Here is a 144,179-nt window from a genome sequence, read left to right as displayed (position 1 = left end):
ACATACTTTGCAAACCTGGAACAAATGGTGCTTCCCTTGATTTATTACTTGTCTCGAGCCTTTTCCCATGATAGGAACCAATCATGCTTACTTCATTTATTTTTTATTTATTTGTACATTTGTAAAGCGCTCATAACCCATGGGTATCTAGGCGCTAGTACTTAGGAACATGGTTACAATTTAGTGCTTCATTAATACATGGTTACAATTTAATACTTCATTAATACAGTTACATCTTTGGTCAATACATATGTTCATTAATTACTCAAAGGCAGAAATATTCATCAAATTGCGTAAGGCTAGCAGTGCAGAATGATGATGACAAAAGATGGGGTGGACAACATTACCGGTGGACATTGTGTGGCTATAGTCGGGATTCTAGGCTGAATAGACAAGTTTTTAGGCTTTTTCAGAATGACCGTAGTGAGGTGTAATTTCTCAGTTGTATTGGAAGGGTATTCCACAGTTGAGCTGTTATTACGGGGAAGCTTGACCCGCCTGCTTTCTGTCTTCTAAATCTTGGCATCGTAATGAGGTTGGCGTAAGAGGAACTTGTTGGTCTATTGGACTGAGTTTTGTTGATTTTTTTTTTTTTACTGAGGTAGTCGGGTGCATTATTAGAGAAACATTTGTGTGTAAGAGTGAGGACTATAAATTTGATCATATCTTGGACTGGGAGCCAGTGGATATTTCGTCTAGTGGACGAAATATGTTCATTCTTGGGTATATTCAATGCAGATCCAATGGCGTTGTTTTGTACTATTTGCAGTTTCCTAATATTTTTGTTGCTGGTACCTGCAAAGAGCGAGTTACAATAATATATCCTAGAGAGGCTCACAGCTCTGGCTAATGTGATGCTAATGTCCGGTGAGAGGAAGGGCCTTCTGGCTCTTATTAATTTAGACGTGCAGGCTGAGGATGAGACAATAGAATTGACCTGTCTGTTTAGTGTAAGGGCTGAGTCAATGTAGACCCCTAGAGTTTTTATTTCATTTGAAACAGTAATGGTGTTGTCATCGATGTTGAACAATTTGTATTGTTGAGGGAGATGTATTACCAAATAGAATCAACTCGGTCATGTCGTCATGGAGGCATAGTTCATTTTGCACCATCCAACCCTGGATTGCGAGATAGATTTTATTGAGGTTTTTTGTATCGGTGTCATAACAGCCTGTGATTGGTATCAGTATTTGGGTATCATCCGCATAATTTGTATACGTGATACCCATGTTGTCAAGTTGATCAAATAAGAGCTTTGTGAAAGCATTATACAAGGTAGGGGACACACAGGAACCTTGCGGTACGCTGCATGTCACTAGGGCTGGGGGGGGCATTGAAGTGTTAGAGAAGACCCTCATGGTCCGGTTAGAGAGAAATGATTCAATCAATTGCTTCAGGGGAAATTCATATGTTTTATATCCCATTGTATATATGCATTGTACTACGCATACAAGTATCTTGTGTATATATATGCATGAGATTTGAGCACTAGGAACACTGGGGCGCCGCGCTGTTCAGCATTTTCTTAAAGCATAGGTCATGTGCCGGCTAGTAGGTTCCCAAAGGACAGTGCTCATTTGTTCCAATGGTTAGAAAGGAGAAAGGTTTTGTGGGAACCAAGAAAAAAACCAGCCGCTTCGTATTTAAATTCTTGTGTGAACGTTGTTGGTTTGTTTATATTAAAATTGAAGGAATGATCAATCTTGGTCAAAGTGGTTATGAAAGGTTTTTTTTATGAGTGTTCAAGGTGCCGACACGTGTTTCAACCCAACAAGGGTCTTTATCAAGGCAATTTTATATGATCGAGATGGGTGGTAGGTATTCGGTGTGCCCTGCAGAGGGCTTCCGATTGTTGTTCAGCTGAATAGCAGGCCTAAAGGCCAGGCTAGCCTCCACATTCAGGATGTGCGCTCACAGTGATCTTTACAAACCGTTGGGTTGAAACATGTGTCGACACCTGTAATACTAATAAAAACGACAATGTAAACCCACTTTAACCAAAATTGCCCATTCCTTGAATATTAATATAAATGAACCAAGAAGGTTCACACAAGAATTTCAATACGAAGCGACCAGTTTTTTTCTTGGTTCACACAAAACCTTTCTTCTTGTGTATATATGGTTGTCTGTCTGAAGATTTAAAGTGATTTATTAACTTATTATTTTGGTAAAATAAAATACTTGCAATTTACAGGGAACAAAAATAACAAGCTGTGATTTTGATCATTGCCAAATTAGAGTTGACTGCGTGGGGGAAACAGTACTCTGCTGGGCTTTCGTGCTGGTCCGGCACATCCCTGCGTGCAGTCGATCACATTGGGTGAGACACCTCACAGAGCGTGGTCATGGCCTGCGCATAGACGACAGTAGGGGGCGGAACATGCAAAATGAAGAAGAACAAGGAAAGTTGTGGGCGTTTCTAGGGACAGTCTGCACAAGGCAATCGCACACCCACAACTGTGCAGGTAAAATCATATTCATGCATCTGACCGCGCGACCTCATGTCAGGGGAAATTTTCACGCAAAGCACTCAATGGAACCACCACCCGAAGGCAGGCATAAAGACACTTGTGCATATGAAACACCATGGAGAGGTAAAATCGCATTTTGGTTTTAGGGGTGCATGCACGCTTTTGGTGTTCCACTAGAATTTATAGGTGCAGATAAGCAGTATAGCAGGGTGCAGAAACGGGGTAAGGAGGTTCACATTCATAGTTACTGGGAAATGACAACTTTTATGAGACATGTTACGCATGTTGATGGGGTGCTGGGAATAGTTACAAGGGACTCTTTGCAGTGTCGCCAGGATGCTGCCTCGTTTGTGGGGTTTGCATGCTGCTTTTCCACGGTGCGTTGCTTCACGGTCAAGGTGTGCACAAAGGTGTGCATGCAAGGTTAGAATTGCTATGCGTAGGGGCATGGCATGGAGGTTCCGGACGCCCCTTTTGAATAGGGTTGTTTTGGGTGGGAAATTCTGTGAATACGCATAGCGCACAGATTATCTTCATTAAGCAGGGATGCGCAAAGGACTATTCGAGGCGCGAACTGCGGGGCAATGCTCCTATTTCCATGAATCGGTCCCTGGGTGTCTCTGCCACCGACATATCAAACAGGTTTAAAGAATTAATTTCTGACGATTTAAATATTTCCTGGTGGGGCATTCCCTTTGTATTTTGGTGAATGTGGGTCACGTTTTTTCTTTGCTGCCAGGATCTAAAGTCCCTCGATCTGTAATAATCTTTCATTATTCAACTAATTTTGAACATTTTTCGAAGTAAATCCAAGTGTACTTTTTTAAAAACACTCCTCCTATAGTAGCTCTAAAGTGCAGCATAAATTGCCAAGAGTCTGTTACCGCCTGTTGTTTAGCGCTTTAAAGCCATCGGCGCTTCATAAATAAATATTAACATCTATCAATACCTTATCATCTTGGTGGGAGTCGGTATGCATTGGAAACTGAAAAGGTGCCCCATGAGCAGTTACAGCTCACCCCTGGCTTTCAGCTGCGCTGATGGGATGAGCCCTGCTTGTCCTTTCCTCCATTTGTAACCAAACATTGCAATAATGAGGCTACTAATGCTTGCCATTTATAACCTGGCACATGAGAATCAGGAGCAAGGCAGGCACTGTCAACATCTGTAATCAGGACACCAAACACTGAGGCCAGCAACCAGGTGCCAAGTACTTCCCTTCTGCATCAGCACCAAGCTGCATCGGAGTTTGCAGTACGAGATCTACCAAACAAAATAAATATAAGCACAGCAGGTGCAGAGAATACAGACTTGAGTGGCAAAGCTAATCATGGACTCCTGCCAAGCTCTGATATTTTTTGGCCCTGGACAAAATGGCCACTTTTCTGGTGATTTTGGGCTGAAAAGCTAGCAATTATGGGCCTGAGGCTCTGCTGTAAGTTTCCTCTTTTGGCTTTTCCGTATTTGGTTCACTATGTTATTTTAGGTTTCCTTTAAAATGTTTAATCCCTGGAGCTTGTCTAGTATGTAAAGCAGTCTTCAAAGTGACCCAAAGTTCCAGAGGGCATGTACCTTGCTTTAAAACCAGAAAAAATAATTTCTTATTTTGATCAAAACAAAAACTAGAGAGCCCATCCTAATTATCCCAAACAAAATGGCTATCAATTCTGTACTAGGGCCTCTATCAACATACACCCACCTGAGATTGTAAACAAAAAGAAAGTATCATGGCTTTACTGCACTGAAAAGAAATGCACATGTATCTACAGTGCTGCATTAGGCACACCAGTGTTTCAAACGTTGTTCCCTTTTTCAAGCTTTAAAGTCGTGGGAAAGGGAGAAGAGCAACCTCTTCAGCTACCGCCACACTGCTCTTCGCAACTATCCTTTGAAAGAGGGAATCCACTCCCCCACCCATTGTCTCGCTCGGCCACACCACTTCTACTTAATTGCCCCTGGCCGGCTTCACACGGTTTGCCATCGCTCCTGTGCACCACTTCTGTCAGGAACTGGCACTTCCATAAATGTCCTGTAGAGGAGCAAGTGGATGCCTTCTCCCTAGTCAACGCCCCCTCAAAGCCACCCTATTGGAGTAACTGACGAGGAGCTACAATTGGGAACCCATGAACAAGTTTATGCGACATGTTCACACCAAGCAGACTTTATAAAAGACAATATGCACTCAGGCAGCCATTCAGAAGATACCCTCACGTTGAAACAGTGGAGGAAGCCTTCTAAGAAGGATGTCCCTTGCCGAGTTCTCGAAAAGTACCTACAAATTAAATGGTGCATGATATGGATGTACATTAAACAAAGTCTTATCACAGCAAAAGAATGTCTGAAAGAAGATGTATGACCCTATGCTGAAACGATATAAAAATCTTAAGAATAACAATGTAACTGAAGCAGTAAGAGAAACATGTACTCCTTGATGCAGTATTTACAAATACAAAGAAGAATGAAGTGACCTCCTGGTCAATAACTGAAAAATACGCTGACATGCAAGGTAGAAAGAATACTTAGAAGTTTGCTTATGAGAATTATATATTCACCGTTAAGGACTATCATCAGACCAAGATGGACGAGGGCTCATGTCAATCAACCCACTTACCTCAAAAACACGAGCCCAGGATCTTAAACATGGAGAGGCGATGCAGAGGCTGTTTTCCTTGTGAAATAGGGGAGTAAATCAGCTTTGAACCAAGGATGCTATTTTGAGAACTGAAGAAAAAGCACAAAGGGAGTCTACGAGCAGACCATGCGTAGGGCATATTTGCATATTTTCTAAAGATTAGGAGGAACACAAACATTTACTGATGCCTAAAACCGGATGATTAAAAGGCATACCGTCAATATGGGATAGAATAAGCAAATCTCTAAAGGACAAAAGGAGAATTGCACCCAGCCAAAGCTGAATCAAATAAGGTTAAAAGCACAGTCGATATGGACAAATTCATGGTCTTGCAGATGATGAGCTCGCAAACAAGGGCTTTTCATTAGGCCTGGAGCTAAAATAGTGGTGTACCTACACTCCCTTGGATGTCCCGAGACTGTGCAGACTGACAAGGTCAAACTTCAAACAGAAGACACTGGCATGAGTCCTACCGATGAGAGAGGGTGGTTTATTTGGGAAAGGAAGAGCTGAAGTATCTCCAACCATCTGGGTTTCGTTTCTATGTACGTGCTGCTAACAATCCGAATGTCCAAGGTTGGATTTGGGTTGCCAACCAATTAGAATAGCCTCCCTTGCACTTTTTTATAAAATGTTGCAAAATATTAGTCTGCTGCCACATTTTCTGGTGTGATGATTACCTAATACTATGTGATTAGAAGTATCTCAGGGTGTGTCTCACAGAAAAGACACCACCAATGAGGGACTAACACACATATTTTCTATATGTAAGGATGATCCTCTAATTCAATGACACCCCTCCATAGGTTTATGAAATTTGCCACATAGGATGGCGTCATAGGTGACGCATCTAGCATTATATAAACTACGCATGACTGATAAAACAGTGTGATTGTCATGATCACTGCTTCCAAGGAGCCAGGACCAGCCCAACGTCCTTGGAAGCAGGCCCCTAACCCTAATCCTAGGCACCAGCCGGTCCCCACTGAGACCTTTTGGACCTTGTCCTGGCGCCGGTGGCAACAGGCTCATCAAAACCATCGGTCCCGGCACTGGAAGCGCCGGGCTCATAATATGTGTGAAGGTGCTTGGGTGGACTTACCTGCAGCAGACCATGCTGCTTACTTACCAGCCACTTAGAAGTCCTCTGTGAACAGGAACTACTTTCTTACCTGGGTGGGGCAAGCTCCACTCCCTGGATACAGCACTGGAACTCTTCTGGAACTGGAACTCTTTTCTTACCTAGGTGGGGCCGTGGAGGAAGACGCCTCATCACTCTAAGGCTATTTAAACCACACCGGATAGATGAAACGTGCATCGCGTTATTCTGCATCTGCAGCAGAACGCTCACCGAGTCTGTTCCAGCCTTTCTTCTTTCGATCCTGAACCTGCAAGAATTATACTTACCATTCCTGTATCCAGTCAACAGCAGCACCTGCAAAGACAAGAAACAACAGGTTAGCAAGGCAACCTTTACTCGCAGTGCTTACTCACCTGATCCATCGGCTGCGGCCATTTCTTCACGCTGCACCTCCGCCTGTGAAGACAAAAGCATTGTTATTACTTACCGGCACTCCGCGAATTCCGGATTTCTTCACGCTGCATCGCCGCCTGTGAAGACAAAAGCATTGTTATTACTTACGGGCATTCCGCGGACTCCGGCGCTGCAACCCAACTTCTGAAAGACAAAAGAAGAGACATTAGACAGGTATTTACTTACGCCCATCGCGCTCTTCGCAATAGAACGCCTGCAAATACTCTGGCGCCTCTTCAGCACGAACTAAGCTGCAAGGGAAAAAGACAGTTAGAGCGCTTGCATTTACTTACGCATTTCCAGGTGCTTCACTCCATCTTCCATCTCAAGAGTCCTGCAAGACAAAAAGGGAAAAGCATTATACAGAGTCCTGTTCAATATTAACGTGCCACGCACCTAAATACTATAAAGACTAAAAAGGTGTCTGGAAACTCACCGCTCGTGCAGTTAACGACGGTAACGATCCTCTGAGTTCAAGAGGCCTATGTTTCACCAGTGAAGGAACTGGCAACGGCACCCTGCACCAGACGCAGATGGAGAGTCCAACATTCACCTATTTAAGGTGAGCACGTTGACCTGGGGGCTCTACGGAGAAGCTAGGAAGAGAGAGAGAGAGAGGGACATTCAACAACCCAGACCATGAACCCCCATATTCTTTCACCTGCAGAAACCTGACCCTACGAGTTCGACACACAGTGCGAAGAGGTTCGACCCCAGAAGCCAATCGAGTCCTGCACATCACTTTTCGAGTCACAGACACCTTCCTGCCAAGATCAGCGCCTCCGTGGGAATCAGGTGAGCGTTACAGAACGCGAAGCCCACCGCAAAACTCCTACCCAGGCGCAATGGAAACCTCAGACACTGATCAATTAGCTCAGTTGCTCGGGGAATTAAGAGCAGAAGTACATGCAGCTCGTCAGGAAACAAACTCTCTAAGAAGAGAACTGATAATTTCCAAGGAGCGAACAGAGGACCTCGCTAGGCAATTGCTACAAACGCAGGCAGGACAGACACCTCTGCCCACTCCAGGAGGAAGTTATCCTTCTGCATCATCTTTAAATCCAGTGCAAATCAATCTACCCGGTAATGTGCCCTTGGCTCCGCCCGAACGCTTTTCTGGTGACCCAAAGAAATTTGCAGTGTTCATCAACCAGTGCCGCCTACACTTCTTATGTCGACCAGCTGCGTTCCCAACAGACCAGACCAAGGTGGCTTTCGTGCTTTCTTATCTCAGTGGCAGCGCCGCAGATTGGTCGATCCCTTTAGTCACCCAGGATGATCCAGTTTTACATGATTTCCAGGCCTTCCAGTCCAGCATGGAGAAACTGTTCGCAAGACATGCACAAGGGCAGGCCTTGGACAATGAACTTCTTTCATTACGACAGGGTAATCAAGACCTCTTGACTTATATAGCCTCATTCAACAGACTTATAGTGGAAACTCAATGGCCCGAGGATAAGAGAATAACGCTTTTCTACAGAGGCCTGCGTGGAGAGCTCAAGGATGTGTTAGCTCAAGTTGTGAACCCTCCACAAGAATGCTTAGACTATATTGACTTAGTTGTCCAATTGGACCACAGATTACAGAACAGGAAGGCTGATCGTTCTAAATTTGATAACCGAATGTTTTCTAAACCACAGACCTCTACTAAGGGAGCTGACACTGTGGAACCCATGCAAATAGGGGGCATGAAAGGTCCTTTAACCCAAAAGGAGCGGGAAAGAAGAAGACAGCTGCAATTATGCCTCTATTGCGGGAACTCAGGGAACTTTCTTCGAGACTGTCCAGTGAAACCAGCTAAGAAGGCTTTAGGAGCCGCAGATAGCTGTACCACAAGTTCTGAGCAGGGAAACGACCTAGCCCGGCAAGTGTAGAGGTCCTCTTGCCGAGCGTTAAGATCTGTCCCATGACCTCGCATTTCGTGGTGCCCATGGTCCTCATTAGTCCTGAACGTCCGGATCGTTTGCATGCAATTGAAGCTTACATCGACAGCGGAGCAATCGGTAATTATGTGGACCGTGAAAGGGTATCAAGGATGAATCTACCCCTTGTCCCTAAGGCAGTAAAAGACGTCATTACTACAGTGGATGGCACGGAGATAGCCTCCGGACCAGTAACGCACGCCACCCAAGAAGTGACGCTAGTGAGCCAAGATGGACCCCGGGAGAAAATCGTGTTCGATGTGATCAAGGCCCCTCAGTTCCAGATCATTCTGGGAATCCCTTGGTTAGAGAAGCACAATCCTCAGATCGATTGGCGAGCAAAGACGGTTCGGTTTCCAGAATGTTTTACCACTTGTTATCCTCGGCCTGATGTTTCACTGGCGGCAATCTCTTCTGAGGTTCCCAAATTACCTCCCGAATACCAGGAATTCCAAGATGTCTTTCGGAAGGATCAAGCTAACACCCTGCCTCCTCATAGGTCTTACGACTGTCAAATAGATCTGATACCCGGAACAACTCCTCCTTGCAGTAGGATTTATGCCCTCACCGAGCCAGAGAATCTTCACCTCAGACAATATCTGGACCAATACCTAGCTAACGGGTTTATCCGTCCTTCAAAATCTCCAGCTTCATCGGCTTTGTTCTTCGTTCCGAAAAAGGAAGGAGACCTTAGGACTTGTATAGATTACCGCGCCCTGAATCAAATCACCGTTAAAAACAGATACCCGTTACCTTTGATCCCTGAACTCCTGGACCAAGTCAAAGACGCATGTATATATAGAAAGTTGGATCTCAGAGGAGCCTACCACTTGGTACGAATAAAAGAGGGCGATGAATGGAAGACGGCCTTCCGCACCAAGTATGGGCTATTCGAATATCAAGTGATGCCCTTTGGACTTTGTAACGCTCCTGCCGCTTTCCAGTATTTTATGAACGATGTCCTTAGAGAACTCATAGATGTATGTGTTGTTGTCTACATTGATGACATCCTTGTCTATTCATCATCTGAAGAGGAACATCAGAGACACGTTAAAAAGGTTCTCGAGAAATTGCGTCAACATAACCTTTTTGCCAAGCTTGAAAAATGCGTTTTCAACGTAACTGAAGTTGAGTTCCTGGGATTCATATTGTCACCTAACGGAGTCCATATGGATTCAAAGAAAGTCGATGCAATCATCAAGTGGCCATCACCAACCTCTGTAAAAGGAGTTCAAAGCATGTTAGGCTTCGCTAACTTTTACCGCAGATTCATTCCTGAATTCTCTCGGATAGTCCAGCCCATCACCGCTCTGTTAAAGAAGAACAAACGTTTTGAGTGGTCTACTGAAGCAGAACAAGCTTTTCAGGACTTAAAAGCTAAATTCATTTCTGCACCTGTTCTAAAACATCCTCGCCCAGAACTCCCCTACATTGTCGAAACGGATGCTTCTAGTCTTGCTATGGGGGCAGTTTTATCACAAAGAGATCCGGTCACACACCAATTACATCCTGTAGCCTTTTGGTCCCGCAAATTCTCGGCTCCCGAGATCAACTATTCAATTACAGACAAGGAACTTTTAGCTATCAGATCGGCCTTTAAAGCCTGGCGGCATTATCTTTTGGGAGCCAGACACACAGTCACCGTAATGACTGATCACCGCAATTTACAATATCTGAAGACAGCCAAAGCTCAGTCTTCCAGACAGCTTCGCTGGGCTCTGTTTCTGGCTGAGTTTGACTTTATAATTACTTATCGACCAGGCAGTAAAAACGGAAAAGCAGATGCCCTCTCCCGGATGGGAGTAGATGAACATTTGACCAATCCAGAACCAATACCCATAATCCCAGAACAAAGGATTTTGGGTTTGGTCAGCGCTCAATCCTTTGAAGACATCAAGACTACAGTCAAATCACTCCTAACTCCTGCCGATTTGCAGGACTGGCAATTAAAGGGAAAAGAATTCTCAGTGGATCAAGACCTACCATATTTCCGAGGACGATTGTACTTGCCCTGTGAGAAAATACAAAAACAAGTAATCTCCTGTTATCACGACTCTCTAATGGAGGGTCACCCTGGCATTACCAAAACCATGGAAAAGATCAAAAGACATTTCTGGTGGCCATCATGGAAGAAGGATATTAGAGACTTTGTAATCTCCTGCGGTGTGTGTGCCCAGAATAAAAGTCAGAAGGAGAAACCAGCCGGCCTATTACACCCTCTAGACATTCCTCCCTGTCCATGGCATACCCTGTCCATGGATTTCATCACGGACTTACCTCCATGCTCAGGGTATAATACCATTTTAGTAGTCGTGGATCTATTCTCCAAGATGGCTCACTTCATTCCCCTGAAGGGCCTACCTTCAGCTTCAGTATTGGCCCGAGAATTCTTAGAAAACATCGTTCGGTTACACGGTTTTCCCTCGGTTTTAGTCTCCGATAGGGGAAGTCAATTCATCTCCCACTTTTGGCGAAGTTGCTGTCGTCTAGCCCAAATTGATGTAAGACTTTCAACCAGTCACCATCCCCAAACTGACGGACAAACCGAGAGGACAAATCAGACTCTAGAGCAATATCTACGTTGCATGCTCCAACAAACTGAAAACCCTTGGAAGGATATTCTTTGGATCGCTGAATACGCTTACAACAATTCGACTCATTCTGGAACCGGGAAGACTCCCTTCTTCCTATTATACGGACACCATCCTAGAACCTCTAACCTGGATCCTCCCCAAGAATTCGAAACACCTGCTGTGGATCACTTGCACTCGGAGATCACCCGTGCTTTTAAGGAAGCCACTGCCCATCTGCAAAGAGCTAAAGCTCAATTCAAAAAAGGAGCAGATCGACACCGTAAAGAGGCCCCTCACTACGCATTAGGAGATCAGGTCTGGTTATCCACTAAGCACCTGCCTCTAAAAGGACCCCGCACCTTCATCCCGAGATACCTTGGACCCTATCTCATCTCTACCATAGTTAATCCGGTGGCTGTCAAATTGGAATTACCTGCGCATATGAAAATACATCCGGTATTCCATGTCTCCTTATTAAAACCAGTACAACCAGAAACCCGATTGACTGAACTCCCAGAACCTGTTTTGGTAGATGGAGAACTTGAATTCGAAGTAAAGAACATCCTAGACTCCAAAATCTCCAAATCTAAGTTATATTATCTGGTTGATTGGAAAGGATACGGCCCCCAGGAAAGGTCTTGGGAACCCTCAGAATATGTCCACACACCTCGTCTGGTCAAGAATTTCCATCTGAATCACCCTGACAAGCCAAAACTCCCAGAGAAGACACGCTTAGGAGGGGCCTTGAGGGGGGGTGCTGTCATGATCACTGCTTCCAAGGAGCCAGGACCAGCCCAACGTCCTTGGAAGCAGGCCCCTAACCCTAATCCTAGGCACCAGCCGGTCCCCACTGGGACCTTTTGGACCTTGTCCTGGAGCCGGTGGCACCAGGCTCATCAAAACCATCGGTCCCGGCACTGGAAGAGCCGGGCTCATAATATGTGTGAAGGTGCTTGGGTGGACTTACCTGCAGCAGACCATGCTGCTTACTTACCAGCCACTTAGAAGTCCTCTGTGAACAGGAACTACTTTCTTACCTGGGTGGGGCAAGCTCCACTCCCTGGATACAGCACTGGAACTCTTCTGGAACTGGAACTCTTTTCTTACCTAGGCGGGGCCGTGGAGGAAGACGACTCAGTACTCACAGGGTATTTAAACCACACCCGATAGATGAAACGTGCTTCGCGTTATTCTGCATGTGCAGCAGAACGCTCACTGAGTCTGTTCCAGCCTTTCTTCTTTCGATACTGAACCTGCAAGAATTATACTTACCATTCCTGTATCCAGTCAACAGCAGCACCTGCAAAGACAAGAAACAACAGGTTAGCAAGGCAACCTTTACTCGCAGTGCTTACTCACCTGATCCATCCGCTGCGGCCATTTCTTCACGCTGCACCTCCGCCTGTGAAGACAAAAGCAATGTTATTACTTACCGGCACTCCGCGAATTCCGGATTTCTTCACGCTGCATCGCCGCCTGTGAAGACAAAAGCATTGTTATTACTTACGGGCATTCCGCGGACTCCGGCGCTGCAACCCAACTTCTGAAAGACAAAAGAAGAGACATTAGACAGGTATTTACTTACGCCCATCGCGCTCTTCGCAATAGAACGCCTGCAAATACTCTGGCGCCTCTTCAGCACGAACTAAGCTGCAAGGGAAAAAGACAGTTAGAGCGCTTGCATTTACTTACGCATTTCCAGGTGCTTCACTCCATCTTCCATCTCAAGAGTCCTGCAAGACAAAAAGGGAAAAGCATTATACAGAGTCCTGTTCAATATTAACGTGCCACGCACCTAAAGACTATAAAGACTAAAAAGGTGTCTGGAAACTCACCGCTCGTGCAGTTAACGACGGTAACGATCCTCTGAGTTCAAGAGGCCTATGTTTCACCAGTGAAGGAACTGGCAACGGCACCCTGCACCAAACGCAGATGGAGAGTCCAGCATTCACCTATTTAAGGTGAGCACGTTGACCTGGGGGCTCTACGGAGAAGCTAGGAAGAGAGAGAGAGAGAGGGACATTCAACAACCCAGACCATGAACCCCCATATTCTTTCACCTGCAGAAACCTGACCCTACGAGTTCGACACACAGTGCGAAGAGGTTCGACCCCAGAAGCCAATCGAGTCCTGCACATCACTTTTCGAGTCACAGACACCTTCCTGCCAAGACCAGCGCCTCCGTGGGAATCAGGTGAGCGTTACAGAGATCTTGCATGTGCCGGATTGATGAATGTTTATTCGCCCTGCTTTACATCATGAGATTAAAGGAGTATTTTACCATCTCCTTTGAGTATGTCCCGTTATTGGGTCCAAAGTATTTTCTTGGTAATTCCATCAAGCACAACAAATGTTTCAAGGAGCTAAAGCACATTTGGGAGCAGTACGGATGGTTCTTGTCTAATCGACATAGGACTCAGACCTAGAACTCAGATCTAGGTTCCCGGACAATCGCAGACTCCGCCATAAGCCAGACGAGCGTAGAGTTCCCTGAGGTGAGCGGTGCCCTAAAAATTAAGTCACGTGACTGATATGTGGTCACCAGGTCCCCCTTTGAAAAAATTCCTGTTCGTTCTCCGCAGGTGCCCCACGGACGAAAAGGTGTACTGGTTGATTATGGGAGAGTTGATGCCGGGGAACTCGAGCTGAGGACCAGGCATAAGTAGACCATCACAGTTGGTAAAAGTATATAGGGGAGGGATTGTAATTATGTTATGTTGTAAAGAAAAAGTATAGAAAGTAACTGTATTTGTGGGGATTATACTAAGAAGAAGAGATAAGGATACCTCAAATTCACGGGGCTCAAGAGAGACGGAAATGGCACACACTATAATTCTATAGCAGAACATTAAGGATTCCTACTGGCAGAGCCAGGTAGAAGAGTGAGTGTCAAACCCACAGAGGGGGTAAATAAAAAGAGAGGAGAAAACACCCACAAGGGTAGTGCGAGAAGACGTACCTAAAGCAGAAATATATATATATGTGTATATATATATATATATATATATATATATATATATATATATATATATATATATATGTATATATATATTACAAGTGCACATATTATAGAAAGGGTATAATATGATTTGGCTCATTATGAGTCTGGTGGTAACCGTGCCGGTACTACCGGCAGGTTGCCGCCAGACCTGTAATGGTTTACTGGTGCCGGACTTGTCGAAAACACTGGGGAATTACAACCCTGCCGTTTCGGAAAGTCAGGCGCTGGTAAATTGTAAGGTAAGTACCCGTTCCCATGGAGTGCCATAGGACTCCATGGGAATGGGGACCACAGAAGCACCGGCACGGTTATTAACGGTGCCGGAGCTTCCGTGATGTTCTGCGGGCGGGTGCCGTTCCAGCCTCCAGGTCTGACCCTGGCGGGCAGAACTGCACCCGCCCCCAGACTTGTCTGCTGGTCCAGAAACAACGGTGCCAGTAAGCTTACCGGCATCGTTGTTTCCAGACCGGCAAACTTGTAATGAGGCCCATAATAATGTGTTTAAATTTAAGAATGAGGCCCATAATGTGTTTAAATTTAACAACAAAAACAAAGAAAGAATAGAGCAAGATAAATAAAAATCAAGTTTTTCTCTATACTTTTTTGCCAAAGGATCGACATCAATCAAAAAGCTATAGCTAGACAAAACCAAAATAGAAGTAAATAAACGGTCTAGAGATACTAAAAAACCAGTAAATTATATAAAAATAATAAATGGAAAGTACAAACGAAGGAGTTACAAAATAGCATTGAATACATTTTGTTTTCAAAAATAATAATCAAAGATAGGGGAAACATCCTGATCTTTTGGAATATGAGTGGCGAGTAATGGTGCTTACTAAAAAATATTGAAACAATATATTTAATTAATTTGGAAGTAGGAGAAAAATTAAATTAAGTATTGACAGCCTGAATCGGCTTGTCATAATGGAGGAGACACCTCTCACACACCTATGCAGGACGTTGCCAAGATATACAGCCATGATTATGCAGTACCATTCTGAATGGATTAGGGGCATGGTCAATAAAACATTTTATGTCCTGGCCTCCAGGAGGTTCATTATTAAACACAGTATTACGAAATTTGATGACATATATGCATGCCACGTATAAGGGAAAGAAGCTAGAGAAGATATTGGCAGTATTAGAGCTCTGGAAAATGCATCAGAATGAGAAGGAAGATCTATAAGTGTGGCTCCTTAGTCAGCATAAAGGTTAGTCAGCATAACACCTTCAGCTCCTCTTACCCCTTCTGAAAAATAAGCCGTCGGGAATAAAGAGGAGGGGTTTTAAAATCCACCATATGAACCCCATGCCTATAGTAGTGAAGAGTCAGAAGAAGAGAGCAAAAGTAGAGAACTTAAATATATACAGACCTGCGATGAAAGCAAGCAGTGTGATGAGAAGGATAGACAAAATAAACAGATAGAGATAGAAGAAGGAGAATAATAGATATGGCTAAGGGTGCAACAATAGTACAGAATGAATAGATGGGAGGACACATATTACTGAAGTTAGATGACAAAGGTATTGGTGGAGTTCGAGAAAGAGAGGAAAAGGAAGAACAAGGTATCAAAGCAAAAGAGAAGGAAGAAGAGAGGTTATGCAAACAGGAGGGAGACAAGGAATGTAAACAAAGGGAAGAGCGAAGGAAGCATGAGGTGAAAAGGGAGAAGGAGAGGTTAGAAGAGGAGAAACGAGAAGAAGTAGAAGCCCAAAGATTGAAAGCACGTAGGTTACAAAGAAGGCGAGAGGAAGGGGAATCAATGGAAATTAGGAGAAGGGAAGAAGAAAGGAATACAAGCAGGGGATCTAACGATGATGAGATTGAATATTTAATGCCGTAGAAGCATAATAACCATAGAAACACAAGAGTGAACCGAAGAAGAGAGGATCACAACCGTCCCGTGGGGGATGGCAAGGACCATTAGATTTGCCAACATGGAGAGAAGAAGATACAGAAAGTACAGGAACAATAATGAGGAGACTAGATAGACAAATAAGGGATAAGGAAGGGTACAGAACTCAAGAGGGGACAAACACACAACTTCCTTTGGGGGAACAGAAGGAAGCCTTGATGATGGCAGAAAAAACAATCATAGGACTATATCCTTAAGTGGGTTAGATCTTGATGATGCGGAAGAGGACAATAGTCATACGAGTTGAGGTATAATAATGTCAGACGCGGAAAGGAAACAAAATAAGGAGACAAGAGAAGAAGGCGCATGTGGACCTTCAAGAGAATCAAGCATAGAGAAAGGGGTAAAATTGTTAGATCTAGAGAACCCTATAAGAGAAACAAAATTGTACACAGTGCTCCTACAAAATGCACATATCCACTATGCAGTTAGAGAAGCGCATACACAGAAGGTGCAGTACGGCTGGGCAAGTGCTCATGGGAGCCCAGGAGGGAAGTTCCAAGGGATGCTAAGGTAGGGGCCATTGGCTAACTGCTGGGTCAGAGGAATCCCAAGGGTGGGGTGCATCTTAACTGTAACGTCCCTTTAAAAAAGTTTTTTTCTGTCAATTTAAATGGTTTTTATAAGTGAAAATGTTTCATGATGTTACATCACTGTATATAAGTTATTAATAATTCCTCTTTTAACTTATATGAAAGAACTATAAACCTCCTTTAACAAACATATTTGTTGCAACACATACTTATATATGTCGTTATCAGCAGCACAAGCTGGGGGTGCAAATCATCATTGAATTGCCAATGGCATTAAGCTCAAACATAACACAGCCCCACTAAACCACACCCGTTATCTATTGCACATATCCTGCACCCTAGTTCAGTGTCCACTGCACTCCCATAATGTGACCAATGGCAGTGCTCATGGCTTGCAGACATGGCCAGTGTCCACAATCCATTGGGCATGGGCTTTGGGCATGCCACATTCCCCAATAGGTAAATCAGAGTAGACATTTGTCCTTGCCGAGGGCTAGGCCCATTACCCAGGCAGCAAAGTTATATCACAATTGGCGCATCCGGAAGTGTGCGTAAATGTCTGGCTGTTGGGCTGGAGTCTATCCCCTTCGCCCTGTTCCGTCTTCAAGAGCCTGATTCCTGTTGATATACTAGTCGGCTAGATGAAGAACGCGATCCCTGAAACACGCGTCTTCACCAACCCTACTTTCAACGCTACTGCCCTGCCCTCTGGCCGCCCTCCTTGCTGCTCATTGGTCCAGTGTGCACACTTTGATCTGGTGCACGCACATCTCACGCATGCATCCAGAAGTGTGCGTAAGTGTCTGGCTGTTGGGCTGGAGTCTATGCCCTTCACCCTGTTCCATCTTCAAGAGCCTGATTCCTGTTGATATACGAGTCAGCAAGAGGAAGAACGTGATCCCTGAAACATGCGTCTTCACCAACCTTACTTTAAAGTAATTTCTTTGGACTGGGTCTGAGGCGGGTGCTCGCTTATTGATGTGAAGCCGTGCGCATTTTGGTGCGCAATTTGTCCTTGGACTTGCATTCTTATACTGTTTCCGTTTACTTTACAGCACTACTGCCCTGCCCTCCGGCCCGCCCTCCTTGCTGCTCATTGGTCCAGTGTACACACTTTAATCCAGTGCACGCGCATCTCATGCGCACATCCGGAAGTGTGCGTAAGTGTTTGGCGGTTGGGCTGTTCGGCTGGCGGGGGCAGAGGAGCACTGCGGAAAGTAGGTCCACAAGCTGTAACCTGTACATTGACCATAACTAACATAATATCTGTATATTTGAACTGTGTTTATATCTGCTTTCCAACATGAGAAGGAATAAACTTCCTTTAATGAGAAAGAAAGCGAGTGTGGATTTCTTTGCCGCTGTAAGTATGAGACATGCTAGTCTCGCTCGAGCAGTGGCTCTACCTCTCCCTGATCCTAATGATGATGAAGCAGCAATCCTGGAATGTGCGCAGGACTGCTCCTTAATGGGTAAATCAACGGAGGATCAAATAGACCCCTCTCAACCACTTTTTGGGCAAGACAACATTTCTGAAGACACATTAACTAAAAAAATGGAAAAACCCAGAAATAACGATCAAGAGGTACAACATGCGTTGAGTGATATGTGTAAACCAAGCAATTTTAGTTATATTAACTTTCTAGACTCTCCAACTAACTTACCATTAAATGACCATAACCCTGTACCGAACTCCTTGGGGAGCCAGAGTGATCTACCTCAACCAGTATTGGGCTCTGACCTATCAGTAATAATGGCCATATTTAATAGATTGATGCTTTCGGAACTAAGAAAACAAACGGAGGCCATCACGAGCCTGTCTGCTGAAATTGTGCTACTACCATCGAGAGTTACCAAATCATTAATCAAAGCACTAGAAATTGTGCCAAGGGGTGACCGTATGGAGGGAAGGGGAAACCCTGATAAACTGAACATTGGACGAGCCCACTCTTTGGTACCTGATGAGATAATTATCATCCCCACAACGCAAGAAGAATTATCAACACTTGATAAAGAGGGAACAAAAGGGGTCTTGGAGGAGAATAGCAACCAAGGCAATGAGGCTACTGAAGCACGCAAACAGAGTGAAACTGACAATTTTGAATTAAAAATGTCCAACAGAAAGGGAACAAATTTTCAAAAATGAAGAAAACAAATTATTATAATATTGAGGCTCACAAAAAATCTTCCAGAAAGTTCTTGAGGGATTGTGAGCCAATTCAGGATTATGATGATGTAATCGTATTATCTGAGAGTAAAATATTAAAACCAAAAGAAAATATCTTAAGCAACGATCAGCCTTCTGATCCCAAAAGAACCAAGGATCAAGCGACACAGAGTGTATTCATCGAGGAGGAACATGCTGTCTGTGACATAATGAAAAAAACAACGGGATGACACGTTCGAAATCTTTAAAAACAAAACCCTTGCCGATAATATCCCTGAGTCCTATAATTCCAACTACGAGTGGGGATCAAACAGTCATCCATACCCCATGTCAACAACAGTTATGACTGTCAGAAAGTTCGATTCTGCGGTCAATTTAGGGGCTAACACTGAACACGCGAGGAAGGCTGTTGGTATCACGGTCAATACTGGCCTTGGTAACCCTGATTGGAAAGTCCCTCTTGGCGGGATTAGGATCGGGACACACTTGTGCAAGGAAACCGATTACGCCCCTATCAATCCTGTAAATCATGAGATACCTTCACTTAGCTCAGTGAATGAAGCACCAATGGGGTCGGGAAAGGATGTACAAACTACTAAAGAAGACGACCTATGTCAGCTGATTTTTAAGGTGTTAAAAGACAAATTCCCATGGGAGATCATGCGTAATTCAGCAGATCCATCTCCCGAAAGTAAGGCAGCCCTAAATCATGAGGACTACAGGAAAGGTAACGACTCTGAAGGTCATATGTCGGTTGGTAATTATGAGAGTCTGAACAAACTGAGTGGCGGAAGGGAACAACAGTTTGCTATATCTCATCTCAGGACTCTGATTTGAGAGTGCCAGTTCTTCCTGAGATACCTGGTCTAATCATTACAACACTATTTAATGATTCAGGCAGTATATCATTGAATAGAGCTTATATTTTATGACTATTCGGAAACATTCCAGAATTAAGCTTAATTTCACCTGCAGATATACAGTTAGTCGAGTTTATACACAAGTCCAGATTCGATTATGTTCGCCTGGTGATTCCCTCACCTCTAGTGAGGGACCTCCTGTTGAAAGAAGCTGAACAGCTTAAATGCAGAGGTTTTGACATATTGAGCACAAGCATACTATGCCTATTATTCAATCAAGGACTCAGAGTACAATGCCACATGAGAGGGTCCCTCTAGATGTACCCTATGCTAGAGATAACCCATCAATTGACTCTAACCTGGACAAACAGGATTGGAAATGGCTGGTCTTGTCTCTGCGTGAGTCCATAGACACGCTTAAACAGCTTGCCAAGCCTCTCTAGCTCCCATATAAATCTAAATTTAGTAAGATGGAATTCTAGAGGTTGCTTTAATTTGCTGCAAAACGAGAAACTGATGTACGATCTATCTCAATATGACTCTGTTCTTATACAAGAATCATGGTCCAGAGTTCATCTATGTTGGGAAGGTTATACTGTGACTAATCTTTGTGCACAAGGTGGGAATAAGGGTCACCCTAAGGGTGGCTTTATTATTGCCGCCAAAAACTCTACTCATTTGACTATAACAGGAGAATGGTGTTTCTCCCACCATTTTTTAGCGGCCTCTTATCAGTTGAGGATCAATGAAGTAGGTACCCCTCTTTTTCTCGTTAATATTTTTTTGAATCCCGTTGAACAGTCTGATCTGCAACTTTGGAATGAACTAAGTAAACTAGGTTCTCATTTGAAACATGGCTAGTAGAGAATCTTGTGGGACAGCTTGTTATTGCAGGGGATATGCACGCGGACAGCCTGGGGTATTGTCTGGCTTGGGACATATGGATTTCTAATATAGATTTGCATGTTAGAATGGGGGAAATCCCCAACTACGTGGTAGAATTTGGACACACTTTGCTGAAGTGTGGGGTCTCGAATTGTTGATTAGCGATTATTTTACTTGGAAAGCAAGGGGTCATGAGTCAATTATTGACTATATTTTTCTTTCTGTAAGATTGTTTAATCGTATGGGGAAGTTTGAAATTGTTGAATCAAAGACCAGCGATCATTGCATGCTTACTATTGAATTGAGTACATTCTGTCAATGACCCCCTGCATAGGTCTATAATTATGGACTGTTGTCTAATTACAAAGGAAACAGAATTAAGTGGAGCCAGAAAAAAATGTTAAATTTACAACTACTATGGGGAAAGACTATGACACATTTTCACATTATCAACGGGTGGATCATTACTCACCCTTAAAGTTTACAGACTATATAATCACCACCATTACTAAGATGGAGGAGTGCTCCTGTCACAAGACACTCCCTAGCAAGCCAAAGATCCACCAAACCGATATGGAAGTACAGGATCGGAAACGTCAGCTTAGGAAAGAAATTAGACTTATAAATAAATCAGGGCTCCACGCATCCCACATTTCAAGCATGAAAAACATAATTAGACAAAGATACAAAAATTGGTCAATACACCATAGAGGTACTAGATTTCAGTTATATGGAGAAGCAATGTTACGGTCCTTACCTAACTTTCGCCTAATTAACGAGCTCGAAAAACTGCGGAAAGATGCAATTTGGAATCCTATAAACAAAGACATCTGGTTGGGACAATTTTCTAAACTCTACAGCAATAATGAGTGGAATGCCTCAATGGACCTTAATGTGAGCCCTATCTGGCTATTGGACTATTCAATGAAGGACATTGCAAACCTTATCACAAGATCCAAAAATTCAGGTGCATCGGGTCCTAACAATTTATCAAATAAAATCTTCAAGCTAGACCCGGACATGTGGGCTAAAATCATGTTTGTTCTATTTGAAAACATCTTAATTAGTAAACAAATACCACAATCATGGAGGGTCTCAATTGTCATTCCAATTTTCAAAAAAGGTTCTCATCAGTGTCCTTCTAGCTATAGGCCGATTGCCACAGCCGATCCAGAGTCCAAATTGTTTTCTTCTCTAGTACTTAAGGATATCCAAAAATGGATAAAAATGGATTTTAGAGAAGCAAATTTTAGACCCCAAACAAATAGGATTAAAAAAAAACATTGGCACCGACTGTTTTGGTCTAATCTTAAAGTGTATGATGGCCAAATCAATGAAAATAGGAGCAAGACCCACTTTTGTTGCATCTATGGATTTGAGTTCGGCCTTCGACCTGGTTGATAGAAAAATCTTATGGCTGGTGCTAAGAGATCTCGACATGCCTATCCTTCTTTTGGACATTGTCATGGCCTTGTATCCCGATACCAGGTTGAAGGTCAGACTGAATTCAGAAGGTCTTCTTTCAAGAGAACTTATAATTCCCCAACGGCCTTCGGCAAGGATGCATGCTGGCTCCAACGCTATTTAATTTATATGTGAGCGGTGCAGACACTGCCCTGACTAATAAGGGCTTAGTTTCTCCAAGATTGTCTAACATTTGTTTGTCATGGATGGCCTATGTGGATGACTTTTTGTTGATGGACAACACTACGGTCGGCCTTCAAAGACTTTTAAAAGCATTTGAAAGGTTTCTACTGGGCCTATCACTCAAAATTAATCCAGCAAAAACAGTGATTGTCCGTCTTGGTAGAAGGAACAAGAGAGAGAGTGCATTTACCTGGTTGTGTGGTAACAAGTTGATTAAAGCACAACCTGCTTTCAAATATTTGGGATATTATATCTCATGGGTGGACTCTACCGTCCTGTTTAAGTCTCAACTTAAATTGTACATTTTTTGTACCTACTTATTGGCTGTTTCAGGACCAAGCCGCCACACCAGGCACTATTTTGGTGAAAATATATCCAGCAGTTTGGGCTGTAGGCGTGAGCAAAATGTTTTTTCCAAGGAGTCGATGAGGATTTCTACACATTTTGGGATCCTCACTATAACTTTACCCCCCTTGACAGAAACACACCAAACTTTGCAGAATCATTCCGAGGGGATCATTTACTTATTTTGCAAAGTTATGTGAGGATTCGTCCAGGGGTGGCAGAGTTATAAGTCACCCAATAAATACTCTTTCTATGATTTGAGCAGCTTCACCATAACTACAGGACTACCACAGGCCCAGTAATATTTATTGTATTATGTACATAGAAGACAGAAGAATATTAGGTCATTGACCCATTCTTAACACATAAATAAATTATAAAAGTACTAGCTTATCTTTGATTCTTGGTGTCATTGCTAAATTGCTGGTGGGACTAGCAGTGTGTGCCCAAAATACTCTTCAGTAATTATAGAATTTCTGAGTTAAGCCCTATTTCATACCCAGTTCTCAGGACATGTGTATGAGAAATGTGGGCAGACATCAGATGGGCATTTCACACACCGGACACACAATCTGATAAGATGGCATTGGCTGTGAGTGGGGTAACTTGTGAAATCTCTTTGAAACATGACGTTGTGTTCAATGGCATCAAATAGTCTTACTACATAATGATGAGTAAATGGTAACCCGCGTAGTCCCTCACCAATGTGGAAAATCCTGCAGAATTCAATCAGCAAGTGCCAATTATTACAGTCATCTTTTTATGTAGAAAGGTGACGTTCTGGCATGGAAAACATGATCTGTTAATTTATGTTTGTGTATTTTGTCTGTCTGGTTTTGATTAGCAAGGCAGATTTTTGAAGCTTGTATCCTTTTGAGAAGTAAATTGACTGTGAAAAGAGTACCTTTGTGCTATCTTCTAAGTCTCAGCGGCCTTAACTGCAAAGTCTTCTATGATGCTGTGGGGAAGAGGTAAGGCCTGTCTCTCTAAGAAGTAAGTCACCCCATCACCTGTAGTACATACCAGGGGACAGATAGATTTCTCCAAGAGCGCATGTCCAAACTATGGAAGAAACACAAGGAGGAGAGATGGTACTTGCAGAGCAGTTACAGCTGTAGGGGATCCAAGGAGTAACAGTGGACTGAGGTCAGTCTTCCAGAAGCAATAGTAGTCAATACCAAAATGAGGCCAATCGGCCTTAGCCCAGGTAAGCAGGCAGGAAAAATGAGAGTGCAACAAAGAACATGCTATGAAGATACTGGGACGAGTACAATTCCACAGGAGACAATCAAGAGTAGAAGTACAAGGGCAAAAACAGCATGAGGGAAACTGGGGGACAAAGGTACAGAGTTCGAGGGTGAGAGAAAATACGACTGAGGAACCTCAAGCATACATGCAATGAATGAAAGACAGTTATGGCACATAGTTTGACCGGGAGAAACTTCTTTTGAAGCCAACTGCTGTGGTTAGAGCATTAGATGACGAATGCCAGCATGGCGTTGTGATGTCAGAACGCGAATGCATGCCTGATGTAATCGCCATCTTGGAATGGGCAGTCTGACTGTCCATTGGTGCCAAAGAGTTGTAAACGGAGTAACTTTCCAACTTTTCCTGGTCCAGAGGAATGATTCCCTCCCCTGGACAAAAGGCAATTCAGGGTATGAAAGTTCTCAAAGTTCAGTTCCAACTGATGGGGTAAATGTCTCTCTTCCCTGGTCCATATATATGGGTCCAAAACCCTGGTTGGCAAACTTGGTTCACCTCTCGGCCAGGTGTGGCGGACAGTGATACTGACACTAAGACTTCTAATAGACCTGGTGGGACATCCTACAGAATTCAATCAGATACTGCTATTTTTTCATTCACAGTCTAGATGCAGTGGCCCGGAAAATGTGAGGCACAAAAGGTCACCCACAAAAGCGTGGCATGCTGTGTTAGGCTTCCAGGGACACAGAATATAGACTGCATGAAGGAGACAGCCAGAGGCCAGAGCTCACACCAGGTAAGTGGGGGAAGTGGTCAGAGTGGGTGGAGGGGGATGGAAGTAGATACGCAACAATGGAAGGCTCAGGGTGGCAGGTCCTGAAAGGGAGGGGACCGGTTACAAAAGGCTGAACCTTCAGAATTCAGCCTTTTGTTCTGGAACCAACAGGCTCTGCCTTCTGTAACCAGCCTTTAGACATAGATGCTATTTCTTTTGTGTCTTGATGTAGTTAATATATGAATTGGGAACTTCCACTGATTTATTTTGTATCAGGGGACAAGACTCGAATGTGGAAGAAATCATACAAATATAAGTCTATAGGAGACTGGTTACCACTCCCTTACTGTAGAAAGAGCACAGATGGTCACAGTTTCTGAATTACACAGCTGTCAGCTTTTACTTAGGCTTCCAGCACAAGAGAGAGAGTGAAACCTACTGAGCTCATGTCACTCATTTGTTTGTTATTTAAAATGACATCATTTTATTTGGCTTAACCAATAAACATAAAAAATTAATGTGCATACTCATATAGCATTCAGAGTGCTTACAAAACTCTGCTCACGCAGCAGTTCTACACAAAACAAAAACGTGTGACGTTTGTTCTGGAATCCACAGTTTTGGCCTTTTGTAACTGCCTATTAGACATAGATCATATTTTTTAGTGTCTTGATGTAGTCAGGAAACCTTTGAGCAGAGAAAAGTTTGTTCCCTTATGTTTGTGAATTTTTACTATCTGGATTTGACCAGCAAGACACATAATTGCAGTGAGTTGTAAGGGTGCAGAAGTAAGACTCGGACACAGAGGGGTCATTGTGAGGGAGTCAGTCGGAAGCGGCCGCCCTATTCTGACTGAGTGAGAGATTGCTATTGCGGTGCGGCTTGACTGTCTTGACTGTCGGCCGTTGAGAGAGTTGAGAGAGGTTCTTTCCTCTAGTCCTCCAACACTCGCGTCCACCAGCTCTCAGAGTGTTGTGGGGAAGCTGGGCGTTGAGCGCTGGGTGCTGGGCGTCGGATCGCCGTCGGAGCAACCTGCATTCTGCCGGGGGACTGGGAACCTGGTTGGAGAGGCAGGTACACGCTACGAGTAAGGAGCCGCGGGGGGCCACTACTGGCGATCGGTGGTCGGCCCGCGCGTAGTAAACACCTATACACCCCGAGGCGGGTGTTGCGAACCCGTGCTCCCCCCCCCCGAGGAGGCGGAAGCGCGGGAGGAAGGTGCGGGTGTCGTGGCCGGGACCGCTGAACTTAAGGTAGTTCAGCGGCCGTTATATCTGGTGTCTTTTGGTGCCTATTGGTGTCCCTGCTCCCCCCCGCCCCCCCTCTGGCACATTACAGCAAGCTGCACCTGTGGTGCAGGGGACACACTAAGACTTTGTTGGGGTGGTGCTGGAATTGGAAGAGGGGTGGGAAGTACTCCCTGTATCCCAGTGGTAGAGGCCCATTGGACCCCCCCCTTCTTTACTTAACCCCTCCTTTTTATGTTTGCACCTTACCTGGGGGTGTGACAGACAGGTGGCTCCATAAAAAAACAGTATTACAACCCTCCCTCTAATTATTTATTCATTTGAACAACTTAAAATGCCTCCAGGGCAAAAGACAGTACAAAATAAATATAATCTACGAAAGACGCCGAAAGCCCGAGAAGCAGAGGCAGTGCGGAGTGAGGAGAAGGGCAGTCCCAAGGAAATCTCCATGAAGAAACTTAAAAAGCCCACCCTCCCAGGTCAAGGGAAGATTACTGGTTTCTTCCCTACAAATTCTATACCTGAAACTAATTCAACGATTATAGAGGAACCAACAAACATTGGAGGGGGTGGGGGGGACTGCATGAGTACCACTAACTTCGATGACATCGATAATAATTCTCTACTTGATCTATGCCTGAACATACAACGTGGGATGACCCCCCTGATACCCAAGAGGCAGGATGATAAAGATCTGACACAGGGAACGCATCCTGTGGCTTCTCCTGTCATTATCTCGGGCTACTCTGAGCAGGGGGGCAGATTATTAGCCTCCCCCAACCTAGTAATGGTATCAATGGAGGATGTCCCGGACAATGAGGATCTGGACCCTTCTATCCCGTTTCCTGGAGCAAACGAAATAGCAGAGATACAATCCTCTGTAACTTCTATCCAGTTCGCCCTAAAAATTCTGCTCCAAATGACCGGACGCATCTTAGCCAATACCACCGCACCGATCACTCCCCGGACTTATGAAAATCCTGTGGAAGATGAGGCAGAAATCAACTTAGCGGAGGCCATTGATATAGCTGAAGAGATAAATGCTATGTCCATTAAAGAAGCATCTGCAAATATGGACCAGAGCGAGATGGTTTTTTACTCTCGCAAACAGCGCAAACTGGCTAAGAAGGCTCTACAAAACAGGAAAAAACTGTCAGAGTGCCCCTCAGTAGAAGAATTTGTGAAAACCGGGGGCCGCTCAAAAAAAGCAAAGAAGAGGGCTGCCCGAGCTAAGAAAAGGAACAACATTGGAGGTGGCTGCCTGACTAGCTGGCTGATTACAGACCAAGATCAGAACAAGGAACAGTCGAGGAAGCCGCCAATGCCTGCAAGGGAGGATGAGGATATTGAGGCTAAAGGTACATTGTCTTTGGATGACCTAGAAGCACTGGACGAAGAGTGGGAACAACTTGAAGTCGAAGCTCAGCTGCCAGAGGAAAGGCTATGTGGGCCCCCGGAGAAACCATCCCACCCTCTGATGCCTCAGGCTAAAATCATCCATCCTCCTAGTAAATCAACGGAGGAGGGTTCGAGCACTCCATTCAGTAGGATATGTCGGATCAAGAACCTTTATAATAACGGCGGGCGCAGATGGCTGTCTCGGTCAGAACTCCTAACCCGATTATACTCCATTCCGGAATTGTGAGTATTGCAATCTGATGACTTCCAGTTTGTGGAGCCATTGAAGGGGCGGAATTCGTGTGTTTCTGCCCTTCATTGCAAGTTTCTTTCAACCGCACAGCTGATCAGGAAGTATCGAGACGAACTATGGGCAGTTGACGTGGAGATAGATGCTGACTTGGATGAACCTGATCCCTGTGTCGATAACGGAGAAACAAGTGGTTCAGCTGATTTAGATGTATGCCCGATTGTACCTAAGGGAAAGAAAGTAGAAGTGGCAGAAATACAACACGTGCTTCCTGAAGCTCTATCCAATCATTGAACCTGGTCATTACTTTCGTGGAATTGCAGAGGCTTTGCGCATCTGCTGTCCTCTGAGGGGTCAGCAAACTTTGTCGCCAAACATGAGTTAATATGTTTACAAGAGACCTGGGCGATGGACCCATTAATACTGGATGGTTTTGTGACTTATCAGTCTTTTGCGAAAAGGGGAGAGAAGGGTAGACCATTCGGCGGGTTGCTTACTGGGGTGGCAAGTTGTTTGATCTCGAAACAGATACCCTGTAGCCTAGACAATAATCTTTTGGCAGTGGAAGTCAAATATGGGCCTAAGGGTAAAGGAGAAAAGGTACTGCTGATAAATATATATAATCCTCCTTATGCCCGTATAAGTGAACCACTTCAAGCAGCCCTTCAAGAATTGTTGGCATCCTGGTCAGCAACTCAGGGAAACGGGGCGGTAATGATAGTTGGCGATTTCAATTGCCGAATACTGGGGGAGGGAGGGCTACACCCACAAAACTCTAGGCTAAGAAACAAGCGGTTACTTACGCATAGCAAAAAAGACACTGAAGGCCCGCAATGGCGTTTCTTGTTTGATGACTGGGATCTTGAGATGGTGAACGGTTACACTTTTAGTGACCATCCAGGAAAACAAACGTGGGCTAACGGTTCTTCTTCCAGTACAATTGACTATATATTTATGTGCCCTAAAATGTTGCTATGTGTTGTTGACCTAATGGTATCTTTAAATGAATGGAGTGACCACGCTGCACTTCCGTGTGTATTAAATATTGTCCACACTAAATCAGAAAAGAGTAGTCTGGGTACAATTCAGGTAAACAAAACGGGCTCTAGCATCAGGTGGACTGCCCAGAATATTCACTTGGCTTCAGAAGCATTAAACATTGAGAATTGGCCCCTACTACCCAACTTCAATGATATGGCTATAGAAGCCATAGAAACTTGGATCAGTCGTTTTTCTAATACTCATGCCTCAATCCCTAATCGGAGTATGATTAAACCAGAGGGTGGGATACCCCCGTTTAACAAAAAGATCAGAGACACTAAGAGGGAATTTAGAAGGGAGCTGCGCACGATCAAACAAAGGAGCGAACCTTTAGAAAATCTCAGGGTGGCTCTTAGGAAATGCAAGAATAAATATAGAACCAATATCAAAAAGCTACGGTTTACCGAAAGAACTCTGGCATATCAGAAATTGATTCACACCATCTGCTCGAAAAATACTCGTAGCATCTGGGCACTTCTGAGTGAAGCTAGAGAAACTACTAAGGGGCAACTTGCAAACCCTATCGGTGTAAAGGAATGGGAGGATTTCCTGTTGAATCGTAACGCCATCGTGCAGTCAGAGGAGAGCCTTCCACCGCTTCCTCCAAGATCTAGTATATCATTTGATATGTCATATACAGCGATACTTTGTAAGATAAAAACTCTAAAATCCTCTAGAGCTCCCGGCCCTAATGGCCTAGCCAACATAGTTATCAAAGCCCAACCTGAGTTTTGGGCAGGATTGATGACAATTATGTTTGAGAAAATTCTGAGCCAAGGGGTGATACCTAAGTCGTGGCAAACAGCCGTGTTGATCCCGGTATTTAAAAAGGGAAGCAGGCTTGACCCGAATAATTACAGACTCCTCTCTATGCTGGACACGACAGGCAAACTGTTTGCCGCTCTGTTGCTCAAGGACCTTCAGACATGGGTAGATGAGGCCCATATCTTATCCAAATTCCAATCTGGCTTCAGAAAAGGCTACTCCACCGGGTACAATTTGATGGTAATGAACCTACTAAGAGCAAGAGCCCGTAAAAGAGATGAGCCACCGTTGTATGCACTATACATCGACTTTAAAGCAGCTTTTGATCTGGTACCTAGAGAACGCCTATGGTCTAAACTGGCTGCCCTAGGTTGCCCTGCTGGCGTACTATATTTTCTTAGATTGTTACATCAGAATACCTCAGTCAGGTTAAAATTGGACCAGGAGGGACATCTGACTGGCAAGGTATACCAAAATAGGGGGTCAAACAGGGCTGTGTGACTGCCCCCCTAGTGTACAATCTTTATGTGCATGATATCCCGCTTGCTCTAACTTCTACTCGTAATTGCCCCCCCAAAATCGGGGACTCCGCCTGTACCGTCATGGCATATGCTGATGATTTGGTCATTTTTGACCATACTATTAGTGGCTTACGTAGATCAGCCACTGCATTATGGGAGTACGCCGAATCTAATGGTCTTATTATTAACCTAGACAAAACTAAGGTATTGAGATTTACTAGCAAAAAAGTGTCCCGTGTGAACCTCACGGTAAATAACAATTTGATTTCATACGCCCCACTCTACCGTTATTTAGGTATTGATTTTGAACCCAATGGGGACAATGAGGCTCTTAAGCTCTCACGTACAATGCGAGCAGCACAAGTAACATCCTTAATAGCCAACTTTACCAATCAGCAAGGAGGATTTTCGCTTTGGGGTACGCGCCAATTATATATGCAGGTATTTATCCCTATGATGACTTATGGTCTAGATTCACTTCTAGACTTAGATTTTAGCTGGCTTCAAATCATCGAGGGGAAGTTCTGGCGTCGCATACTTGGCCTGGGCCCGGGAGTCCCGATGGCAATTATCCGATTAGAACTAGGGCTACCCTCTATGAAGGCTATCGTCATGAAAAGGAGATTGGGGCATTTTTTGAAAATGCGCAGTACAACAGCTAACCCTCTCCTGCTTACCATCTTCCAAGAATTGTGCAAGAAACAAAACCCTCAGTCTCCATCTGCGACGATGATAAAATTTCTTGCTACCATTGGATGGACCTGGCAAGCTGGCCCATATACCAAGCAAGTTCAAAATGCCCTTGATAAGAGGGTAGAAATGTGGGATTGGCTAGAGAATTTCGCTCACCTTAGCGCGTTGAAAAGCTACGCATTTGTACAATATAGGTTGTACTCATTCTTGCAACCCCAAGGGTATCTCAATCTATGCCCCTCAAAAAAACTGCGACGATTTATCCTTTTATTAAGGATGGACCAACTGCCTATTCTGTTGGTCACGGGCAGAAGAGAGCAGTTGCCATTGGAACAACGCACCTGTCGGTTGTGTGAAGGAAACAAAGTATTAGAGTCAGCAAGACATGTTATGACAGAATGTGGCACTATGATTGACGTAATCCATCGTCATCTGGGAAAGTTTTCCCATAATCCAGCATCAATCGGAACGTCATTATTCTGGCATCACTGCATGAACTCAGAGAGCATGCGAGAAATGATAGCTCTCTTCAATATCTGGATTAAGATAGAAGAAATATTGAATATTCAGATCTGAAATCAGTACTCGTAACCTATATCTGTCACTGACCCGGCCCTTTGGTCTTCTTCTTCTTAGCACCTTTTTGTTATCTGAGCTTTGAGCTTTGAGATTGATTTTTATATGTGTAAATAGTTTATTATCATTATATTGTTACATTATTGTTATATTGTTATTATTCTGCTCACGGAAGTTTAATCTATATGGTGCTTACTTATTAATATGTGTAAAGTTTATTAAATAGACTGTATCACATTAAATAAATAAATAAATAAAATGAAAAGAAAACCCTATCTTGCCCTAGGTCTAAGAGGTATCTCCCTGCCTCAATGAAGAATACTAATGTCTCTGTGAGGATGTCAAAAGCAAAGGTCTGTATTCCTCTATCAGAAGCCTAGCTCTGTCCCTCACACTCTGTTAAACTAAATCAAAGAATATCTTCCTGGTCCAGAGGAATGATTCCCTCCCCTGGACAAAAGGCAATTCAGGGTATGAAAGTTCTCAAAGTTCAGTTCCAACTGCTGGGGTAAATGTCTCTCTTCCCTGGTCCATATATATGGGTCCAAAACCCTGGTTGGCAAACTTGGTTGACCTCTCAGCCAGGTATCAGGAACAGTGGTTTGGTTACTCCTCCAATCGTCTGGTGGTCCCAGACCATAGTTGGCACACCTGGTTCATCTTGCTACCAGCTGCTGTGACAAAGAAGAGTGGTTTGGATACTCTTCAACACTGTGGTGTGTCTCTGACCCTGGTTGGCAGACCTGATTCCCTTTTCCACCAGGTACCAGGTACTGAGATGATGATGAGGTCTGGATAGTCCTCTTATTCATTGGGGGGGGGGGGTCCCAGATCTCTGTGGGCACATCTGCTACACTTTCCTGCCTAGTACTGTGGTCCTGAAAAAGGATTGACCTTCTGTTTTTCTCTGCTTTGTTAAGTTGTTGTTTGTGGGACAGGATTGGTTTGCTTTCCTGCCAATCCCTGTTCTCTAATTGTTAGGTTCCCAATTCTCTTCCAGATCTCTTAGTCTCAAACACAGATTTTGTTTACTTGCCTGCCAAGTTCTGTGCTAATATGTATTACTCTCACAGTTCTTTTCACAGTCTCTTCTGGTATTTGACAGCCTTGGGTTGCCATCTATCCAGGTACTGTCACGAAGAAGATAAGGTATCCTTGTTACGTGATATGCCATTCTCCTGTAAAGGTCCTAGACCCTATTCTCCTTATTATTGTCTCTTGAAAAGGTTTCTTTTAATATCCCGTAGGGGTTATCCTCTTTCCCCCCTTTTTCATGCACTGTTGTCTCTTTAGGGTTCTTTGCATCCTCTGGGATCCCCTAAACATAGGCACAGCCACCCAAATACCTTTAGGGTCTTGGATGCAGTCCTCCGGTCGGTCACAGGCTTCCCTGTGTCTCTCTTTGGCTCACTGGCATTGAGGAGCTCTGCAGCTTCGGACCCTGTTCAGCGTGTCTTTCCAAGCTGGAACATGTGGTCTCACAGTGCTGCACTGCCAGCGCTCTCCCGAGCCAGCTTCTTAGATCTCGGTCTCTTGGCATGTCTCCTGGACACCATCCTTCCCGCCTTCCTGCGTTCTGTCTCCTCCTGCCGTTGCCCACAGTGAGTGTTCCTCCAGGGAGAATCCGCCTCTCAGGTGAGTCTGCTGTCAGTTTTTATAGCGGTATCCAGTAAGGTCTGCAGTTGAAGAATAGACCGTTCATGCACATTTGTTTCATTGATCCCTGTGGATCCCACCTCTTCCTCGTCACAGTTCCTTGGCGTGGATCTTCATGATATCTACTTGTTTTCTTCCTCGTCTGAGAACTCTCAGGGTGTTTTGGTGTTCTGCAATAATGCATATCCCTATCAATGGTGTTAACAGAGGTAAGGAGGAAGACGGGAAGTGATAGGAGAATGGGGTTGTGTATTATGATAAGGGGTTGTGTGGGGGAGTTATGCTGTTACTACCATGTTCCAACCGGCCTATCAAAAATGACAGTCGGGCTTCTAATAATTAGTGATTTGTATGTTATTCAAACAAACTTGCACAATGCCCCCACCCCCACCACACACTTCCCACCCTGGACATTACCAGTGGCACTATTTTTATTTTGCATGCTCATATATGAAGCGGGTTATCACTTGATCTAATGCCCCCTACCATGACTAACCCCATAATTCTGGGGCAAGAAACAGGCTGCTTTTTATCTGAATATTTTCCTGTATTTCAAATATTAAATCAAAGTTAAAGGCAGTCCCCAAAGTTCATGCTCGGTAAGTCATCCACAATATTTTGTAGAAATGAGCACAAGCAGCTTTCCTACAGAGGAAAAGCACAACCTGCCTGCTATTTTCTGACTAATATTTTATTCGCACTACACAAGAACATCCATTCATATCAAACAATTCTGAATATCTATTCTAGACAATTATATGTAATAATCTCTAAGATAAAAGTTTTAAATGATTGGCGTTTGCCAGCATTGCATTTCCATTGAAAACATTTCAATATGCTGATCTGAAATTTACGATATATATTTCAATTATTTTTACTCTTATATCTTCGACTAGTGGTGGCATCGGAGAGATGTTTTACAATATATATTTCCATTGATTTTCAGTCACACCATCCACAAGTGTTGGCATCAGGTGAAACGTATATTGGATGCAAATATAACTTACTCATTCTCAGGTTAATGCTACTCTAAATGTAGGGTACTGTTGCCTTCAAGTTTGGTCATGTTTATAAACCACAGAATGTGATACTGGACTTATTTGAATACAGGGTTGGATTTAGAATTGAAGCTTTTATTTTTGGATATCCCAACATCTAGACTCATTTAAAGTGCTGCCCAAACATGCGATTATAACTTTTGATAGCCTAGGGATCAACATTTTCTTCCTATTTGATATTAGGAATCTGCTTAAGGCAGAATTCTTTCTTTTCTGCTTAATGTTATTTGAATAAAATGACATTGGTTATTTAAAGTGACATTATTTTCGGGGGGATAGGAAGGGCACACTAACATCCAGCCTATTCCACTTTAAGGATATATCTTCACTCATGATTTCTCTTTTTATGTAAAATATGGTTTTCACTGGTCAGAAAGTTGAAAACCCTTCCCAAATCTGTAAAATGTTGTACACCAACTCACCAATCTGGGCATAAATTATCCATGTCAAAACTCGGAAATAATGTATGGCTACCGTCAGAGAATATTATGAATTCTAGAAACATGTTAAATGCACTTCCACCGAAATTCCCTTAGAGCCCAGACCCCACTGAGCAACCTAGCTAGTAAAGGATTCCCCTAAAGGATTTATGTTTACTAGCAGGGGTTTTGACTTATTCCTGAGATATTTATCTAAATGCCCAGTCATTTTTATACTCACTTCTGTCTTGTCGTTTAAAGACACTGGACAGGTAGGGACATCAACAGCTCAAGGCAATCTCAGCCAGTTAAGCTTTGGTCTCAGTCCCCTTTCAAAATCATACTCGGGAAATCTGGTACTGTTTTGGGTAATGTTTCTGCATCAGCCTCCCCATAGAAAAAGGCTTTCCTAAGCAGGATACCCATCAGCTACATAAAATGTAGGATCCCACTCAGCTGTTCTCCCATTGGACAGCTGCCTTCATCTGCAGATTTCCCTAAGAATTCGGTCTATGTTCTGTGTGTTTAGCCTTAAATAACAGATAAACTCCACCATGCAGTCACCTGATGCAACATTTTCCATTGGGAAGGGCCTATCATTATTTTTCTTCAGATACGAATATTCCCAATTATAATTATGCCATGGGACAATAGGAGGATTTATTCTCTCCCATCGTGAGATTTGGATCAATTTGGGCATAAATACAACAGTGTCACATATCGCTATGATTGATGCTGATAACCGGCTGGATTTGGTGCACCTGTTTGATTTTAAAGTAGTCACATAGGACATTGTTTTGCATTTGATGCAGACATTGAAGCCCACTAGTAACTTGTTATTTGAACTTCCGGCATGTACATGGCAACATGTTGCAGCTGAGATTACCGCTTTTATGTCGTTATTCGTCAATGCATTCCTTTCACAAGGCATGGTGCTGTACAGACTTAACAATTCCATCATATCACTGCTGCTGAAGAAACCCAACCTGGACCCTAGTGAGCTTTAGAATTATCACCCAGTGGGAGGTCTCCATTGTACAGGAATAAATCCTGGAAAAAGTAGTTACAATCCAACAACAGAACCATGTAGACAAGTTATTCTTATTAGACTCCCAGAAATCCAACTTTCGGACGGAATTTGGCACTGGAATGGCTATGATAGAGGTTTGGAATGAGCACCTCGGTTAACAGACATGAGTGAAATCTCACTGCTAGTAATGCTGGACCTGTCCGCTGCAGTCAATATAGTTGACCACAGTATCTTATTAGAACAACTAAGGAAGGACGGTAAGGTCTCAGACCATGCCATTAAATGGTTTGGCTCCTTCCTAACGGAACAACAGCAGGTGAATCTGGAGAGGTACCTGTCAGATTCTCTCCCTCAGGGTTACGGTGTACCTCAGGGTTCATCACTTTGTCCTCTTCTGTTTAATTTATATATGCAACCGTTAATGGATATATTGAGGAAACATGAGGTTGGATTTCAATCGTATGCCGATGACACCCAGATTTTTGTAAATTTGGGCAATTTTAAAGGTTAATTTCATAGAATTGGACAATGCTTGAAAGAGGTCGGAAACTGGATGTCCTTCAACTCACTCCAAATCAATCCCCGTAAAACCGAGGTTGCCCTGTTGATTTGCATATGATCTTTTCCCTTCTGTAATGGCTTGGCAGGCTTAAAATGAGGGTTTGGAGGGTAGCCCACAGCTGCGCCCGTGCTTATTATTTATTCAAAACCTTCCAGCCATCATATTTCGGTTTTGCTAACGTTTGGGCCGATTCATCTTTTTCTAGATGATAAGACGCAGCTGCCTCCTCAATGCTTTCTGGGCTCTAATCTAAACTATGTCTCAACAATCAAAAACTTTTGTTGTATATGGCAAGACAACGCAGGCTGTGAAAATCAGTTAGGCGTGAAACTTTAGTAGCCTTCTATTCCTTGCGCCTACTGCAGCTTGCTCTTCAACATGTTCCATCTGATGACCACGCCAATGTTATGGGGCCATTGGTCAATGCACAGCTGGACTATGGCATCAGCCTGTTAACTGGCATTCCATTAAAACATTTGAACCTGCTACAGAAGGCTCAAAGGGCCTTATTATAAGTATTGAGGTATCTTGGTGGTAAATCCATTGAGATACCACCCAACTGTATTACCCTTACCACCACTTGGTCCGGTGGTATTACTGCTGGAGTACAAGTGGAGGAAGGCGGTGTTGGTACCATTAATTTCAGTCCATAGGAGTCTATGGGGGATGTCAGTGGTATTACCACTGGCGGTAATTCCACCAGCAGTAATACTGCAGAATTGGCTGATTTTGGCAGTAAAGTGGTGGAATTAACTCCAGCTTCGTGCTGGAGGATTTCCCTCCCACTTACCCCCAAACTCGTAGTTGGTTGTTGCGGTAATGCAGCAGTAACGGTACTGGAGCAGTTAATTATGCTCAGTTCAGTGCATAATAAACACTACAGGCCTCATTACGAGATTCCCGCTAAAAACAAAGTCATTACCGGCATGGAGGTAATAGCGCGGCGTCCGTGCACTCTTGACGCCACTAAAAGCGGCTGATTACGAGTGCGTGAGCACACGCGAACCCCCATGCCGGTAATGGCTGCACCGCCATGCTGCTAAAAGCCCTCCATCCCCCCGATAGTGCCATCACGGGACCCACCGATACCACCTCCGTCAAGGAGCAACCCCTTAATAACGACCCAGTAATAACATCATGCTAATACCGGGCTCGTAATACCGGACCCGGAAGTAACGTCATTGCGTCGTAACGGGAGATGCAATGGTGACCATCTTTAAAAACACAATCCATTGCAATCCTCTCAATCCAGCAGTGCTACAGAGGAGAGAGCAGGGCCATACCATCCAAGGATATCCGCAAAACTACCCCCCCGCCTGCGCAAGAAGCGCTTCACCGATGAGGAGCTAAACATGCTTGCTGATACTCTTGCAGCCCATGCAGATGAGGTTTTTGCAAACAACCTTAAAAGGCAGGTGCAACTAAGAAAAAAAGAAATATGGGAGGAGGTTGCGCAAAAGGTGTCAGCGGTTGGCACCACCCCCTGCACGGTCAAAGACTGTAAAAAACGATGGGACGACCTACGTCTCCGGGTCCGTAACATCCTGGCCTCTAATCGCAGGGAGGCCATGGCCACAGGCGGGGGTGCCCACTCACCAGTAAAACTGATGCGCTGGGAAGAGACCTGCAGCACGACCATACAAATGGAGTCCATAGAGGCTTTGGAGAAATGGAGATGGGTGCAGCGACATCGGGAGATGGAGGTGAGTGACCCTGCAAACCCCAGTAGGCCAAACAATGACGTAGTACAACTGATTTGAAAGTGAGTCAAGCCAATGCATGGCCTATCATACACACATATACAGATCCATGTCCAGATGGAGGCCCAAACCCAGGCACAATGAAATGCATGCTGCGTGCCAATCCCATTACCAACAGACACCCAACACACAGGGACCATTCGCACGTCACACATCACACAAACTGGGTGTCCGTTCATAATGTCGAATGAAATTAGTCGAATTACAAAAAAATCGAATCCAAAAAGTCGAAAACAAAAATGTCGAATTTTTAATTTTTTTATTTATATATTTTTTTTGGGTTCCGGTGGTAAAAAAAAAGGGGTAAAACAAAAAAAAATGTAAAAAAGTGGGGTTTGGGGCGAACCCCCCCCATTTCGAAAAAAAGCAACCAAAAAAAAAAAATTTGACATTTTTGGTTTCGACTTTTTGGATTCGACTTTTTGACTTTCGAAATTATTGAATTCGAAATTATGACTATGAACCCACAAACTGCAATACAATGGTATGTCACCTGGTACGCATCAGTGCCAAATGGAGAGGCCACGGCTTATGCCAATATGCCCCCCCCTTGAAAGTACCCTGTGTGACACACCTATAAGAATGCAATGCATGAGAAATGAAATACTTTACAGCACCAACTCATGCATCTTGCATGTAACATCATCATTGATGCCCTGAACCTCTTGTTCCCCCACAGGCACTGATGCAGAAGGTGAAGGGCAGGACCCTGCCCCAAGGGCATCAACATCCAGGGCCAGACCACAGAGCACTGGGCATTCCACCTCCGTGGCAGCAACGTGGCCCAGAGTGCAACCCAGGGCACCTGTACAAGCAAGGCTGGCTGAGGAGGAGACAACAGCAGCAGACAAGACTGCAAACACTGAGATGGCAACAACAGCTTAAGGCGAGGCTGATGGCACTCAGTCCGCTGCCAGCAGTTCAGTGGGTGAGGCAGCAGCCAAAGCCCCCCTCAGCGATGTGGATGTGCAAGTGGAGGAGTATGAGGACATTGACGGCACAATCCATGTCGAATGTCCCCACACACCAAGCCCCTGTCCACCCCCCACCACTCCACTCAGGGCACACCGTCCAGCCCCATGCATGAACCAGCGGTTCAACTGCACAGTCCGCATCTGACAAGCACCTCAGAGGCCAGCCCTGCAATGCCCCACCCAGCCGCAGCACCCTCCACCTCACGACCATGGAGGCACGCCTGTCAAGGGTAGAGGCCCGCCAGGACTCGATGATCGAGCTGGTGCGCCAGTATGTGGCCGAGGGCGAGGAAACACGATGTGAGATCTGGGAGGCTAATGCTGGAACCATTGCGGCCATCAATTCCAGTGCCATAATGATACGTGACAGTTTGGGGGGTGTCACACAGGTCCTAAACAGGATGCTGGAACACATGCAGCACCAACAACCTGCACCAGCGGTGCAAAACCCATCCGCCTCCTCCCCATCGTCCACACCTGCAAGCTCCACTCCCTCAAGCCCTGTGCGGATGACGAGGCACAGTGCAAGGCACACAGAAATGCTGCACCCTGATACAGAAAAAGTCCGGAAATAGCCAGTCCAACCACATCGTGTGTGGGATGACAATGGGTGAGGGGGGAGGTGGTGTTGGTGGTGTTGAGGGGATTAAGGGGTGTTTATTGGGGGGGTATTGGTTGTTTGGGGGGAGTATGGGTTGTTTGGGGGGTATGGGTTGTTTTGGGGGTATTGGGTGTTTGGGGGGTATGGGATGTTTGAGTGTTTTGGGGGGAGAGGGAGGAGAAAGGGCGTGTGAGTGGTGGAGGGAGGAAGCACTATGTTGTTATTTTACTTAATACACCTGTTGTGTTCAAAATCATTTCATGCCTGGCCATTATTAATTTTGTGTGTGTTCATTCTATTCATGACAGTGCACAGTGCCCAACACCCCACACTCTCTGTGCCCATGTCCACACGGTCCGAGTCCTCAGTGTAAGTGTAGTACTGACACATAACCATCAACGTCCCTGTGGTTCAGAAGTAATCGTCAATCAGTGATTGGCGTACAGCACAGCCATCTTGTGCATTACGTACTGCCAGGGGTGCTATTTCTCCTCCATCCTCAACCTCATCATCCTCACCCGGTGCATGCATGTCAATGTCAGGTGGCAGTGGTACGTTTCTCCGGATGCACATGTTGTGCAGCATGACACAGACTATGGTGATCTTTGCCACCTTCTCAGGGCCATAAAGGAGTGCTCCACCAGACCTGCTAAGGCAGCGGAACCGTGCCTTCAACAGGCCAAAGGTCTGCTCAATCACAACACGGGTACGGGTATGAACCCGATTGTACTCCTCTTCGTGCCTGTTATGCTGGTTCTGCACATGGGTAAGTAGCCACGGCTTCAAGGGATAACCTCCATCACCTGCATGGGAGCACAAAGAGGTATGTGTGAGTCAATCTGAGCTGACACCTTTAGGATTAACGGCCATGGCTGCAGCTATTTGGTGTTGACATGCACATGTCCCTGGATGTATGCACACAGGTTCATTTGATGCATTGTGTACTGCACAATGGTCTACTAGTGTAGAATGCATTGTACAGATGATGCAGGTTGTTCACTTGCATGCTGATGCGGATGTACTGTGTACAGAACAATGTCTTGCCACCCATTATTGCAGTGTATGCTACTCTGTACATAATCACACTAGTGACATTGGCACAGTTGTAATCATGATTAATCATGCATCGCTTGACATACCCATGGTGGCCTGCATGTGCGTCTGGCATGTTGTCATTGATGTGCGGCATTGGTCTTATGTATGGCATTGATGTGTCATGTTCAGGTTGGGATGTTCAGGACAACAGTGTTTAGCTCTGAGTGCATTGTCTACTCACCGCCCAATCCCACCCAGGTGGAGTATGCATCCCCCCAAGTCCCACGCAGGTGGAGCATGCACCCCCCCACCTCACAACCCCAATGCACTGCCATGGCCCAGTCAGGCAACTTACTGAGCAGCCAGGCACGTCGTCCAGCATGTTGCTCCATGTAGCGGGGTAGCGTGGAGTTACACAACACCATGGCATCATGTGTAGATCCGGGATATCGGGCGGAGCAATGTGTGATGATCCTGCTGGAGCCACAAATCATCTGCACATTGATGGAGTGGTATTGCTTGCGATTGCGGTACACTGCCTCATTGGCATGAGGGCCACCAATTCTACATGAGTGCAGTCGAGGGCACCGACGCAATTGGGCATGCCTGCCAGTGCATGGAAGCCTACTTTGGTGTCAGCGAGCTCCTGGCCAGTCCGTGGTTGGGAAATGTGGACGCTTGAATGCTTCAGGAAGGCATCAAGCACTTGGGTCAGCATGCGGGACAAGAGTGGTTGGGATATGCCATGCAGCTGTCCCACTGTGTGCTGGTAGGTGCCTGTGGCCAGGAAGTGGAGCACAGCCACCATCTTTAGTAGCGGCGGGATGGCAGTGCGGATTTCTCTCAGGCTGACAATGTCATCGTGTATCATGTCCACTATGGTGGTGATGGTGTCCCAGTCCAACCGGTACAGGGAGTGGATCGGCTCAGGGGTGAGATTGAATGGACTGGGTCTGATGCGAGGGATTGGTGGCTGCCTATATGGCACCACTGGCTGCACTGGTGGAACTTGCTGTGCCTGTCTCACCCTCCTTCTCCTCCTGCATCTCCTCTGTGCTTCCTGTTGTTGTAGCTGTAGTTGTTGTTGTTGTTATTGTTGCTGTTGTTGTAGCAGTACAGGCATGTCCTCCAGCCCCATGATTGCAACAGCTTTTGGGATCATTTTGGTGTAGGAAGGGGTGTGGTGTGTGGGTGTACTCCTTTTGTACTGGGACAGGCTCTATTGACTCCACCTGTGGTGATTGTGTGCACCTGTGGCAGTTGCCTGCACTGCAGGTTGCTATTTGCGGGTGGTCCGCGATGCCTGTATTGCCACCGTTGTGCAGACCCTTATTACGGCCTTTGAGATGCCGGTAAGTGCATGCCCGCCTAACTTGTGATGTCCTCCTGCTAGTGGCATCCAGGTGTTGGCACCGTGAAGCGGCGCGTGTACGCGTGCATGCCCGTAAGAAGGGGCACGGTATGAGCAGTGACGGTATTGGCGGGTTGTCGGCTCGTAATGGCCCAGACCCGTTAATGATGCCGGTAATGCCATTCCGCCTTCCTTTTTTCATTACATCCATACTTGTAATGAGGCCCTATGTCTTGTGCAGGAGGAGATCTGGGTTGGTTAATTTCGACCTCAGGTCTTCTGGGGTCTACCTATACTAAAACACCTATACTCTATATACTCTATATAACAAAAGTGTGTGGGATAATGATATATAGAACAAAAGAGTGTCTTGCAAAGTAAAATGTCCAAAACGTTTTCGATAGTTCAGGACTGCTGAACTAGTGCACTCTCTGCCCCACGTTACATCAAGGGGGAACAGTAGCATGACTTTGTGCACCCCTTGAGTCTGTTTCTTCAGAAAAAGCAGGCTCCCTTGAATCAACGGGCCTCATTACAACCCTGCCAGTCCGGTAACAACAGTGCCGGTAGGCTTGCTGGCACTGTTGTTACCGGACCGGCAGAGTACAAGTTTGTGGGCTGGGTGCCTTTCTGCCCACCAGGCCTGACCTGGCGGGCTGAAAGGCACCCGCTCTCAGACTTTGACGGTAGCACTGGCACCATTATTTATGGTGCCGGTGCTACCGTCTTCCCCATTCCCATAAATGGGAATGGAGAGTAACTATTTTAGACGCCGCAGGGAGCGGCAGATCTGTAATGCCCTGGTGATTCCCCATTGCCAGGTGCTGGAAAAAATACATAATTCCGGCGGGAGTCTGACGTTTTTACTGGCACGGGTACTGCCGGAGTTGTAATGAGGCCCGATGTCTTTTGCTTGGCACCACAAGACTTTCTCAAGCTCTCACCATGTGAGATTCCCCTTGTCTCCAGCTTCCTTGTGATATCCCTTTGTTTGGGTCACTTTCATCTTTACACCACAGTTCAGTCACTGTAACAAAATGTGGGATTCACTTTCTCTGTTTTCACTTGGCATACCTCCCTCGGGTTCATTATAACCTTCAAATCACAATACTGGATTCGCTCCCCTTAGCTCTCTATTTGCATCCCTGCATCATGTTCACACTTGCCTTTACAACTTTATTTCAATGTTGGACTCGCTCCCCTCTCTCTCTCTCTCTCTCTCTCTCTCTCTCTCTCTCTCTTGGCATCCCTCGGTCGGATTCACACTTGCCATTGCAACTTCATCACAATGCATTACTTTACAATTGTTCACTTTGTTTCCCACTTGACAAAGACTTTCGAGTGTATGAGGATTTTGCTTGCACCTTCGTATGACCACCTTGACTTTCTTTTACTTTGGTTGGCCTCTCCTAAAACCTTCTGGTATTTGCAGTCTTTCCAATTATCTTGCTTTCAATGTAAAAGTTTCACTCTGGGTGTGGAGCCTTTCATGAAGGTAATACTTCTTTACAGGACTACTCCGTTATTCTTAGCATATATCAGTCTTAAACACATACGCAATGTTGCATACTTCCCTTGCAGTTTTCCATGACACACCCAGCTTCTGCCTTCATCGTTCTGTAGAGGAGCAGCTGAATGCCTCCGCAGGAATTCCTCCCCCCTCCTTCCAGTAAGTTGGAAACCGGAGACCACAACATGCTTGACACCAGTAGTTATGACCATACCACAGCGAATGTTTGAGAAAAGGTATTGTGGGATGTATTGACCCACTCCGCTATGCTATGCGGCATCACCCTGCAAGTTATGGGGAAAGAAACAGCAACAATGGCAGCAACCCTTTGCGGCACCAAAAACCTACAAAAACCTACAAAGACTGTGTGCTCCAGCACACAAAAAGAGGGATGCACAACCTGCCACCCATGGTGCATGTGCGGTGGGAGAGAGCACACACTGCAAAAATATGCCAGTGGGCTCCATGACCAGCAAACAGAGTGCAGAGAGAGAAGCAGCACTTTGCAAGTGAAACCCAAAAATGTGCCTACAAATGACATCTGCTTTGTTGCTAAAAACTCCCAAATGCCTATATACAACACTTCTCAACAAACAAAATCTTGCCTGGTGCTAAAATTCATTTATCTAATGAAACATTGTGAACATACAAAGTCCCAATGTGAAGAGCACAACATTCTTCAGACATACTGGATTGTCTGAAAACAGCATAGGCCAAAATCTGGGTGCAGTACCCAGGGCTACCTGAATAACAGCTGTCAGAGGAGTACTGAGGAAACTTTAAAAAGACCTAAAACTAAAAAATCTGCTGGATTAGCAAACATAAAAAGGATTGTTGCCAAAAAGGAATACAGATTTTATTTGTGTTTTTCCCACAGATTTTAAGGCCAAGAAAGAAATGTCTTTATGTTCGATGTAACAAATTTGGGTTCTGCTAAGAAGTTAATTAGCCTGGCTGAAGCTGCAAGAACTGGAAAAGCAGGTTTTCTCCCAGAAGGAGGGCCTTCCTCGCAGCAGAAACTCACTGGGAGGTGTTAATTGCGGGTTAGAACAGAATCTTGTCTACACAAAGCAAAGGAACAATGACAAAGCTGCAGCCCAGGAAAATGGAAGTGTGAAGGGGGTCGTAAATGGCATCAGGAAGGAACAAGCAAGGAGGGGGATGCCCTGGACTGCAGGTAGACAAAAAGGGGCGTATCATCTGTTGCTAAACATAAACAAAGAACAAAAGTTTAAAAGACTCATAACTTGCTATTCGAAATGGTGAAAAATATAAATAGGACAGAGTTGTTAGTTTAATTTCTGGCTGCACATGTGAAGAGGCGTTAGAACTGTGTGACATGTTCTGGACAGGAATGGCAATATATGGGGTTTTATGCTAAATGTATTACTGTTAGAATTGTGAAAATGTACATGCATATCCCTATGTTAAACACACACATTTGTGGAAATTTTCCTAAAATATGGAAATTGTGTTCATAGCGAAAAGGGCAAAATTCTGTAGAAAGTTGAGACAAGATCCCACCGCTGCAGGGTTTTGAGGAATAGCTGCTACGTAAAATATGGCACCTTTGTGTGTGATTTGTATAAAGATGACCAATGTAGAAATGTACATTTAGTATCAAATCCGATTTTGAGATCAGTGGCTAAAGGGAGGTCTCTGAGGACTGTAAAGCAAATCATAAAGTGTGACATCCTCCGGCCTTGATCCAATCACTCAAATTGCAAGGTGGAGATGAAGTGTGGTCCTATCCCAGCTCCCAGGGGCAAGCTTAGCTAAGCCGGCCCACACACCCCCTTTGTGATGTCATCCCATAGCATAAATAGAGACAGCTGACAACACATAGGGAATCACTGATCCAGCTACTTTCCTGATTCCGGCGAAGCACTCTGATCCAGCATTCTACATCCAGCTTTAATATTCTTCCAGATCCAGATGCCAAGATTCTTGCCAGCAATAGAGACTATTGATTTCAGCAAGGCCCAGATTCTCAAATTTATTCTCTCTACCTAGTAAAGTGCTGGGGGGTGTGAGAAGGCCTTTTGAACCAGCATCCTGAAATCCTCTGGCTTGACACCACTAGGCTTGCCTGAGGAACTCACCATCCAGCTGATTCAAATACCCACAGACTAGGAGGGCAGATACTGTGCAACCGGCATAGCTGATCCAGTACCTTGCCTGATGTGCTGTTCTTCTTAGACCAGACCCAATCAATGGCCAGAACTGACGGTCCAATTTAAAAACGTATCCTGTGAGTATTTATAGGAAGAACTGTGGCCCACAGTATATTTGCATTGTCTTATCCCTATTTCAAACCCGTCCTATCTTTCATTCAGAACCAGTATTGTTAGGAGTATCTTTGCATTGTCTTATCCCTTTCTCAAACCCATCCTATCTTTCCTTCAGAACCAGTATTATTAGAACCATCTTTGTGCTGACCCTTTTCTCATCTGAAGAAGTCGAGTTTCCTTAACAGGCGGGTCACCCTGATCAAGTGACTGTAAGATCCCTGTGTAGTATTCGCATTTTCATAGTCATCCTCTAGTGTAAGCAAACCCATTTGTCATTTTCAAAAGTGCATATCTGTTTTCCATTCTCGCGCCTATCTCGCAAAAACCTTTACTAAAACCTCTATAACTCCCTCAGTTTTTGTGATAGAAACAAAATTTCAACCCCTACTTGTACCTAACATCCATAGCTATCCATAGAACCCAAAACAATGCGATTCTCCCATTATCGCTACTATCGTGCATGGATAGGTTTGCCGCGATTTTAAAAATCTGAAAAGTTTACACCTGTCAAATCGCTCTAAACTGATTCCAACTTAGACTTTAAGATTTCAAATGTTTTCTTTGGACTAAATCATTGCTTGTGCTTGTGTGCAACTGTTCAAAGTGGCTCCCATAGGAATTTATAACAATTTCAGTATTTTTGACCATATTTGGTGTTTTTGCCCAGTCCATTCTAAAGACAATTGTAAAAGCAATCCTGACAGCTGAAAAGTCAATTCCGTTTTTCTCTTGTGTTTAATGGGGGTAGGTGGGACTGATATTCTGTTTAATTTGTGATATTCCTGAATGCCTGCTCTCTCCTCACATCTCTTTACATTGCTTATTGGGGGGTTGAGGGGCGCTGCAGGTGGAACCTCTAACCATGGTGCTATCTAATCTGAACCAACACAAAAGTATTATTTCTGTGCTGCAATTGCTTTGCTCCCTACTAATTCCTAGTGTATTAAAGATATTCTTCAGTGTCTCAGTTTCAGTGATTGTTGCTTATCTATTAAAACCTATTGTGATTAAATTTTAAATACATAAATAACTATTTACCTTTGCAAACGAGCCTGATTCCTGGTTCAGTTCGACTGGGTGGGGGGCGTTCCCGGAGAAGGGTGTGATATGAGTGGTATATCATTCAGAATATTGAACTTATAGACAAAAATAAATAAGGGGTTCAATCATGCACGACATGATGGGCTTTGACTTGGGGGTGTGCCGGATTGAAATCACTTACAGTATCCACTGAGAAAACCATACCAGATGTATGTCCGAAGAGATGCCAATCTAAGAGAGGAACTCCCTGAAGGAATATGAGAAAGAGCTAAAGAGGAGTTAGTGATATCACGAGGGACGAGAAGTGATGCACAAAGGTTGGCTGAAGAGAACCTATGGACCATATTGAAACTGATGACGAAGTTAAGAATTGACTAAACTTCCATATGCGGAAGGAAGATTGTATGTGTGTGATGAACTGAAGAAAATGCAAGCTGTTAGACAATTTTACAGCTGCAGTAATGCAAGTAGATTAAGTGATCTTAAAAACTGGCTATACGTAGCAAATAGACAGCAGGCGAAGCCACCATTGCATAGAAACTGGACATTGGTGTCATATATTAGTAAACTCAAACCCAGAGAGAAAGAACGATCAAGAGCTGTGTCGCAGCAAGAAATTAGCTGAGACTGTAGACTTGGATGGTGAAGCTGTCTGGCCTGGTATCAATGTTGGAGCAAGCCAAGGCTGGTTATCTATCCACAAGGCAGTAAAACGTGAGAAACTGGATCATTCTCCATTGAGGTGCAAGAAAGAACATGATGCATGCCTAGTTTTATTCGTTTAAAGAAATGTAATCACTTCAAAATGGACCCAATTGTGATCTCCTATCACGTGAGCTAAGGATGAAAATATAGATGGACATGCAGTTCCAGAACTAAGATAAGTGCGTGCCCATAATCCCTTATATTCCCAGAGATGAAAATACATTGCAAGGCCAAGTACAAAGACAATCGTCATGGTAGACGGGGAGATGAGAGACATTGGGCTAATTGGATAGGGAGGTAAAGTCATGTCCACCTCCCAGCACCTTGGTATGAGTTTACGTGGTGCTAAGTGAACCGAATGTTCCAGACATGGCACGAGCGTACCAACCAACTGTAGAGGGCCATATAACGAAAAGCCTTATAGTTTGAGAGCCAATGATTAGTTGTGTTCTTAAAAGTGTTGAAGATGACTCGCACTAGAGGAGGGCACAGGTTGTCCACCTAATAGTATAGACCTAATCACTACCTGACACCTTATAGAAAGTATACTTAGATGTTTCCCTTAGTCCTATCACAATCCCCCGTAGGTTTCTCTTAGTTGCCACATAGTATGACATCACTTCTGACAAACTATTAGTATAAAAATGTGTTTTTATGTGCTTTGCGCTGAGAACGAGCGAACATCCTTTGATGTCTGTTGTAACTCCCTGTATTAGATAATTGATTTTAAAACAGAATACTTTGCCATCTTCCTGAGTTGGTTCGATTATTTGGTATTAGAGTGATTCTGTCTCCATCCACTGCATGCGTGTTACCAAAAAGGGCTCTAAAGCTCAGTTCTGGTTACAATGTACTTTCTCTCGCTGTTTCATGAAACCCTGCAAAGCCTCATCAAGCACTTTGGTATCTTTCACTCGCTAACACAAACCGATCTCACAATTCACTCACCGGTAGCACTCGATACCATTCTTCCAGCGTTTCCTTGAAGCCAAGACTATCGGCTCACCTTCTCTCAACTCCAAGGAGGGTTCGCCTTCATCTTGTGCATTAGCGAGGAGGTGTCCATTGAAAAGTCTGCGTGACCTTCACTCTGCAGGTGGACAGACTACGGCCCTTATCTCGCCTGTTGATCCCTTCTGCTCTGCTTCCAGGGTCACTCCAATTTCAAGGGATCTGGTCTCCTGCCGCTTTGCTGGTTCTGCACACCTTGCTAGACTTTCTTGCCTTGTCTCCTAGGTGCTCTCAAGCTGTGCCTTGTATCCCAGTGGGGAAAGGGAACAGGATTAAATGCCTGACTCTGATATTGGGACATGTCAAACAGACTCTCATCTCTGCAGCGCTTTGTCCGTGCAGCAGAGTGTGTGAAGGAAAGGGGGTGGGAGGATAAGGTTCCTGGATAGTATATAGAATGAGGGTGTTCAACAGGAAAATGGGTGTAGGGATACCACGTCTCTCCTCCGGGTGCTCCACTCCCCAGAGACCATCCATCCAGGTGATCATCCCGCACCATCCACCCCCGCGGGTCTGGATCCAATAGCGATGGCTGTGCCTCGGTCACATGGATGATCGATCCCAAGGGACTAGTCAGTGAGACATCCTTTGTTTTCTCACAGCCCTTCCAGACAAACAGTGGCAGAAGTTCATGCATCAAAGCCATCAGCATACAAAGGACCAAAGAGGTAAGACCCGCTGCTTGAAATTCCCTTTGCTGTTTAATGCACTGTTGAGGGGGATCTTATTTGGAAAGATAGATCCTACATGTTGAATTCACCTGCCAATAGATGCTTTCAGCTAATGTGGGCATCAGTTCCCAACGATGGCATTGACAACAAGTGGAGACACCATTCATTCAACTGGGCACCAGCTCAGGTAATTCATCCTCAGTTTCACTGCCTTGCTTCATTACTTCTTGACTTTTGTCTTGCTTCCATTTCTTAAACTGTGTGCTCAGTTTCGAACACGAATGCAGAAGGACTGGCCATTGTAAATTTGAAATGGGCTTAATAGATAAAAGACTTATTAGTGATGACAGTCGACAGAAGAGAGCTTGTCAAAATGGTATATATAAAGCATGTAGTAGCTTAAAAATGTTTGTTAAAACATGTATTTGCAAAACCTATATTATATGATGTAACAATGGTAATCGAATGGTTTAGTTAAACTTACAAATTGAGGGTGATATGTGGAGAAAATGTGTAACGCAACGATTTCACACTTATTAAGTTAAAGAAATTAGGTTGATCAAAGATGTAAAAAAACAGATTAGCAGAGAGATATTAAGATAAATGCGGAGATGACAGCAGGACAGCCTTTTATTGTTGAAAATTGTTGTTGCAGATATCTCTTTGTGCATACATGCATTCCTCCCAAAATTACTGACTGCATTGGTTGTATGAATAATATTAAACACGTGCTCACAACTGATGTAGCGGATGTTCAAGTATGTTGTTTTTTTCACAAAGATGGAGTGATTTGGCAAAACTAAAACGTACTTTAAAGTAATGAACACACACCTGAATAATAAAGCAAAAGCAGAGAAATGCTATGTTGATATGTATTGCAGCCGAAAGTACATTGAGTATTTTCTTGGCGATGCCTGACTGCGTAAACGTGTTGAGACTATAATTTGCTCTGGCACCCACAGGTGGCACAAGCTGTAGCATTTGCTCTGGTTTGTGTGGCCTGACCATTCAAATGTAACACGACCAAATCAAACTTTATGTTATCGCAATATAGCAATGGTGAACATGGGTGGGTGGTGGTGATTAGTTTATTACACGATTATATGATGCTCCACAGAAAACACACTTATGAAATGTTGGGATACACTTTCAGCGTCCCAGCCAGGCAAAAAGGTTCAGATTGAAAAAAAACTATCAGTACTTGCCACAGTGTGAGCAGGTTGAATTTTGTGCGGCAGAAGGCACATCTATCACTTGTAGTTAGTTTTGACACATAATAGATACTTCATATAGCAACACAGAATGAGCAATACATATATTATTGTTGTGGTTGCAGAAATTATAGATAGGGTAGTGTGTTATATACCCCGTGTTTAGAAGTAGTACACAAAGTAACATTTTCAGTGAGATGCGACAAGAGAGCTGAAGTAGGTGGAAGAGCTAGTACACAATGAACAGAATGAAGGCCCTGATGTGGAGCTGCAGTTCTGTTCAGATCAATAACAAGACAAATCCCTTTTCCATTTCCCAAGAAAGAAGCCGAGGTCAGAGACACCCCTGTTGTGCAGATAAATATTAATTGTATCCATCTGCAGAGCCTGCAGGCGATGGGAATGGAATGTTAGCTGTGTGGAGGATAGGTAGGCATGCGCCCATTGAAGGACAAATTCATGAGGACAGGGCAGGAGGGTTTAAAATGCAATAGATCAGGAGAAGAATAGAGCACTATTGCCCTCACCCAAGGAGCAGTCATCCCATTTGAATTACAAGTAGACGCCAGCCAAAGCAAATAAATACCTGAAATTCAGACTCAAAAGTGGTGACCTGGTCACGTCATTATTGGGCACCTGGGGTTTAAAGGAGATAAGGGAGGAGCCGTGTCTAGAGCGTTCCCTGGTTTGGGATAGGACGAGCAGCGGTGATGCCAGTAAATTCATCTCAAGGTCAGGGATTCAGCTTGTGTGCGCTGAAGCATCTGGTATAATGAAAAGGCCTATTGCTTATCAAAGCAGAGATGACCTTGCAGTCTCACTTTGAATGTGCCTTGGTCAGAGGCGTGCACATCACATGACTGTCAAGATTTATTGGTTTATCAATATATCAGTTATCCAATCATGTACTGGGATTCAAAAGTGACAATGCAGTGACCACATACATATGGGAATGGGCTTAGATAAGCTGTGGCCAATCAGTCCATGGACTATGGAGGGGGCATTACAATGTCATATAGGTGGTAACCAATGACAGTGGTGGGATGACTTTTGTAACCTATGTATGCTAAAATATGGTTTTGCGCTATATAACCTGTACCTTCTTGGGGCGGGGAGAGCTCTTAGTTCACTTCTACTGGACTGTCTGGGACCTTCTTGCATGTAATTAACCTTGTTTTCCCCTGCAAAGCAGTGCTACGGTTATTTGACATTTTGGATTATTTTTTACAGTACAGGTTGTGGGTCATGTCTCTCTAAAAATGTGGTGACCCCAATGTGATCCCAGACTCTCTGTGAGTTCAGAGTTGACCCAGATGAGATTCCTGAGTTGCAGAACCCGTCTTCAGTGACCAGTCCCCCATGCACTACATGAGAAGAGGTTCACAGGTGCCATGTTGCCAGACGGCCTGCCTGCTTCTTGGAGTAGGGCGCTGCACCTCGTTGTGCAGGTGAATTGACGGGGACCCCATATCGGAGGTACTCGGGAGAACGCATAGATGTACGTTTATGTTTGCGGGAGAAAACAACAAGGGGAGAGTGCTTGTGGAGGGAGGTGATTGTGAGATTGTGGTTTGTAAAAGACCATGTGGCAATATATTTTGTTTTTTATAAAGGTGGCCAGAGGGATCTCCTCCATCAAGAGGAAAGGCAAAGTCATGGTAATATAGTGTGAGAGCAAGAGAAAAAGAGAAGAGTGAGGAAATGGGATCTTCTTCATTATGGGGGAAAGGCAGCACTGCAAGTAGAGTAGAGGTCCAGTATATGAAGGACCAGGGATCCCTCCACTTGGCAAGGGGACAGCAGAAGGGTCTAAACCATTCTGTAAATAAGTGTGATTTTGTTGTGTAGGTCCATTATATGGAAGGCCTGGAATCCTTTCGCTTGACATAAGGAGGCTGAGGAAGGGTCTAAACCATTGTGTATATAATTGTGTTTTATTGAATTGTGGTTTTTGGTGTTTATGGAATTGTTGTAGTGTAGAGTGCGGTTGTTGTGTTGTGTGAAGACAGGTGCAGTGCAATAAGTGTGTGGTGTGAGAAGAAAGGGGAGGGCGAATGGGGAGTGTGTGTAGTATTGGGAGTGAGCGAGAATGGTGTGACTGGATCGGTAGTTAGGGAAACAAAAAGTTATAACGAGTGTATAACCAGAAGCAACAATGAGTAATACTACCCCACTCTAATACATGTGTACTGCGCTACCGCGCTACTGAGAAAAGATAGTTAAGTACCATCATGAGTGGGTCGCTGACATGAGAGGAGGGATGTATAAACCTTGGCTTGAAGAAGGAACGAATAATGACGCGTTGGGTCATATGTACACATATTTGTATGCGAAGCATAGGGGGAGGAAGTTGAAGAATAGGCAGGGCATTCCTGAGCTTTGGAGAATGGTCGAGGATTTGGAGGATTGCGCCAATGCCTGTAAGGGATGAGAAACTGTAACCCCAGCGCCATGTGTTACCCCTGCATCTTTTGTAACCCACACATCCTGTGATGTCCCAACAGCCCTCACATCCTCACTGTCCCCACAGGGGTGTTACTCTATGCAAGCAGCCACAGGTCATACCAATCTTAAGTATGTGTCCCCTGAAGCCCTGTGACAGAAAGCCCCTGCCCCAGAAGTGAATGCGATGCATGACCCATTAGTTATGAAGACAGAGAACAGCGCACAGAGTAAGTTAGAAAGAGCGCTTTGGAGGACAAAGGCAGAGCTTGCGTGAGTAATGCTGGAAGAGGTGGAGGGGAGAAGATTACCAGCATTCTGACACTTTAGACTATGATTAGATTAGAATAGACATAGATGTAGAAGTAGCAGAGGAAGAGGAGTGGATGACCAAGGAGGAGCAGGGGGAAGAGATACCAGCTAGGGTTACACCAAGAGTAGAGAGCGTGACCAGGTCACATGGCAGTGGCAAAAGAGAAGATATGGGGAGAATGTTACCAGCCAAACAGATGGGAACACAGCTTCCATTGCTTCATAAAGGCCCGGAAGAGCACAATATGTGCCCTGGCCATTTGGAGGGCCCGGACCATGTTAATCATGTGGGAGAATGAGCCATTTTGCTTGATAATGTAGAAGTAGACAAGCGTATTCTTATGACTGACATGCCTACCCCAGTGGACCAGTGGTCCTGATTGCATATTCCCTGCCATCGCGAATGATGCCAGGAATATCACCATAAAAAATGCAACACCAGCGTATATACAGCAGCAGACACAACAGTCAGCATCTCTATCATGGGATAAGAATTCTTTGCTGCACGGCACAGTGATGCAATATACAGGGATGAGTGTGGTGCCAGGTAACCCCTTCCTACTTCCAGGGTCGAACACATATCCACATTAGGACAGCCCACAGAGAGCCCTAACATGCCCAGTCCTGTCAATCACTACCGAAACGGAAGAGTAACCCCTGGTAGGTGTGAAGATAGGTAGATAATTCTTCTTTATAGCTGATACAGGTGCAACAAAATCATGCATAAAAGAAGGGAGCTTCCCCTTACCTTGAAAGGTAAAAGGTAATTTACACAAAGGGGTTCTTTTGGCCAATAAAATTGGTTCCCTTTACAGAAGGTTTACCCATCAAGGTGGGTACTAAAGAGGTGTTCATTCATATTTTCAGCAGACACACCAGTGAACTTGTTAGGTAGGGACTTGCTAAGCAAGCTCAATATGACAAATTCTTTCACAGAAGAAAAAGTAGTGTGTTCAATGACAGGAATTTGTTATGCCAGGATTGTGGCAGTAACACAAGCATTATATAACGACAGAGTTTCTAGTGGAATACTCTTGCAACCAGGTTTGTTCATGTATGGATTGACAGTGTTGTTGGGTGCCTGGCAACAGAAACAAACCATGGAGAGTGTCTTTTGAATTTCTATTTAGGTCATCAGTTCCCCAAGACCATTCTCCGTGTACCGTTATCACACTAGATTTGGATGTGTTGATGATTGCAGACTACAAGGTAGTGTTAATAAGGACTGATGAGGAGGGAGATGAGTGGTGTACAATTGAGGGGTGTGACAGATAGAAAGCTGTTTGAAGATTTTGAAGATGTTGATATTGATTGTGAGATGAAATTAGAGATTTGCATTCCGTGTCAAAAAATTATTCATCACAGAAACATACCTTAGTCTATACTTATTGCTAAAACAATGCCCACATACTTACAGGAGGATATGGCGAAGGTACCCAGCACTTTATGGACTGACTATCCCCATAATGTAGAGCTTTTGAAGAGCATTGGAGCAGTATGTATCATGTTGAACCAGGGCGCAGTGTTACCCAGAATACAACAGTATATATTATCTAGGGAAGTAGATCAGGGAATACATGCGACAATTGTGGTATTTTGGAAACAGGGTATTACAGTATCTTCAGAGTGCCCATGCTACACAGCAATACATCCTGTCGAAAAAGCAAAAGTGTCAAACTGAAGGATGAAACAGGACCTCTGCACATTGAATAACATTTTATAAACTGAATTTCCAGTAGTACCGTATCCTGTCATGATTCTTTGCAACATACCCACTGAGGCCACATACTATACTGTAATAGACTCGGGAAATGCATTCTTCTCCATTACATTGTACCCTGATTCTCAATACCTCACTGCGTTTACGTATCAAGGACAAAGATTACAACATACAAGACTTCCACAGGGGTACTGTGAGTCCCACAGCATTTTCAATAGAGTACTCCATATGGATTTGGGTAGCATGCATGTACAGAACACTGTCATCCAGTATATATATTACCTCCTAGTGTGCAGCACAACAGAAGACCAGTGTGGAGAAGATTCAGTAGCACTGCTAACCTTGCTCACAGAGAAATGGTACAAAGTAGACAGAGATAAAATACAATACTATCAGACGGAAGTAGTGTATTTTGGACAGATCATATCATCGGCAGGAAAATGAGTAAGACCAGAGAGAGCAGCTGCAGCACATTACACACCACCGTCAAACACAGTTAAGGGAGTGCAAGAGTTTTTGGGGTTGTGGAACTATTGTAGGACACCGATGTTCGACGATTCAAGTTACACAAAGACTTTGCTGCAGGGACTGAAGGAAGCACAGAAAAGCAAAGGAATACTTACATGGACAGGAAAAATGATGACATGTTTCTAGGAACTTAAGAATCTCATAAGCAATGCACCAATACTAGCAACCCCCAACTATGCAAAATAATTGTATTTGTTTTTGCATTACAATTATCCGGTCATGACTGCAGTGTTGACTCAGCAAACATCCATGGGACACAGACCTTTGGCATTTTATAGTGGAGTATTAGATTCAGTGATGCAGGATTCATTTTCTTGTGAACAGCACTGGCCGATGAGGCCTTCGCAAATTAAGAAATCCTCCACAATCACTATGGGTTGCTCTGTAATGTTATATGTAGAGCATGCAGTGTTTGCAATTCTTAAACGATCCAAGTCCACCCTAACCACACAATGGGCCTCCACATATGAAGTTATTCTATCAAGCCCGTCAATTCACATTGTGACGTGTCGTACAATAAACCCTGCCACATTTATTGTGATAACTGTTCAACCCGGAGAAGAAGTGCCTGACTGTGTTACATATGAAGGTCTTGAGGATGATTTAATCCAGGCAAGGGAAAATGCACTTGAAAAAGTGGAGGTCCTATTTGTTGATCGGTCATTGACGATTGATCAGGAGATGGGAAAGAGAAATACAGGTACAGCATTAGTGCGCCTTGTAGACGGGGAACATAAGGGTGTAGTTAAAAAGAGGTTACCAACACACTATACAGAATAAGCAGCAGAACGGATTGCATTAATTGAAACATTGGAAACATCCCAAGGATGTTTAGAGACCATATACTCCGTCTCTGCACAAGTGACTACCACTGTACATTCAGTGTTGCCCAGATGGAAAAGGAGAGGATTCAGGAGGTCAGATGGCACGCCTGTCCAACATGCTGCCTTGTTGGAGAATTTAATAATTTAATTTATGCATTGGCATGCCTAACACTAGTGGCAGTGGTTAAATGCACCGACCCCGCTGAAAATACAGCCTCTTTTCACTAGGCAATGATAGCAGAAAAGGCCACCAAAGAAGCAGCGTATTTACAGGAATCAGATGTCACTGCATATTCTGAGGTGGCAATTCAACAGCTGCAGTTAACAATACCATCTACAGCAGTACCTCTTACACAAATAATTGAACTACAAGGCCAGGCATCCCAGGATGAGATGGACCTGTGAGTTAAAAGGGGGTTCTCACTTTCACCCACTGACTTGGTATGGAGACAAAACATTACAGGTAAAGTAGTAAAGCCACAGGAATTGCTCATGGTTGCACTTGAGCAACTGCATTACATCAGCACATACTTCTAAACAACAAATTGCAGCTGATCTTCAGGAGACTGAAACCAAAAAAGTGATGATTGGAAGGTTTTGAATCAATCTCATCCACTGGCATTGTTCTGGGCAAACTCCCACGCCACCGTTTATTAGCCTGACTGTGCCATTGCAAAAGGGGTCCAGGCATATGCAAATCAGTCAGATACTGCCACTAATGTGAGCAACTCTGCCTGAACTGCCAGGCCAGGTTCCCTCTGCATGGAAACACAAGCAACCCCAGACATGTTCCGGCCTTATTGGGCCTCCTTAGTGAGGTGCAGCTTGGTTTCCTATTGCACAGCGAGCAAGGGACCCATGTCCCGGCATACCCTCTCACATAGGGAGACAAACTGAAACCAACAAAGCGATGGGTGGAAGGTTTTGAATCAATCTGAACTACTGGCAGTGCTCTGAGCAACCTTTCACACCACCGTTTTTTAAGCCTAGAGACCCAAGCTGCTCCTCACTGATGTGGCCCAACAAGGCTGAAACATGTCTGGGATGCGTGTTGTCTTGGGCAGAAGGAATGTGACCTAGCAGTTCGGTTTGTACTGCCACTTTTGGGTGGGATCAAGCCAGATTTGCATATGGTCTTTCCCCTTCTGTAATGGGTTGGCAGGTAAAAACGATGGCCTGGAAGGTTGCCCAGAGCAATGCCAGAGGTTAAGTTTAATTCTAAACCTTCCCTCCATCACCTGTTTGCTTTTGCTTTGTCACCCCGAGTGGGACGAGTATGCCCAGACGTGGGTCCCGTGCCAGCTGGGCCTAGAACCCAAGCTACTCCTCACTGATGAGGCCCAACAAGGCTGAAACATGCCTGGAGACACTTGTGGTCTCATGCAGAAGGGATGTAACCTAGCAGTTCATGCTTTACTGCCCCTTTTGGGCTGGGACCAAGACTGATTTTCATATGGTTTTCCCCTTCTGTAATGGCTTGGCAGGCCAAATACATTTTTTCCAGGGGCCCTATACCGTAGTCTATGCCACCCCGTTCGCAGTTCGTGTGAAGGAGTTGTGGTACTGGATTCACTTGTCTGATGTTCGGAAAGCACTCGGTATCGCTCCACCTTCTCAGGAAAATGACGACCCCATTGAGTGATATAACAGTAACTTATCATCCTGTTTGATTGCAATGCTGCAAGTGATCAGTACATATGAATCTATGAAATGTGTAGATTTTTCTGTGTGTTTTTCTACCCCTCTGCAGGTTCAATAATTCATGTATTGTGTAATATATATGATATGCTGTATATGTTATTTTACTTTTGTTGTTTCTATGTCATGTGTTTGTGGTTATTTTATATGGTTGAGGTATAGAAAGGGGGTATCGGAATGGCACAGAGGTACAAGATTCGACATTACACGGACTAGGGCGAAAGCTGAGGCAGAGGTAGAGTACAATCAGTACAATGGAGTAATTCTGGATACTGTGGATGATGTGCACCACTCTGAGATGGGCAACATGTGGTATAATCACATGCATGAAGTGGGAAGGGTGAGGCCAAATGCGAGCTGCTATGTATGCTCCTTGATACCTCATGCGATGGGTGCACCCAAGCTGTTTATACCTCAAGAAATGCCACCTCTTATAGCTCAATGTTTATTACACTTGGCCCTGTGCAGAGTATGACGTCTTTTCCAAGAGCACACAGTCCAAGCGGTCATAATGGACAGAAATAATAAAGTGTGTGTCAAGAAAAAAGAACAATCCCCTTGTAGAATAAAACCATTGTTGAAAATGGAAGGTGCACTGTTTTCCAATGGTAGATGGAAGGAAGGAGTAGCGGGCAGTGTGGCAGGGGGCTTACTGGGGTTCTCGGAGGATGTAGTGGCATGCGTCAACCAGAATTGGGGAAGAATATTGGGAGATTATGTGCCAAAGCTGACATGGATTGAGTTAAGCGAGAAGCCAGCAAAAGTGCAGGTACCAGTGAATAGTTCCTTTTGCTTCCAAGGAAATGGCACTATTCTTGTAGGGACGAACACTTGTTGCAATAAAAACCTACTTATTCCTGATCTGACCAAAGGCACAGTGGCATTGATGGAGGTGAATTGGGTGTTGTGGAATATTTTGACCCAATCAGCTATGCTTCACTACATTACTTTGCTGCATTGTTGCAAGAAACAGCACAAAATGGCCGCGCTGACCCCTGTGCGCATTAGATTTCGAAACTGCGTTTGGTCACAACCAGAACATGGCTGTACTACCCTACTAACCCCATTTCAGGTGGGGTAAAAGAGAGTACTCACTGCAGGAATGTGCCAGTGTGCTCTGCAACATTTTACATGGAGCAAAGGAAAGAAGCAGCATTACTTTTCTATAAACCCAAAATGCCTCAGTAAAATGTCATCTTTTCAAACTTCAAAGTGCTGTTTGGCACTAAATTTGTCAATTCCTCCTGAACCACTATGATCAAAAAGCCCCTGCAGTGCCCAGGATCATTCTTGAGACTCAGAGGAACCGGGCCTCATTTGAATGACAGCCCCTATCAAAAGTATCTTTGGAAAAGCAAACCAGGGACTGTGATTTCATTTTCCACGGGAAACACAGCTATTTCTTTGCAATAAGTATCAAGAATCAGCTGTCCAGAGAAAGACTCTAAACAGATGCATGATTCATGTAACCATGCTGCAAACAACTCCAGCACTCAAGGAAAGAAATAGAGCTGCCCAGAGTGTGTATTTGCTGCCGATGAAACCGAATTTAAAGAAATAATTTAAATGTGCTTTTGCCTGAATGAAGAGCAAAATCACCTATTTTTCAAGTATATTATTGTGTAAAGGCTTGATTATTTAAGAATGTGAAAGGATTTGCTACTGTTAAAAATCCACCTATAAACTGTTTTAATTCCGTAGGTTTAAAGTAAATATTTAAAAGGAAATCAAAGCGAAAACCCAGGCAAAGTTGGAAACTATATAAAAAAAACCTGCTCTGCAAGTTGCTAGCCCTGAGAAAGGGTGACACCTCAAACTGCTGGCACAGGAAAGGCTAATTGCTAGCTGGGAGGCTTTGAATATGCAGGACAATGGGGTTTTCAAAATTGCATCAGACATTCGTCTCTGCACCAGGCTAAGACAACAGCAGGTTAAGACTCTCACCTTTCAAGTGGGAGGGGCAGGAAACTTTAGTCAAGGGAGAGGCCCCTCATTCGTCTTCAAAGGGATTGACATTTGCTTACACTTGGGAAAAAGAAAAAAAACTGACAAGTGACATTTGGTGCTTAAAAAGCCTATTTTGCAACTGAACTTTCAAGACAGTTCACTTTGCCACAAGAATGAGGAAAAATCTGAAAGTTGGTAGTTTTAAATTTAATTTTATGCTATTCATTTGAAGACTTGGTAGGACTCAGTACTGCATAAGGAAAAGAAGTTATAAAGAATGACCGATTGTACAGAAAATCTTAGTGTTGCAAACATAACATTGTGTACACATATCCCAGGGGTAATTGCGGATCTATCTACAAAATTGGGAAAGGTTAGGCCAAATCTCTCATGGTTAAAATTGCCAAACTATAGCAGAAAGTCAAAACCAAGTCCCACAGACTTGGGATTTGGATCTTCTTCCTGATTTTCTGTGTGGAGTCTTATTCCTGATTTCTTCATCCTTGATCCTGAGTCCTGATTTCATTGCAAAGCCAACGCCTATGCATTGCTGACTCCATTTTCAGCTAGCTCAAATTCTAAAGAAATCCCAAAAACCCAAGGGAAGCATCTTGATCCAGTTTGGCTTACTACTACTGGATGTATGCCTGCAAAATTGCCATCCCACTGATCTCCAGTCTCCAGTAACCAGAAGGGCCAATCTAGTCCAGTGCCGTCCAGGTGACCAGACCCGCCCAGCTGACCCTATCCCACCAGAGGTGCCCTGCTGTCCTTGGTTAGACCCGATCCGTGTGATGACCAGAACCCTTGACGGTCCAAAATCCTAAATTAAAGTGGACTGTAAGTATTAATAGGAAGCATAGAAAATCATAGCATACCTTGCCTTGTTTTGTTACATCCCATCTCTAAGTCATCCAATCCTTATCCTGATCACTGTAATATTGTCACAACCATTCTTGAAACCCTGCCTTTGATTCTTTGCGCTAGTGCTAACTTCTTTAAATAATTTGTCTTGTGAAATCCTAAACCCTTAATCCTCCTTTGGAAATCGGACTGGGTCCGCCAGGGCGGGCGCAGAGGTGCTGGTGTTGGTTCCACGATTCAACTCTAGAGCTTACTGTGTTACAATCTGGTTACCTAGCCTGAATGCCCTAGTGTAGAGCATAACTATCCTTGTAAAAGTTGATTTCTGTTTTCTTTGTCGCGCCTTAATTTTCCAAAACGCCTCTCATTCACCATTGTATAACTCACTCAATTTAACAGCTAGAGACTTCATTTTAACTCTGGATCATACCTAAGACCTGTAGCTATATCCCAACCTAGCCCGATTCTCTTAAAAACCATTTGGTTAAATTTAGGCGGGTATCCGCATTTATGCAAAGTTTTACACGTGTGATTTTCACTCTAAATTATTTCCGTCCTTCCGTTCAGATTTTTGCTCAGACTATAGCTCATGATTGTTAGTATCTTTTCAATGTTGCTCCCAAAGAAATGTATACTGATTTAAGGATGTTTGCAAACTTTTCATTGTTTTGCTAAGCCCTTTTCGAATGTCATTTTAAAAGTGTTAGATTTCAAACCCGTTTTTCTCTCTTGTTTGGGGAGGGAAGGTTGTATTCAAATTCTGTTTACTGTTCTTTATTCCTGAATCCCTGCTGCTTTCTTATATCTAACTAGAATTGCTTATTTGTGGGTTGAGGGATATTGCAGGGGGAAATTCTAACTCAAGTGCTATCCTTCCAAACAAGCCAAAAGTGTTCTTTTCTCTGTGTTTTATATTTGTGTTGTTAAAGAGTGAATTTAAGTGCCCTATATAGCTTTTTATTTGTTATTGTCACCACATTGGTGATTGCTGCTCCATATTCAAAAGTATATGTTTAATTTGAATTTTAAATAAATAAATAACTAAATATTACCTTTACCAACCAGCCTGATTACTGGTCTATTGTGACCTGGGGTATTTTGAGAAGGGGTGTGATATGAGTGGTATATCACTCAGAATATTGAACATATAGACATAATAAAATAAGCATTTCAGCTGTGCGATGCATACTAGGCTGAGACCAGGGTGTATCGCCTGATTGAAATACTTAACAGTGTGTGGACAATACGTGTACCTCCATCTCCCCTCATCTTGGAGGTACCTCTGTTCACTGACAACCTTGCATTTAGCGGTCCTGGTGGTCCCTGACTCCCATCTAACAGTTGTAAATATACCACCTCAGAAACAACTAAGCCCCCATCCAACAAGCATGCCCGCCGTTCACCAAAGCCCTGTCGCCGGAAAAGATTCAATTACTGGTCACCGGACTCATCGACAAAATGAAGGTGATCTCAGACCAGTTTCGCTTGTTCATCAATACAGAAACATTCCTTACCTCACTCCTGGTGCCAGGTGTGCAGACTGCAGCAAATGGCAAATGGCTGCAGATCACCAGATGGGGGTTTCTTCAGTTAGTGAACAAGACAGAGCAGGGTCTTAATTCTATTAAGATTGAATTACAGGCTATAAGACTCATGACCCTACAGAAAAGATATGTTCTGGATTTACTCAAGACTATGGAAGGGGATGTGTACAAGACAATTGGCTTATCTTAGAGCACATATATCCTCCCAAATTGTGCAGACAATGGGTCCCTGACACATGCAATAGGGGCACTTCACAACTTGAGATTTGCCATTGAGATGGAAGCAGCAGTACATGCTGATGATTGGTTCGATTTGATGTTCTTGTGGGCCCCTTCATGGCTGGAAATAGCTGCAAAGTTACTGTTTCTTATCATGGTTTTTCTGTTGTGATTTTTTGCCCGTGCCAAATGATTTTGAGATTCAGTACAAAGACCCTGCTGAACAGTGCGACTGTGATATGATATGATGTGGCATTTATAACGTGCCTGTACACAAGTGTTTCTAGGCACCTGATGCTGTAAATAACAATGGGTAGAGCTCCTCCTCTTACAAAACACAAGTATTCCCAGACTGATAAGTGGGATGGCAGTGTAAAGCCAAGAATGGTGAGAGTAGAGTAGGATTTTGGACCCTTGGATATATTGACCTCCCCTCCACCTGACCCTGAGAACTATGTAAATTATTGGGTTGACTTAACAGAAGATGGCGGTCATTGTTTTATGATGTGCTCTCCAGAAGAATATGCTGGGGGGGTTACGTCATGTGTGTAGGGCTTGAGTACCCAAAGATGATGACTATAGAAGAAGGGAAGAAGCTGGGTTAGTTATGGAGTATTAACTAGAGGGGGGAATGTTGGGATGAACCTTCAGCATCTTAGCCAGGCAAAAAGGCTTAGACTGAGTAAAACCTATTAGTACTTGCCACTGTGTGAGCAGGTCGAGATTTGCACGGCAGAAGGCGCAAGTATCACGTGTAGTTAAATTTGACACATAATAGATACTTCATATAGCAACACAGAATGAGCAACAAATATATTAATGTTGCATTTGTAGAGGTTATGGATAGGGAAGGAGGAGCAGAGGTGATGCCAGTAAATTCAGTATAAGGTCGGAGGTGCAGCTTGTGTGAACTGCAGGATCTGATATAATGAGAAGGCCTAATGTCTTATCAAAGCAGAGTTGGCCTTGTCAGTCTCACTTTGAACGTGCCGGGGTCAGAGGGTTATGACAGTCAAGATTTATTAGTGTATCAATATATGTGTTAGCAAATCATGTACTGGGATTCAGTTGCAATGATGTGGTGGGCCACGTCCATAGGGAAATGGGCTTAGAGAAGGTGTGGCCAATTGGTCCAGGGACTATAGGGGGCATCAGTATGTCATATAGGCGGTAGCCAATGAGGGTGGTGGGATGACTTTTGCAACCTGTGTTTGCTAAAATGCAGTTTTGTGCTATATAACCTGTATATTCTTGGGGTGGGGAAAGCTCTCTGACCGTTCGGTTCTACAGGACCGCCTGAGGCCTTTTTGCATGTAATAACCCTTTTTTGCCGTTGCAAAGTGGTGCAGTGGTTATTTGGCCTTTTGGATTATTTTTTATCGTACAGGTTTTGGGTCATGCCAGATGCATCGCTCTAAACTGCAGAGTGCAAGTACTGATGATTCAAGGAGAATAAGTATGGGGTGGTAGTAAGTGTCAAGGATAGTAAAAAAAAGGGGGTAGAGGAAAGCGTTCCACTATTTTTTTTTCATACGTGGCATTTTCATCAGGATTCGCTGGTTGAATACGCAGCACCCTGCGGGAAACACACTCTGTGCTGAGTAATATCGACAGTAAAGTATCAAAATCCCACAGGCAGGGCAATTTCAGCTGATTGACCCAAACATGAAAATAAATAAAGCAGACATAACTTTGAATATAACTGTCACGTTCAATTTAAAAACAGACTTTCGCATCAAGTCAGGAAATTACTTTCACAGCGTCTGTTGCTACAGTTTGGAAAATAAAAGCCACATTGAGGACCGGTCGGGAACCAGGTTTCCAACACAAATTCTGTCGCTCTACTTCCAAAGCTCTCCATTAGTTCTGATCGCGAAAAACGTTGCTTACGGGAACTGTTCCCCTACTGCTTGATTCAGCAGGACATTCCTTCTCTATCTCCTCTTTCGTGGGGTGTAGGGTTGAACTTGAACAAATACCAATTTGTTCAATCATTTTTTGAAGGGCCAGACTGGGGGAGCATTGGGATCAACTCTCTACCTCAGAGACTTTCGATTGTTTAGTCGCAAAACCACCTGATGTGTGTATAAAATGTCAAACATGATCTCCACTACATTGCTGAAGTCAGTGGCATTCAAGTACAGTAACAAGGGGTCCATTAAATTGACATTTCCCTCTCTTTTTAAAAAAAACATATTTTATTGGTTTTGAAATACATTACTCACTCAATACATTAAACATACAAACTTTCAAATGTATAAACATTTACATTGCATAGCATGCACCTGAGGGTATTTGTCCAGGTAATTCTCCAGATCGTATGTGAACCATGATCTCATATGAAACTTATGGTACAAGTCCTTACGGCAGTTCATTACAGGTTTATGCTTTATCAGTTGTTGTCTTTAGTTGTCTTCCCAATTTTGCCAGATCTTGCGTGCTTTCTCAGGGCAGCCTCTGGTGGTATATACTCTTTTTTCCATTACTATGCATGCGTCCACATCTGTTACCCATTGATCATATTGTGGGGAGGAGGGTGAGCCCCATAGCTGAGCTATATTTCTTTTTGCAAGGCCTGTGGCCGTTGAGAATAGAAGCTTTTCAAATCGAGATAGAGCGATGTCTTCCTCTATTCCCAGTAGTAGTAGTTTGGGGTCCCTTTGTATTTCCTGGCCGGTGACTGTTGAGAGTCTGTTGCAGCATCTCTGCCAGAAGGTTTGGATTTGTGGGCATTTCCATAGGATGTGGAAGAAGGTCCCTCTCTCTCGCCCACATCAAAGGCAGTTGGGGTTTGTTGCTCTCCCCATCGATATAAATCCTCTCTCGGATAATATATCCTGTGTAGTATTTTGAGCTGGATCAGTATGATTCTGGCAGATATGGCTGTTTCTCTGGGATACATAAGAGTCGTAACCCAATCTTCTGGTTGTATTAGTCCTACGTCCTGTTCCCATTTGACTTTCAAACCTTGGAGCTCTGGTGTTGTAAATGAGGAGATCGCGTTATACATTGTGGAGGTTACCTTATAATTTATTCACTCAAGTACAATGTTTCTCTCTATTGGTGTGGACTCAGGCATATCAGACAGATCTGCTGTATATGTTATGAGCATATGTGTAGTGGAAGTGTTCTGTCATGGGTAGGTCAAACTTCTCTCTTAGGGATTGGAAGGACAGCACTGTGCCGTCTTGTATTATGTCTCCAATTGTGGAGATCCCAGCTGTTTCCCAGGTTGCCCATTTCGGAAGTTCAGGGAGGTGCCTATTCCTCCACAGTGGTTGCACCGGTGTGATTTTCCCCTCCCAGCCTAAAGTTTTATGTACATCTCTCCATATCCGTGTTCTATGAGCTTTGATTGTGTTTGGGGTTTGTCATGGTATATGTTGGTATAGGCTCTCTAGTGGGGAGGATCCCTGTCTTGCTTGTGTGTCCACTCGAATATGTGGCTGCTCTGGGTTACTGTGTAGGATGTCATTTACTATTGCCATCTGGGAAGCACAATAATATGTCTGAAGATGGGGGAGTCCGATCCCTCCCTCCCATGTGGAGCGTTGCAACGTGCGCAGGGCTATTCAAGGGTGACCACCTCCCCACAGCAATTTCCTAAGAATTCTGTCAACTTTGGAGAATTTTGTTTTATGTATGGATAGTGGTGCATTCTGCAGGATGTATAGAAAGCGCGGGAGAGCTAGTATTTTAAACAAGGTCGCTCTGCCCAGTATAGTTAGAGGGAGGGCCATCCAATGCTTCACATCATTAGTGAATCTATCTATATTCGGTATAGGTTTTTCGGGACATATTCTGTAAGATCAGTCATTATTTGCACACCGAGGTACTTGAATTGTGTGGTTACTACTTGAAATGGACAGTTATTTGGGATTGCCTCGTTTAGTCCCTTAATTGGGAATAATATGGATTTTTGGTAGTTTACCTTCAGCCCACTAAACGAACCATACCTATTCAGTAGGTGAGTGACAATAGGACTTGATTCTTTCCGATTGCTCATATAGATGAGTAAATGATCGGCGTATAGGGACACCCTGTCCTCCCATCCCTGGGCCCAGTGGAATCCCTTCCATGACTGTGTATCCATCAGCATTATTGCCGGGGGTTCAATCACTAGCGCAAACAGCATTGCGGGTAAGGGGCATCCTTGCCTTGCTCCCTTCCCTAAATTAATGCTGCGTGAGGACGATCCGTTTACTCTAATCACAGCTGTCGGGGCTTTATATAGGAGTTTGACCCAGCTCATAAATTGATCGCCGAATCCCATTTTGACCCACAGAGCCTCCCAATGGACGGAATCAAAAGCTTTTTCAAAGTTAATGGTGAGAAGCGCAAGTGCCTCTTTTAGTGTTGGTGCTCTTTCAATGGCAACGTGTAGCCTATGGATGTTCATCCTCTTGGATCTCTGCGGCATAAAGCCACATTGGGCTGGGTGGATGAGGGTCGTTATCACCTTTTGCAGCCTATTTGCAAGTATCTTCGCTAGGATTTTAGCTTCTGTGTTTATAAGCGAGATCGGTCGGTAGGAACTACATGCCTCTGGTGGTTTACCTTCTTTGTGTATTACCACTATGCAAGCCTTTCTTAGATCTGGAGGGAGAATCCCTGTTTCCTTCGCGCTTCGAAACATCTTGAGCATGTGTGATGCTACCTCACTACTCCCTATTTTTTTCCAAGTTTCCGCTGGGAAGCCATTAGGTCCGGGAGTTTTCCCGTTTTGTAGTTGGCATAGGGCGGTTGTCAATTCTTCTTCTGTGATTTCTGCTTCTAAATTCAGTCTTTGAGTATCATTCAGGGACGGGAGGGTGATTTTGTCCAGTATGGCGGGGTCTGTCGGGGTTGGTGGGGCGGTGTATAGTGTTTCATAGTAGGCTGCGAAGCATTCTGCGATTTCTGAGTCGGTCGAGGTTTGCTCTTTATTTTCCTTATTTATTCTTCTGACTTGAAGGTGCCCTTCATCTCGTTTCTCCAGCCATGCTAGCATCTTGCTGGCTTTATCCCTGGTCTCGTATAGCCTGGCTCTCATTGGTCTATGTGCCTGTCTTGCACAGGTTAAGGTTATGTTCTGTAATTTCCTTTGCGCTAGGATCAGGGCTCTATTGCCTTCAATTGTTTCTGAATTAATGTATTGTTCTTCTGTATTTTGCACCTCGGTTTCTGCATCTTCTACATTTTTCTATGCTGCTTTTTGTATGCTGCTGCCCAGCTCAGGATCACTCCCCTCAAGCTTGCCTTGTATGCTTCCCATAGTATCCCATTATCGGATACCGAATTTTGATTTATCTCAAAGTATGTGGTTGTTGCTTCTTGTATTACTTCCACTAGATCGCGAAGGCCTAAGTAGTATGGATTCAGTCGCCACATTGATGGGGGTCAGTTTCCAGCTGTATCAGTAGGGGTGAGTGATCTGATATCCCTTATGGGAGTAGGGTCGCTTCTACTACTGTATGAATGTTCACAGCTGGAAGAAAGAAGTAGTCGAGCCTAGACAGTGATGTGTGTGCGCCTGATAGGAACAAGTATTGTCTTCCAGTTGGATGGAGATCTCTCCTTGCGTCTCTTAATCCTAGTGCTGTTGCAAAGGTAGCTAGTTTGGTTGGTACCGCTGGGTTTCTTCCTCTTATGTGTGTTCGGTCTATGTTCATATTCATTACTTCATTGAAGTCCCCACCTATTATTAGGGTGTCAGCTGTGTTATTTGCTATTATTGGTGTGATATCTTCTAGTAGGGTCGTCATGAGAGCCGGGGGTGAATAGATCGCTAGTATGGCGAAGGTTTGGTTCCATAAGGTGCCCTGTACGAGTACGTATCTTCCTCCTGTATCTTGGAGGGTGCTGGATACCGTAATGGGGATTTTCTTGTTTATCAATATTGATACTCGTCTCAATCCCATGGAGAATCCTGCATGCACTCTTGTGCGATATTTAGTTCTCTTAAAGAACTGGCATATTGTGCCTGCCAGATGGGTTTCTGTTAGGAGGACTATGGGCCTCATTACACGGACGGCGGTAAGGGTTTACCGGTACCAGTATTTTACCGGTACCGGTAAAACCTTACCGCCTTACTACGAGGTCCCTTTGCAGGCGTTAAAAACCAACCCGCAAAGGGACCAGGGAGCTAATTACGGTACCGTACGGTAATTTTGCAACCTATGGGGCAAAAATGGGAATGAGGAAGGGCAATGGGGGAAGGGGGAATTACCGCCCCACCAACCTTGGAAAAGGGCGGTAATTCCCCTTTCCACCAAGGCTAATAGCACCTTGGCCCACCGCCATCCGTGTAATGAGGCCCTATATCTGGATTCTGCCAGTTTAGGTATTGTGTGACCAGTCCTCTTTTGATGCTGTTGCCTAGGCCATTTACATTCCACGTTAGGAGGGATAGCTTTCTAGTTTTGGATTATGTTTGAGGCATTGGGCCTCATTACGACCCTGGCGGAAAGGGGTTTGCAGCAGCGTTAGCTGCGCCAACCCCTTTCCGCCAATTACGAGTTCCCTTTCCGCCATGGCGGTTTTTACACCTGCTTTTAGCAGGTGTAAAAAACCATGGCGGTAAGGGAACTTGGTGTTAATTACGCCACCGTAATTTACGGTGGCGTAATTAACGCCTTCCCCACTCCCATTATGCCCTATGGGGCAAAAATGGGAATGGGGAAGGGTAAATGGGGATTGGGGATTTACCGCCCCGCCAAGGTCGGAATGGGGCGGTAAATCCCCTTACCGCCATGGCGTAAACGTAGTTTGCGCCATGGCGGTAAAGTCACGGCCCTGGCGGTAACTTACCGCCAGGGTCGTAATGAGGCCAATTGTGTTTTTCTTGGTATTCTGTATTTCAGAGAGCATGGTTTCCATGTATGACATAATTTTCTTTTGATGCAGTCTGGAATTCTTCTTTGCCTTTTCTTTCTGATATGAGCAGGTGTGCCGTGCATGTTTTGTGAACATAAAATAACAATTTTAACTCCCAATTCCCCTGCCTATACTCCTCCCCCAACTGAAGCATCTGTCGTCCATTCAACCAACTTTCTAACAATTAGTCAATTCGTGTATTGTCTCATGCTATTTCAGCATTAGGGATGCTGGATAGGACACTTGTATAACTGTGTCCGTGTATCTCTCAGTCTGTTGTGATGCTTTTTCTGACACTTTTTCTGGAGGGGGGCCTGTTTTGGGCCTCCATATCGTTGAGTTGTGGGGAAATCTGGTGGTGTATTGTTGGCGAGTTTCTTGGTTTGGGTTTCCTTGTAGTTATCAGTGATCATGTTTTGGTCTGATTGTGATTATTTACATCAGTCGGCTTCTCTTGGTAGTAGTTCTTCTTGCTCTTGCATTGGCTGTGCGTTCGGTCGCCCATTCGGACGTGGTCTGATCCGTTCGCGTTCCCGTCTGTTCAGCGGGCCCTAGTCCCCTTCCAAATTACGTTCCGCCCAGTTACATGCTTCTTTAGGCTCATTGAAATGCACAGTTGTGCCATTATGATGGATTTTTAATTGTGCCAGGAACAGGAGGCCGTATTTGATGTTTTGCAGCTGTAGTCGTTTTTTAAGCTGGTCGAAGGATCGTTGTGCTTTTTGTACTTCCCTAGTGAAGTATGGGAAGAAGGCGGTTTTAGAGCCGTTATAGGTTATAGGGCCTTTGGTTCTTGCCATTTGTAGCACTTTATCTCGGTCTCTATAATTTAGAATCTTGGCTATCACTGTGCGGGGTGGGGCCCCAGGGGCTGACCTGCCTATTCGGACTCGGTGGGCACGTTCAATGGAGAAGAGTTTTGAGAACGTCTTTGGGGCATACAGGTCTATGAGCAGTTGTTCAATAAATAGCTCCATGGAGGGGCCTTTGCTTTTCTTAGGCAGCCCCAAAATTCGTATTTTGTTTCGCCTAGAGCGGCCCTCTCCCTCTTCCACCCTTTCCTCTAGTATTTTAACACGTTGCAGTACCCTGGTCATCTGTTGTCCTATGTTCCGGACACCACCTTCCGTATTGGATATGCGAGTTTCTGCCTCTCCTGTGCGACATGTGAGTTTTTGCAGATTGTAAGCGACTTCAATTCAACACTACAGCTAAGTATATGCCTAGTCTGGGATGCTGAGGGAAACCCTTTTGATATATTTTTATGTCCAGTTCATTTATTCTGGATGACAACCCTTATATAACACCCCTCTCTCAGAATCCCCCCGACCCTGCAGAGCAAAGAAGTAGGTTTGTTTTTCAAATTTAAAAGGTTTATTTGAAAATTAAACAATATATATCTATTACACTTTTATAGTAAATTAATATTTGATATCACACTTGAGAATATGATGTTGATCAACAATGGATAATGTTATAGTGGTACACTCTTTTTAATGGCTTAGAAGTTGCTATAGAGAGGATAAAGTAGCTGAGAATGCTTTTATGGCTTCAAGGACAATGCAATGATGAATGAAAATGCAGAAAATAAACTTGATATGACTTTAACAAAAGACAATGTAATCACTTTTCTTTGACAATTCACCCCCCCCCCCTCTATGCAAGGTAAAGAGATGGGAGGAAAGCACACAGTTCTCAGGAATGCAATCAAATATAATTCAGTTCCCCCCTAGCAAGCTTAGAGGAAAACAGGTAGGAGTATTAAACACAGGCAAAATCCTTTTATGGGGTTGCAATTAAGTGAAAAATATGATAAAAAGGCTTTTAATTCCCTAAAGAGGTTCAGGGTGGGTGACAGCTACTTAAATTAATTCAGGATCACTTTAGCAATGCTCTATGAATGATTGTCAGGTTGCAAATGGATTTCAGCAAAGGAAAGCAAGGACAAATATTTTTACACGTGGCTGAAATTAAGCAAAATGTCAAATCGCGGCAAATTTTGTCGTGTGCGTCGAGCGCAATTACGGAGGCACTATAAGGAGTCACAGTTAAAACTTGCTCCTAGCACAAACGGTTCCGGAGATACGGCCGATTTAGTAAAGGTAGTTTTTCGGATTTGAAATTTTAAAGCTCAGAATGACAGATGACAGTTTTCAGTTTTAAAAATGACAGAATGACACGATTCTAGGAGGCAGTTCTAATAGGCTAAAATAGTTTGGATTAGATTATTTTAAACTAAGAGATTGGTTTTGGGACATTGCTAGCTGGGTACTCACACTAGATTTTGGACAGGAATGCGACTTCATCACCGATCGGGTCAGGATTGGCTGGACTTCTGCTAGCGGTTCTTCACAGCGAGCTGGTCTCTGGGTCTCTGGTTCTGTTATCGGTTCTGCTAGCGGTTCCGGATACAGCACCGCTTTCTGGATACTGCAACAGGTTCTTGCAAAAGTTCTTGGCAAAGAATTCAAACAGCTCGCCCTGCTGTTGAATAGTTTGGTTGGTTTTGAGGCCTGCTGAAGAGGATTCATCTTGTGGATTCAGGCCTCTCTGCTACAAATTCTGGAGTTAATTTCTGGTCTCTGGAGATTGATGGATTTGAAATCTGGATCTCTGGATGTGAAGTCTGAAGTCTCCCGGCAAAGCGTCCCACAAGAAAGTGGAAAGTGAATGTCCTGTCTGGCTTCCAGTGGCTCTTTTTATGTGTTTTGAAAATGGGTGTGCCTGGGCCTAGCTAAGCCTGTCCCTCTCACTTATCATTGGCCAAGCTTTCCTCTCTCCCTTGATTGGGGAAAAGAAATGGAGTGTCAGAGTGATGCTGTAGGTTTTATGGTCAGAGAACCTCCTCTTGTCAAATTGCACACAAATCTATTTCTGATCCAAATACATATTTATCTATGTACCATTTTTCTAATATTATAGGTCCAGTTAACATATTTTCTGTAGCACCAAACCATCCGATCCCTGTCTTTGTACAATGTCGTGTCCACTTATGACAGAATTCTCCCCTTTTCATCCAGATAACAACCTCTAAACCTTTCCAGATTTTACACAAATGTGCACCAGGGATATGGGTTTCAGATGATAAAGTGTCAGATTTTTAACATGCATACATTTGGAGTAACAACCTTTTTTCCGCTACTATCCCCAAGAACATACCACAGGGTCCTAACACCTCTTAAAATGTGCACAGAAAAATCGTAAGAATGATGATGTTATTTATATAATTTTGACAAGTCCGCACTGTGAATTATCCATCTTTTTTAAAATCATGCTCTGGCCCCAAAGGGGTGTGGTTTTCCAAAGCACATGGTGGAATTTCTGGTTTATCCACTTCCCCCAAGCTCAGCTGGCTCTCACAGGCACTGCCCCTCCCAGTTTCTCCCAAGAGGAAGCCATTTTACGACCCCCCAATATAACATTTGCCTGAGTCCAGGACAGGGCTTTGTTCAACTTCCTGCAGTCCCCAGGTGCTCCTCCCCTTTTCCAATCAGAGGTGTCATCTCCTTTTGGCAGGGGGCAGCAGGATGCAGCCAGGCCTGGGAAGAGTTGTTGAGCCAGTTCAACTCCTGTCGGGGTTAGTTGTCAGGCAGAATTCAGCTAAATGTCACTTTAGTTCCCAGTTTTCTACATTCAAATCCAACTTACAATTTTTGCACATGCAGGTAGAATGCTGATTCTAAGGTCAAAACTATGACATTTAAACAATTGCAACCTATGTGACACTCACAAGTAGGTCACTCATTTATTCTAAACATTTCGATTTTAGTGGCTCTCTGTCCATTTAACTTAGGCTGCTGACATCCCCAGCTATTTTTTATATATACATTAAATAATTACTTCCTTCAAGTCATTTCAGAATATAGTTTTACATTGTATCCACCTCTTAGCAAGTCTTTCCTTGGCCTTGTTTGGGTTCATTTGTTCAGTTTTACACAAAAGTCTGGTGTTTTTAAAACGCCGGCTATCTGATAGTGGTGAGCACCAGTATTGCATACATTTTTGACATTAAGAAAATGAATTCCCCATAGTTCTGGGTTGCTTTTGGCAATCAGCATTGCCATTCCCAAAGGTTTCAGGCTACTGTGTGTGTAGCCCAATGGTGGTTTTAGGCAGTGCCCTCCTGTGCTCACAACATAGGCAAAAATGGGTGGCAGCCTATTCTTCATGTTTTCCCTGTGCACTCTCTGGGGAGTTCTGGCCATCATGATGTTTTCAATGCCAGTAATGCACAGTTTTATGGTAGGGCTTGGATGCATGGGTAAAAACATCCCACAAGCCCCCCCTCTTGCGATGGCCATTCTGATCTTTCACTGATGGAACTCGCAAGATCTGGGATGTTCGCCTCATCTTCTTCCAGTTCCGTAGATGGCACAGTTCAGCATCTTTTCCTCCATCCGGTTGGATCAATCGGTTCTCCTCGCCTGTCCTGATGGGAATATTGGGCGGTACCCCGGGCCCCTCGGATCTTTGCTCCCAGTCTCCGGGTCGTTCTCCTTGGTCAGTCTCCATGGTTTCATCTCTCCTAGAATGATAAAGCAAAAGCGGCAATACCTATTCGTAGACATTTCTCCACCATTATTAATGGTGGGGCGGCATATACATTTTATACTTCCGGTTACATTTTTCAGTCAGCTTTTTTTAAAAAGCAAGATATAACATGAAACATTTTTTTTCAAATCATAATATTTTAGAGACTATATGTGGGATATTTTAGGATAGGAACTGAATTAATCTGGAGCAGTCCCCTCTGGTATTGCAGAGGACTCCTCCAGTTGCTGCAGAGTGTGCCTGGGATGGCAACTCTTTAGCTGATTTATATGTACCCACTTGTCTTCCCCTTCCGCCAGACTACCTTTGGGGATGTGGATCTTATACGCTACTGGGGAGACCTTGTGTATAATTTCAAACAGCCCCTTCCATGTAGGCAAACATTTTCGCTGTTTGGCCTGGTTCCTTTGAAAATTGTATAGATAGACCCGGTCTCCCACAGTATATTCCTTCCTGGTGGTCTTCATGTCGTAGTGGGTTTTCATGCTATCAGCTGATCTTTCTAGATTCCGCTGAGCATAGGCAAAATCATGCTGAAGGTGTTTCTTAAATTCTCCACATACTCATGAGTTGTGGAGGCATTTATCAGTGTCTGCTCTTGGGTCCTGAGCAAGTATTGGTCGAGGTCCTGCCCCATGTGTGGCCAGTATGCAACCTCTCTTAAGATTTCCAGTGTTGTCCGAAACCCCCTATGACCGGCGGTGGCCGCATAATGGGCGTGACTTAACATCAGGCTCTGGAATGAGGTAGGAACCACCCACTGATCATGGCCATCTTGGGATTTCCTTACCAACAAACCGTCTTGGATTCGGAACCTTTTTGGACATTTCATCAACACTCTTAGGTCCTCTTTCCCAATGTAATCGGTATCCGTCAGGGGAAAGTTCTCAGGGTCCTCAATGTGTTGGTAAAACTTAACAATTATTGTATCCCCCTTCTGAGCTGTAATCAAATCAGCATCAGGGGTCTCCTTACTCAATTGTGCAGTTGAAAGATCATTGTGAGCATTTGTCTGGGACCTAGTGATAGCAGTGACTTGGATTTCCCCCATCAGGGACTCTATTTCTATTAGATCCCCTTGGATGGCCCCGGTTTTGGCCAGCTGATCAGCTAAGTCATTTCCAGTTTTGTCTGGTCCTTCTACTTTGGAATGACCCTTGATATTCTTCCAGTAGATGGTCATTCCATTCGAGGTGACCAGATCATCAACATTTTGGATTAACTTCCCATGTTTCAAAGGTTTGTTATTAGCACATAACATGTCTCCAGTTTTCCAATTAACCAGGTGAACCACGAACCTGTTCCGTACATAATCCGAATCTGTGATTATGACCAGTTTGTGGAGTTGATGTTGGACAGCAGTGAGGATGGCTTGATGCACAGCCATTAATTCTGCCACCTGACTACTTCGGGGACCAATTTTGTATCCAGCGGAGGGTTCTGGAAACTCCTTCACCCATGCATTCCCTACGCCGGCCACCAGTTCTTTCTCCCCGTTGTTGTCAACATGGTAAGAGCATCCATCCACATAGACAGTGGGCATTCCCTCACACTTGTCTTCTTCAAAGACTTTGTGTGGGGAATTAAGGTATGCCTCCATGTTGTCCTAGATTTTTAGACTTTCGTCCTCAAGACAATTTTCTCTGGCACAGTCATGCAAGTCAGCCAGACCTTGCGCGAGGGGACTCTTCTTGTTTTGGCCATATCTGACTTCCACAGGAAAGCCTTGCATTGACAGAATCCAGGAAGTAATTCAGGAATTACTCACATTTCCGGCCCTGATTCTATCACTTTGGAGATATTGCAGAGGCTGGTGTGGAGTCTCCACTATGATGTGTTCCTCCTTGATAAACGGGCGGTAATTCTTCAATGCCCACACCGTTGCCACGAGTGCCTTCTCACAATCGTTGAATTTTTCCTCCACAGAGGATAAAGTTTTGCTCGCATACGAGATTACTTTATTGACCTTGTCATGCTTTTGGTATAATACTGCCGTCAAGCACGTATTAGAGAACCCTGTCTCCAGGAAGAACGCCTTGTTTCTGACAGGGTAACCTAGGCAAGGCGCTTGTGAGAGGCTTCTTTTGAGTTGTCTTACTGCCTTGGCTTGTTCTGGACCCCATTCCCACTTGACCCCCCCCTTCAAGAGATGATTCAGGGGTCTGGTGATCTCTGCGTAGCCCTCAATGAACTTTCTGCTGTAATTAATCAGTCCAAGGAGGCTCCTTAGTTCCTGCAGAGTTGTGGGATCCTTCAGTTTCTGGAGTGCTTCCACTTTCTTTTCTTGGGGACAGAGACCCTGAGGAGTAATCTCATGCCCCAAGAAATTAACACGGGTTCTACACCACTGTGCTTTCTGAAAGGAAAGTTTTGCTCCGGCGGCCCTCAACTGTGTCAGAACATAACGGATCTCCGCTATGTGTTCTTCCACAGATGAACTTTTGATGAGGACATCATCTACATAAGCCAGGTTACCCCTCGCACCCAGGTCGGGCATGGCCTTATGTAGGAAAATGTTGAATTCATTGCCGGAGTTGAGGTATCCGAAGGGAGTCCGGGTGCATGTGTACTGCTGGCCCCCAAAGGTAAAAGCCAGTTTGTATTGGTCCTCCCTACTGACAGGCACGGTCCAGTATCCATTGGCCAGGTCTATTGCTGTGAATACCTGTGACCCCTGAATCTGGGCCAGTACTTGGTTAATGTAGGGCAGAGGCCATCGGGAAGTATGGACCCGTTTGTTGAGCTCCCTGAGGTCGGCACAGAGTCTCCACTGGCCGTTTGGCTTCAATATTCCCAGCACCGGATTATTGAAGGTGATGTGTACTGGTCGGATTATTCCCCGGGACTCAAGGTTCTTAATTATTTCAATAAGGGACTCCATGGATGCGAGAGGCAAGCGATATTGCTTCACAAACACTGGAGTCATGCCAGGGTCCATGGGAATTGTTGTTGTGTGGATGTCGGTGCGACCACAGTCATATGAGTCTACCGCAAAGAGATCTTGGAAATCCAAGAAAACTTGTTTCAACTTTTGCTTCTGTTCCAGAGTCACGCAGGCATCAGCTAGGTTGACTCTCTCTTCCACCATCTGCCTGAAGCCTGGAAAGACTTCTGGTTTGGCTATCTCAGCAGCCTCCTCCAGCTGGGTGGAGAAGTCCCTGGTCAGAGTGCTGATTTGGACTGGAGGCTTCAGGTGGGAAAGGCAGCCCTCATGGACCTGGAAAATCACCTCATCCCTCCTGAAGTCACAAGTCACATCTTCCTTACCATAAGGGCAAGAAGTGTACACCAGGAAGTTCCCCCCATGCCGGGTGAAAATCCTGTCTGGTGTTGTATTGTCATCACTGTCACTGTCAAAACAGTCCTTGGGGATTTGTCCTAACAGTTCATTTCCTAAATCAATGGAGAAACGTCGGTCATCAACCGCTATTCCAATGATGGTGCCTGCGGCTAGAGTAATACTCTGTAAGTCGCTGTTATCAACCTCTATTGGAAAGGTGCCATGTTCTATGTTGACTAATGGTGTTGGGTTTACCCCTAACCCTTGTTGTTGGAGAGAAGCATTTAGATGAATATAAGCATCAGGGTTTTTCAATTTTTGTCCTCTTTTAACTTTCAGTTCCAGGGAGAATTGTCGGGTCCTTTCTGGGATGGTGACTTCCTCTTTAAACTGAATTTCAACTGCATAAGGTAGCAATTGAGCTGACCTAAATGCTTTTTCTTGATCATCAAAGCCCATGGGATTATCCGCTAATCGGGACCAAGCTTTGACGTTTATTAGGTCCAAACTAATGGCAAAGCGATTGAGAATGTCACTGCCTAAGTAAAAGGCGGCAGTGACGTCTCGCACGACCCAACAATTATGGACTATGCTCTTGTGGCCAATGGAGATTTTGAGCATACACCTGCTTGGCAGGAGATGTTTGGAATTAGGTGCTTCCAGGTGCATTTCCCATTTGTCTATCAGTTTGAATGTGGGAATTGCTGGATCTTTTGGGAGTTGGCGGAACATGGCTTCGCTGATGAAGCTCTTACCATTGTTCACACCCACTCGAGCGAGAACAGAGTCCTTCCCATCATTTAACTGAACAGGGATGAACAACTGCTCTCCAATTTGCTGAATATCAGGCAGGCTCTGAGCTGATTTCACATCTTTCTGGACTATAGGAGTGGGAGTGTCTGATTGTGGATTGGTAACGAATTTCTGAGTATTTCCTTCCAGTGTGGAATACCACCTTAAACTGGAAGGAAGGTTGATTTTCACAAATAGTGAGGACCCCCCATCACCAGTCTGTTGTCCTACTGCTATTACTGTCACGTCTGGAATTTGGTTGTTCTGGAAGTGAAATTCTACTTGGTCAGATTTTTATTCAACCATGTGGCAGGTTCCATTTAAATTAACATGGTTGACACTCTGTTTTATTTTTATTGGTCGGCTAGTCTGGGTCCAGAGGACCTTGTTTACGCAATCTATTAGGGGTGACAACCTTCTCAGGAGGTCATTCCCTAGTAAACAAGGGGTGCCCTCTGGAGTCACTACTATGACCGGGTGTTTCACCTTGTGTCGCCCAATTTTGATGTCCAAATCGGCAGTCCCCTCGACAGGAATTTCCTTCCCGTCAAAGTTCTGCAGTTGTCCAGGAAGAGAGGTGAGAGGAATACGGTAATTCTCCCACTTCCTGCATTTAGTTCATCAAAGGCCCTTTTGGACAGAAGGGTAGCTTGGGATCCAGTGTCCACCAGTGCCAAAATTGTACCCTGCCCCTGTACTTGTACCGGGGCATAGTATCTTCCCTCCTTCTCCTAAAGGGGGCACAGATAATGCACATTTTTGGACAACTGGTGGGCTAATTTTCTGGTTTTGGACATGGCGAGAGAAGAGATTTGGGCAGAATTCTGTGAAGAGCCTGGGGAATCTGAAAGAAACAGTTGGCAACTGGAAATGGTTTCGGGTTCTGGGCCGCCCCCCCTTTTTGGAGGCAGTCATCAGGATGGGTTTGACCCGTGGGATTTTGGTATTGTTGGTATTGGGATAGAATGATAGGCGGCGACAGCTCAATCCCCACATCTACCCAGTCTGTTGATCCGGTTTTAGGTTCCCCTGGTTCTGGTTCTGGGCCGCCCCTGCCTTTTTGGAGGCAGTCACCAGGATGGGTTTGAACCAGGGAAGTTTGGTTTTGTTGGTTCTGGGATAGGATGATGGGCGGCGACAGCTCAATGCCCACATCCACCCAGTCTGGATTGGAATCTCTTGGGACCCATTTTTCCTTGGGAGGAGGTCCCCCATCTCTGAAGGAGAAGATTCTTTTCCCAGCGTCCTCTGAGGATCCCTCTCCCTCAAATTGGAAGACCTGTACCTCCTCCACAAAGTGGATCTGTTTGGGTCCTTTGTTTCTCCTACCTCCTCTCTGCTCCTTGGGTGGCAGACTTTCAGGGGTAGGAGATTTTGTTTCCGGTTCCTGGTTTTTCAGGGGCTGTTTACAAGTTGGGAAGGAAGCTTCCTCCAAGGCTTTACACCCCCCTTCCCTTGTGCCTCCTCCCTGGGAACCAGTGGGTTATCGGGGTGCTGCCCCCGTCATTGTTCTGGAGCACTAGGTCCAGAGTTTGGGGCATTCTGTGCCGGCATGCCCATCTGAGGATCCTGTTGGGCCCTCAGCATGCGGCCCAAATCCTGTGCCATGTTCTGAACCTGGCGCTCTAACTGGGAAACCCGTTCAGGCTGATACGGGGCTCTATTTTCTCCCCTGGGCTGATCCCGGGAAGGGTAGCTATCCCTTCTCTGGTAATACCCCGGGTTGGGAAGATTTGGGTACCCCTCCACCCTTGGCCTCCCCTCTCCCGGATTAGGTTGTCTGGGCTCAGGGAATTGGGGAAAGTAGGATGGATGAGTTTGGGGCTGGAAACCTTGTGGATACCTGGGGAAAAAGTTTGGCCCAGGGTTTGGTGAATTTCTGCCCTCCTGGGGGAAGTTAGGAGGGAAGTTCCCCAGATTAGGTGCTTGGCTGGACCCCCACCCCCCTTGGGCTGGAGGAGTCCACACATAACCCAGGATGGGTCGGTTTCCCTTCTAGCGGGGACTTACATAATCGGGGAGCGAGGGACCCCATTTGTGGGACTACTTCCTTGACTCCCTGTCTGTGACTGGCCCGAGGGCCTTCTGGTGTTAGAGTTTTTCTGCGAGACAGGTTTTTAGGCCCCCCCATCTCCAAATCTAAAACGGGGGCAACCTTTAGCTCCGCCACCTTGGCAGCAGCAGAGGTGCTGTTGGTTTTGGGGTTTTTCTGCGCATTACTTTTATTTTCTATGGGCTTCTGCACCTCATAGATCCGGATTGCTTGCTCAATGACCCAGTCTAAAGATCTTTTCTCGTGAAAATCTCTCACGAGCTGGGTCATTATGTACTTGGGAAGAGCATGAAAAAATGTGTTGATGAATACTTAGCGTTCTTATGATAAGGCGTGATGACACTCCTGATTGCCTTAATCTGTTTTAAGGGGTCCTTAAGTAAGGCCCTTTTCACCTTATTGGCCTTTTTGTTTCGGGTAACCCTGGTCCATTCATCCTCTGATTCAGAAGCACTGCTCCCAGAGGTGCCCGTCTGATCTTCCAGGTTTTCCCGGATTCTGCGAGCCTGAGAATAGCTGGCAGAATGTGGGGACCTGGTCTCCTGTGTCCTGTGACGCTCAGAGGAGTCTTCAGATCCCTCCTTGCTACCAGGATTTGATGGGTACCCCCCACACTGACCTAACTGGGCACAGGTTTTCAGGATGCCCCTAGTGGGCCTACTCTCCTGGGGTTCCCCACTAAATTGCACTGTACTTAGGTGCCCATACCCGGATGCCCGCCCATCCATTCCTGGGTGGTACTGGACAATGAGCCCCATCCTTTTGGCTGGATAGTAATCTGCCATCCCTATGGCCCTGTGCTCATGTGCGCCATGGGACATGGGGGTGGCAGAGTCCAGGGACTGGGAGAGATGAAGGCCTCTGGTACTAGGGATCCTGAGGTTATGCTCAGGCGTTTCCCTTTCCCAGCGAACCTGATCTCTATCAGCCCCTGCTCCCTGTTGCAATGCAAGAGCCTGCGCTTTCAGTTCCTCAGTGAAGGCCTTACTAGACTCTATCAGTCTCTCCTGCATGCCTACCTGTTGCTGGAGCCTATCATTGTGCTGACAGAGAGCCTCATTTTCTCTCTGTGCCTCCTGATTGGTCCTGGAGTACTGGGCCAGTCTCTGCTGCAGGAGGGTTACCTCCTGAGTCCCATCCCTACTGGCCTGCTTCTTTCTTGCCAGAGCCTCCTCCACCCTCCTGGTGTGATCTAGCAAGCCCTGATGCTCTTTTTGGAGGTCACCCAGCCCCTGGAGGGCCAAGTGATTTTCTTCAATTTTTCTTTTTAAATGGCAGACTTCTTGGCCTACGGTATCCCTTTCCTGACCAAGAGCCTGCATTTGTGACGCCAGGTCGTCCCTCTGCCTTTGAAAGTCACCAGCTTTCTGGCGTTCTTCATCAAACTCTGCCTGGGTATCCAGGTCTTTCAAAATCAATGTATTGCTTTCCTCTTTCTCTCTGTCTAGTTGGATTTGCAGGGTGGCTACCTGCTCTGTGCATGCCCTGTTGAAATTGATCTGTTGCTCCAGCTTTTTCTGGCTCTGCAGTAAGGAGTCCAAACTGTCTTGGTGCTCCTTCTGCAAAGCCAGAATTCTGGTATCCTGGTCTGTCTTTTCCTGTTGCAGTATATCCATGTCCTCTTTTATTTTAATGATATACTGCCTACTGTCATTTTCTGACTCCTGGCTCCTCTGCAGCCTCTGCTCAGAAGAGACCAGGTCAGATTGGGCTTTCTGTAACGCAATCTGTTGCCTATTTGCCAGATCTTGGCCTTCAGCACATTTGTCCTGCATGGCTCCCATATATAGATACAAATATGCCGCTATCCTAACCATCTTGTCATGTTCATCTTTAGCTATAGGAGCCATGTATAGTTCGCTCAGGGCCACATGTAAGGGACCCTGATCTCTCCAGATATCTAACCCAGTTGCCGTGACCTGTTGTGTGACTGCCTGCAACCACGCATCCTGGCCCTGCTCAGTCTATTCACCTCTCACAAATAGCTTATGTAAGAAGTGCTCTCCGGCTATTTTGATGTCTACCAGTGTCGTCATTCTGGAATTTGAGTTCCTGCCTGACACACAGAAGTTTGTATTTTATTTTGCAAAACAGACCGTTTCCTTAGAGCGTTCCTTTGAGGAGTGCTTTCACAGTGTAAAACAGCGTGGTGATCTAACAGGATATGTGTATCCGGTCAGTTGGCACACTGTATTAAGCTGCACAAGTGGTAACTCTAATCCAGAATCTCCGGCTACGAGCCCCCACTTTGTAAGCGACTTCAATTCAACACTACAGCTAAGTCAATGCCTAGTCTGGGATGCTGAGGGAAACGCTTATTGATATATTTTTATGTCCAGTTCATTTACTCTGGATGACAACCCTTATATAACACTCCTCTCTCAGAATCCCCCTGACCCTGCTGATCCAAGAAGTAGGTTTGTTTTGCAAATTTAAAAGGTTTATTTGAAAATTAAACAATACATATCTATCACACTTTTATAGTAAATTAATATTTGATATCACACTTGAGAATATGATGTTGATCAACAATGGATAATGTTATAGTGGTACACTCTTTTTAATGGCTTAGAAGTTGATATAGAGAGGATAAAGTAGCTGAGAATGCTTTTATGGCTTCAAGGACAATGCAATGATGAATGAAAATGCAGTACAGAAAATAAACTTGATATGACTTCAACAAAAGACAATGTAATCACTTTTCTTTGACAATTCAGCCCCCCCTCCTCTATGCAAGGTAAAGAGATGGGAGGAAAGCACACAGTTCTCAGGAATGCAATCAAATATAATTCAGTTCCCCCCTAGCAAGCTTAGAGGAAAACAGGTAGGAGTTTTAAACACAGGCAAAATCCTTTTATGTGGTTGCAATTAAGTGAAAAATATGATAAAAAGGCTTTTAATTCCCTATAGAGGTTCAGGGTGGGTGACAGCTACTTAAATTAATTCAGGATCACTTTAGCAATGCTCTATGAATGATTGTCAGGTTGCAAACGGATTTCAGCAAAGGAAAGCAAGGACACATATTTTTACACATGGCTGAAATTAAGCAAAATGTCAAATCGCGGCAAATTTTGTTGCGTGCGTCGAGCGCAATTACGGAGGCACTATAAGGAGTAGGAAGTCGTTTCTAGGCTCGTTGGAAAGCCTAGAATCTTAGCTTGACAGTTAAAACTCGCTCCTAGCAGAAACGGTTCCGGAGATACGGCCGATTTAGTAAAGGTAGTTTTTCGGATTTTAGATTTTAAAGCTCAGAATGACAGATGACAGTTTTCAGTTTTAAAAATGACAGAATGACATGATTCTAGGAGGCAGTTCTAATAGGCTAAAATAGTTTGGATTAGATTATTTTAAACTAAGAGATTGGTTTTGGCACAGTGCTAGCTGGGTACTCATACTAGATTTTGGACAGGAATGCAACTTCGTCACCGATCGGGTCAGGATTGGCTGGACTTCTGCTAGCGGTTCTTCACAGCGATCTGGTCTCTGGGTCTCTGGTTCTGTTATCGGTTCTGCTAGCGGTTCCGGATACAGCACTGCTTTCTGGATACTGCTACAGGTTCTTGCAAAAGTTTTGGGCAAAGAATTCAAACAGCTCGCCCGGCTGTTGAATAGTTTGGTTGCTTTTGAGGTCAGCTTGTGGATTCAGGCCTCTCTGCTACAAATTCTGGAGTTAATTTCTGGTCTCTGGAGATTGATGGATTTGAAGTCTGGATCTCTGGATGTGAAGTCTGAAGTCTCCCGGCAAAGCGTCCCGCAAGAAAGTGGAAAGTGAATGTCCTGTCTGGCTTCCAGTGGCTCTTTTTATGTGTTTTGAAAATGGGTGTGGCCTGGGCCTAGCTAAGCCTGCCCCTCTCACTTACCATTGGCCAAGCTTTCCTCTCTCCCTTGATTGGGGAAAAGAAATGGAGTGTCAGAGTGATGCTGTAGGTTTTATGGTCAGAGGAACCTCCCCTTGTCAAATTGCACACACATCTATTTCTGATCCAAATACATATTTATCTATGTACCATTTTTCTAATATTATAGGTCCAGTTAACATATTTTCTGTAGCACCAAACCATCCGATCCCTGTCTTTGTACGATGTCGTGTCCACTTATGACAGAATTCTCCCCTTTTAATCCAGATAACACCCTCTAAACCTTTCCAGATTTTACACAAATGTGCACCAGGGATATGGGTTTCAGATGATAAAGTGTCAGATTTTTAACATGCATACATTTGGAGTAACAACCTTTTTTCTGCTACTATCCCCAAGAACATACCACAGGGTCCTAACACCTCTTAAAATGTGCACAGAAAAATCGTAAGAATGATGATGTTATTTATATAATTTTGACAAGTCTGCACTGTGAATTATCCATCTTTTTAAAATCATGCTCTGGCCCCAAAGGGGTGTGGTTTTCCAAAGCACATGGTGGAATTTCTAGTTTATCCACTTCCCCCAAGCTCAGCTGGCTCTCACAGGCACTGCCCCTCCCAGTATCCCCCAAGAGGAAGCCATTTTACGACCCCCCAATATAACATTTGCCTGAGTCCAGGACAGGGCTTTGTTCAACTTCCTGCAGTCCCCAGGTGCTCCTCCCCTTTTCCAATCACAGAGGTGTCATCTCCTTTTGGCAGGGGGCAGCAGGATGCAGCCAGGCCTGGGAAGAGTTGTTGAGCCAGTTCAACTCCTGTCGGGGGTAGTTGTCAGGCAGAATTCAGCTAAATGCCACTTTAGTTCCCAGTTTTCTACATTCAAATCCAACTTACAATTTTTGCACATGCAGCTAGAATGCTGATTCTAATGTCAAAACTATGACATTTAAACAATTGCAACCTATTTGACACTCACAAGTAGGTCACTCATTTATTCTAAACATTTTGATTTTAGTGGCTTTCTGTCCATTTAACTTAAGCTGCTGACATCCCCAGCTATTTTGTATATATACATTAAATAATTACTTCCTTCAAATCATTTCAGAATATAGTTTTACATTGTATCCACCTCTTAGCAAGTCTTTCCTTGGCCTTGTTTGGGTTCATTTGTTCAGTTTTACACAAAAGTCTGGTGGTTTTAAAACGCTGGCTATCTGATAGTGGTGAGCACCAGTATTGCATCCATTTTTGAGATTAAGAAAATGAATTCCCCATAGTTCTGGGTTGCTTTTGGCAATCAGCATTGCCATTCCCAAAGGTTTCAGGCTACTGTGTGTGTAGCCGAATGGTGGTTTTAGGCAGTGTGCTCACAACATAGGCAAACATGGGTGGCAGCCTATTCTTCATGTTTTCCCTGTGCACTCTCTGGGGAGTTCTGGCCATCATGATGTTTTCAATGCCAGTAATGCACAGTTTTATGGTAGGGCTTGGATGCATGGGTAAAAACATCCCACACGATTATGGCGTAGGAGGGATACCTCTGTGCTGATGCCATCTATTTTTATTTCCATGGAGGTTCTGGAATTGGCTATGGCATTCATAATGTCTTTAAATGAGGGTTCGGCTTCCTCGTCTTTAGCAGCCATGGTTTTCTCCTGTGTTGGGTTTATGGCCGTTGTGGGTACTGCATACTTGCTTTGTGTTGTGCCTCTTTTGCCCTTGTCTTTGCCCATGTCTGCCTCTGTGCCCGGTGCAGCGCTAGGTGGGGGATTACCTGCCACTTTCAAGGTCTCCACGTGGCTGGATGGTGTTTCTGGCTTTCTTTCCTGCCTCTCCTGCATTTTAATTCAGTGTGCTTGTGTTCGTCTGTGTGTCGTACTAGACAGAGTTTTCCGTTCCACCTCCTCACCGTGGGCTGGTTGGAGCCGGGGAGGGAGGAGGTGAGGCCTAGTTGGGGTTCCACTATTTCTCAGGATTCGTCCTCTACATGGGAGGAATCGGGGGAGGAGGGTCGTCGTCGAGAGGCGACAAGAAGGTTTGATGTCAAGTTATGTGATAGGCGGCGGGGAACGGGCAGGCGGAGAGGGATCTTCGGATAGTCTATTCTGTCTCGGTGTTTCCACTATTCGTCTCCTGCCCTCCCTTCTCCTTTCCGCCTCGTGGGCCTCGACATCCAGGTCTCAGATCTCCGCTCTCCGTACCACCGTCCGCCGTCCTGGGTCAGCAGGCGCTCGACGCTAAGCGGAGCGCCCTCGGTCGTTCAGCTCGCCTAGGATTGGGGCTGCTGCTGGAGTGGTATTGCGAAGGTAGCAGTCGGAGGAGAGGGGGAAGGCTGCACCCGGGCACCGGGTCACATCCGTGTGGGCCCCAGCGCTGTTTGCCCCTCCACCGTCCGGTCGCTCGGTGTCAGCGTCTTTTCGCCTCCAGGCGAGCTGTGATACATCTGTCCGGCGCGGAGTCACTTCCTCCCCCACCGCCTCTCGCGGGCTGCCCATCCCTCTGTTGGTGTCCGTTGGGAAGTTATGCCGCGTTGCCGTCGACCATGTTGTTTCAGTTTTGGCAGCAGCTACGTTACTTCTTTCGCACTGCAGTTATCTTTGCTTCCATGCTTCGTTTTAGAATCAGATTTACTGCAATTCGTTCTGCTTGATTTCCGCTACCCTCATATGTTATTTTAAGGGTGTCTTGGGTCAGAATCCCCAGAATTTTTCAGGATATAGTTGGTGGCTCCACGAGCTCCGCGGGCTCACGTCATCATTGGTCGCTCGCTGGCCATTCCCCGGGACATTTCCCTCTCTTGAGAAAATGGTGGATGCGTGCTGGAAGACAACCGGTGTACTCGAATATAGGTACACTCCACCCACAGGAAAACCAGAGGGTACATATGGCCTCAAAATACATCCACATTAACACACTGCATATACATCTTGAAACGGGCGACAGGGATCAGTATTTGGTTCTGTGGCAAACATTCTATTTGCATCAGTGTACACACAATAATTAAATTACGCTCCCTCATTGAGCTGGTGCAAACATTGTTATATAAAGAAAGTGCATACAAAATAATCACCAGTTAAATAATTAAGGGAAAGCAAGATTTAATAGTCAAATCATTTAAAAGTCATGCCTACTAAAATCGGAATGCTTATTTGCAATATTCATGCAAACGAATGTAGAGGATCTGGGCGCTGTCCCAGCTCCAATAGAGGACAGCAACTATGTGATCCTGAGCACATCTCATTATGCATTGTGTATGTTGTGCCTTGCACCATGGGCCACTAAGTTGTACGTACACCTGGGGCCAAAATGCACTTGTTCCCTCCTTCATCCACCATTCTGACTGCTGCACTTAGCTCAGAAAGACAATGCACGTGATACTAAGCAGACCCCTTTTAGTATTTTATTTCACAAAAGCTATGCTCACTGGTCACATGATATGATATGATTTGGCATGTGTAACGCGCCTGCACAGAAGTGTTTCTTTGATACTTTGATATGCAGCTGAGTCTGGCCAAACCCTCTCTGTGTATGTCCCGACCAGGGGAAGGTTGTATTATGAAACTCAACATTGAGTTTACAGAGTCTAAAGGAGGAAAACATAACCACTCAAGCATTCAGGCAAAACATCACATGGATTACAATAAAAGTCACACAACCAACACAAACACAAACAGATATGCACAACAAAAACACTGACAACCCTTACTATGCACATATAATGGTCCGAGTTCACATCTGACAAAAATATGTTTTCTCATGCTTAAGGAAATGTGATATCTATGGCTCTGATCCATTGGGGGCTGTCAAAAGCAGAGACGGGATGGCAAGTTTGAAGAGGACTGGGCAACAGAACTACAAACAAGAAAACATGCCATGGCTGACGTGGAGCATATACATGTGTAAGGGGAGTCATTTTGAATGGCGGCACTATATACCCTGTATATGATGTACCCTTCGGCCATGTCAGATAACAGGCCCCACTGCTGTCTAGCCACGAGGGATGTTTTGCTTTAGACCTAAAAAGCAATGATATTCTTTGGTGGCACACGCTACAAATAAGGGTTTCAATAAACATACACAAAAACATCCTCTCACTATAATTTTAGTAAGATAGTTCAGCGGGTTGAACGCTCGCTGCTATGATCTGAGCAATCCCGGCAAGACCAACTCAGCCTTTCATCCTTCCGAGGTCGATAAATGAATACCAATTTCGGTTGGGTGATATTGTATGTAAATATGTGCTGTGTAAAGCGCTTTGGTTTAAGGCACTATATAAATAACACATTATGATCATTATCATTATTCATCTGCTGTGCACATCAATAAGTAACCAAAGGGAAAATGAGATGAAAAACTTGAAGGAATGAAATTGCTGTTTCCATAAACGTGATGGACGAGACACAAGTCTACGATTGAATAGTGAGCACTATTGGCATTTCAAATTGAGTGACAGGTGAATGCTGTGCATTAAAACGGATCATGGCTCATTGTTATCAAGGCTTGAGTCAGCGTATGAGGACGCGCCATATATTCACGCCTTCGCTTCTTGCCAGAGCTTTATCTCCCACTTACCAGGAGTAATGACTTCCCGGCGCAGCGTGACTGACTCTTGCTGGTCAATGAAGATCAGTGGGATTTATGGCTCCAGGGAGGGCATTGATTTCCGGTAACTTCTAATCTGTTCCGACACCACTCATCAGGCTCGCAATCCGAGTCCATCACGGTTTCCGAGTGTGTCTTCGGCCTCACTGTGTACATCAGTGATCACTCTGACTTCCAATATCCAAACTGAAATACCCCTGGGCCACCTGGGCCCGCCTGCAATTATCTGAAACAACCTCAGAGCTTCAGAGCTTCCCCCATGTCTCCTGTCATTTTCTTTTTTCCACTTTAAATCTGCTTATGGAAACAAATGTGACCTTTCTGTCTTTAGCTTGTCTCCATCTTCCATTTGCAATGGTTTCCTTCAAAATGCATTTCTATAAATGTTACCTCCCTTGCTGGCATTGTGTTTGTTCCAGTTTGTGCACAATATACATTTTGACACATGTATTTGCTTTTATTTTCATTTTGATTCACTTTCAATGTGTTACTAGCCAGCATGCACAAACAAAGTCACTTGATGGGGTAAGTAAGGAAAGGATAAGGGGAGGGGACTTGAGAAGTAGGTGGTGGAGTGTGTTGGGCATGGGCGAATCTCTTGCAGGTGTCTACAGTCCACATTCTTAAAAGCTCCAAGGCTGGGAGTACAGAGGAAGAGTTTTTGCTAGTTTAGGTGTCTCACCTTTAACAGTATGTGTTTAACATAGGCTAATATTTTGGCATTACGAGCAGTTTTTTCAATATTAAAAATGTTCATACGTTTCAGAAGAGCTTGTGCATGAGCTGTTGCTATGTGTATCGTTTGCGTTTTTATGTATGTAAGAAACAGTTTTGCTTACATTTTTTTATACACATTGTTCCATGCAATACATGCCCCACAAGTAACTTCAAAGAATGTAATCAAAGTCATCTACATATGCAAGGCAATGTTATTTCTAAGGAGTGTAAATATGCTACAAGAGGCTTCTCCATGTTGATCACTCCTGCTCTGCCATTGGGTGGGACCTCCTATTTTACATCTGAAAATAATGCTTCTAGATGAAGACTAGCTTTAGTTTTTTATTCTATATAATTGGGAATTAAGGAATAACTCCCAATCTGATCTATAGAAGTAAAGATATGTTTCCGAAAATCACCACAGTGCCCCCCTTCAGTCTATTGTTAATGGTTGAGGATCAAGTGGAAGCTGTTGGTATGCATTATGTCTACAGATTGTGAACACCCCCTTTTAACTCTAGCAATTCCAAGCAAAAGCTCAGAATAATGTCATATGACATGGCCCTCATTATGAGTATGACTGTGCAGCAACAAGTGGCGGTAATTCTGTTACTGCCACTTTACTGTCAGGTTACCGCATCGCTTTATTATGACGTTTGGCAGCAAGGTGGGGCATCTACCTCCAGCTACAAGCTGGTGGTAGGCACTTCACCTTTCCGCCAGAAATTGTTGGGGCTACTCCACTTACAGTTAATTCACCAAAATTGCCCTTGGACTCCTAAGGACCCCGACAATGGGAATGAAAAGCGCAGTGCCACTACTTGTAATCCTGCGGTAAATCCACAGAACCCAGTAATCAATTTTGGTGGTAAATCGTTCAGATTTATGAGGGGGCACTTTTCAGAAAAAAACAGACGAATGTCAAAGAAATTCAATATTACCAGATCTTTTGATCCTGTTTGGAACCCATCAGTGTGATGTAGTTGGGAACATCGAAGGCAATATTTAACGAGACGTTTCAATGTAAAAATGCTTTTTGTTTTGCCAGTTCCTGAGCAGAGGGAGCTATACAAGGTACTATTGCCTGCACTTACAAAAATGAACCTGTCCATTTGATTATTGGTGATGTTGTCACTGCCTGCACCCTGTCTAACAAGCGTTTCTTTTATTTATTTTTATTTTATATAGTTGGAAAACCAACTTTTAAAATATCAAATCATCAAACAAATTAATTACAATTTTACCATGCATTCCTTACATGGAGCATCAAAAGATCGTTGACTCTACCTTCAAAAAATGTGCAGTACATGCATACCTCCCAGTATCACAACATGATCGAATTAAAACTGATTCTTAATTATTCATTTCCCTATGTTAGGACTTCAAGAACCACGACAATTTTCCTCCATAAAATCATAAAATGGTGCAAATACGCCTCCTCATACCACTCATAAACACAAGCCACAGCACTTCACCCGTCACCGACGCCTGGATGCCCGCATCTCGACGTGCCACCACCCGAAGAGACTGAAGTGACGCACAGGATATTAAGAGATAACGAGCTGACTCCACACATACGTCCCCACACAATCAACATTGCCCCTGTTTGTGTGGGGTGTTAGCCCAGTTCCCAACTATTTCATTAATCTTTGCTGAATTAAATTTGACTTTCAGGTAGTGCCACACCAAAGTGTAGCCCAGGAAACTATAAATGTACCTCGGCATTTACCTCTTTGTTGCCAAGTCGACCTTAAGTTGCTCATTACATTGTAACTTCACAGTGTGAGCCACGTTTATTTCATATTTTCTAAATGGCCAGCTTAGATCATCAGGTAACCTCTCAAGCCAACTCATTGCAGCAGACCAGATTTTCAATAGGCTTCTATTAGACATTAGATTGGCTCTACTGGATAGTACCGCTTACAATGAGTGAGTCCTCTGGAGCATTACGTAGTGTTGTGATGGAACCTTGGACTGCTTATTCATGTCCATGGTTCCACATTCCTTTTCAGTTACTGCTTGGGGTGAGAGGGCTGGGTGCTGGGGTTCACCGACCAATAAACATCATACCCATCACTTATCTGTTTTAAGGCCTTCCTTCACTGGCGACGAGGATTCGCAGTTTTGTGAGGCGAACCCCGGCAGGACCACGTGTGCAGTGCTCAGCGCACCAGATTGACTCTGGGTGAGCCCAGTAGCAATTGTGAGACACCCTCACACCAGCGGTGTCCCATCTGAGTGGATATCCTTCTTTGTACAAGGGACCACCAAGTTTGGTATTGCCCAGAGAGGTGTGGGCTGGCGTCCCCATGTGCGAACAGGGAAGGAGGGACGAAGTAGAGAAAATGGGAGGAGCTCTGTGACAACTGAAAGAAGGTGAGTGCAGGGGGTCAAAGGGGGTGGAGGAGAAGCACCCCCCAGCGCGAGCGCCAGAAGCCTTGCGCTAGAAGCACAACGTTCAATGAGCCGGCTAGAGGAAAGGCCCTATGTGCATTGGCTTACGAACAACGTGCTTGACGATTGCATGGAACCAAAGGAAATGCTCCATCAACACGCATTGGGAATGAGGAAATCCTTCGCCACAGGTACTCAAACAAGGGAAACAGTGCCCATTTGAAAGCACAAGGAAAAAGGAGTGTGTGGTGCATCTCACTAAGAATCTGCAGCATCAATAGAATTTCAAGGAACATTCACAACAACAACGGCAGGAGCTCTTGGTTGCTGTGAACCCTACAATGCAGCAAAGCAGTGCCCACCCTCCACCTTCATTCATGCCTAACCTGGGGAAAACCATGGAACTTCTGGATTGATGCCTTTAAGGTATACCTAAGGGCAGCAGAGGGTGCCAAGTACTCTGATGATGAAAAAGAAGCAGCTTTGTTAAATTGCTTATGGACAGAAGTGCAACGTGTATTTAGACACCTGCTTGGAGATGAGGTATGTGTTCTAGGTGCCGGAGAAGGAGAAATGTTGGTGAGCATGTATGAGACAGTACTCAAAAATCTCAAAGGGTGTTTTGGAAAAAGCCGAATGTGGTACTAGAAAGGTACCATTACATCTCAAGAGCACAAGGAGTAGGGAGTTGATAGATGCCTACATCACTGCATTGCGTACGCTCATTTCCACCTGAAAGTTTATGAGTGTCCTAGAAGAATATATAAGAGATCAAATAATGAGGAGGACAAGCAATGCCAATGTGAGGGGGAGACTATGGATTGATAGAGACCCCCACTGGAAAAAGTAATTGAAATCGCTATGGCAATTGAAGAGTCACGAGTGAGCGTGCAAGAAGTGACTGAAAGAAACGACAAGGAGAACCAAGGTACAGCTGTGCACGCAGTGATGACCAGGAAAGGCATTTGAGAAGGAAAGGGAAGACTTAACAGAGGAGAGAACTTTTTCAATAAGTACAACAGAGGGACACTCACGACAAGAGAAGTGTGCAGGAAGCGCGGTTTGGAGATGACATGCTACAGGAGCCAAGGAATGTTCAGTTTGGAATGGGGATTGCAGAAGGTGCAAGGGAAGGGGCAATTTGCACAGATGTGCAGAACACTTGCAGAGAGTAAACAAAATGTGAGAATGATGGATGCTGAGGGAAGTGCAGATGATGTAGTAGGGTATGTGAGCAAGCGGCTGCACAAATGTGTATTGCTGAGTGTGGTGGGGGTACAAAGCAAAGGGCCATGGGCCACTATAAACATTAATGGTGCTCAACTGCAAATGCTTGTTGACTCAGGGTTACCTTACACCATGATGTCACCAGAATGGTACGTTAGGAGGTACGGTAGGGATGTATCCTCTCTAATCCCTTCCAATATAAATCCATACGCATTTGGTTGCACACCGATGAAAGTGCTATGTTATGAATGGGATAGGATTGAGTTTAAAGGTCGCACTATGGTGGGGAATCTTTATGTTGCAAACAAGGGTGACAATGTCCTGGGTTGGGATGAGAAAGCTGCCTTAGAAATTGAGATACACACAAGCAAAGCTATTCCCATGTTATGTGTAGAGGGCGGTGATGGGGTATTGACCGGGGGGATTATAATGGCTGAGTACCTTAAAGAGGCTTGTCCCACCGTATTCTCAGAGAAATTGTGGAGGCTGAATGGTTTTTCACACAAAATCGTGCTAAAAAGGGTGCCGTGCCCAAGGCCCGCAAAGTTAGGAAGGTACCGGTGATGGCTAGGGTAGATTAAAGAGAAAACTTACCAAACTTAAGGATGCAGGCATAATTGAGGAGATTGAATGCTCTAAGTGGTTGTCACCAGTGGTGTTGGTGCATAAGGCGGATGGAAACCGAAGAATGTGTGTGGACTTAAGGGAACTTAATGCCAACATATGGGTCAATCGCCATCCCTTGCCCAATATTAATGAGCTCCTGGCATCGGTAGGGAATGCAACGTGTTTCTCCACGTTTGACCTATCCTCCGCCTAACACCAAATAAATCTGCATGAGGAGTCACAAGCCCTAGCCTCTTTTATCACATCTATCGGGGCGTACCAATTTTGTTGTATGCCTTTTGGATTGCATCAACATTTGCAGTATTTTAGAGTCTTATGCAGATGTTGTTTGGAGGTTTTCCAGGTGTAGAATATTTCCAAGACGATATTCTGGTATGGGGTAAAGATCATAAGGAACATAATGACAGTTACATACATGAGCCACACATTGGATGAGAAGTGAATAAGTCCAAAAGAGCAGTTAGTAAAGGTGATAAGGGAGGCACCTGCCCCAGTGAACAAAGAGCAACTCAAGTATGACTGAATATTATGTCAGGTTCATCCCTTCACATGCTGAGAAAACAGTGAACATGCAAGCATTGTTATTAAAAAGTGCCAGGTACGAGTGGACAGAATGTTGTCAGAAAGATTTTGTCGATTTGAAGAGCGATGTAGACCATGCCCCATCTCTGGGTTCATTTAATTCAAGGAACAGGACGTGCTGACTGTGGATGCCAGTGATGTGGGTTTGGGGGCAGTATTGGAACAATGGGAGAATGGGAAATGCCGGCCCATAGCTTTTGCTTCTAGGGTGTTGAGGGACGCAGACAAACACTTTGGCATAATAGAGAGAGAGACATTAGCGGCTTTGTGGGCATCCAAGAATTTCAGGATGTTCCTTTGGGGCATCCCTTAATGGTCTGAACGGACCACAAGCCCCTCACATTTGTATTGATGACTAAGGGTATGGCTTTAGTTTCTCCCAGGATCGCAAGATGGAAGGCCGATCTACAGGAGTTCAATTTCAGAGTAGAGTACATACCAAGAGCTAATAATGCTTTGGCAGATTGTTTATTCCTTTTGCCTAGTTCATCTAATGGTTGTAAGGATGTGCAGGAGGAGTTAAAGGAAAATACTTAAGTGGCTAGTGTGTTTCCTGCTATTGACAAAAATGAATGGGACAGGGAGTGTGCCGTGGATCCTCAGTTGGCATGGCTCAGAGAGATTCTGAGGGGCAGAGTGTCCGAACTGAAATGCAAGGAAGTAGGAAACAGTTATGTGCACATTTGGCATGTGCTGTATGAAGGGCCATGTGGTGTCACAAGACGGAACAGGTTGGTTCCCCCACTCAGGTTGAGGTCCAAGTTAGTGAATTTGGCACATGAAGGACAATTAGGAAGGTCGTTGACTAAGAGAAGGTTGCAGGAATGGTAGTGGTGGCTGGGGATGGATGATGAAGTTGAGGTGGCGGTGAAAGATTGTGTGGCATGCGCCGTAAGTGATAAGAGCAAGGTACTTAAACCCCAGCCCGTCTACCCCGCGGAGATCGCGAAGACGTGTGGTCAAAATTGGTGGTTGATATTGTGGGTTCCATGGATGCCGTGGGTGGAGAGTTAAGGTTTGTTGTGGTCTAAGTTGATTATACTTCACATTGGGTGGAAGTCACGGCTTTGGAAATGGTTACAGCTGGGAAGATTTTTGACAGTGAAGGAGTACCGGCCAGCATTGTTACTGATAACGGGGTGCAGTTTGAGTCGCAATGCAAGATTTCTGGAGGAAAGTGGGAATAAGGCACTGCTAGACTGTATTGTATAATCCATCCGCCAATGGTTTAGTGGAGAGGATGAACCGTTTTGTCAAGAGTGCTGTACAGTTGGCTGTGGGCAATGGGTTGAATTGGACCAAGGTGCTATCTGAAGTGCTGTCGGCATACAGGCATATTCCATTGGTTGTTACTGGACATTCCCTTTTTGAACTTATGAGGGGTGAGTTTAGGGGACAGCCGGTGAGTCGAGGGGAGAGCTGGTTCCAGGTTGAGAATAGCAGCTTTGGGTGGAGGTGTCCGCATGGAGGTGGACATGGCTGAAGTTTTGGAAAGGGTGCGTCTATGACAGGAAAAGGTGAGGGTGGTGCAATTAGGAAGGAAGCCCCTTGAAGTGTTGGTGGGCGATTGTGTTCAGGTAAAAAACCTGCAATTTGTGCCTAAAGGTGACAGTGTGTACATGATTCCCTGTGTCGTGGTGAAGGTGGGCGCGGGTTATGTTGTATTGAATGATGGATCAAGGTGTTGTAAAAAGAGGATTGTGGTACAAAGGGGAGCCATTGTTCCTGGCTCTGTTGTTCTAGGTGAGGGAGCAGTTTGCGCATGGGGACCTACGGAGGTGATTTTCCATCTAGTATTTCAGGAAGAGGTGTGGCTGGGGAGAGTTCCAGCACAGGAATGAGTGAGGAAAGGAGTGTGGGTGTTGGGGAGAGTAGAGAAGTGCATGTTGACGGGACTGAGGGAGGGGTTTCCATTGCGCCTGTGGAGGTTGATCAAGAGGAGGTCTGGTCCAATGAGTGCGTTGTCTCAGGTCGCTCTAGAAGGATTAGGCTGCCACCCATCAAGTTCAAAGATTATGTGCATTGTGGGTCTGGAAAGGAAGCTACCATTTCCCAAATGTGATGTGTGTGTCCTGAGCATTAGGGCGTGCATGTTGTTTGAATGGTATGCTCTAATTATTTTTGCATTCATCTTTGTTGTTAAGGAGCATGATAGGTTCCTTGCATGCGGTGTGCCGTTGCCAACCCACTGCCATGGTTGATTCATTGTTGTTTTATTGTGATGATTCATTAATTTCTAGTGATGATTTATTACATTGGTTGTGATGACTTCTTATTTTATTATTATGATCACCTTGTGAGCACCCTGCACATTCATAGTTCAGTACCTTCTGTTTTATTACTTTCCTTTTTCCATTTTATCATTCTGTTTCGTATATGGACGGAAGAAGTGTTGTAATGGAACCTTGGATTGCTTACTCATGTCCAAGTTTCCACATTCCTTTTCAGTTACTGCTTGGGGTGAGACCGGATTGATGCTGGGGTTCATCGACCAATAAACATCATACCCACCACTTACCTGTTGTACGGCCTTCCTTCACGTAGCTTCCAGAGTAACAACAAACAACTCAGTTGTAATTTCGCATAGATTGGGGAAACATTGAATTCCAGGTAGAGCATTTCAATGGAAGCTCGAGGGGGTCATCTTAATAACCTCTTAAGTAACATGGCCTCCAGTCTACCAAGTTCCTTAACATGGGATAGTGCCCAAATCTCGGCCCCATATGGCACAAATGATATGCTCTTCACCTGATATAATTGGAGAATTGCGTTCAAAAATATCCTGCACCCTTAGATGCAAAGGAGCTTATAGCCCCAGCCATTGCTGATTTTAATTTGGTGTTTTCCAGATGCTTAGACCCACGCAATTCTGCTTCCAGATAAATACTCAAGTATTTAAAGACTGGGACCACTTCAATTGTTACGCCCTCCAACTGCCAATGCAGCTTTTTTACTTTCACACAGCTCGGACGGAAACCATGATTTTGGTTTTGTCTGTGTTTATGACAAGGGAATTACAGAAGGCATCATAGTGTGCTAATTTGTTAAAAAACGCTTGCAAACCCCAAGAGGAGGAATTAAGGAGAACTAGGTCATCTGTGTAACCCAACCAATGCACAGGTTTATCTCCTAATTTTGGAGGGTTCGCAGCACAGTTGGACATTTCCTTGCCCAGGTCAGATACATATAGGTTGAACAGCGTAGGTGCCAATATGCACCACGGTTAAAACCCTTTAGAAGTTGGAATCTATTCAGTTGTCCTGTCTCCCTGGTCTGTGTGGACCTTCACCCGAGAGCAATCGGGAAGCAAGATTATCATCTCTAGCAATCCCAGTGGTATGCTGGCTACACACCGTTTATTCAACAACTTCTCTCTATCGACAGTATCGAACGCTACACTAAAATCTATACATGCTACATAGACTGGCTTTTTCTTTATGCCCCATGCCTGCTGGATGATGGTCTTCAGCGCAAGACAATTTATGGTCGTATTGGAAACTTTACAGAAACCGGTCTGGTTTATTGGGATGATATTCCTTGCCACCGACCAGTCCTCGAGTTCAGACATCAATATTCGGGTGAAGATTTTTGCAGGGATGTCTAACATCGCCAGCAGGCAGTAATTTTTAGGGTCAGTGTGAATGCCTTTCTTAAACACTGGGGCAATTATACTTTCCTGCCATGAAGGCGGAATTGTTTGCAGCTCGCCAATCCAGGTGAAAAGTCAATGAAGAGCCTCTTCCCAAAGGGCCGGATTAGTTTTAACAAGAGAGCTGCAGATCCCATCCAGTCCAGGGGCACGAGAGGACTTACAGGCCAATATGACATCATAAATATCTCCAGAGCTTTTCCTATAGCACCATCTGGATTAGTCAATCTGGGGAGCGATGTTACTCTGCCCTCTTCCTCCAAAATGTTCTGCCAGATGGATTTCCCATGATGTTCCTGAAACTCCATTGATGTCTCTAACTCTAGAGGAGCTACCATTAATGATCCTCCATAAAAGAGTTGGATCATGGATTTGAGAAGCATGAACCAGGTGACGCCAGGTAGACCATTCCTTAGCACGTGTATGTGCCACTTTATTTAAGCTTATCTAATGGCTTTTTCTTCAACGGCATAAGGAGTTGGCTCCATGTGTCTCCAAGATAACGCTCTCACATCTTGCCACATAGCTCTTTTTTTCTCTTGAATGTCCTTGTCTGGATTATGCTCATGTTTCTTGTGCATAAAAAAGCAAGCCCTACTATGAAATGTAGGCGCCACAGCATACATGTCGAGAAATCACTTAGGGCTGAACTCGCCACTTCCTCTCCAGAGTTGCTTCGAAGAGGACCCCAAGACATTAGATAGCTATCCAGCTTGGCCCATGCGAGTATGGAAGCCTTCTTTAGGTTCCCTTCATGCCACGAGATCCGATTCAACGCCGCATTAACATTTACATGCCCCGGATGAGTAGGGTCTTGGGTCATGGTTTCACAATTCAAACTGGCCACAAATGGATAGTGGACCTTTCCTCCCTTTGCCAGACACACGTCAGTGATCAGATTGAATGCATTTGACACAAACATGTAGTTTATTATGGTGCTTGTTACATTTCCTATATGTGTATAGTTTAGGGGTATATCAGAGAAATATGACCCATTTACTATAACAGAATTGCGTGAGTAAAACAAGTTGGCCCAGCTAGAGCCCCTACTGCAGGACAGAGCCAGTCTACCGGATTGTATTGCAGAGGAGGAGCTAGCCGAGTCAGAGGGCCAGGTTCGGGCACCCTACGGTATTCCCGCATTAAAGTCCCCTCCCCACATATGACTATGGTAGAACCATCACCAAATATGCTAATTATTTCCTCCACTGCCATAATGATGGATGCATGAGACCTTTGTGGGGGTGGCGGTCATATATATTGACAATGAATAGTTCTTTCTCAGGCAGGAGGGTAGTTGCATGAGGGAAGGAAATTCTGCCAACCAAAGCCTCCTTAAATTCAGGCAGAACAACCTCCATCCCCAATGGTTTCTTCGCCCCCAATACCAGACCACCCCTCGGATGTCCTCGCTGACCTTGAATGGCTGTGCAAGAAATAAGATTCAACCATCAATGACCAACAGATTTGTGAGCCAAGTTTCCTGCAATGGAAACATAACAAAAGCATCAATAAAATCCAAGAGACTACCTTCTTCAAATATATGGCCATTTCCACGCGTATTCCAACTTAACATTAGTGAGAGGTGGTTCAGGCCAGGGCTAGGGACATGGCAGTCCCTTCTGCTCCACTATATTGCCTAATCACACCCAGTGAAGCTCCTCGCTCTGCTCGACAGCAGGCGGTTCCTGATCTTGACAGCCATCCAGCAGAGCACGGGTTCCACCCAGGGTGGGGAGCAGCCCCTGGGAAACACTACCCGCCCACCCTTATCACCAACATACTTATGCCTCGGGGGCCCATCCGCCGCAAGCGGTTTAAGATTGCGGCATTGCTCCTGTCCTGCAACCTGGCTTCAGGCTCATTTAGAAACCAGAGCTCGGTGCAGGCTTCGACAGGCCTGTAAGGTGGTAGGGAAATGCCTCAAAAGCCAGGAGGCAGCACAGGTGTGCAACTGGGAGGGCAGGGACCCGGGCACATGGTTCAGAGGGTGGCCAGGTAACCCGTGCAGACAGGAGATCAGCAGGGAATAGAAAGAAAGAAGGGAGAGGCAAAGTCTTGTGCTTCTTCCGGAACCGAAGATTGTTCTGCTCAAGTTTCAGAGAGGCAGGGAGGCTGTTCCAGAGGGAGGCGCCAGCCGAAGTGAGAGATCTGCCCCCAAATCATTTGTTCACTGTGACCGTTTGACTGTGTCCATGATGATCGAGGGCCCACGCTTTGGCCAAGATGAATTTACCTCAGTGAAACCACAGTGAAGTAGTGGATTGGTATACAGTGGGCACAAAACGTATGCCTATACTGGGCATCACAGTAGGGTCCACCAGGAGCTCTCTAGCACCTGCCCTAGTGATTGGTGTTCAGTTGGGTACAGCTGTGACATGGAAAGAGGACAAAGTCGAACTCCCATCATGCTATTTGCCCTTGCATGGGCTAATGAGTGGAAAGGTGCCTCCACTGTCACCTGGTTTTTCGACAGGTTTCTGTGTTGCTCCAGCTTTCATCACCCAATTGCGATGTATAAGAGACTGCCAGAAACTGTCCTCTTTCTTTCAGTGCAGAGCTATATGTATCCTGTTCTGGACAGGTTGGTTCTTTAAGTGCACGTTCTGTGATTGCTGTCACCATTCACCAACAGATCACTAAATGCTTATTTTTCTCGACCTTTTCGTTAAGTCCGCAGGAGTCAGAGACAGCCTTGTGGGAAGATGTTGGGCAGATGTGTAGGCAATCCATTTCCTTTTCTTCGGCCCACAATCCTTCAGTGTCTGTCTCCGCCTTCTTCAGATGAAGTTCCACCACTACACTATCCCCCTTCAGAAGCCTGGAAATTGCTAGTCCATAATAAAGTCAGTGGATCTGCAATGCAGCCCCTTTTGAGTTATTTTTTGACTGCTTCCACAGTTCACTCTTACTGTCTGATGGGGTCCACTGGCAGCATAACTACTTCATCTTGGCTGGACCATTCATCTGTTGCCATCACTGCAATCTGGAGCCTTTGTCATTTCACAGTCATATCCTTCTCTGATCTCATTCTTCCAGATCTGTCCACATCCCTGTTGTCTGTGGATTTCTCATCCTTTTCATATTGGATCGTTAGTCTCTCGTCTTCTTTCATCTTATATAAAGCTATTCTTTCCAAGTACCCTATCCTTCCAACATTCGATTTAATATACTAGAATCTGTGTGTTCTTGTTGTGGTGTGCCATATTTGGACAGTATATGTCTGTCTTCGTGTGAGAGTTTTATTGTAACCCAATCTCCAACCCTGACTATGTGTAGTGGTGGCTCTGAGGGCATCATGAATTACTCTCTTTCTGATATGAATTTCATATACTCTACTATGAGATCTTCTCTAAGGCGGTACTCTATTCCATTGTTTCCTGAGGGTGTCAGTAATTGTTTTGCTTGCCTTTTCAACACCTAATAAAATGGTGTAATGTCAGTCACAGAATTGCGAGTTGTTCTGTGCTCTGTAGTTTCTTCTTTTGAAGAGTGTGTGCTGGTTATATGTGCTGCTTGTGTATGCCTTTTATGTATCTATTAGCTCTTTCAAGCTGCCCAATCTTTTGTGAGTGATAGAATGCTGCTGAGTGATACCGTTTTTCTTGAAGTAAGTGCTAATTTCTTCAGATGGAAATATATTTACAATGCTAGAGCGGGTTCCCTCTGTCCTAAATAATTCCTTGAAGCACTCACTAGTGACCACTAAGTAATTGCACCCATGAATTTTACTTTTCTCCATTTGGATATTTAGTTCACCAATACAGTGGTCTATTTCTGACCTTCTTTCATGAGATTCCTGGAACTGATGAAGTCTACCCCACTGGGCCAATGTTTCAGATTACATTTTGCAGAGGCACTGCTCTTGTGATCAATCTTTTGCCACACTCTCTCCAAAGCAACCAGTTTTCTTACTTGCCTCTCCGTTTCTGAGGCCACCAGTATCTCTCTTACCCTTCATTTGGCCATTGTTGCTCTTGTGTGCCCTTGATGTCCCAGTTGAATCAATCGTATTCGCATCATTGTTGGCTGGATGAACACATTATTTTGCTCGTTTAATTTGCATATATATTGCGATACTACATTTTTGAAGGCCTGGCGTTCTGGCACTACATTCCTTTCATTCGGCCATCTTTCTTTAGTGTAGATGCTTACGCTCTGTCTTATATCAAGGATACAGCGTTTCCTAGATGTGCACTCAGATCCATTCCTGTGGCTACTATGTACTCTTCTTGTAGATATATTTGCATTTTGCAGGTCTTTTGCATTGAAGCACTTCACCGGTGTGAAAGCGCTATATAATAATAATAATAATAATAATAATAATAATAATAAATAATAATAAATAAATCACTGGACAGACAATCTTTTTGCCTGTTCTGCCACCTTGCTATATGTCCAATTTGGTAGTTGAATCTTCTTCTCCATAAGTAGGTCTTGAAGTTATTTACATCACTGCTGCGTGCAAGCCTGTCCCTCTATATGGCGAAGTAGTACTGTTCAGTGTCTGTGAGGGCCTTGGAAGTGAATGCTACTGTGTTAAGTTATTTCTTGTTTCTTTTCTTAAAAGCTGATGCTATCCAATAGGCGATTGCATCTACTGAAAAAGTCTATCCGTCTGTATTGAACAGAGGGAGCTTTTGCTAAATGTTTTAATGTTTCTAATAATTGTGTATTGTTCTGACCATTTGTATTGTACTACTTCTCTCAGTAGTATTCTCATAAATGCTGTCTTTGTTGAAAAGTCTTGCACAAACTTGCCATAATGTTGCTCACAAATGATTTGACTTGGTCTGTGCTTTTTCGTATATCTCTTACCACATTTTCTTTGCATGGATGTCTTTGGCAGACACTATGTATCCTCGATTGTCTAATTATTCTTATTTGAATACGCACTTCTCCTCCTTGAGATGCAGCCGCCTTTTCTCTAACCTTTTGAGTAGTTCATCTAATGCTCGCTTGTGTTCCCTTAAATCTGCTCCATGCCTGAGGATGTTGTTGCATAAAATTTTTCTGTCCCTATTACTTTAATTGTTAATCCATGTTCCTTGGAAGACTGAAACTGTTGGGCCCAAACCAAAAGTCATTCCTGTGTACTAACATGTCCCAAATGGCCCCACAAATGCTGTCAAGGTTTTGGAGCGTGGTTGTAGTTGCACTTCATGATGGGTACTGGTTCTGTCCAGTTTAGAGAAGACTTGTGCTTTTTGAAAGCATAACATTATTTTTGTAATATTTGGCAAGTGGGAAATTGCCAGAAAGGACTTCCTGAATGACAATGCACGGGATCAATGTACATCATTGACTTACTGCTGTTATTTCTTCTTGTGATCACTACTGGTCATAACTATTCAGCAGCATCCACCATTTCAATGATATCTTTTTACAAAAGACCTAATAACTCTTATAATTCTTCACAGGCTGTAAGCACAACAGGTCTGCCTTTTGGATTGACTAGTATAGACTTTTCTTTGAGCTCAGGGTAATGCATACATATTTGTACATGGAGATCGTAATTTACATCATCTCAGGCACTCAGTTATGCCACTATTGCTGGTGCAAATACCTTCTTGTGTTTTCCAGTATATCTTCTATGCTGCCTATGTTTATTGTCATCACTTTCTCCCTGGCTTTGAGTTCCAGTTTGATATCCAACTTTCCTTGATGTGGACATTCCAGTAAGGACTTGCCTTTGTGTGTTTCATATAACTTGCCTCAAACCTTCATGCCTTTAAACTTTATCTCACTCCGTGTGTGTCATGTAAGTTGGATTGAGCTGTCTCCATGCCCTCTTGGACTGATGTTACTTTGTAATCAACCATTTAACTTAACCCATAGTTTTAACAGGTCCTCTTTGGTATCAGTTTGTAATTTGACCTCAGTCAGCCACTTCCTGGTATTCTAGCATTAAATCACAATATGTTTTGGTTCTTTTCTTCTTCTCATTTGCCCGCATACTTAAAAATCTACTCGTGTTCGAACTTTCTGCTTTTTTCGAACTCTCACTATCACTGCTTTACTCTTATATTTGCTTTCGAACTGTGCTGCAACACTCTTTTGAGAAGTGTCCTTTTGGCTCACCTCCTCCACAGTGTTCTTGTGATCGAGTTTGATACCTGTAGCACTTTTTTTTACTTTCCAATTATTCTGAGGTTCTCAACTTGATTCTCTAGTGATTTCCATGTCCCTTTCCTTTTCCACTTTTCACTAGATTTCTATTTTATTTTGCTGCCTTTTGCTAATTCTCTTTCTATGATATGTCATAGTCCCTTCTGACTATGAAGTGCTGTTTCCTCCATTTTGTGTGAAATGTCTAACCCTTCTTCTAACTTGGGATTTTTGCTCAGTACTAGTTTTTCCAGCATTTTGGTGCTTTAGTATCTCACTCTCAACATTACATCAGCAGTTTTCCCCAAGTTGACAGTGAAGTACTATTTCTCTCACCGTCTCCAGATATATTTGATATATATTACATGGCCACAGTAGTGGCCATGTAGTTATGGTTAAGTTGCTGTTTCCATAGGAAGAGCACTTTTTGGGTGGCTTATAACCTCGCTCTCCCTGGACGGATCCTCACCAAACTTTGCAAAAAAAGTATTTGGGTCACTCTGAATTGTTTTGCAAAGTTTGGTGAGGATTCGTCAAGGGGGGGCAAAGTTATGGGGGGTCCCAAAACCTTTTTTTTTCCCATAGACTGAATGGGAAAAAAATTTTGCTCGCGCCTACAGCCCAAACCGCTGGACGGATTTCCACCAAATTTGGACCAGGAGCAGCGGCTTGGTCCCGAAAGCGTGCTTTTGCAAATTTGGTGAAAATCCGTCCAGTAGTTTTTTTTAAAATGACCAAAAAGTGGGTAAAAAAAAATTAATGATATCTGTGTTCGGTTCGCGGACACACTTCCCTGTTCGCTCCGCGGACAGTGTCCTGATTGGCCAATCGTCTTGCGTGATGTTCGCGGACATGCAACGTGTTCGCTGATTGGACGGCGTGGAGCGTGAAGCGCGTCAGATTTTTCGGTAGAGCCCGCCATCTTGGATTCGCGGACGTCTGCGGACAGTGCGGTGAAACTTCGTTCAAAATGTGTATTTAGTAGAGTGTGTTGGTGTGTAGAAGTGTTTAGGGAGGGTGGGAGTGTATGAGATAGGATGAAAGTTGTGTTTTTCATGTGTTAGACGTTCTTTTTGTGTTCGATTTGTTTGCGGACATCACAGGTGTTCTGAAATGTTCTATAAAAACTGACTGGGGGGTGTTCTAAGGACTCAATATGTGTCCGTTTTGTTCGCAAGCAAAGTGAAACTGTTCTAAGAACACTCGCGGTGTCCGGGGAGTGTTCATAGGGGGTGTCCTGAGGACGCTGTCCATATTGTTCTCTGTCAAGTTGAATGTGTTCTAAGAACACCTGCGGTGTCCTGAAATGTTCGCAAATAAACAAAATGGGGGTGTTCTGAAGACGTTTTTGAGAACACTCTCGGTGTCCTGAAATGTTCGTAGGGGGTGTCCTGAGGACGCTGTCCGTATTTTTCTCTGTCAAGTTGAATGTGTTCTAAGAACACCCGCGGTGTCCTGAAATGTTCGCAAATAAACAAAATGGGGGTGTTCTGAAGACGCTTCTAAGAACATTTGCGGTGTCCGGGGAGTGTTCGTAGGGGGTGTCCTGAGGACGCTGTCCGTATTGTTCTCTGTCAAGTTGAATGTGTCCTAAGAACACTCGCGGTGTCCTGAAATGTTTGCAAATAAACAAGATGGTGGTGTTCTGAAGACGCTTCTAAGAACACTCCCGGTGTCCTGGAATGTTCGTAGGGGGTGTCCTGAGGACGCTGTCCGTATTGTTCTCTGTCAAGTTGAATGTGTTCTAAGAACACCCGCGGTGTCCTGAAATGTTCGCAAATAAACAAAATGGGGGTGTTCTGAAGATGCTTCTAAGAACACTCGCGGTGTCCGGGGAGTGTTCGTAGGGGGTGTCCTGAGGACGCTGTCAGTATTGTTCTCTGTCAAGTTGAATGTGTCCTAAGAACACTTGCGGTGTCCTGAAATGTTCGCAAATAAACAACAAGATGATGGTGTTCTGAAGACGCTTCTAAGAATACTTGGGGTGTCTGGGGAGTGTTCGTAGGGGGTGTCCTGAGGACTCTGTCCGTATTGTTCTCTGTCAAGTTGAATGTGTCCTAAGAACACTCGCGGTGTCCTGAAATGTTCGCAAATAAACAAGATGGTGGTGTTCTGAAGAAGCTTCTAAGAACACTCCCGGTGTCCTGGAATGTTCGTAGGGGGTGTCCTGAGGACGCTGTCCGTATTGTTCTCTGTCAAGTTGAATGTGTCCTAAGAACACTTGGGGTGTCCTGAAATGTTCGCAAATAAACAAGATGGTGGTGTTCTGAAGACGCTTCTAAGAACACTCGCGGTGTCTGGGGAGTGTTCGTAGGGGGTGTCCTGAGGACGCTGTCCGTATTGTTCTCTGTCAAGTTGAATGTGTTCTAAGAACACCCGCGGTGTCCTGAAATGTTCGCAAATAAACAAAATGGGGGTGTTCTGAAGACGTTTTTGAGAACACTCCCGGTGTCCTGGAATGTTCGTAGGAGGTGTCCTTAGGACGCTGTCCGTATTGTTCGTTGTTAAGTTGAAAGTGTTCTAAGAACTATTGCGTTGTTCTGAAATGTTCGTAGGGGGTGTCCTGAAAACGGTGTCCGTATTGTTCGCTGGCAAGTTCAAAGTGTTCTACGAACACTCACATTGTTCGCGGACATTAAAAGTTTCCCATAGATCATAGTTGAAATGTTTGACTCTATGGATGTGATATGCTGCGGTGGTTGTTGCCAGGGCATAGAGTCTTCGGTGCATGGCCATTTGGCCATGCACCGAAGACTCTATGCCCTGGCAACAACCACCGCAGCATATCACATTCATATTTGCTTATAACTTTGGATGAAAAACAAATGTATAAGGAACAAAGGTATTAGATACTATGAATGTGATATGCTGCTATGATTGTCCTTATTATTGTATACTTACTGTTTGGTCTAGTAATGGGAGTCCATGTTTTTCTTCTTCATTTATGTGATAAAAGAAAATAGCATGTTAGTATTAGTATTTTGTAATGCCTTATTACATTGTATAAGCAATATACTTTTATTTTCTTTCGACCCTCATATTTAGTTGAGTACGAATCAGAGTACTGTGCAATTTCCTCAGTTTCTGTATTTGTTGCTAAAATCATTGGGTCTGTGGGAGAAAAAAAAAATCCATGTTGGATTAAAAAAAAAACCTTTTTCTGTTATGCTACAGTTTATTTGTTTGTTTGTTTTCAGTGTTCACTTGTTGTTTCTGGCTAATACTTTATACTTTGCTTTGTTGTATTTTTTTTGGAGCAGTAACAGATTCTTCATTTGTTTTGATATTATAAAATTTTGGAGCAGTTAGATACCAATTGGCGTATTCTGTCTATTTTTTTAATATATTTTAGTGGTTTTGATTTATCTATTTGGATATTGTTAAATTTTAGGACAGTTAGATACCAATTGGCGTATTCTAACTGTGTATTTTTCGGCCTAATTTAGTGGTATTCATTTATCTGATTAGTTGTAGTAGAATCTTTGAGCTGTTACATAGCTTTTGGAGTATTCTAACAGTTTATATTATTTTAACACAAATTTATAATTTTGGGAAAGTTAGATAACAATTGGCGTATTCTAACTGTGTATTTTTTGGTCTAATTTAGTGGTATTCATTTATCTGATTAGTTGTTGTCGAATCTTTGAGCAGTTAGATAGCTTTTGGAGTTTTCTAACAGTTTATATTTCTTTGACACAAATTTACTTAAAGGTTTAAATACAGTTTATTTATCAAATTTTGGTTTTAAGAACATCAAATAAGCGTTTGTAAGATTTGCTGGTAATCTCTGCTTTAGAGTAATGGTACTATCATTACATTCAAACCATCCACATTTCTTTTTTATATATGCCGTGTAGTGCCCTGAATTGGTTGTGGCTCCTGCGTGGTAGATTATACCTATTGTTGTGAAGGTTTTCTTACCAAGTGATATTTGACTATGTGTGAATCCAGTCAGCTTGCAGTTGTTTTCGGTACCATCTGCATTGTAACGTAGAAGCATTAGTATTGCGTATTTACTATGTGTTTGTGAGGTAATTATGTTGGAAGCCAATTTATCTTCTTGTGGTATATTCCATTTCAGAACATATTGTATTTAAATGAATGGTTAGTGTGTTACATATATGGGTTATATTTCTTATGTATTACTATATATAATGTGTTTGTGTGCTGCTTTTTGAATTTGTTAAATGTTCCTATATTATGATATAACAATCAAACATACCCCACCACCCCCCACCCCCCACCCCCACAGTTTTTAGGTAGTGGTACTGTTCTCCGAACATGTCCGCGAACATTAAATAAGTTTGCGGACATCAAGTTCATAAGAAGAGATCTAGTCAGTTCCATATGACATGTATATAAAGTCAAAGTCATTATTGTTAAGTTGTGCTACTAAAAAACTATGAAATTCAGTGAAAAAACTTTGTTAAAGGGACGTTATGGTTAAGTTGCGCTACTAAAAACCTATGAAATTCAGTGAAAAAAACTTTGTTAAAGGGACGTTATGGTTAAGTTGCGCTACTAAAAACCTATGAAATTCAGTGAAAAAACTTTGTTAAAGGGACGTTATGGTTCCAAGTAAAACCGAAAAACCCTTGAAATTCGCCAGTTATGGTAAGCTAAGCAACCATAACTCGCGCCACCACCGTGCACTGCTAAGACTAACACCCAGGACATCAAAGATGACATCACAAATGTCATTGATGACATCACTGATGACATCACATGTGTATGTACTTCTCATGAAATATGTGTAGAAGGGATTCTTATTATGTTGCGAAAAAAGTGTCAAGAATCATTGCAAGAAATATACCCTAATAAGTGCATTGAACGATGCATTGATATAAATAGCATCCTATTATGGGGTTCTATCTAGTATACTAAGCTACTCATACAGAAACATAACATTGTGTGCAGCGTACAAGATGAAGGTATGATATTCGTAATGTTAATATGTTGAATAATGAAATGATAATTGTTTTCGTAATAGATTTTTGTGTACTGTGAAATATGTAATAAGTAGCTAATAAAACCCATGTATTACATAATTGCATTACTATAGACAAAACACAAAGACACAAGAACACATACCAATATGGGTATATACAGGGAAAGTGAAGTTAGCAAAAAAGCACAAGTAGTAGCAGAAACAATTCATAACGTAACTGATTAGTTTCATGCAAATAAATGATTGCTCTGTTTCAAAGCTGCTATTTACCCTATGTATATGTATCACTTGATGTGATTGGACCCTAAGAAAAGTAGTGTGAGTACAATGTATACAAATATGACCATATACAGGGAAAGTACAGCCATAAAAAAAAACAGAACTATCAGAAATTGCTCATAAGTCTAGTGATTATCTTTATGCACAAAAAGGATTGCTGTCTTTCAAGCTTGTGTTTCCCATATGTATATGTTTCATATGATGTGACTGTACTCTAAGGGAAGTACTGTAAGAACCTACTAGAAGGATATGTCTACAAATAAAATAAAATTCTTAGTTTCTGACTGTTACTGAAGAAAACCATGTTGCCTAGATATGTCAGCAAAAAAAAAAATAGTGAGCCAGACATGTGATGTCATCAGTGATGTCATCAATGACATTTGTGATGTCATCTTTGATGTCCTGGGTGTTAGTCTTAGCAGTGCACGGTGGTGGTGCGAGTTATGGTTGCTTAGCTTACCATAACTGGTGAATTTCAAGGGTTTTTCGGTTTTACTTAACGTCCCTTTAACAAAGTTTTTTCACTGAATTTCATTGGTTTTTAGTAGCGCAACTTAACCATAACATCCCTTTAACAAAGTTTTTTTCACTGAATATTTGATATATATATATATCTGTTTATTTTATTGTTTAAAGCACAGACCTCGCTCTACAGTAGCATTGGGCTGTACAGAGTGTGGGAGGCTATCATTTGGGCTGCATTCTTGTAACAGTAGTGCAGTACTATGAGGTCTGTGCGTTGTGATGTGCGTTCATTGGAATTAGTCCTTGGTCAGGTGTTGTTGAAATAATTTTGTAAAACTGGAGAATTGTGCGGTCATTTCCGAGCCCACACCAGGATCGAGTTCCAGAGGTTGGGTGCAAGACAAGAGAAGGACTGTTTGTAGGTAGATTTGCTGCACGAGGAGCATGTGACACCAGATATGTGTAGTTTAGACGCCAGATATGCTCATGTGCTACTCATAACTGATTTGTAGATGATGCATGCAGTGTTGAACAGAATCCTGGCTTGGAATGAAAGTCCATGTAGTTCGTGTACCTTTGGGAGTATTTCAATCAAAATTCTGTGCTCCCGTAATAAGACCTGCTGCAGCGTGGTGGACTGCTTTTAGGTAGCCCGGTGAGTAGCTGGGAGCCCTGTCAGGAGAGCATTTCCCCCATCGATGTGCGAGATGCAAGGGCCTGCAATATGGTCCAGGGAAGTCCTGTGACGGGATGAAAGTTTTGATTTTTCAAAGGGTAGAGATTCTGAGCCAGGCTATTTGGGTCTTCTCGGCTATGTGTTTCTGGAAGGATTGGCTGAGTCTGAGAGTTGTGGATCAAATCCTTCTAGGTACATATCATTGAGCCATGTTTGCACAAGTTGTTTTTAAGCAGGCATGCAGATGAGGACGAATTCAGTATTGGATGGGTTTAGTTTGAGGTAGGCAGACAGTCGACATCCAAGACAGGATGATGGCTAGGTAATCACGTAGCCAAAAGATGTCCTGTGTGCTGTTTACTCTCATTTACAAATGAGTATCATCTGTGTATTAGTCAATGGCTGCATTGGGATCTTTGAGGAGAGTGCCCAGAATCTCCATGTAAAGGTTTACAAGGATTGGCGAGAGAGTGTAACCTTGGGGGACCCCGCACGATACTCATCAATGGCTGCTTTGTGACTTTGCTTTTATTTATGAAGGGATAGTCAGTGCCTTAACTAATTTCTTCTCACTTTGAATCTCTTTGTCTTTGAAAATGTACTTCCTGTGTATTCTGTGATTTTTGACCTCACCTGCTTCTCTTTCAGCTGGGAGAATCGAGAATGTTCTCTGACATTCTATAAGCAGAGCCCCGATCTGCTCTGCCACTTAGTGTCTTGCTGCTCTCTCTTGCAACCCGATGCCTCCATGGATTTCTTGACACTCTGCTGCTATTGCAGCTGTGCTATGGTTGCTGTACTTGGGGTCTGCAGATAATGCAGTGGGGCCACCATTTGTTGTGCCATGACATTTTCTTGTTTTTCATTTGGGTCAGGTTATTCACTACTACCTCTTCGATCATATTTCCTTGCCATGTTTTGCCAACTGTTTTACTGCAGGGCTAACATTTTACTTCTGGTATATATCTTCTTGTTTTTTTCATGACCCACCCTCTATCAACCTTATGGGGGTGAAACTTCAATATATCAAGTAAGCTGCTTGGTTGTCATGCATTGATCTATTAGCTACCAGTATTGTGCACCTACAACGCAAGAGGTTCGGCATTTACATCTGCCTTCTTTAGCATCCTGCTGTCTCTGTCGTTGTTGCTCACTTCATTTTCTTCACTCACCCACACTTTGATATCGTTCTGTTTGGCATTGCTCCACCTTCGTCAGACGATGTTGCGTGCCTACGGTACAGCAGACTACTTAGGTACAAGACCACCTTTAGCTTTTTAAATATAAAGAATTGTGTTCCTATGTGAACTCTGACTCAGAGAAGTGTTTAAATGGCAATTGTGTAATGCCCTGTGTGTTCTTTTTTGGGACCCACTTCCTGATGCCAGTACGGATTTCGGCCTGTAATTAAAGAATGTGATGAATCAATCCAGGGATGAATATCAGTTTCTAAACCATCAATCAGCTGCACACCTATCCTACACCAGAAGGGATCCGAATACATTGGAAACACAAGCAAATTATAAACCTCCTTGTCCAATTTTGGTAATGTGTATGTAACGGCAGACTTATCTCTGAAAGGTCGTCAATAGTTGGTTAGTTCTCGCACAGCGGAAATACAATTATTACCCAATAATAAAAGGGACTGTCCAATTAAGGTTGGATATAAATATTTACTTTATTATTGTCACAACAGACAATTCTAGCACACTACAAATTACAAAGACGTAAAAGGAATGCACTCTGGATACTGATAATAGGGTGGTCGGTATAGTAAATAATTGCAACAGTTCAAGGATACTTGGTTTCAGCACAAAGGGAGCAAAGAGACATAATATGTCTCTAGGCCGTTGGACAAGGACCAGGGGGACAGAACCAATTACCTTGTGCTTGTTGGTGTTCTTGGTGCTCGGCAGGGACGAGTTGGTTTCAGGGCGCTTTGCAGCTTCTGCAACAGAGTTCAAGATGGGAGACAGCTGCGGGTATCAGGCAGGAAACAGTTTGGCGAGCAAAGCTGGATTGATGGCTGCAGGCTGGCCTACATGGTGGTTCAGGGTTAAGAATCGTTGTCTCAGTGCTGGTCGGCAGTTCTGAAGCAAGCTTTTCGGTCGGTTGCATCTCGAGGGGCTCGACTGCATCGAAAATGTCCTTTAAGGCGGATGTCGGTAAAAGCTCATCGAGGCAATTCTCCCAGCTTCTTCACTGGACTTGTGTTGTCCCTTAATGCAGACAGCCCAAAGCTTAGGATTATGTTGTAGGAAGCTGCCTTGTCCTTGGTTTCCGGTTCAGAGACTCTCTGGCCCTTCCCGCCTAGGAATTGCCCTGCAGAGCCTAGATGGGCACACTGTGTGCTGGCTGGGTACCAGTTCTTGAGCTGCTGGAGGGTCATCTGGATTTGATATCTGCACCTGGAGATGCTTAGGGGAGATGGATATGGTTTGGGGAGGGATCTTGCTTCCCTCTTGGAAGTCCTGGCCATCTTTCACTGGTGGAAGTTGTAAGGCAGACTGTGCCTTTAGCCAGGGTTCAATGATTAGTTCTTCTTTATGCTTCTGGTGAAGCATTCAGATGATCTGCCACAGAGGGTCTTGGCCCACTTTTAAAGCCAAATGGACCACAGCGATTGGTATAAGCTAAGCTTCCTTAATGAACCAATCCTGGGTCCCCACTAATAATCTCCTATATCTGTGAGGTCATAACCAGAGTGTTTTGCAACAGAAAACGTAAAAGGGTGAAACATGTAATACTAAGCCCCAACCATCTTCCTATCTGTTGTGGACCAAAGGGTCTCTCTGGTTATCCCTTGAAGCTTTGGTGAGAGCAGACTTTCTGGCTCCTGCAAACCACATACTCATACCTTATGAATGGGGACCCCTGCAGGGTGAACTACTGTAAACACTCCAACCCAGACTTAAAGTGCTATATAAACTCAATAAACATAAACATATATCTCACTGTCAATCAATACTGAAGGCGGGAGCTGGCTTCAGGTTGATACAGTTTCATATTAAAGGTTGTTGAGGTATTCTGCCTCCTTTGTTAACCTCTGCAGCAAGGCCCCATGTGGGTCTGTTTAAATTAACCTAAGAATGCTATGCGAATTGCTGCAACCAGCTGCAGGCACCAACAAAAGGACAGGGCAGATCCATGGATACTTTGATAGTTAATCAGGCTGGTCTTGGCAGGTGGAAGGTTTGGTCCTGACCCATCTGGAGATGCATCGTGTACTCCTCCTGTCAGATCCCAACTAAATATGACAGGGGGACTGTGCCTGGAGGTTGTCTCCACCCAGAGTACACAGGCCTATGCGTATGTTGTGCAGTGAGCATATGAAAATATGCGTGGTTTAGCTCAGCACATTTTCTGGAGGTTGTTCTACCTTCATTCAATTTTTTTCAATTTTCAACAAAATAAGCATAGGCGAGTGCACACCTATTGTGCGGAGGGTTAATTCCTCACAAGGGTATAGGGTTGTCTATCATCTGGTGCCTTGCACTGTTGAAACATTGTGCATGCTGTATTATCCAAAATTCCAATTAGTTACTGTTCATGAACCTGCAGTAATTTCATTGGGCAATTTAGCTACGGGAGGTGTGTTGACAGGCTCCAAAAAGGGGTTGCTTTCTTACCACTTTGTGTTCACTCTGAGTCTGTCCTGTATAAAGAATATCTCAATACTTATGATCGGATATTCTCGAGTGTCTTCCCTTCTCAATATTTTTACTTTGAATCCCAGGGAGTGCTGTACAAGGTGTTCCTGCTGAGGACCATTGCTTCATCCTATCTCCACAGAACAGCATCAGTGCTGCATCCACTTTTGTATTACTAGTGGTTAAGGATTAAGCTCTTGGGGCTAGTCAGTTGTCTTTCAACCTTGGTGTTGGTTAGGGCCGAATATTAATGTTTTGTACAGCTTGGGAGTAAGCATTTGGACACACAGTCTGTTCGTTACTGTCTGTGTTTTAGCTGTAATACATTGTGAGTGGTAATAGGGTATGCTGCATCATCTGTGGAGACAATGGGGATTAACCTTTAGATAATGGCAGCCTTCCTCATTGAGCCCCCTTTATCTAGGGCTGCTGAGGGGTGAGGACTGGACAATAAAGGGAACAGTTGGAGAATCCTATAAATGAAAACAACCTACACCAAAACCCATGTCACCTCCGGACATTGCTGCCATCACTTCCTGTATCCAATTCTGCTTCAGGTCATCACATCCGGGCACACAAGGTTCCACTTTTGGAATTTAAGGTCCAGCTCTCTTCTTTACTTTAGCTGCCTCCTTGTTCTGCTACAGAAGTGGGAGTGAGGTGGGATAAGCTGTCTGGGCGGGGGTTTTTGAGGTGTGGGGACTTGGAAGCAGTGGGTGGAGGAGATTATGTAGTAGGGTGCAATTCATAGACGCCACAAAACAGTTTCATCCATGGGTTATGCCAACTGTTTATAGGCCTAAAGTATGTCGCATAAAAGCACCTGAAAGCAGTGAAGAATTGCTTCGTTCTGGAGGATACTTGAAGGCAGGTTCAAAAGGCTGTCCGATTACTGCTGGATGAATGTATATCCATGGATGGGCATTTAATTAAGATGCCACTATTTACTATATTGCCTTTTGAGGATTTAGGGAAGTTACCAATTCTCACAAGAGGTTTATAGAGAAGCAGACAATTGTATTCCCCACATGACGTTATAGAGACTCATGTTAGCATAGGCCATGAGGAATATTTCAGTGTCAGATGTATATTGAAACTTTCTATTATATTTACTAGGAGCTTGGCACGGACATCATCACGTAACTTTGAAAACAGTGATAAAATCAAAGTGCTTCAAGTTAAACCACATCTGCCATTGCCTATTCCCAAGATCCATGGCACAGGCTTGGTCTTGCTTTATTAAGAGTCTAAACTGCCCTGGGTTGGTCCAGTAAATGTGTGCTTGTTGTGATGAATAGTTTTATGAAAAATGGAAGTCACTATGGTTAACAATATAAGATCAAACAAAGTTGATGAAATCTAGATGAGTCTGTTTTTGCAAAGCGTGCTTGCCGTGGAGATTGTAACGGGACACGTATTACATCTGTGGTAAAGAATTGTTGTATATGCATGGATGTTAGATGGATGCTCATTTCTCTGTACCATCCCTTGTCGTGACAAGGACATGTCATTGAAGAATGTCATCATGTCTGGCTTCCCATATTTATGTTACTGTTCAATGTTCTGTTTCCACTTGAGTGCTGGTTTTATAACTTCAATAAATGTAGCGGGGTAACGGTATGCCTCAGGGTTCATGCGTTTCACCCACTCTGTACAACATTTTCACGAAGCCCCTTTTCGACGATCTAGCCGGTCTGGGTATCACCTACACTAACTATGCAGATGATACACAGATCCTCATCCCGCTGATGGGAGATTAAGATAAGGATTTGGCCTTTGTGAACAGAGTGTATCTCATCATCCAGGCATGGCTGGCCTCTCATGGACTATGCCTGAATGATGACAAAACAGAACTTCTGATAGTCGGTACCCCGGCGAATCTTAACAAACTGAGCCAGCGTTACTCTAATTTCATTATAGACAACAACAACATTACGGTGGCCAAGGAAGTCAAAACCCTTGGCTTCTACCTGGATTCCACTCTTAACTTGAAAAAGCAAGTAAATTCCATGGCCTCGGCCACCACTTAACCTGTAAGTTAATCAGAGCAGCCAGACCGTTCCTCACACCTAACAACTGCATTACGTTAGCGAGAGCACTGGTCTTATCCAAATTGGACTATTGCAACGCTCTTTATGTAGGGTGTAATAAATACATCACTAATAAGATTCAGACCCTTCAAAATAGCGCGTTAAGAGCAGCGCTCAATATCCCTAAGAAAGCTCATATATCTGACCTCAGAAGAGCCAACAATTGGCTCTCTACTAAAGATAAAATCTTCCTCAAATCTACCTCCCTGATTCATAAATGCTTACACATGGCCGCCCCACAGTACCTTACTACCAGATTCCTACAACAATCCTCTAATCACCCCTCCAGAACAGCTACTGCTAACCTACTTCAAGTGCCGAGATTCAAACGTTCCAAGACAGGGGGCAATAGCTTCCCAGTCAAAGCTGCCCAAAATTGGAATTCTCTCCCACCCCACCTAAGGGAAGATATGTCTTACCCACGCTTTAGAACCAACCTTATTCTTTGGATTAAGGAACATGACATCTGACACTTATCATCATTCACTGTATATAATTGATTTGTAATTATTAATTGTCTGTTGCTCCCTACGTGTGTAGTATGTGCCTGCACCATCTTTACTCTGTTATACTTTTTGTACTGTCAACTTGTAATGTAATGTGCAGCAATGTAACCCAAGCTGAACAACCCTCTTTTTATCTTTGGCGCCCTAATACCCCGGGTCTGGTGCGCAGTATAAATAAAATAAACAAACAAACAAACAAACAATGTTACCACTTATATGTTTGATTACATATGTTCCTTTGACTGGTGCAGTCAAGGTACTTATGTTCAATTTTTCTGACAGCATTCCTACTTCTGACCTGCACGTATTGGAAGTGCCATTGACCAGGAAAAAATATCTTTATACTCCCATAATATCCCCTCATACCCTCTGAAAAAAGATGATGTTGTTATTAATTCGCTCTCCTGCAAGCTGAAGCCATTCAACATTGGTCTTTAGCTTTAGCTGCCTCCTTGTTCTGCTACAGAAGTGGGAGTGAGGTGGGATAAGCTGTCTGGGCGGGGGTTTTTGAGGTGTGGGGACTTGGAAGCAGTGGGTGGAGGAGATTATGTAGTAGGGTGCAATTCATAGACGCCACAAAACAGTTTCATGCATGGGTTATGCCAACTGTTTATAGGCCTAAAGTATGTCGCATAAAAGCACCTGAAAGCAGTGAAGAATTGCTTCGTTCTGGAGGATACTTGAAGGCAGGTTCAAAAGGCTGTCCGATTACTGCTGGATGAATGTATATCCATGGATGGGCATTTAATTAAGATGCCACTATTTACTATATTGCCTTTTGAGGATTTAGGGAAGTTACCAATTCTCACAAGAGGTTTATAGAGAAGCAGACAATTGTATTCCCCACATGACGTTATAGAGACTCATGTTAGCATAGGCCATGAGGAATATTTCAGTGTCAGATGTATATTGAAACTTTCTATTATATTTACTAGGAGCTTGGCACGGACATCATCACATAACTTTGAAAACAGTGATAAAATCAAAGTGCTTCAAGTTAAACCACATCTGCCATTGCCTATTCCCAAGATCCATGGCACAGGCTTGGTCTTGCTTTATTAAGAGTCTAAACTGCCCTGGGTTGGTCCAGTAAATGTGTGCTTGTTGTGATGAATAGTTTTATGAAAAATGGAAGTCACTATGGTTAACAATATAAGATCAAACAAAGTTAATGAAATCTAGATGAGTCTGTTTTTGCAAAGCGTGCTTGCCGTGGAGATTGTAACGGGACACATGTATTACATCTGTGGTAAAGAATTGTTGTAAATGCATGGATGTTAGATGGATGCTCATTTCTCTGTACCATCCCTTGTCGTGACAAGGACATGTCATTGAAGAATGGATCCAGCTAGCACAAACAAACAACCTGGATTAAATGGAACCTCTAGAGGAAAGGAGGTGGAGCAATACGACGACTCGCAGCAGCATAACACATTGCACCCCTCTGACTTCGATGAGAAGTTGGCAAACACCAAACCTAATCTACCTTCGGTTAAGAATAATAAATTAGCTGAAAACTGACAGAGATGGAATGAGGGCCATCAGATTCAAGGACAATGACACAAGGCAGTGAATCGGGGAAAAGATCAAACATGTGGCCAAATATACATCCAAACATTGCACATGTCCAAAATGTAAAAAGCTCTTTAAAATGTTGTGAATATTTAAGGTAGCCACATATGGAATAAGAGTAGCATGCCCAAGTGGAAGGTGGAGAACATGATTTTTGGGGGAAAGAGCTAATGCAACCAGGCATTTCATTTCATAGTTGAATGGATGTTGGCATCTTTAATGTACTTTAGTGTACAGCTCTACATTGATGACACCGATCTTCTTTGCTTTCTTTTACTGACTATTTTTATCAGAGTATCTCTTTATGTCCTTGTTAAAAAAATGTTTTCCAGTCTCTACCTCTGTTTTTAGTCCTTTGACGATTAAGTTCTGTCTGGTTCAACTTTCTATTGCTACTTTGCCTTGACATCTTTGGTTTATTGTAGACTCTGATTCATACTTTCCTAATCAAATGTCATCTGTTATATGTTCTTGTTCATCGGTTGCTTAAGATAATACGATAAGGGAAATACAGCCTTTACCTTTTCTGCTACTAAACGGCCAATTCAAATGCTGGTGTTCTCCCTACTGAATTACTATTGCTCTTTGTACGTTGATTTTTCCTAAAACGCATTACTTCCTCTCCAATGTATTGTACATTCGTATGTGCATATTGGGTTGTCTTAATTTTTCATCTTTAATCTTCCTGTATCTCTTTCAGCTTAATTGGTTAATTATTTCTTAATCGCTCTCAATGTTATATGTTATGCATTAGTTTGAAATCCATTCATGTCTTGGAACCCATTCAGCACCATGAACCTGTTTCACTTTATGTTCCCCTTATGTTTCCTTGTGCCAGCTAAATTCTTGACCTCCATTTTTTTTATAGTACCCTGGCCCCTTCTGCTGCATCTCACTTTAATTCATTACCCTTAATTCTAAGTTATGCAATACTCTTCCATTACGTCTGTTTGAACTATTTATTGTTCTACATTATCTAACGAAAAATGTTTTTTGTTGTTGTTGCATTTCCACCGGCATGTTGGTGCATCATAGTTTCTATGTCATGATCTTCTCATGTCAGTTTTGATGCTGTTTTCGTGTTATAAATATATCTTTTTGTCCCGTGCTTCAAAATCAATTGTAAAGTGGTTTGGATAAAGGCAATATATAAATAATATACATAAATAAAAAGTATATTTAAATGAACCTTAAAAACTGAAATTATTTTTGGCAATAGCATTTACAACAGAAAATACTTTTTGGGTTGGTGCTTATTTCAGCACATCAAAAAAGACCAAAGGCGTAACATTGTTGAATCTCTTGGAAATAAATCCCCAATCAAGGGATTCCTGCTCTGCCATTAACAGACAGGAGGCACGATTGTAACCATCATCCATCCCCCTTTAGTCACCTGTCTCCTCATCCCACATCTGATCTTCTTACCTCCCACAAGCTTGATCCTTTATATCGTCAGAAACATCTTCTGCCTTCCTACCGTACTCTCTCCCTGCTTCAGTTCTCAAAGTAGTTATACATCTCTTTTCACTGTTTCAGTGGACCTGTTCTCTTCTCCTTTCCCTGACAGGGTTTCACTCAGTTTCTGCATCCAAGCCATTGAGTGACCTTCGGTAAAGAAAAGCCTTCCCTGTCCTTTTATGCAAGGCCCGCAAGAGGCCCATCGGCATCCTAATCCTTCCGGCCAAAGTTTTAGTAACCATCATTTTACATCAATCCCAAAATCACATCACTGCAGAGTCTATGGTTGACCATTTTCATCCATGGATCTCACATGACATGAGACTGAAGTCGCAGTCTTGACATTGCCGGAAGATTTACCCAGCAGAAAATGGAATGAACCCTGGCTCGGCCTGCTGGATCTATTTGTCATTTTTGATACCATGGAGCACTTTGTGGTCTATGGTGTCAAAAACCATAAATAGGTCCAACAGGCAGAACCAGAGCTGTTGCAATCTTCTGCTGCCCAAATCACCTCTTTCAGCAGTTGTCCTACGTGGTTTTCCAATGGTTTTGATATTGTCTTTCTTACAGGTTGAGCAGGTCAATCCGTGTCCCTTTTACCACTCTTCTTAACCAGATGCAATTTCAGTAAATGCTTCCCCTTTTGCATCAATTAATATCTATCTCCACCCTGTCTTCTCAGTGATTACAAAATGTCATGGTATCCTATCAATCATATGTCAATCATACACAACTTTACAGCTGCCACATTATGAGTGCCGGGTCGTAGTTCCCTGAACTTGGGAAATAATATTTTAATTAACTTACTGCATCTTAATATACTGAAATCCTTTTCCTTTTTCAACCAAGACACACCAACAATCCAGACGTATTTTTCTCTTTACCCTTCTCTCTCCTCTCAATTTTTCCATTGACTGTCCCTGTCCAGAACCTTTGCACCTGGCAAATTCTAATATGTTTCCACTTTCTTCCCAAACATAACTAGAGCTATTGTATTGGAAGCCCTAGTCAACTCTAGTCTACATAGTGCAAACTCTTTTTATGGTGAAATAACAGCTTGCTCACCATTCTTAGAGAGGCACAGCTCCACCCTGATGAGGTCCAACCAGACTGAAACACGTGTCTGGGGTTGCTGTTGGTACTCTTGTTCAGAGGAGAATTGCGTAGCATTTCGGTACTAGACTGCCCCAGGGCAGAACAAAGACTGATATGTTTTGGATATTTCTCCTCTGTGAAAATGAGTGAGATAAAGGATTTGGGTAAGGCTCTCGTAACCATGACTAATATCTGGAAGAGGGACTCCGAGGACCCCTCCTTGTTAATTGACATACCAGCTTTCAGCATAAAACAGCTGATACTCATTCAAAACACGTTGGTCCTTCACCTGCTTGGTCACTCCAGAAAGAGCCATATCTGGCCAGTCAACTTTTGAAAATACTATGGGCCTCATTACACGGAAGGCGGTAATGGTTAACGGCCACCGTTAATGGTAACGGTGGCCGTTAACCATTACCGCCTTACTACGAGGTCCCTTAGCGGGTTGGTGTTTTAACGCCTGCTTTTTGCAGGCGTTAAAAACCAACCCGCTAAGGGACCTCGGAGCTAATTACGGCACCGCAAAATTGCGGTGCCGTAATTAGCGCCTTCCCCATGTCCCATAGAGCCCTATGGGGCAGAAATGGGAATGGGGAAGGGCAATGGCGGAAGGGGGATTTACCGCCCCACCAACCTTGGAATGGGGCGGTAAATCCCCTTTCCGCCAAGGCAGTGCCGGTAATTTACCGGCATGGTCCAGGGTGCTAAAAGCACCCTGGACCACCGCCTTCCGTGTAATGAGGCCCTATGTCTACAGGATCCTTGAATATCTTCACGGATCAGTACCCCTTTTTTTGTATATTAAACTCTGTCCCTCATTGTTCCTTAGTTTCAGTACCAGACAATCTAAAACCTATGTTCCTGCTATTCAGATACATTCTGAAGACCCATACCTTCAGCGGCTTGTCCACCTTTGATTACCAGTGCTCAGAACATCATTGGCAAGGGTAGACTCAATCTGCAGTGTGAAGTATAGAAACGTGATCTTGTTCTCTCACTTAATCACTCTCATTCACGATTTGAGGCAGTGTGGAATCAGAATTAGTAACTTGAAAGAGAATGTTTTCTGCATATGCAGACCATTTTGCTTCCAAACACTTGATTATAATTCCTTGGAAGCTCTGGCTCACCCTGATGGTGTTGAGAAGGACTTTGGTACAAGTAGGGATAGCAGGGTTAGCAGGCAACCTTGTTGAATGACCTCCAGCTCTTAAACGGAGGTAATTCCTCCAGCCCACCAGCAAACTGATAATGAGCCTCTATGTCTTTTAAGTTACTGCTAAATTCTTTATATTGAACTGGCCAGACTTGTGTTTTGTATTCAGATAGTGTCATGGTCATGTTATTTCCACTTTGACAGTTCTTAACAGGTCTTTGATCAGATCATAGCCCACTTTTCCCAATAAGTGAAACATTTCAGCATACCTTTATGTCTGATGTTATACTGTAATTGAATGTATCTAGGGGAAATATAACATTTTTCATCCTGGAAATAGCTTTATCAGAATAAGTGACCCCAATGTTACAAAATCATGTCTGGCTTCCCATATTTATGTTACTGTTCAATGTTCTGTTTCCTCTTGAGTGCTGGTTTTATAACTTCAATAAATGTAGCGGGGTAACGGTGTGCCTCAGGGTTCATGCGTTTCACCCACTCTGTACAACATTTTCACGAAGCCCGTTTTCGACGATCTAGCCGGTCTGGGTATCACCTACACTAACTATGCAGATGATACACAGATCCTCATCCCGCTGATGGGAGATTAAGATAAGGATTTGGCCTTTGTGAACAGAGTGTATCTCATCATCCAGGCATGGATGGCCTCTCATGGACTATGCCTGAATGATGACAAAACAGAACTTCTGATAGTCGGTACCCCGGCGAATCTTAACAAACTGAGCCAGCGCTACTCTAATTTCATTATAGACAACAACAACATTACGGTGGCCAAGGAAGTCAAAACCCTTGGCTTCTACCTGGATTCCACTCTTAACTTGAAAAAGCAAGTAAATTCCATGGCCTCGGCCACCGCTTACACCTGTAAGTTAATCAGAGCAGCCAGACCGTTCCTCACACCTAACAACTGCATTACGTTAGCGAGAGCACTGGTCTTATCCAAATTGGACTATTGCAACGCTCTTTATGTAGGGTGTAATAAATACATCACTAATAAGATTCAGACCCTTCAAAATAACGCGTTAAGAGCACCGCTCAATATCCCTAAGAAAGCCCACATATCTGACCTCAGAAGAGCCAACAATTGGCTCTCTACTAAAGATAAAATCTTCCTCAAATCTACCTCCCTGATTCATAAATGCTTACACATGGCCGCCCCACAGTACCTTACTACCAGATTCCTACAACAATCCTCTAATCACCCCTCCAGAACAGCTACTGCTAACCTACTTCGAGTGCCGAGATTCAAACGTTCCAAGACAGGGGGCAATAGCTTCCCAGTCAAAGCTGCCCAAAATTGGAATTCTCTCCCACCCCACCTAAGGGAAGATATGTCTTACCCACGCTTTAGAGCCAGCCTTATTCTTTGGATCAAGGAACATGACATCTGACACTTATCATCATTCACTGTATATAATTGATTTGTAATTATTTATTGTCTGTTGCTCCCTACGTGTGTATTATGTGCCTGCACCATCTTTACTCTGTTATACTTTTTGTATTGTCAACTTGTAATGTAATGTGCAGCAATGTAACCCAAGCTGAACAACCCTCTTTTTATCTTTGGCGCCCTAATACCCCGGGTCTGGTGCGCAGTATAAATAAAATAAACAAACAAACAAACAAACAAACAATGTTACCACTTATATGTTTGATTACATATGTTCCTTTGACTGGTGCAGTCAAGGTACTTATGTTCACCACTCTGACAGCATTCCTACTTCTGACCTGCACGTTTTGGAAGTGCCATTGACCAGGAAAAAATATCTTTAGACTCCCATAATATCCCCTCATACCCTTTGAAAAAAGATGATGTTGTTATTAATTCGCTCTCCCGCAAGCTGAAGCCATTCAACATTGGTCTGAAGTTGCACTGATATGAATGTACGATGAGAATACAGATACCCCCTATCTCTGGACATAATATTTGGAATAGGTAGATTGGATAATAAATGTAGGACTGGGACTGATGTGGGAGTGAGTCGAAAGCGAAGTTGTCTTTAAGGGACACCTTCTTCTCCATGGGTCAACTAGTCTGGCGCATTTAGAACTGCATTGTAGCTTGCGATATTGGTTTCCTATACAGGGGTCTTTGACTGACTATCCTGAATTTAATCTCTTTTCCTGCATTATAAATGATCTGCCTAATCCTAGGCAATAAATTGATTTCACCACACAGAATAGGAAATCCACAGTTGGACCAGAGACATTAGCTACGGCATGGCCCTTAATCTTCACACTTACATGCCTCTATGTTCAACATATTACTTTTGGTCCAGCACCAATACCTCGGTGAGCTGGCCAATGGTACTGTAGCATCCATCTTTTATCCCAGGTCAGACGAAGCCTCTATCCTGGTGATATTGCCTCCCATTAACGTATTCAAACTTCTCTCATTTATATGTCATGAGTAGAGGAATGCCCACATGTTCCAGGAAACCGTTTGTTATCTTTAGCTAGGTGACTCTGACCTTTGATGTTGACAAGAGATTATTTTAATTTCACCCTACTTTCCCTACCTGGCTATTAATTCATCTCCCCGCCGTAGGAGGTAGGACACAAAAAAGGGATGGTGATTCTCTAAAACAGCATATTGGCCAACAGCTCATTGGTCCCCCAGCTGGCAATTGTTGACAGAGCAGTGATTTCATTGAAGGCCACCTACTACAAATGTTCCACTTGGTTCGCTCTGAACAAATCACTAGCCATGATCACTCTAACAATAACTAGTAATGAGAACTGCCTGGGAATGAACAGATGTAATTTGAGCCTCTCAAATAAGATTGCCGGTCAGCAAACTGTGGAATAAACATGTTGGCATCAACAATATTTTAGAGAACACAACCTGTGATCAGTTTTAAATCAATTATGTCAATCCCCTGAGAATCGTTCTATATCATCAGTGTTTATTGCCATGATAGCAGAGTAGAACGCCAGGTTCAATTAAGAACCTGTGGGTTTGAGCTTTTGCACTCATTAGCCATAGGTCATATGACCTGCGGCTAAAGAGAGCATTGCCTGAAACCAAGCTGTTTGAGTTCCTGGTAAAGGTCACAGCATTGCTTGTGCAGAAGAACACCTTTTTGGCAATGCCCCTGTGATTAATGAATGACCTTTCATCCCTCCACTAGGAGTGAGGATCTCTCATCCAGCCCTCCGAACAGGGTTAGGTTGTGGTGATTCAGAATTAATACAAGAGATCCTGGTGCACCAGAGTTCAGGTAACAGCATGCACGGGTATGAATGTGGTGCTATCAACCTGATTTTGTCATTGTAAGTCAATATGCCAGTAACAATAGAACAACAGAACTGGCCAACCGATGAAATTAGTGAAGATCTAACTATAATGCATCATTAAAATTAATACGTGGGTACAAAAAATATTCAATGATTTCTAGAAGAGCTATAAAATGAAAGAGTGTAAGCCAGCATCCCGCTCTCTTTTATTAGGCTCTAATAATCCCTGAATTGGAAAGCAACACTAGGACATACATTTCACAAGATGTACACTGATGAAGGAGCAACTGTTAAGCCAGAGTTGCCCTGTGTCTGGTTCTTTCATCCTCTTGGCTGATTCTGAATCATGTTTGTTTCACCCAGTCTCCAGAACCATCTAGGAGCCTTACTATATGGAGATAGGCAATTTAGATGTGTTTTTCCGATGTTTATCATCATCTATCCATTCTTGAATTCGGAAGACAAAAATGCTTTATTCCAGCACAATTAATAAAATATCTGGTGCCAGTAACACATTGTAACAACACTTCCCCTGTTGGAGACAGTGGGGGGCGGGGGGATCCCTGTTTCCGCTCATAAGATCATTTATTTTTTTGTGATTCATAACACGCCAAACTCAGAAACAAGTTAATTATGGAAGTAGATAGTGGAGGTTATGGCGACAGAGATGCCAGGCTGTCTCAAAGGGCTGCGGGGTGGGTATTCAGGTACAGTACCGGAAGCATAGGGTTAGTAGTTGACCCATTTTCAGATTCACCATAAGGAGCCATTCCAGGACTATTAGGTGGAAAAACCTACTAGAGAGAGCAATTGTTTACAAAGTAGGAGCTCAAAATCCAGAGCAGACAAATGAAGACATAAATAGTTCGTACTGTCCGACTACAATTGCTCTGGTAACGCCAGTGGGTAAAGTTGCTTTTGTATGGCTCGCATTCATGAAGTCGATATTTCTGTTTCCTTAAGACTAAGCATTGGATGTTCCATAGCTTTGTGGGCCCTGGGCTTCTTGTTATTAGTCGCAGACTGAAGCTTCTTCACACTTGAGTGGTCTGGAGAGGTTTTATTGGGGGAAACGGATGGTCTGATATTTTGCAACCTTCGCTCAGGAGGCTTGCTGTGTAAGTGTTTTATTTATGTTTGTTAGGCTAATGGGTAGGCAGTGCAGGAATTTCAGTATTGGGAAAATGCAGTCTCTTATAGGAAGTCTCATTGTCAATCTTGCAGCCTTGTTCTGGACTTGAGGAACTTGGTAAATGTACTTCTTTGGAGGACCAATGTACTGACCATTAGCAACCTTGGTGGGGGAGCCAGCCAGTCAGAAGCCACGGAACGTTGGCTGAACCTTCTAATCTAAGCCCGGGTTCCAAGATGCCTGGTAGCCGGTTTCCCCTGCCTGCCATCTTCAACCCCCATCGACCCAGCAGTAATTTCCTCCCACGTCACCCAATCCCTACTTACCTGAATGCTGCGGCGGCGGGTGCAGCTGCCACTCCTGCAGCTTCTGTCCCTGCTCGGTTTGGCCACCATGGAAATAGAACAGGAGCTCCGCCTTCCTATTCCATGGGGGACATGTTTGTATAGTATTTTCTTTCAGTGAACAGGACATTGCACGTCAACCCTTTCATGGAAAGAAAATACTTTCCAGTTAGCCACGTTACAGTCCGTGGAACGGGTGCTTATAGCGTTAAGCACCTGTTACAAGGGTTGGTATGGGTGTTAACGTCCAAGGTCCCTCAGTAAAAACCTTCACTTCGTCCAGGCACCGGGCTGGTAACACCCATTTCAGCCCTTTGAACGGGTGCTTAACGCTTAATTACAATAGCCTAGGTCTGATATCGTTGGTGATGTAGTGGTGTAGGCGGAAGTGCTGCACATTGTATGTTAGGACATTGGCTTGCAGGCTAAAAGACATCAATAAAAGCAAATTCACAGATTTGTAGCTTTTTTACTTCATTTTAAATGGGGCGGAGCAGGGAAATGAAGTATAACCTGCGAGGTGTAATGCATTTATGACATTATTTCCTGCTCTGCCCATTTTCCTGTCTACACAAGTCAAATGCAGCGGAATTTAGCAGAGAAAATATATCTGTCATGCTCACCTCCTCCTTCTCATGTAAGCACTTCGTTTAACACCTACATGAGATTTTCATGCAGGCATGAAACGAATGGATACTTTTTTGCAATTTAGCTGACTTATGTTCTGAACAATTCCCTAGGCGCTTGTTTATGCAATTCTACTTGCTGTTGTAGGCTCCTTTTCTGATTAAATACTTACATTGCCAAAAACCCTCTAAAGTTGCCACTTTATTGAAAATACTTTCGCTCACTCTTTAATTTAATCTAATGTGTTGACCTATTGACCTATTGCTCGGCTTTCCTGTCCCTCACAGATCTTGGAAAATGTAATCACTGTTCAACTTCTGGCTTTGTGCATTTTGGATGGTTTTCAGTCCGCTATCTGCCCGAAGCATGAAGCAGAGACTGCTTTAATTTCTATCTGGACAAGATCGTGGAAGCGACGGACAAGGGCCAACATTTGTTATGGGCCATGTTGGACCCATCTGCTGTGCTGTACTCTGTCATGATCTTATTGCGCAGCATCCTGTGGCTGGGGTCTTGGACCTAACACTTACATGGTTGTATTCTTGCCCATAAAACATAGAACAGAGATTAAAGGTAGGAAGCTTTTTGACCAATCCACGCATTGTAGATTGTGGAGTCCCTCAGGGTTCTTCATTCATTTGTGTCTTATTTCATATTTTCCAGTGACTACTGCTATTCCGATTTAGAAATGCAGGTTTGTCATATCAGTTGTCTGGTGATGAGACCCAGCTATGTATGCGAGTTAGCAGCCCAAAAGAGGATCTTTCAAGACCTCATCTGTCTGAATTTATTTCGTACATCGCTGGACCTGCTGCGGTTCGAAGCTAAATGCTTCTGTAACCAAGACTATTCTTCTTGGTCCACGGAGCATTAGTTCAAGGATAAAATAATGTCCCAGTCCCACCTAAATTGTTTGGAATGGATACCCCATTTTCCTCCAAAGTCAAAAACGTGGGTGTCTTCTTGGAAGCAGACCTTATGATGAAGGTGCAGATAAACGTGACTTTTTAAGAAACATTTTTTAGACTGCTGCATGCCATCTCAAAACAAAACCATTACATTTTGATTGTGTGGGCCTTATTAGATTACTGATTACATGACGATAACGCTGGCTTTCTGAATACTCACTGAAGGCATTACAAGGCATTTAAAGTGCTACGGACTAATATTCGGACTTCGACTTGGTTTTGAGAACATGTTTCAGACATGTGTTGCCCCTTTTACTCGCTCCCTTTTAAACTTTGGGTCATCAGGGATTTTCTGCTCAGACCCCTCTTCTCTGAAATTCTTTGCTACCAGAAATCAGATCTCTGTCTAATTTCCCTATCTTTCGTAAATCTTTGAAACCTTTCCCATCACGTTAGTCCATTTTTCTCTAGTATTAAGCAGTCTGCCTTAAATTCTGATTCTTTTATCCTCACATAGGAGAAACTGACCTTGCACTGTGCACGTTACAAATGAATCAAATAAAATAAAATAATAGTGCCACTGGTTTTCCCATGACTTCAGGCCAGTAGAAAGTTAACTTTTTGGGGAATTTGAATCCGACAATAAGGATTTCTGATTTGTTGCCGTGCAGCCAAAGTGTAATGCCAATGCTCCAGTTGAGGGTGCTAGACAGTTGGTGACATGCTGGTATTAAGTTTGCAATTTCCCTAGTCGAATATTTTCTGGTTGGCATCTGAATTTACGTGGTAATTCATGGAATAAATGTGTGCTGAAAACGGGGACACAAGTGTGAAAAACGCAGCGCACGCTTGCCATTGGCGATCAAGCGCCCGTTTCCCAAATCATGGAACACTTTGCGCATGGCTTACCCTCGACCTGCTCCGAATCCGTGCGGCATCCACACGTCATTGCAACATCACAGAAACCCCGTGCAAGATGCCCAGAGAAGGCGCACACCGTCCAGCACACACACCTAAAAAGGAGGTGGAACACGCGGAATGGGGAACAACACGTGAAAATGTGGGCATCATGGGGGAAGTACAGCTGCGAAATCCTCACAACGCCCACATGCGCACTAACAACATGTATTCATGAAATCCAACAGGGCAACCCCGCGTGTGCCAATTGACGCGCAAAGCCAAGAACACATACGCCACACAAAAGCTGGCGTAAGCGCCCCTGCACAGCATAAAATTGCGCACAAACAACAAAAAAGCATATACAGCTACGATGAATGTACCATTTCTCGCAGCAGTGATCGTGGGACACGGCAGAAGGAGGAGGATAGCCAGGCCCACATTTTTCTACCCAGGACCAGCCTTTTTGGGATGCCTGATGACCAGGTGTTTGACAGGTATAGGTTGCCACCTCATATCATCCTAGAACTGGTGACTGAGTGGGAGGATGACCTCACATCACAGACCCTGTGCTCCCAAGCACTGAGCCCCTTGGAAAGGGTGCTCAATGTCCTGCATTTTGTGGCCACTGGGTCCTTTCAGCGGACAACTGCCATAGCTGGGGGCATCTCACAGCCCACGCAGTCACGCTGCATACACCAGGTGTTGGCAATCATGACTGCACGCCCCACAGTCCGCAGCCACATATACATGCCCAGAACGCCCTCAGAAAGGCAGGCCTTGTTCCAGGACTTTTACGGGGTGGCACACTTCCCCAAAGTGCTCTGTGCCACTGATTGCACACATGTGGCCCTACGTCCACCTAGGGCCACTGAGCACGTCTATCGCAACCGCAAGCACTGGCATTCCATCAACGTGCAGGTTGTATGAGATGCCAACGGAATCATCACCTCTGTCTATGCAAATTATCCAGGGTCAACCCATGACAGTTTCATATTCAGAATGTCAGCCCTACACCCGGGACCTGGAAGCTGGGAGGCATGGCAACACATGGCTCATTGGTGAGTACAAATGCCTGTGCACATGCATGCATGTCACACACAGACAAATAGACAAACCCAACTAATGACAACCATTCTCAACTTCCCAGGGGACAATGCCTACCCTCTGAGCACCTACATGATGACGCCAATACGAAACCCCACCACCCCAGTTAAGATACAACATAGCCCATATTGCGACCTACCATTAGGTCACCCTGTTGTCTGGTGCTGCAATTTTATTACTTGTTATAATTTGCTCAAATATGACAACCATTGAACAGTGTGTAATTAGTAAATACTCACAAGTCACTGGAGGTGAAGCTGGTTGAATTTGAATTATTACATGTGTTTTGCTGCTCTTGATTCACTAAAGCACTATTTTGTACACAGAAGAAATTTCAAGTGTGCGGAACATGATACAACATTGCAATGCTTATATGAATGAAATATAAACTGTTTACTTTTGATGACAGGACGCTCCCTTGTGCTACAATTTATATAGCCATTAGTCCTGTCAATTCTAGGGCTGTCCCTTCTGTTTTCACATATTGCAACCAGGGGCATAGTGGAGCGCACATTCAGAGTTCTCAAGTCACGTTTCCGCTCCCTTGATGGCGCTGGTGGACAGATACTATATCCACCCCCAGTAGTGTGCAGGATCATTGTGGCAGCATGTGTCCTGCACAGCGTTACAACACGATGGCGCGTACCGGTGGACATGGTGATGCCCCACATCCCCAACCACAAGCACGCCCGCTGCGCATGGGATGGCAGAGGGCACATGGCGAGGCAGCCCGTACCCAGCTTGTGGCTACATTTTTCACTTAAAATCCCACCCCTGCAGAGTGCACACAGGCCTGACACATTCCAGGTGACAATCGATGATGACAAATGGACAGTTAACTGTCACAACCTTACCACCCTGAGAATGTGTCCTTGGATGTGTTACATTGTGTGCATCCCCAGCTACTTAAACAAAAACAATCCTGTGTGACCAAAAGGCACACATGCAAGGTGCATAATCCAACACCCACATGCAAAACAGTACATCCAAATCCCGGTATGTCACCTAAACCCTCCCAAACCCCATGTCACCAGCCCGACACACCATGCCATGGCATGCAATGTGAAAAATCCTAAATAAATGCACAACACATGACACACAACTGTCACAAAGAGCACCGTGACAAATGGAAACAGGCCAGAGACAATTCCCTCTGATACGGAATCTGACAAAATGACCGACCAACAATGTCCGACCTATACTAAAAGGACGTAAATGCATGCCACCAAAGGTTCAAACACCCAAAGTTTTAACCTTTGGTGGCATGCATTTCAAGTAATTAAAAAAGAACAAAACAAAATGCAGGTGCTGCGGGGGTGTCCCCCGCAACTCCCCGCTCACTACACTACACAGTATAGTGAGCGGGGGTTGCTGGGTGGAAAACCCTGCACCTGCCCAAAAAAAAATTAAGGAGCCTGCTGTGCCGGTTCCCCATCACGAGAGCGAAAGTGAACTGACGCTGCAGGGACACAGCATGTCTCAGAAGGTAAGTAGGGTTTGCATGGGGTATGTTGTGGTGGTGTTGGGGGTGGGGGTGTGTTGTGTGTGTTGTAGGTGTGGGTGGTGGTGTGGGATTGTTGGGGTATTCAATGCATGTTTCCATGGGAAATGCACGAACCTTCAGGAGGGAGGAGATGCAGGGTGCACCTCAACACACACATGCGTCGATGTTGAGATAAAAAAAAAATCCTCCATGGGCTCATGGTCTGCAAGGCTAGGCCATAGTGAGAGAATTGTCGTTGCTCTTGTCACCCTCTGGTTGAATATCAGGAGGTGTGCGTGGTAAGGATGCTGCCCACGCATAGCCCCGGCATGCCCCTCCATGGCAGCAAGCATGGGGGTCTGGTAAGCCTGGTTCTGCAGGATGATGGCGCAGAGGTCCCCATGCAGCACCTCACGTGTAGCATGGAGTTCCACCTGCAAAATCTCACATGTAGCACAGAGTTCTGCCTGCAAGGCCTCATGTGACAGACGGACCTCCTCACGGCTTGCATGGAGCTCAGCCGAGATGGTGTGTTCCAGCTGCTCCATCCGCTGTTCCACCTGTGTAACCTGGCTCATCAAAAGTGTAGCCATAGTAGTAGTTATGAGGGAATTGTTCTCTCGCTCAGGGCTTCCCTGTGGGTCTCTGCCTCAGCAGCAATGGCTGTGCGCAGAGCCTCCAGTTGAGCCCGTCGGTCCCTGTTGGCGGCCAACGTGTCCAGCCTGCGTGAGCGGCATGTGCACTGCGTTGCCTGCTGCTGGAGCTCCACCTGCCTTTCAGGGGGGAGAATGGAATCGGCCACAGGTTCCACACCCTGAGCCATCATCTCACATGAATCCCCCTGTTGCTGTGCAATGGCATACATGGTATTCTCCCACACAGTGTTCCCCAGTGGCGCACAGCCAACGCGTTGCCGGACAGCACACCTGTGCCCAAGGAGACCTGGACATTTCTGCGCTGGCGTGGCCTGTGGCTGCAGGACTGCATTCCTCCATTGATCTGCTGTCCCAGGAACAGGAGCAACTGGTGTGGAGTATGACCCTGCATCCGTAACCACCACAGGCGGACATACCAACACTGACTGGCCCCTTGAGGGGTATACCCCCACTGCAGGTGTGTCGGACAGAACAGCATCCACTGCAGAATCAATCACCTCCGATGGCATAGATGGTTCAATATCCGATTTGGCATCAGAGGCATAGAGATCCTCAGAGGTGTCCCCAGAGCAAGCCCTGGATGGGATGGTCTGGAGCACCAATGGATGCTCATGGGCTATCACGCCGCACCCTCCACTGGTGCCTGGTTGGTGCCCTGAACCCTCTGCCCTCTCTGCCATCTCCACCTCCTCTGCTCCCAGTGCCTCATCACCTGCAAAAAAACAAAGGAACACATGAGCACACATGTCAACTGCATATACCACACACATAGACATCACAATGTTGACAGCCAACATATGAAGCAGCCATGTCACACATGACACAAACTCCGGCATACACGCAGTGGCAATGAAATCGAAGGGGACCTTGAAAGCAAACATGGAAGCGTGTCAAATGTGAAGCTAAAACATTTACTGCATGTTGCATATCACTTGCATCACACACAACCTCCTGCCTGTCATAGACCTTACACAAAAATGACAGATGCCAATAAACAGATGTCACGTAGCATAGCCATGGCAGAACTGCCAACCAGCCCCAGATGGAAGTTAAAGAAATCCGATTGTGACTAATGTAAAATGCATGTCACCATACAGTACATGCAAATCACTACGACAAAAAGGAAACATGCGTCACAGGATGCAACAACGCTAGTGTGTTGCAATACAGTGAAGGAAGGCACATGGATACATCAATGCTAGGTCACTTTGACATCACACAAGTGAATAGGCATGTAGAACGGTGAAAAAGGGCTCAGAAGAGTGTGGGTGCAGTGCAGTACATGGGTACGGCCTCAACCATCAATATAATCACAAATGCAGTAATGTCAATGTCATGTCATGATGGCAGTGTAAGGGCAAGTGCAGTCATCATGTGCAAAGTGTTGTCAGTGGGTTGCAGGGATTCAGTAACCCACCCCCCAACCCCAACCACCCAACTTCGGGTAATGGCTGGGAGGCAGTGCATGGCTCAGAATGGTGGGGTCAGAGCACTGTGTTGTAGAAGACAGTGTGGGCATGTGTCAATTGCATCATCTCAGTCATCTGAGACTACATCAGACTACACTCGACACAGACGAGGACACCTCAAAAATGGACGTGATGAGGAACTGAGTGAGCATGAGAGGGATGACCAAATACCATGAGACGGATGAAATACCGTAGATGGAGTAGAATGAATAGCTTTACACGGACCCATAGGGGCTTGCTGGGAATGCACATGGTCCATGAATTAACACTTATGCCCTCTGTGAGCCTGTGCCATCCTCACAGTCCGAGTGAGACACCCTGCATCAAGGACAAAGGATGTACCACACAGTACAGGCCTGGCAGAGTTGCAGAGGGAAGTGTGTATATCCACAGATAATGGAAACAGGCTGTTGCAGTATTCCAACATGGGAATCAGCAGTACCATGGAGACAGTGATCTGCTGGGGGATAGAGAGGCAAGGAAAATGCCCCTGAGGAGGACCATCTTGCAAGGTGACCTCACAGAGACATCAGTCATGTGACGATTTAGGCCTAGTGTTGATTGGAAGATCATCACAGGCTATCCACAAACATGTCTGGGAGCAAGAACATGGACTAGAGAGGCTGCCGAGTGATTGGCATGTAAGGAGAGTGCAGGTGTGGTGATGAGGATTGCCACTGTGTGCAGCACATGGCCTGTTTGCAGACTGCATCACAACAAGCACGTATCAGTCAAGCATTGCATGGGTCACACGTGGCAGTCATGGCTACATCGTCTGAACTGGCAGTCAATGACAACACATCATCCAAGCAAAATACACATGGGCTAGACACACACGCATCAACACTCACCGGACATTGCATCATGATCCAGCATATCTCCTACTCCTTGGATCTGACCCTCATTGATGAACCCTGCAGCGATCTCCTAATGAGTAGTGAGTTCATCGTTCACTGGTGCTGGCCCACTGCCATTCACCAGAGTAGAAGTGTAATTAGAAGGCTGCTTGTTTTTTGCTCGGCGTCGGAGGTCAGTCCAATGCTTATAGCAAACAGCTGTGCGCTTTTCAAATCCCATTGCACTGACAAGTTCCGCGATGCACTGCCAGTGGGCCTTACGCTGGGCAGGCATAGTGTTTCACCCTGCCGTCACCAGCATTTCGCAGTCATGTCACGACACGTAGCCGACAAGTGCGTCCAATTCCACTTGATTGAAACTCTTCTTTCTTGACATGCCAGAGGCCTGTGCTGTGTCTGGGGTCCCAGCCTCCTGCGCAGGAACACGCTTCCTCCTTTTGGTAGGTTGTGCGGACACTGCATGGCTTCTGCCACTCAGGTCAGTAGGGGAAGGAGCGCAGGTGGACTGGCCAATGGGAGCAGACAACGGAAGGTCTGACTAGAGGCATTGGCTGCTGGGTGCTGTCGCCAGGACCCAGTGCCACGACTGCCTCGGTGAGAAGGGCTGTGACCAACACAGTCCTGGCTGGCTGACTCACAGTTGGGGTGGTGTCGGCTGCATCTGCCCCTGCAGCTTCCACCACCTGGCTGCTTGGGGAAGAAGATGCCACCACTGCCCCAGATACATGTGGCTTGGCCACAGCAACCTTACCCACACGGGCCTTCGCCTTCTCGACCTGTAAATCTACCTGGGAGTCATCCCACGCTGGCTGACCCAGAGCCTGGGTGGTGGTAGCTGCAACTGCACCTTCAGCTTCCACAACCTGGGGGCATGTGACAAGAGATGACACTGCCTGTCGGGTCAGATGGGCGCTGGGGATGACTGCAGCAGCTGCATCTCCCTGACCCGCTGGGGGGGGTGGCATAGCTGTCCCAGCATGTGCCTGACATCCTGCCCTCGTGGACCACCCTGGCCATGTCCCCCACAGCAGCCACCTTGGCCTCCCTGGCCACCCTGTCCATGTCCCCACCACAGCCACCTCAGGGAGGTCTCCCAGCTTTGCCACCCTAACCACTTGGTGGCCTCACAACCATGACACTGATGTACTAGTGTGAATGGGAGGTGCACACAACAATTGTCCTGGACAATTGGGATGAAGGGGGCAGGGTACGTGATGGTAAACATACCCCTGTGCTCCTGCGAGGCTGTCTGTGACCCCTGGAGGAAAATGACAGGTCAGGCAATGTTCAGGCACCCCAAAAACAAAGTGCATGCGACCCCTCGGTAGTCCAGGTGCATGGAATAAATGTCCCGCAGTACACTGTGGTACCCAGGAACACAACAAATGCATACGCATGGAACACGCAGGCTATACTAACCTCAAAAAAGGGGTACGTGACACACAGGGGCAACTACAGTGGGAACAAAGCGTGCATGACTCACTGTCTGCCTAGAATGAAAAAGAAAAACACATGCGCACACTCCCCCGCCAAAACAAGAAGTACGAACAGTAAGTGTAGTGAAGAATCACACGCGTTGGTCCCCACGAAAAGCACATACAGCGAACTGGTGTCCTACGTGGACCTTTAACCTGTACCGTAGGCAACGCCTGCGGGCGTCACGCTAAGGGCCATTCCTCAAATTCCATGCTAACACGCTGTTTTAGCACATGCAGAGTCAAAATCAAGCTGGCCCCGCGACAACACATGGACAACCACGCTCCTGCCCACAAGGCCATTTACTTGCCCCCCAACACCCATAGCTGCCTCCTATGAGCCATCTGCTGCTGCCAGCCCAGCAATTTGGTGCCTGCACAGAAGCTATTGCCAGGGATCCTGTTGCTGAGACCACCTCTGCTGAAGACTCCTGGCTGCTCCATCACTCCACAGCCCAGCCCCAGGAACCAGTTGCCCACCCAAACCTACTTCGGGGGTTGCCATGTCACACCAAGCAACATCTGGGGCTAGTGGCAAACTCCCGGCAGAGAGGCAGAGGGCTGCCAACTTCAGTCCCTGGTGGAGCAAGTTCTGGGGCATTATGATGCCCTCTTCTCAACATCGTGCCTTGACAAGGAAGGACGGAGTAGGATCTGGGCGGGCATCGTTGTTGCCATCAACGCAGAGGGGGTGGCATCCCGCGACTATGACCGTGTCCAGAAGCGATGGGAGGATTTCAGGTCACGGACCCTCAACAAGGCCCAGCGCCTTGTCGCGGCTGATGATGAAGTGGGGCATCAGGGCCAGTTGAGCAACAACCAGATGAGGGTCCTGGAGCACATACACCCAGCGCTTTGCCACCAGGTTCTACAGTTGCAGCTCCGTCTGGAGTCGAGTGGTAAGTGTCCATATGTCCTTGTCCAGCGTATTGCATGTTGAGGTGTGGCTGGAGTGTGCACCTTGGCCTTATGTCTGGCATGCCCCATGTATGGATGTGAAGGGCAATGTCAGTGCTGCATGTGAATCCAGTCAAGCGTGTTCCACATCAAAGGTGTCTGTGTTGCAATGCATGATGTGCACGAGCATGTGATGACGCACACATGTTTGCATGCCTGTTTCTGGACTTGGCCATGCTAGGGGTGTGAGACATAGATGCTTATGTCACCTTCATGGATATGCATGGTGTACATGTGCGTGTGTCTGATTAGTGAGTGTGTGACTGGCCAACACCATGGATGCAATAAACATGAGCATAACGATGCATGATTGACTGATACAGCCCAGTTGTCCACGAGTGCACTGTGACGGGAGGTCTACATGCCCTGATACATGACTGTCCGGTGATGTGTGTGCATGTGATGTGCATGTACCATGATGCATGTGAGGTTCAGCCCATCTTCTGATGTTCCCGCAGTGCCTTGGACATGGTTGCGAATATCTATTGCATGGGACATGCTTGAATGTGCATGTGTGTTGTGGAGGGTGATGATGGTAATGACGTTTGACAGTGCCACTCATGCGCATTTGCTTTGTGCATAGCAGACATTTGTTTGGTGCACTGATACTTGTGTTCAATGTCTCCCTATCTACAGCGCCGATGGAGGAAGAGGGCGGAGACGGCACTGTGGAACAACGTGGCGGGGATGCCTACACCAGGCAAAGATGCAAGGCCCAGTCCTCCTCCCAGGTTACAACATCTTCCGGGAGCAAGGAGACTGGTGCCGTGTCTGCAAGAACGGCAGCAGCTGCTGAGGGGAGGCCCAAGAAGGCGAAGTTGGATGTGGGCTCCTCGGCAGCGGGTGGGACGGGTGAGCCCCCACAGGGGCAATCTAATGTGGAAGACGGCTCAGAGTCATCCAGGTTGGTGGTGGACGAGGAGGAGGCCGCATCAGAACAGCACATAGGGCCTGGAGGGGGTGATGCCACAGGTACAATTGTTGCAGTCCAGTGGCAGGGGCAGGAGGCAGCGCAGGTCACCATGGTGAGGCCTGTGCCTAATCCTGTCCCTGATCCTGTGACTGCATCAGTGTGCACCTGCAGGCATGCCTCGGTCCAGCCCGTTCCGCAGGTAGAGGAGTCCACGTCAACTGACCTTCCTTTACCTGCGGACCAGGCAATCCATGACAGGGTTGAGCCCGTGCTAGGCAGTGTCGCAATGCCCACAACCGTCATTTGTGATGATGTGCGTGGTTCCTGGCGGGTCCATACACGCCATCACGAAGAAGTCTGTGCCATCCTGAACCGGCTAGCACAGCTCATTGTAGCAGGTTTGCTACATGTGCTGGGCCCTGCTGCGACCCCTCCTCCTTTTCCTCCACTATGCACTAGTTGTCCTCCCTGCCGTCTTCCATCCCAGAGCCACCAGGGACCCCTGTGGACCTGTCCCAGCCGCTGCGGCCAGTATGGTGGAGCTCACATCCCTGCCACAGTCGGAATTCAGAGGTTCAGCAGAGGTGGTAACCACAGCAACAGGACCACTGGCTTTGGAAGTTGTGCAGGCACCTTCCAGCAGGGCACGTGTACGACTGCCCCGGGGCTTGTCATCATCCCGGAGGCATTCTTGGTGGTACAGGCACGGGGCACATTGCCAGCGGCGGGCTCAACGTAGGAGGCGTCAGGACTCAGGCCGCCAACATCAGAGGGACAGGCATCGGCCGATGGACAGGAAGACCCAGGGACAAGTGCGTCTTCCGTGTGGCAGTGGATGGGCCAGCAAATAGATGCAGAGCGCCGGCGGGCACAGAGGGCATAACTCACCATGGCCAGGGCAGAGAACTCCATGCGTTGGGCAGAGAGACGGGTGGAGTTTCTCAAGGAGACTCGCAGGGAGTTTGAGTGGAGCATGACAGAGTCCCTGCGAGCCCTCGAGGATGAAGCTGAGTCCCGCCTCCGGGATATTGACACAGAGTTTGATGATGCCCTGGCCCAGATTCTTGGTAACATCGGGGAGTCGTAGGACTAGCGCGCTGCCCTTTTATATAGTTCTGTAGTGTTAGGTTTCCTTTATTTATTTATTATTTGGAGTCCATGGACTTCACGATTTGTACATAGTTTCTTTATTATAGGGTTTTTGGGTATATTGTTTTGACTTTTGGGATCATGGACCCTTCATCCTTGTATAAAGTTGGACTTCGTTGTTTGTTTTTCTTTTTAATTTCACCATGGATTAATGGTTGATTTTTTGATTTACTGACCTTTCCGAATTTGTTTATTTTTTTAATTTTCGGATTCCTTTTTGTTTTGCATTTCATTTTCATTTGCATTTCATTTTCATTTTCATGTTCATTTTTCATTTTGGTGTGTTTTTAAAATTTGAATACATTTTCATTCAAATCTAAGAGGTGTCTGCTCTCAATGGTTTGGTGCGTGTGTCACTCTTCACTTGCTACGTAACGTGTCCCTGCTGCTCATTAATGTTGGTGATGTGTGTGCAGACATGCATGTGATGTATTGTGATTCACATGGCATGGGGCATGTTCTAGCGGAGTATGACCAATGGATGGGTGTTGAGCTGCACTGTAGGGGGGCAGCATGTGGTGGCATTTTGGTGGAAATTTTATACATGAATGCATGTTGGGTCAATGTATTGGGGGGGAGGGAGGTTGTCGGGGCCTGCCTGCGGGTTGCTGTAACTGGTGGGAGGACATGAGGTGGGGCCTGCCTGCAGGTTGCCGTCACTGGTGGGGGACATGAGGCAGGGCTTGCCTGCAGGTTGCGTCACTGGTGGGCGTACATTAGACGGGGCCTGCCTGAAGTGTATGGTGCCATGTGGGCTGACTGCGGGGCATGGTCATGGGTGTTGTGGCATCCCCCGTGGTGTGGGCTGCCTGCGGGGTATGGTCACCGGTGTTGGGGGTCCTTGTGGTGTGGGCGGCCTGTGGGGCATGGCCACGGGTGATGGGGGTCCCTTGTGGTGTGGGCTGCCTGCAGGGCATGGTCATGGGTGTTGAGGGGTCCCCTGTGGTGTGAGCTGCCTGCGGGGTATGGTCATGGGTGATGGGCTGCCTGCAGGGTATGTTGATGGGTGTTGGGGGGTCCCCTGTGGTGTGGGCTGCCTGCAGGGTATGGTAATGGGTTTTGGGGGTCCCCTGTGGTGTGGGCTGCCTGCATGGGTATGGTGACGGGTGTTGGGGAGATCCCCTGAGGTGTGGGCTGCCTGCAGGGCATGGTGATGGGTGTTGGGGGGTCTCCTGTGGTGTGGGCTGCCTGCGGGGCATGGTGATGGCTGTTGGGGGGGGTCCCCTGTGGTGTGGGCTGCCTGCAGGGCATGGTCACGGGTGATGGGGGTCCACCCCACAGCCAAATCGCATGAAAAGACCCTTGCATGCTTGCATCAGCTAAATCGTGTGAAAAGGCCCTTGCGTGCGGGCGCGAGCCTATTCGCAACTTCACGGGGGTATGCAAGGCCCTTTTCACATGATTTGAATGGCGCGAGCGGGGTACGGGTTTTTGTGGGTGTACGCAAGGCCCTTTTCATGTGATTTGATTGGCCTGAGCGGGGTACAGGATTTCGCGGGTGTACGCAAGGCCATTTACACGCGATTTGACTGCCGCGAGCGGGATATGCTCCGATTTTTCACGCGATTACGATGGAGGGGGGCTGTGTGCTGGGCCAAGGATAGCGCAGGGCTTTTGCGTCCTATTGGATATTTCACTGGCTTTTTCTGCGCAAGGGGCGGTGTTGGGGGCATTACTGGTGCTGCTGGATGTTCACTGGGCCACGGTGGGTAATGGGTTGGGAAATCCATGAATACGCGGTGCACAAAAATGCTGTTTTGCGCTGCGCCTGGAGCTCACGTGGCGCACGCTCCCTCTCTGCGCAAGGCGTTTGCGCTGCTTCTGCGCTGGATTCCATGAATTGTGCCCTAATTGGAATCAAGGGATAAAATAGTTGCTCCAGGCTTCATATATCTGCCTTAAGGAGAAAGAGCCATGCTCCGGGGTGCATTGAATGCGTTGGGTGGACGTTAAACTGCCAATTCTAACCTGAGCAGATCAGTCTTGACCCATATGCATATTATCTGTCACATCTATCAGAGAGTGTGTAGAAGGTGCTTCTTTAATTATACCTGTCTGTGAGCATGGATGCTAGTGTGAGTTTGATGTCAGCATGCATTATGTGAGTTCTTAACATGGTGGCATAAAGAATTACCCTACCGTAGTGTTCAACACAGGTCCAGTGGGTCCTCCATCTATGCATCTCTATCAAGTTTCTATAACTTAGTTAACAAAGGACTTACCTGGAGCCAAAGCTTTCGGTATCCACTTACAAACGCGGGATGTTAGAGTGTGGTGTGGTTCAATGTATCACACGCTGCTGATAGGTCTAAGCCTATTAGTACTGAAAGTTGGTTGCAAGCCAGAGCTACAAGGAGGTCTTTCACGATATCCAGGAGGGGTGATACTGTCCCTCTGGAGGAACTGGACCTGGACTAGTTAGTGGTCATCGAATGTTGTGTTTTTTGAGTAGTTTAGCAATTGTACATATTTGTAGATAAGAATTTCAGAATTAATAATTCTAGGTGACAAGCTGTAAAACTGCCTGGGCATGGACTACTGTGAGATTTTGACACTTGCGATACAGCAGTTTACACTCATTCTGATTCTGTGATAGGTTCAAGATTTTACAAGGGGACATGGGGTATATGGGTATTTTGTGTTGTATCCCAGCCCACAGCTGTGAAGACTGTAAGATTTGCAGGCACCAGTGGGAAGCAGGTAGTTGCTCTGCCCTGGCATGGATCAGCAGTGCTACCATGGAATTGGATGGCCCAGGGAAAAGGGCAACATGACTCCAAGATTGAGGGCCACCTTCACATCACCTCTGCACATGGAAGCACAGTACGACCCCCCCAAACAAATGTAATGCACATGAGGAAATTGTTGTTTGTCCATCTCAGGAGAAACAGCTAAGAAGAGAGGAAAGAAAAGAGGTGGTGGAGAAACATTTGACGAAAGAGGAGGGAAAGGAGGAAGAATAGAAGCATCTGCAGAGAAAAAGTTGGGGAGGAGAACAGAGGGATAGACGAAGCAGAGGAGGTTAAAAAGTCACCTCAAAACAGAGATTAAGAAGGGGAACACCAATGTAGAGTGAAAATAGAGGCGGTAGAGAAATATCAAATGGTTACATGAGTAGAGGGAAAGGACAGAGTCGGGAAAGGTAGGGATGAAGAGGTTGAGAAGAAAAAAAAAGAGGGTAGCATGTTCTGGGAAGGAGGACAGAATGCTCTTTAATCCCGGGTACAGGACGCGGTTCCTAAACTGGTGCAGAAAGAGCGATGGACAAAGCACAAACCAGAGAAAATGCGAGATGATCTCCAATGTAGTGATATGATGATGGGAAAAGGACCAGGCCCTTTGTTAAAGGCATTAAAGGATATTGAAGAAGAAAAAACAGTGTATTGAACAGACTCTAACACCATCACTCTTGGTTAAACCATACAAAAACTCTGCTTGTGAAGAGAATACAATGACTAGAAAGCTTGAAACTGGTTTTCGAGCTGTATGTTCATGCCTCAACCTTAATATACTGTGTGAGAATCGCATCACAAAACCTGAGACAGTACATTTCGGACACGTTTCACAGCACTGCCAGAGAACGCTGGGCCAGTGGGTAAAATTATCTTCCTTTGCATATCTTTCTTGAGCTGGAAGGGAGGAGTCTGAAGGACAAAGTAAAACTCTCAACCAGAGCTATCAAGGCTCAGTCCAGGGTGCCTCTTTTTCCCCCAACTTCCAGTCAAACTGGCCTCTTGCTCAGACTCGCAGCATGAAGACTTTGCCTTAGCAGCAGACAAAGAGGTAGAGATGATAGAGGTGGCTACAAAGTGTAGAACTCTGAAACCCTATCTACATTGAGAAGCTCAACACATCCAGGTAGAGAGACCATCCCTCAAGGCAACCAGGTTAAGTCTTCCACACTGTCATGATTTACATCAAGCCCTGTATGCAAGAGCCTAACCTTCATGCCAAGGATGGTACAAATGCCCACATGGGACTGTGCCAGAGTTTCCTGAACAGAATAGTGCTGTACCCGATGCAAGGCTCACTATTGGATAGCAATATTGTTGTGTGCCTCCCTCTAGATTATTCAAGAACCAATGCTTATTAGCCTTGTGTTTATAATATACGTTCTATGTGGTCAATACCTTCTCTATTGCTTTATTGCTAAACCAACAAGTCTTTGTGCGTGCAATATTGTGGGCCGCATTGTTGGGCGGTATCGCCGGTAGTATTACCGCTGGGCTATTAGCGTTACTGCCAATCCCCCGGTGCTATTAGCACCGGATCACAGGTTTGGCAGAACGGTAAGGCCCCATTCCCCATTGGGCCTATTCGGGAATTCCACATTCCCCATTGGGCCCAATGGGGAATTTTCGGTGCTACTACCGGCAGTATTAGCACACGGTTATAGCACCGAAAATTGGCAAAATCACGGTGGATTTGCTCAGAGCTGGGGGCAAATCTGCCAAACCTGTGATTTGGTGGACCCTTAAATGCTGTGGTAATAGCATTACCGCCACATTTAAGGGTTACTGCCAAACTCGTGATGACCCCCTGTGTCTTTTATACTCCTAAACAGAAACACATTAAGAATGGTCTCACTCTCCCATTTAACCTTTGCGTATAATTATCCTCTAATAGAGATAATATATGATCATTATTGTATTGTCAAACTAAGTAAAAGTCTCTGATTCTCCTGGCAAATAAATCAATTGAAGTTGGAGGTCGCTGATCATTTTAGGTATCTAGGCAATAGTGTTATTAATACATGTAATAATGTGAATTGTTTCAGGAGCCTCTGTGTAAAGGCTATGACCTACTTGGTCCAGTTGAGATGAATCAACTATAAATATGGGAAATTGTCACTCCTCCCCCTAAGCAAGTTTCATACAGCTATGGTTATTCCTTGTTTATCATATGGTGCAGAGACTTATCTTATTAAAGATGTCAATGGATGGACTGCGCTGGAGGGCTTAATTTTGTGCTAATGCTTGGCCATACCTAGGAAAATCCCAGTATCAGTAATCCAATTTGATCTTGGCTTGCTTTCATTTGAAACAATGATTAAGTGGAGAATCCTGTCTTTGTATCAAAAATGTTGGATCCTCCCATAAATTCCGGATTTTCTCTTTTAAAATGTTTGTTGATAGAAGGACAATGGAGTTCTCTTATGCAATGAGTGAACGATTGCCATTGCATGGTGAGAGCACTGAACTAACCAGTCGAGATTTTAATTAACAATCCACTAGCAATTAGGAAATCACTCTGGGAATATTACTGGTGTAAAAACAGTGATGCAATTTCCCGTTATACATTATTTCGCTTTGTTGGATATTATTGTAAAAAGAGATCGGTTTTATATGGGCACCTTATTAAATTCCTCCGTAGATCGGTGAGAAACTCCATTTTGATATTATGTTTGAACCTCTTTTATACTAATGAAATACTAGGGGCCAGAGCTAAAGTTCATCAGCATGCAAGATCATGTTGATTTTGCAAAGATGGCTTGACACTGGAATCCTTCAAACATGTATTAACATCGTTTCCATCCGTTCACACCTTTAATTGTTTGACTGGCATGAAGCCAGAAAGCCAATCCCACTCATATGCATTTCTGTCCTGCATTCCATTAACCTTTTTTCTCGTCACCATTCGCCCATGAGTGTTAGTAATTATCTTTAGATCTGCATATTGCATATCCCGCTGCCTATCATCAGTCACACCATCAAGGCCACACTGAACGTCTGTCATTACCCGTTTTAAACAAATGAGGCAGATATTTTTTAATTAGCTCCACTGTATCTGTATCACTTGAATAACAAT

The sequence above is a fragment of the Ambystoma mexicanum genome, chromosome 2p (genome assembly GCF_040938575.1).
Source record: "Ambystoma mexicanum isolate Mex_15411 chromosome 2p, UKY_AmexF1_1, whole genome shotgun sequence".
NCBI lineage: Eukaryota > Metazoa > Chordata > Amphibia > Caudata > Ambystomatidae > Ambystoma > Ambystoma mexicanum.
This window is presented reverse-complemented; position numbering follows the sequence as displayed.